Below are 125,603 nucleotides of genomic sequence, written 5' to 3' on the forward strand. Positions count from 1 at the left end.
CCTTCCTGTAGGTGCCTTTTTATCAGAATATTTTTAATCACAGCAGCAGAAAGCAAAATAGGAGGCCCATGGATATGTCTGCTGGTAGGCTTCCTGCTCCTAAGGCCCACAAACCTCTGCAAGCAGCACTCTTGGTTGGCAATGAGACTGTGGAAGACATGTCATATTCAAACTGTAATAAGGACCCAAAGCGATAGAAATGGTGTAAGATTCTAAGCAACTCCATATTCCTGAGTAACACCAGAGACACAGTAGACTTACCAGGAGTATCAGTCCTTTTCCTTGGCACAGATGGAGAATGTGAAAGCACAGAGGTTACATTTTTCTCTTCTGTCTTTCTCTGGGCTTATGTATGAGATTCCATTTCAGATGAAAACATCAACAATAAAACACTGTTTGCTAAGGCACTGAATTTTTGGCAGATCTGATAGAAACTTAAAAGAAGTCAGATTCTCTAATATATCAGACATTGCAGTTAGTTAGCACCCCACGGAGCAGCTTGGCTGCATTCTGTATGGAGGAAAGGCCATATTTTGACATGGGGAGGGGGGGGGGCTTGCCATTTCAGTTTGTTCTGGGTTCCTGAGGTCTGGATTCAAGATCTGCTTTTGACCTGACAGGCCTGGGTATCCAAATGTGATTATTTTTCTGCCCAAAGACTCTTAGAAGCAATTGGCTACCAAGTGCCAGGACAAAGGAGAAGCACCCTTTGAAGATGTCCTGAGTCTTAATGGGCATTTGGTGCTCACTGTGGGTTCACAGTAACAGACTCAAAACTTAATGTGCTTCCTTACACCACGAGTCCGCCAGAGCCCCTGTTTGCTCAGGTGTGCTGTGGTATGCCCCATTCCCTGAAGTCCATACAAAAACAAAATACGCATTTTGAGATGAGAGAACAGGAAAAGGAAAGTCACAATCACTGGAATGGGCAAAGTCGTACAGAGTGTCTTTAAAGGTAAATGGATTCTCTATGTGCTTTCTTCTCCATTTGGCTAGTCCAAGGATTAAAAGTAAAAATCAAATAAAGTAGCAGGAGTAATCTGATGTATCAAGTCAATACATCACAGCTTTCCTCCACAGGACCCTTGGGTTAGAATCAATGTCTGTAGTTGGGGTCAGAGTCCAGACTTCACGGTGTCTGTTCCTTCTACCCACTAATCCCCAATTAAAGATTAGAAGGCCTCGCCAACAAATGCTTATGACCTACGCTGGGTCATAAGTACAGGTGTTGTCAGCCTTAGAGGACTAAGGATATATACACTATTTTTGAACAGACTGGTAAAGAGTATGTATCGGAAATACCCTTTTCCATCAGCCAGGGGCCAGGAAGCCAGACCAGACTCTATTTATAGGACAGTTCCTATTTCAGGAATGAAGAGTGAGACTCAGCAGGTAGAGAGGCCTTGAGAAATAGGAATTCAGAGAGTCGAGGAAGAGGACTGGGCTCATCTCATTCATCTTCAATAAGATAAAGGAAACTTGCCTTGTTAGGATGATGGCTAGGGCTACTCTCGTGGGATGCTAGAGTTGGAAGCACTGAATTTGAACTTTGTGTATGAGGCTCTGAGCATGTCTCTTCGCTTTGCTGAATAATAAGTTAGTTATCCACTGCACAGATGAAGCAGCTGTAATGGAGCAAAGAGGTTGATGCATGGAAAACGCTCCAATACTTGGTATTCTGCAACTTTTCTAAATATTGCTAAAACCCACTATTGTTAGAATCAGGATCAAGTGAGCAAAATAATTTTCTCATTTGTGATATAAGCATATGTGTCTGCCTCTATATCATCTATCAGCACACACACACACACATACACACACATCTCAGATATTTCTTTAAAGTAAGGGCTGTGCCACCAAGTTCTTTGCACATCCTCTAGGTCTGTCACTGTCCCAATCATTGATAACAGCTATTGAATACGTGAGCTTTACTTGTGATCAGACTACTCCAAACCAAAAAACTAAATGATTCAGTTACAGTATGATGGCCGTATCCTACATTTCCCCTGCTGTGTTCAACAAGTAAAAAAACAAATATTACAAATCCCTTGGTGAAGATGAATTTTAGGTGTGTCTTGTTGTCGTTTTAGCCACAGTCTAAACGGGAGCCAGATACTAAGCAGCCACTTTCAGCAGTTAAGACTCAAGATAATTTCCAAGAAAGAATTGCAGCATTAGAAGGAATTCTATGATTTTTTATGCGATAGTTTATGACATAAAAGGCGTGAACCTTTCCCATTTTTCTCTATTATACCAAAGAAAGAGAAGAGAGGGAGAGTTTGAAGGACCAACATGGGAGCAAACAGAGCTACAAAAACAAGATATGCCAAGTGGTGTTCAGCCCTAAGGAAGACACAGACCATAGAGCATGGCTATGAGGAACTAGAAAGATGTTGTCATTCCTTAGCCCTTTGATTGGCATATTATGTAATTACCTGTAAACTTATTCTCGCCATCTTTAAAGTGGGGCCTATTAGTCAAGATGTAATTGGGCTGAGTTAACAGACTGAGATTTCAGAACATAAAAAAGGTTCATTTTTTTAGTTATTCAAAGTGTCAAAGAAAGTCAGGTCAAAGGAAGTCTCTGTACATCCACTATCTCAGGCATCCCATTCTTTCTATATTTGCAGTAGTAGGCATGCCGTTCTTTCTCTTGTGTGACATCCCACCTCATCGCTTGACCTCCACTGTTACTATGGCAAAGAAGAGAGGGCGGGAGAAAGCCACCGGCCTCAACTCAAAAGTGTGACTTCTGTCTGGAGTTCATTGCTCAGGTCCAATCCACCTGCCAGGAAGACTGGGAGGGATAGAAAGACGCACAGATATTCAGTGAACACCAACTGCTGTCAAAAGGGATAAGGATTGAGTCAATCAGGATCAGATCAGCCTGCATAAATATGTGCGAGCCAAGCAGCAGTAGCCTTAAGGAGTTAGAGATTTATGTCTGCTTTATAAAAGGAGTCTGGAGAAATAGAAGACTGGTATGGAGCAGGGTTTAACTGCCATTTGCATCTTGGGAATTGGAATCCCAGAGAAAAGTTAGGGGGATTGCAGTTATTTCTCAAGATTAGGTTCATTTGATATGGTGAATTTATGCTGCATTTATGAAAAGTTTCCAAAGTAAATTTTCTTTTGATCCCTCCCAAACTCTCGGGAAGAGAGAAAGGATGAGGAGATCCAGGGGTTGCAGAAAGCAACCCAAGAGGAAAATTGGGTCTGAACACCAGATGCTGAGCGGTGTCCTCCTAGGAATCGCCACAGTCCCACTTCAAGGCAAATGTTCTGGAAGGGGGTGGGGGCAGTAAAGTTCAGAGATATTAAGTACTTTCCCAAGATCCCACACCAAAGAAAGGCAAGAGGAGGTCCAAATCCAGGTTAAGAAGCTTATTCCTGAGCCTTTAGGTTGTGCTCTGTTGTCTGAGAAAGTGCAGACAATTCTTGTTAGAGGAAAGATCAGGGTAGGGAAGGTGTGAAAGAATGAAGCATCTAGCATCGGGATGGAGACCAGGACAAACGTTCCATTGCCCTGGGCTCCCGTGTTCTTACCCAAGGCATGGGAGGCTAAGGTTTAAGTTGCTCTGAGGGTAGTTCTGCTCTTTAACAGTTTGGGTTTCCACATCTACTTTTATCAAAGGCATCCAACAAAAGAATCAAATAACAGGAAGGGTGAGCCACTGGCAGGATCCTTCCTGGGATTAGGAGTCCAGGAAAGGCCGTAGACAAGGTAAACAAACCGAGATGGGTGTTCATTGCTCCCTTCTCTGTAGAATCTGATTTTGCCATCCAGGGATTCTGATCCTGGCCTTAAAAACATTAGTCTCCCACCTCCCCTAACCTGTGAGGTACCTGCTGCCTGCCGTGCTGGTTGCTGTCTAGCCTTGCAGATAACTCCCTTCACACAGTATTAGAAGGTGCTCCTCTAACGTGGGTAGAAACACACTCATACTGGGATACATGATTGGCCGGAAGAGAATGGGCCAATACTTCATCTCTGCTTTTTAGCAAAATATTCTGATATAGTTCATGACTTACACACCTCTCTGACCTTGATTAAAGCTGCCTAGATATATGTCTCACCTGGTAAGAGTATACTATCATGGTCTAATTTATCTTTATTCGTGCTCTGATCCTTCATCCCCATATAGCTACCATAGTGTATCTCATACTAGGTACTCCACTAAGTCTTGGTGAGTAGAGAAATACATGCACAAATGGATGAGGACTTGTATTTCGATTAATATCTTTATCTCATGGGTTCTGATTGTTACTTTGAGTATATCTCCCATGTCTATATTCCTTTCACAGAGGTTAGAAGAGGAGAAAGTTTGGATATTCCCAGCTTACCTATCGTTAATTGTGGGAAGATACGGCTTTGTTCCCCTTTGCCCTATGAGGTCCTTATGAGCTTTAGGATTCTCTGATGCAAATCAGAGAACTTCTAATATAAGAAGTGTGCCCTGAGCCGGGCGGTGGTGGCGCACGCCTTTAATCCCAGCACTCGGGAGGCAGAGGCAGACGGATCTCTGTGAGTTCGAGGCCAGCCTGGTCTACAAGAGCTAGTTCCAGGACAGGCTCTAAAAAAGCTGCAGAGAAACCCTGTCTCGAAAAACAAAAAAACAAACAAACAAACAAAAAAAAGAAGTGTGCCCTGAATCCTCCAGAAGTTCGAAATTCATGTAACTACACAAAAAAAAGGGCTTGGCAAGCATCCCCAAGACTCTGGATTCAATCCTCAGAATGATATCAAATCAGGCAAGCAAACAAGGTCCTATCTTGGAGGTATAATTACCCACTGTACTCTAAGAACCCTCATTGTATCACCTAACTGCAGGCCCTTATGATGCATAAACTTAACAACATTCCACAGCTCTTGTTCATACCAGATTGAAAATATCTCTGGTGCATAGACAATCCACCCATGTTTTCATGTTTCTGAGTTGAGAGGAAGTTTAGGTTCAGCAGACAGATATTACCTCAATGCTTCCTGCGCAGGAGTGCCCATGCAGATTTGAACATGTGGAGTGGAGCCGTCATTTTAAAGAAGCTATTTGATCAAAATCCCCATTTTAGAGTTAGCTAAAGGAATCAAAGCACCTGGCCAAGCATGCTGTAGAGCTAAAAGATCCAAACCTGGATCATGGGGATTTGAGCACCTTACTTACTGTGCTTCTATGAAGTGCCAAACAGCCTCCCGCTGCGTCACGGCTTATCCGGAGTAACGGTTTAAGAAAAATGAAAGATCTGTGTTTACAGGTGATGAAACTGGGATCAGAAAGTTGAATTAGTTGTTCCAAGGCCTCCTGAATACAAACGGTCTCACAGTTTCCAAAGCTAGGAACTCTAGTACCTGTCTGCCTAGGGCTGCAGATGGGACATCTTCCACCACTTCAGAGAGAAACACCTCTGGCCAGGGACCACACTTTGTGGGGGTACAACGTCATAAAGCCTGACTGTTTTTGTCTTCCCCACTCCCAGATTGCCGAGAAATAGTCTGTGGGAGTAAGAGAGGGCAGCCGGGATGAAGAGTGGGAAGGGGCACGGGGTTTATTTACATATTTACTGAGCATGTGTCGGCATTACACCAAGAATTTTATGCGTTTAACTATATTCACCCCCTACCATAACCAGTTGAGTAGCTGTTGCTGCCCATGAATTAGAGACATAGAAATAGAATCAGAATTTCAGCCAAATTCATAGATCTGTTTGCTTCCAAGTTTCATATTCCAACCACAATGATGACTTGCTCTATAATAAATTCATCTCTCTTTCACCTAGAGCGAGTCCATAAGTGGAAGCAGTCGTTGAACACACATTGATAAGCTGGTGTGATTTTTTACAAGCTCAACAGTATGGTGCTAAAGAATATCTTATCTTTGAGATAGCCTATGGAATAGGCTGCACAAGCCTGGCAACCTGGGTTCTATCCTCTGAACCCCCACAAAAAAATAACAGTGAATTAAGGCCCATTCGACAGAGGGGAAAACAGGCTTTTTTGTACCAGAAAGTTGACCAACTACCCGAGACTAGTGAGGTCAAAGACCTTAGAAGAGAAGCATCTCTCACCGCTTACTACACCCAAATAATACCTAACTGCACCCTGAGTTCTTACCTTATGCCCAAGGCATAGCTCTCATCCCTCATCGGAGAAGCTTCTCTTTATAGGAGACAGATATCAGTGCAGAAAACCACTGCTGGTCCAAACGGAGAGAATAACTGATCATGGGGTGCCCAGCCCCAAGGAATACATCTGCAGCACAATCCCTGCACCTACATCACATAAGAAGAAGCGGAAAAAGCTTAAGAGCCAGAGAACCTGGAAGTCTGCAGTGAAATTGTGTCCTAGAAGTGACAGGGAAGCTGGACCCATAATACCTACCGCAACTGTATGGCTGCTGTACCCATAATACCTACCGCAACTGTATGGCTGCTGTACCCATAATACCTACCGCAACTGTATGGCTGCTGGACCCAACAGATATTCTATCACAGGATGGAGAAACCTCATGGGACCTCATCCCTAGACAAACAACAATGGGAAGCAAAGAATTGCTGAAAGGTGGTGCATTAGTTACTTTTCTATTGCTCTGATGAAATACTATAATCACAGCAAATTAGGGGGAAAGTATTTAACCGGGCATAAGGTTTTTGAGGGTTAGCGTTCGGGATGGTGAAACAAAGACACATAGACCACCCAGAGCTCACATCCTGATCCACAACTGGAAGGCGGAGAGAGCTCTTTGGAAAGGGCACTAGTCTGTTTAAACTTCGAAGCCTGACCCCAGTGACACACCCCCTCCAACAAGCTCGTTTCTCCTCATCTTTCTACCACTGGAGCACACCAGCCTGTGCAGCCTATGGAGCCATGCTAATTCAGACCACCACAGAAGGGGAATTGGTCACCCCCAGGGATAAGCCCCCTAATTATCCAATTCCAAGGGATCACTCAGAAATTATACACATACAAGCAACTTTAAACAAATTCAGCAGGCTGTGTTTATATATTTGTGAATTCAGATACATACATAACAGTAACAATTAGAGAAAAAGGGCATGAATTTAAAAGGACTGAGAGTACGGTGTAGGGTTTGGGGGGGGGAAGGGCACATGAGAGGGGTTGGAGAGAGGAAAGAGAAGGAAATAATATAATTATATTTCATTCAAAAACGCATAATATATTTTTAAGATATTCTCTTAGCCCCGCGTTTAATTACCTTGCTAAAAGTACCCAAGGATTCGATCATACCCAGAGAAAAGAAAACACAAGACGGTTGGATGGGGGAAGTTAGAAACAACCCGTGACAAGGAAGTAACATGGAAATAAAAAAGAGGGCACCTTGAACAGAATTGGGGTGCATGTTGCGAAACCCCCAAAGATTCAATAAAGAAGTTAAAAAAAATCCAGTGCACCTTAATATTGGCAACCATGTAGTACCTTTCCAAGAATGGTACAACCTGATTTCCATAAGAGAGATGTACCTATACATATGCACGTATGGGCACCTAAAGTACAGGAAAACACTAATAAAGCACACAAAACATGATATGAGTAGTATTTTAATAGGATTACTCATTTTCTTCAACTTTCATTTATACTCATATGTTATTTCTCTTTATTCTACATCAAGGGGCATCATTCATATAATGTCTCTTTCTGCTTTTTCCCCTTTCTTTCATTTTTGAGATTATAATATAATTATACCACTTCCCACTTCCCTTTCCTCCCTCAAAGCCCTCCAGCAACCCTTCCTCGCTCTCTTTCAAATTCATGCCCCCTCTTTTAAAAATTGTTGTTATAGGCATATATTACTTAAATATAGGCATATATGTATTTAAATATACAAATATATTCCTATATTTAACCTCCTCGGTCTGTGTGATGTTGCTTGTATGTATGTATCAGGGCTGACCGTTTGCTTGGATAACCAATGGGTGTGCTCGCCCCTGGAGAAGACCATTTCTCCGTCTCTCAGCATTCTTTAGTTTTCTGCATAGGGTTGAGGCCTCCAGGCCTTTCCCCTTTCTACTGTGTCATGTCTGTGGTTGTCCTTGCTCACGCTTCAGGGGCCTTGTTGGTGAGACTTTCAGGGTATAACTTCTGAGATTACTAAGAGACGCAGTCTCACAGCAAACTTCCTGAGCATCTGGCTTTTCCTATCTTTTTTACTCTGTCTTCCACAAAGTTCCCTGAGGCTTTCAGTACAAAGAGCTGTTTTGTAGATGTATCATTTTAGACTGGGCTCCACAGCTCTTATATTTTAATTGGTTGTGGTTTTTAATAATGATCTTCGTCTGTCGCAAAGAGACGTTTCCCGAGTGAGGGCTGAGAACTACATTTACCTGTGGGTAGAAGGACAGATGCCTGGAGTGTAGTTAGATTTTGTGCTAGCTTAGTTAAGTGGTGGTTGTAGGTTCTCCTCCAAGATCCATGACCTCACTAGCTCTGGGTAGTTGGTTAGGTTTACAGAACCAGGTTTCCATTGTGTTGGGCAGGTCTGAAGTCCAATTAGAGAGCTGTTCGTTAAGTGTGTTACTACTGATTCCTTAAGGTTATCATTCTATGCTGATCATTGGTATGGTTCATAGGCTTCATAGCAGGTAGTACTGTTGGTGGCTTCCTTCCTTTGGGTGCTTTCATGGTACCAAGTTTGTGTGGTGCTTTATGTTACCATGACAGCTAGTCCTCAGGGAGGAGGCATTAAAGTCCGTTCCAACTCAAGGTCCTCTTCTGGGCCCTGTGTCTGAAGTGAATGGTGTCTTCAGCAAAAGGAACTTACCTTCCACCTCTGGGGGACAAGCAAGGGCAATAGGAATCGCCTGTAATGTTTAGGGAGTCTAATGGACAACCTTGACCAACAACTCCAAAGATGACATCTCATGCCTGGTGTTGAGCTTTTGTTAGTTTGTCTTTGGCTCTCAGTGGGAGCATTGTCAACCCAGATGAGAAAATTTCATGTAATTTATATATGTATACTTATTCATACATTTATGTGTACTATTTTTAAGGTAGCTAATAGCATGACTCCTACTGACTTTTTCAAACATCCTCTTTCCTCCTCTGTATTTATGCTCCTCCCCTCCCTACTTAAAGCCCACCACCACCACCTTTTTTTCTCATTTCTCCTCATCAGATTACTCATATCCTGTGGTGATATTTCATTTGTATTTTAATAAATAAAGCTTGCCTGAAGTTCAGAGAGTAAAACAGCCCCACTGGTCAGCCCTACAGACCAGGCAGTGGTGACACACACCTTTAATCCCAATAGCCAAACTAGTTTGCCATAGAAACCAGGCAGTAGTGTATACACCTTTAACCCCAGCACTAGAGAGGAATAAAAGATAGGAGGAGACAGCTCTCAGTCACAGTCTCATTCTGAGACTCCTGGAGGCAGGATGGCCATTTTCCGACTGAGGTAGAGGTAAGAGCCAGTGGGTGGCTGTTTTTCTTTTCTGACCTTCTGGTTGAACACCAATGTCTGTCTCTGAGTTTTTATTAATTGTGCAACAGTGCCCTGCTATTGCCATTTGCTTCTCCACCCCCAACCTTGCAATAGTCCCTTTTTACTTTCCCCTTTTACTTTCTGCATACATATCCTGGAATGACTGATTTCGGCAATCATTCCAGGATATGTATGCAGATCGAAGATTTGAACTTGGGAGCTTCCAATGAGAGAGAACATGTGACATTGGTCTGTCTGAGTCTGCATCACCTCATCAATATGAGCTTTCCTAGTTCCACCTATTTGTCTGCAAAGTTTATGATTTCACTTTTCTTTACAGTTGAACAGTATACTGCATTTTCATTATCCGTTTGTTAGCTGAAGGATATTTAGGTTGTTTCTATTTCCTAACTACTGTGAATGGGGCAGCAACGAACATGGCTGAACAAGCATCTGTAGAGTAGGGTATCAAGCCCTTTGGGCACGCACACACCAAGGAGTGGCATAACTGGGTCATAAGGTATATTTATTTTTAACTTTTTGAGATTCTCCACATTTATTACACAGCAGCAGAGCAGTTTACAACCCGCCAACAGTGAAGGAGGGTTCTCTCTCCCCATACTCACCCCAGCATTGGTTGTGGTTTTCCTGTAGACCTTCACCATTCCCACTAGAGTAAAATGAAATCTCAAAGTTCTTTGGATTTGCATTCCCTAAATTAGCAGGGATGAGGAAGACTTTTTGAGACTTTTTTTTAAAATATAATCATTGCTTTCTTCTTTTGAAACTTCTATTCAGGTCCCTAGCCCATTTTTTGAGTAATTTTTTTAATTCTTTGTTTGTTTTATATATTTTCTGGAGGCTAATCCATGGTCAGATGTATATCTGGAAAAGATTCTCTTGAATTATGTGGCCTTCTTCTTCACCAATTGGTTGTTTCTTTAGCTTTGCAAAAGCCTTTTATTTTTATGAAGTCTCACTTGTCAAATTTTGGCCTTAATTCTTGAACAAAATGCAGTCCTAGTCATAAAGTCCTTTGCTACATCTGTATAGTATATTTTACTAAGTTTTCTCCTCATAATTTCAGGGTTCACTTTAAGTCTTTGATCCATTTGGAGTCAGTTTTTGTGCAAGGTGATATATTCCAGTCTAACTTTACTCTTCTGCATGTGGTCATCCAGTTTTCCAAGCATTATTTGTTGAAGGTGCTTTCTTTTCTCCAGCTCATGTTTTCGGCATAAGTGTTGAATATTAAATAGTTGAAATTATTTGTACTCCTGTTTGGGTTTCTGCTTTTGTTCCATTGGCCTACATGTCTGTTTTTGTACCAGTATTATATTATATTATATTATTATATTATATTATAATAAAATTACTAGGACTCCATGATATATCGTAAGATCTGGAATGGTAATCACTCCAAAAATATAGGTCATTTTGCTCAGGATTGGTTTTGGATATCTTGGGTCTTTTGTGGTTCCAAATAAATCTTAGGATAGTTTTTTTTCTATTTCTATGAAGAACAAGATGGGTATTTTGATTGGAAGGGCAATGAATCTGTAAATAACTTTTGGCGAAATGGTTATTTTCACAATATTTATTCAATCTATGAGCATCAGCTGTCTTTCCATTTTCTAGTGTCTTTATCTCTTTAGAGGCGTAAAGCTTTTGTTGTAGGGGTCCTTCATCTTCTTAGCTAAGTTATTCTTAGATATTTTGTTTTCCTTGGCATAATTGTGAGTGGGAGGTTTATAATCTCCTTCTCCTTATATATGTTGTTGGTATATAGAAAAATTATTATTTTGTATTCTGTCACATTGCTGAAGTTGTTTATCATTTCTGGAAGTTTTCTGATAGAACTTTTGTGTTCTCTAATATATATTATCAAATCACCTGCAAAAATAGGATAGTTTGACTTCTTATTTCCCTATGTGTATCCCTTTAATTCCCTTCTCTTGCCATTTTGCTCCACCTACTACTTTGAATACATATTGAAAAGGAGTGGGGATAATAAAAAAAAAACCCTGATTCATTCCTGACTGCAGTGGTTTGCTTCAAACTTTTCTCCATTTAGGATAATATTAGATGTGGGTTTCCTCGATAAAGCTTTTATTGTATTGAGGTATGTTCCATTTAACCCTACACTCTCTAGGACTTTTATCATGAAGGCATGTTATATTTTGTCAAAGGCTTTTTCTGCCACCATTGAGATGATCACATGATTTTTGTCTGTAACTCCATTTACTGACTTACATATATTAAACCATTCCTGTATTTCGGGGATAAAGTCAACTTGTTCACAGTATGCAATCTTTCTGTTGTATGTCTGTATTCTGTTTGAAATACTTTAATTAACATTTTGAGCTTATGTTCATTAGGGATATTGGACCTATAGTTTTCTCTTTTGTTGTGTCTTTAGCTAGTTTGGGTATTACGTGGTGGCTTCTTAGAAGGAGTTTGGGAGTACACCCTCTGTTTTTCTTTTTGTTTTAACAATTTAGGAAGAATTTAAGAATAAGTCTGATAGAATTTTCCTGTGACTCTATCTGGTCCTATACTTATTTTTTTTTAAAGTCGGAAGGCTTTTTTTTGTTTGTTTGTTTTTTGTTTTTTGAGACAGGGTTTCCCTGTAGTTTCTAGAGCCTGTCCTGGAGCTAGCTCTTGTAGACCAGGCTGGCCTCGAACTCAGAGATCCGCCTGACTCTGCCTCCCGAGTGCTGGGATTAAAGGCGTGTGCCACCACCGCCCGGCCAAAAAGTCGGAAGGCTTTTTATTCCTATTTCAATTTTCCCATTTGTTTCTCATCTCTTTAGGCTGATGAATTCTTGGTATAACTTTGGTGATTTGGATGAATATAGAAATTTGTCCATTTCTTTTAGGTTTTCTAGCTTAATGAACTACAGGTCTTTAAAAGCATTAGCTTGTAATATTCTGAATTTCTTTGGTGTATGTTGTAAAGTTCCCATGTTCACTTCTGATTTGGTTAATTTTGGTCCTCTCTTTCTGTTGTTTAATTGGGCCAAAGGTCTGTCAGTCTTGTCTATCTTCTTGAAAAACAGTTCTTAGATTCATTGATTCTGCACACTGCTTTTTTTCCCCCCTCTGTTTCTATTTCATTCATTTCTGGTGTGATTTTCATAATTTTTGCCATTGACTGGGTTTGGATTTGCTTTTGTTTTTGTTTTCCTCCAAATTTTGAGTTGAATCATTAACCCATTTCTTGTGCTCTTTCTGATTTTCAGCATAGGCACTTAGAGCTAGAAATTCCCCTATTGACTGCTTTAGAGGTGGCCCGTAGGCTTTGTTTTATCTCATTTTCATTTAGTTTCAGGAGCTGTTCTCTTTCTTTTTTTTTCTTCAATTTTGAGTTGAATCATTAACCCATTTCTTGTGCTCTTTCTGATTTTCAGCATAGGCACTTAGAGCTAGAAATTCCCCTATTGACTGCTTTAGAGGTGGCCCGTAGGCTTTGTTTTATCTCATTTTCATTTAGTTTCAGGAGCTGTTCTCTTTCTTTTTTTTTTCTTCAATTTTGAGTTGAATCATTAACTCATTTCTTGTGCTCTTTCTGATTTTCAGCATAGGCACTTAGAGCTAGAAATTCCCCTATTGACTGCTTTAGAGGTGGCCCGTAGGCTTTGTTTTATCTCATTTTCATTTAGTTTCAGGAGCTGTTCTCTTTCTTTTTTTTTTCTTCTTTGACCCAGTCATCATTGAGTAATGAGTTGTTTAATTGCCATGACTAAGTATTTACTAGAGTTTTTTTTTTCCTGTCAGTTTTAACTTTATTGCACTGTAGTCAGGTATGGCGCAGGGTGGCCAGAATAGGCCAGGAACTGGATGTGGGACCAAGACTATACACTAGGGAAGGACATGGGAGAGCTGCCTGGGTGGAGAGGCTGGGGGTAGTGCAGAAGGGAACTGTGCATATAATGCTTTTTAAGAAATAAAAATTATATGCAAAAAAGACAAACAAAAGCTGGTTAAACGACAGATGTTATTTCAAATTACTATATAAAGCTATAACGATGGCAACAGTTTGGAACTGGAAAATATCTGCTTGCAGTTCAGCAGAAGAGAATAAATTGTAAATTAAGAGATCCATAAATTTGAGTATATGAGCACACAATTCACTTTTACGAAAAATGTGAGAACTTTCCTAAAAATAATACCAACTTTTGTGTGGCCCTCAAGAATATGTATACAGTCAATAAACCACTCACAATTAGGAGAATTATTCCTAACATATATAAAAATAAACAGAAGATGGCGAAGAGATAGCTCTGTTAAGGACATTGGCTGTTCCTGCAAAGACCTGGAGGTTTTTCGAAAACCCTACATCTAGCGACCCACGCATTTCTGTAACCCCAGTTCCAGTGGGTATGGCAACCTCTTCTGGCCTCCATGGACACCTGCATGCAAGACACTCACACATACACATAAAAAGAAAATTAAATCATTAAATTTTAAAATAAATAAACTAAAAAGTTTTTAAATAAATAGGACCAATTCCCTTACGGGTTCCTTTTTATTACATCTTATCTACATATTATCCACAGAGACTCGTGTGGAAAGATACATGCTACGGTGCACATGTGGAGGTCATAGGACAATGTGCAGGAATTCTCCTCTGCTACCACATGAGTCTTAGGGATTGAACTCCAGTTGTCAGGTGTGGCGAAAATACCTTTATTAGTAGTCATCTTACCAGCACAAAGTGTTCTCGTGACTCAGAAAAAAAATGGGAAGGAATATGAAAATGCAGAAGAGAGAGAGAGAGAGAGAGAGAGAGAGAGAGAGAGAGAGAGAGAGAGAGAGAGGATGCTAACCATAGACGAGCTTGGGGATGGTGTTATTTACATCTGTCAGCCCTGGTCACTAGTATTTTTGAGCAGCCATCAAGCTATAAATGCAAATTACAGCACAACCAGGTCAGTTCCATTAGTCACGTGCAGCCACTCAGTGCTGTAGGAAGTCTTAACAGCCAGTGGTTACCTGCCCATTGGGGTGTGGCCTCTTACACTATGTATGCCAACGTAGAGCATGCATCTGCTCTCTTTTTCTGGCTGGGGGATTCGGTTTCTGATCTCGGTTCAAGCAGAAGATTCTGATTTGTGAGTCTAGCCCTAAATAAATAACCACCTATTTCTCAATTCTGAGCTAGTGTGGGATTTCTTTTAAGTGTCCTTCTTCAACTCAGAGTTTCATCATTACTGAGAGAGATCAAGATAGAAAATTAGCACCAGAATCTTACTGTGTATAATCCATTTCTTCTATGTTACTTGTGCTAAAGATTACTGCATAATAAACTACAGCAGGAAAAAAAATGGAGATTTATCCAGAATAAAGATGGGACCTTTTTCTTCTTTTTTAATTTTTTTATTGCATTATACATTTTTCTCTGCTCCCCTCTCTTCCTCCACTCTCCCCTTTTACCCTCTCCCATGACCCCCACGCTACCAACTTACTCAGGAGATCATGTCTTTTTCTCCTTCCTATTTAGATCCATGCATGTCTCTCTTAAGGTCCTCTTTGTTGTCTAGGTTCTCTGGGGTTGTGGACTGTAGGCTGGTTTTTCTTCATTTTATGCCTAAAAGTCACTTATGAGTGAGTACATATTATATTTGTTTTTCTGGGTCTGGGTTACCTCACTCAGTATGGTTTTTTTCTAGATCCATCCATTTACCTGCAAGTTTCAAGATGTCATTATATTTTTTTTTTACCACTGAGTAATACTTCATTGTGTAAATGTATCACATTTTCTTTATTCATTCTTCAGAGGGGCATCTAGGTTGTTTCCAGGTTCTGGCTATTATGAATAATGCTGCTGTGAATATAGTTGAGCACATGTCCTTGTGGTATGAATAAGCTTCCTTTGTGTGTATACCCAAAGGTGGTATAGCTGGGTCTTGAGATAGATTGTTTCCTAATTTTTCTGAGAAACCGCCATACTGATTTCTAAAGTGGCTGTACAAGTTTGCACTCCCACCAGCAATGGGGGAGTATTCCCCTTACCCCACATCCTTTCCAAGATAAGCTGTTAGAAGTGTTTTAGATCTTGGCCATTATGACAAGTATAAGATGGAATCTTAGAATTGCTTTGATTTGCATTTTTTGATGGCTAAGGATGTTGAGCGTTTAAGTGTCTTTCAACCATTTTAGATTCATCTGTTGAGAGTTCTTTGTTTAGTTCTGTACTCCATTTTTTGAAAATATACAACCAGAAGTAAATGAATGAAAAGAAACTAAAGGTAGCTTCAGGGTCCTCCCTCTCTGCCTCCATTCCCTGCACACAGATGATAAACGGGCTGAGAAAGAAATCAGAGAAACATCACCCTTCACAACAGCCACAAATAACATCAAATATCTTGGGGTAACTCTAACCAAACAAGAGAAAGACCTGTATGACAAGAACCATAAGTCTTTGAAGAAAGAAACTGAAGAAGACACCAGAAAATGGAAAGATCTCCCATGCTCTTGGGTAGGTAGAATAAACATAGTAAAAATGGCAATTTTTACCAAAAGCAATCTACAGATTCAATGCAATGTCCATCAAAATCCCAGCAAAATTCTTCACAGACCTTGAAAGGACAATACTCAACTTCATAAGGAAAAACAAAAAAAATCCATGGAGACGGGATTTTAAGGGACCAAACTCTCAGCGTTTTCTCTGACTGATACGTTAGACAGCCTTGCTAAAATCTCCTTTCTTGTCTATAAATGAAACATCATAAAAACCCATGAATGTGTTTTCCTACAGAAAAGTAAGATTGTTCATGTAAAAGAGCATTCCTAGCAGGAGGGTCAGCAGAAAGCATCTATTATAGCCACAGGATCATGGTTCCATCGTAGGAATAGTATGAACACCATTAGCCTCCTTTGCAGAATCAAACAGGGCAGGTCCTTGCTGACCACAGCTTTAGAAGTAACCACCACCTCCCCATTCTAACGGGTGAAAAAATGACTCATCATTTCTGGCCAAGTTCGAAACATTGAGCCAGCACTGACTTCCAGGTGGGAAAACTCTTTGGACCTCTACCTCCTTGTCGAGGTAATGATGCAGCAGGTAGCAAGTATGAGCACGTGACTGTAATAAAACAAGCCCAGCCCACCTTTCTAGCTCAGAGTTGCCACATCCATCTTCAGACCACCATCAGAATTCAAAGGAACATAGTGACCCACCCAGGCCATAGGGCATGGCATCAGGAAGATGAGATAACTAACAGTAACCTCTCACATATCCCATAATGGCTTTCACTCCCTAGACTCTCCAGAAAGTCCAATTTCTTATGGTTTTACTAACAACACATTGGGCTCACTAGTCTAAGTCATAAGACATTTATGTAGTGTTTTCTGTTTTCTGGGTCTTAGGATGACATTTAACCTGCTCTGTTTCCGCTATTCCCATCTATGAGATGATTATTGTCATCACAGTATGGAAATTCAGAAACTTAATGAAACCTAAGGTTCATGAATGGTTGGCCGGGGTCTCTAATCCAAGACTCTTTTAATGATAATAATAGCCATGAGCCACCTCTCTAGGAATTATTTTACAGATGATATCAAAGAAAATAGTCTATCCAAGGTCACTCAGCTAGTCAGTATCCAAAGTGGGATTATGATGTATGTTTGACCATGTCCTAAGCCATGGACTTTCTATGATACCATGGTGCCTTCCACCAATATCCTACTACAAGTTTTACTTAAGTATCCCTTCCCTGATCCCAGGGCCTGTTATTCTCCCAGACCCTTTGGTTGGTGGTTCCTCATCCATGCCTAACTCTTCTTCCCATTTCTTTCCTTTAGACCTGAGGATCCGAAGGATCCAATGATCTACCTTGTCCTCACTGCTAGAAGACCTGCTGTAGATGGAGAGAGACTCTCCAGAGGTAACAGACCCCTCCTTGATTCCAGAAAGCAGAGAGTTCTCTTTGTGTTTTAGCATGAGAATCTGGCGAACCCATCCCTTTGGTGGTAATGTTGTTTTGCTGCCCTGCTCCTAGAGTGATTTGCGTGAGGTTAAGAGGTAGCTCACCACTCTGTCTTCTCCTGCTTTTACCCATCCGTTGACTCTGGCATAGTAGAGACACACAATGCCTTGTCTCCGTGCCTGATCCATGGCAAATGTGTGACATCACTTCTTATCAAATTTGTACAAGGTAAAAGCAGCCTGCTCATTCCATTTTCTCCCACGGCTATGACAAATCTGTCCTTCCCATGTCGAAAGCACAAAGGGAGCTGAGTGGAAGATGAAGTACTATACCTGACATAAGTACAAATGAAAACCCACTGAGGCATTAAATAGATGGTACAATCAGGTTTTTTTAAATAAAAGTCTCTACTCAAGCCAAGGGATTTGACAGAGGAGAAGCAAACTAAGAAACAGGATATTTAAACACTTCAAATCATTTCCGTAGAAGGACTTTCTGCATCTCATTGGAGGAGCGAGTCATCTTCCTGTGTGGAGTGTTCTCCACTCAGTGAGTAATGAGACGGGGATTCAGATGTAACTGTAGTCACTGTGTATGTGACGAGGTCCATGGTACGTCACTTGCCCTTTCAAAACGCAGAGGTGCCGATGCATGGGCCCATCGCTCAAACTCTTCTCCAGGCTGCCAAACAGCTGGAGCTGCTAGGGACTCCCTAGCTCTCTGGCTAGTGTGTCTGCCACTGGTGTGGCTTAACCCAAGCCTGTCCAGGAACCTCCTCCTCCAGGAATGCATCCATCTTTGTACCAGACTGTGTTTGGTGAGATTGGTGTCTGGGATGAGAAAGGCCAGTGGTGGTAGCAAGGACCAGTCTGAGACCCACTAGGAGAAGGCCTTAGCTTAGGCTACAGCATTAGAAAGGGCAAAAATTACAAGTCAACATAAAGCCATTTGTGTCAGGAGCAAGACTGTTCAACTTCAGTAGTCCAGGAAGTACACACAGAAAGTCTGGTGGAGAATGCATTGTTTCTGCCTGTTACCTAAACTGAGCAAGAGGCTTCTTCAAAAGAGTTAACAGCTGGGTGGTGGTGGCGCACAGCTTTAATCCCAGCACACAGAGGCAGGTGGATCTCTGTGAGTTTGAGGCCAGTCTGGTCTACAGAGCGAGTTCCATGCAAGACTACACTGAGAAACCTATCTTGAAAAAAACAAAACAAAAACAAAAACTGAGTTAACAATAAAGAAGGACTCCATTGCCTAGGCCTTCAAATGGTCCTGCCCTGTAGGGACAGTCTTTAGGGAACTATAAGAGATAGAACCTTTCCCACCTTGCACATCTGAAGCTGAGTTTCAGCAAAGGTTAGTGTCTACAGATCGCCTCAGTGCTTGGAAGCACAGACGAATTTGAACTCATGTAGTAAATTCTAAAGCCCAAAGATTCCTAGGATTCTTAAAAATTCATCTTGTTCTGATAAAGTTTGTCAAAAAGTTACCTGTGTTCAATAATGAATAAAAGAAACGAAAGGAGAGAAAGAAGTCTTAGATTTGTTATTTTCTGGCCACGAGACCACAGTAAGCTGCATCAACTTCCCCACCTATACGCGCTCAGCTCTAGCATCATTGATGAGCTCATGGATGGAGGCTCTTCTGTGCCTTCTGCTAGCAACGCTAAAAGTACAGTGTTCAGACGTCATCCACTGTTTCCATCACCTTGAACCGTCTGTGCTGACTGATGCTCCAATGGGAGGCATTGAGGAAGAGGGATAAATAAGACAGTCCCCCACACCAGAGAAGTTGTATTCTTATGGGGGAGAAAAAAAAATCTACAAAAAAATGTCACCTGGCAGGGTGACTCCCAGTCCCCGCCTTCCTGGAGCAGGGACACTTGCGGAGGTCTAGACCCTGAACCTGCTGTTCACTAAGCACAAGACAGCACCTGCTTCAGAACCAGGATGAACTGAGGAAAAGGAACTTCAGCCTTTATGTTTCATGGGGAAGCCACGGGAAGTTTCTGGAGCTGCATCCTAGAGCAGTGTGTGTGTGTGTGTGTGTGTGTGTGTGTGTGTGTGTGTGTGTGTGTGTGTGTGTTGCGTAATTGTTGGGTAATCTGTCACAGAACTGAGATCTTGAGAACTTAGAGGTCAGCCTAATTCCAGTCGCTCATTCTATGAGTGGAAACTAAGAGCTCCGAGAGATGAGGAGGGAGGCAAAGTTTTCTTGACCATGTGTCTTGTCAGCTGTCAAATGTTACATGATACCCCACTCTTTCCCCCTCTGTGTAACAGGCCTGGAATTCTTTGTAGACCAGGCTGGCCTCGAACTCACAGAGCTCCGCCTGCCTCTGCCTCCTGAGCACTGGGATTAAAGGCGTGCGCCACCGCCGCCCAGGTGGTCTGGTTTTGTTTCAACACATCCGCGGATAACTCTAAAATCTCATGCAGCTAGATATCAGTATGCAGGAACACAGAGGCACTAAAAATGAAAGAAACCTCACTGTTGGACTTGTGTTCAGAACTTCCCAGAGTGAGGGCTCTATTTGTCTAGTTGGCATGATGATATCTCAGTCATGCTTAAAATATGCTGTACATGGCTCTTTCATAAAATGTAGTTGCTATGGTTTGAAAATTGCCTCCAAAATCCCTGTGACAAACCCTTGGTCCCCAAGATGGCACTGTTGGGAGATGGTGCCTAATGGGTAGAGTTTGGGGCGTAGTGTCATTGTCTCTGGGAATGGATTTTTGTCCTTATCTTGGGAGTGGGTTCATTATTTTAGGTTTAATGCATCATATGACAAGTTTGACCCCATCTTGTTTCCTGCCAACCTCTCTTTGGCTTTCCACCATGAGACAATATAAAAGAGAAGTCCATGCCAGACACCACCTCCTCCATCTTGGACTTCCCAGCCTTCAGGGTGGTGAACTATTTACAATTGTTGCCTACTGTAAACGGCCTCATCAGTGGTACCCCGCTGTACCAGTACATAAGGAACCAAGGCCGTGGTCTATGAAGATCCTGATCTAGTGTTTAGAAGACTCAGATTCAAATCAGCTTGGTCAGTCACTTTGACTCACTCGCCTTCAACTCCTAGATGAGACAGTCAAATCCAACATAAGCTCCATGAAGGCAAGAGCTTGATTCACCGCCGTCTGCCCAGGGCCTGGAGCCAGGTATAAGCACAGGAAGAACTCAGCATACTTGTTTAACATGAGAAATGGCTTCAAACTGACTAAAGTAAACAGAAGAGTTTGTTAAATTATTTCCAAAAAGTCTCACGTTTTCTCTTCACTTCCATTAACAGGATGAGTAAACCCCCAGCGCATCTGGCTCTTAGCAACTGGCGCTCCTAAGCTGTTGGGGTTGGGTGACCTGGCAGCTGCGCGTTATTCTGTGTGCTCTAATATTATCGTGTCAGTACCACTCCCTCTCTGCTGTCGCTCGTCCCTTGTTGCTGAAAACACACCTCGATCCCTCCTACACACCCAGCTTGCTTATGCAAGGCAACCGGGAGACTGCACATCCTCCAGCGAAGCTGGGAACTTTGACAGGGCTACAAGTTTGCAGGAAGCAGGGCTAGGGGGTAATCTCCACAAACGGCAAATCCGAGACTTGTAGCCATTTTCTAGAATCTCCTATGGGTCCTTCATTGTACAATGGATTAAGAAAAAGAGGGTTTTTTTTTTTTCAAGAAAAGAGAGACTAATGCTGCCATTGGCTAATCAGCCACTGTCAAGCAGGTTTGCATGGTCCTCTTCTGCTTCATCTTCCCCCACAGCTCTCTCGGCATCTCTACTCATTTACAGATGAAGAAAGAGAGTCTCAGAATGCTGATGAACTTCCTACGGTGATACCAGTAGCAAGTGTTGCAAGCAAGACTGAATCTGGGCTTCCCTTTTGAAATGTCTCAAAGACCTACTAAAACCAACACAGTGAGTGGGAAACAAAGTGGCGATCGCAGGCCGTTCAGTTCTTTCTCCACTCTACCTCTACTCCTACAACTGGAATGATCTCCTTTTCTCTTGCTGCAGCACAGAACGCTGACTGAGACAGCTAGGGTATGACAATGTGTTTGGCAATTGCTAGGCAAGGCAGAGGTCGCTTGCAATGGACCTTTCGGCTTACTCAGTCTAGCCTTCATGTCAGAGATGGCAAGCTGAAGCACAGAGAGCTCCAGAAGGCCACTCGCTTACTCACCAAGAGCAAGATTCAGCCTGGTCTAGTATGACACATTATTCTTTTTTTAAGGAAGGAAGGAAATGACAGGCAGTAACACCTGCTTTTATCTCTGTGGCCATGAAGGTTAAATGAGATAGTGACATTGTGGTGCTCATTCTGGCACATGACAGGCTCTGCACATAGCAGATGCTGCTTGCTGACCCCTACCCTGACCCCTATCCCCACCCCTACCGCATGAACTTCAGCCTTTGTCTTTCAGTAGACTGAGTAATGGCCCTTGCTTTATATAACTATTAAGAAAATCTAGCAAGTTCTTAGATGTAGCAGGCCGTTGTGCTGCTTACCACAAACACGACCTTTAATTTTGTGAGGTAGCCGGGTGAGGTGTTCCAGAGGTTTCCAGGTGATTTTTCCAGGTGATTTTTTTTTTCAGGTGAACAACGTTTGGATGCAGTCAAGAGCTTCTTCTGCCCCTGGCCTCTCATCATTACAGAGATTTGAGGCAGGAGAAAGAAGAAACATAATGAGGGCTGGAGAGATGGCTCAGTGGTTAAGAGCATTGCCCGCTATTCTAAAGGTCCTGAGTTCAATTCCCAGCAACCACACGGTGGCTCACAACCATCTGTAATGAGGTCTGGTGCCCTCTTCTGGCAAATACACAAACAAATTTGTATACATAATAAATAATAAATAATATACATAATAAATAAATATTTAAAAAAGAAGAAACATAATGAACAAAGAGAGCATAGGGGGAAACACACATCTGTGTGGTTTTTTTGTTTGTTTGTTTTTGTTTTTAACCTTCTTTATTCCAGGTAAATTTTGGACCCTGCCGAAGGCTCAGCCTTCTCTGTATTCTAAGGACAGATACTTACTGGAAGGATACAGAGGGACTGGCCCTTGCTAAAGCAGGCATGATCAGAAGTCAGATGCTTCCAGGTGAAGGGCTCATGATCTGGGAGAGAGAGGACAGCATGCCCCAGTTTCAGGAGCCCAGAGACCTGGGATGTTTGCACACTGTAGCACATACTTGGGTTACATATTAAATTATATCCACTTAAAGGAATCAGGGAGGATCCGTGTTGGAGTGACCTGAGTCTCACCCCGGGAGGGCTAACACGTTCCAGCGACACATTTTCCAGAATAGAAATCAACATTGCCCTTCATTCCTTCTTGGAGACTCCAAGTTTCAACATACTTTTAAAAGATTTTGCCATCGCATCAGGAGAAGTGAGTGGGAGGTGAGGAAGTAGAAACAGGTTGCATAGACACATCTGTGAGGAGCTCGCTTGCGAGCAGAGAGAAAGTGGTGAGGGATAAGACCAAAGGAGAGACAGAAATGCAGGAGTTTTTCTCTTTCTTTTCAAAACAGAGACATGATGTTTGTTCTAAGGTAGAAGTACCAGAGTATTTACATGTTTTCTGGGGGTTAGCTGTGAAAAGGGAAAAATTAAAATGGTTAGAGCTGAATCAATAGCCTCAGGTCTAGAGCTCAGGGGGAGCGAATGACCTCTTCAAGAGGAGAGGCCTCTATTCTGTCATGACGAGAGGAGCGAGAATAAATAAGGAAAAATGGTGAGAGCCCTCTGCCCAAATATGTCCATATTCAGTGAGCCTCCACGTATGCTCTGCATATTTGTAGCTGCCCCAGGTGCCCTACTTCTCTGAGTTTGAATTCTCAAACCAGCCTCCTCTTATAGGAAACAAAGTGACAAAGGTTAAAAGCAAGCTCTCATTGTACCGAGGGGTGAGTCTGGATGAAGGCACATCAGTCTTTGGAGTTGACTTTTCTGTACTAAAACCCAGGCATGATGTGTGAGGTGAGTAAAAGAAGCCCAGGTATGATCTTCACAGAGTTCACTGGCCCCAACTGTGGAAGAGCCTATCCCAACTAACTCCCTATAGCTACAAGGCCTCCATAGTGGGAGTCTGCAAGAAGAATCCCTGTTAAGAATAGCTTGACTTAACTAATCAATAATTATCCATTCAGGGCCCTAGGTGCTTCACCTAAGTTTCCATTCCATTAAGTAGATCAGCTACTGATAGCCGTAGCATTCTGCTTGGCACCAGGCCAGCACAAGTCATAGAGAACTGAAAGCTTATAGCCCGATGCTTCCGTGGGAATGCACATACTCAGGCAAGTGTTGTGATGTGGGGCCACTTCAATTGGAGTAGGAGGAGGAAAAGGAGGAGGAAGAGGAGGAGGAGGAGGAGGAGGAGGAAGAGGAGGAGGAGGAGGAGGAGGAGGAGGAGGAGAAGAAGAAGAAGAAGAAGAAGAAGAAGAGGAGAAGAAGAAGAAGAAGAAGAAGAAGAAGAAGAAGAAGAAGAAGAAGAAGAAGAAGAAGAAGAAGAAGAAGAAGAAGAAGAAGAAAAGAAAACAGCTCATCTGATGAAAAAGGGAAGCAAGAAGGGCTTACATTTCAGGCAGAGTAGCCAACTGAGTTCAGACTGAGGGAGCAAAGAAATGGATCCAGTCTTGAGGACTGCTTAAAGCTCAGTCTGACATCAGAAGAGGGCCCAGCTTTAAAGAGTGGAAGATGGCCCAAGAGTGGTTAGGTCATGTCTAGTTCCACTTCACACAATAGGGACACACTGAGTGCCCACCAAAGGATATGTGGGTAAAGAATAAGCAATCAGCACACAGTGGAATCCTCCTCAGCTTTAGAAAGGATGGACGCCTGCCATTTTCAACAGCGGGGCTAACCCTGGGAAGCAGGCATCACATCAAGTCACAGAGAGACACATGCCATGTGACTCAACACATGGAATCTGAAAAAAAAAAAGAAGGAAATAACATAGTGGTTACGAGAGGTAGGGAGAATGGGAGGCAGAGATAGGTAAGAAGATTAAGCCAGTGCATAGTAAGTTACAGTGATATACGAGGAACGGCAGAGTGATCAGAGTGAATTAAAATATGCAATACAAAACTTATAGAAGAAATGTGTACCTGTAGCCCTGCTACTCAAGAGCCAAGGTGAGAATATTTCTTAAGCCTGGGCATTTGGAGTTAACCAGGAAAACTTCATGAGACAGCAAGTCAATCCATCAATTAATAAACAATAAGCAAACTAAAAATTGAAAGCTCAGAAGAGCTAAGGTGCTCCTACCCACTACAGAGCTAGGATTTGAATCCAAGTTGACCTGATGCCAAGGTCCACACTCTTCCCTGTCCCGTAAAGACTGCTGTTTTAATGCTGCTTCTAAAGCTATCATGCCCTATTATGTAACAACACAAGAAGAAACATCTCCCCCCTACCCCCTTTACCATGGTGACAAGGGGAATATCATTCCAGAAACTAAGATTTGTTCCTTTTACAAATGAGGTTTGGATGCATCTTCTCTCCTGCTCATTATAAAGATTCGCTGCTACCCAAACAAATAATGAAATTATAGCTGTCTGCATCCAGCCATAGGAAGACACATAATTGTATTGCTTCCATGATGGAAGAACCAGCTGTGGCACTAATAAAAATGACAGCTTTTCGATTATTTCAACAGAGTAAACAAACCTCCCTTGTCATCAACAGAAAATTGGTTTCCTACAGAATTGACAGATCTAAGGGACCTCGGTGGGGGTAGAAGAGATGGAGATGCATGCAAGTGAGAATGGAGCCGTTGTTCTCCCTCTTGTAATGATCTCCCTCTGAGGACGTGCATTGAAGGTGCTTTGGATATGAAAGATATTTTTGAATCCTTTCAGGGTATTATCAAATCTGCATCAGCCTTTCCCTTCTCCAGTATTTGCCCTTCTGGGGACGGTAAAGGAGGCCCCATTACTATCGCAGCTTTTAAGACCATCAATTGGAACATCAAGGCTTTCCCATTTAGTCATTTATCTCACAACTATTTTTAAAGACTTACAAGTGATTTTTTTTTTACAAAGCAAACACTTTACCATGTGTTGACTGCACTCTAGACTCAAGGCTGGGCTTTGGGGATAAATTTTAAATCTACAGTTCTTGCCCCAAGGTAAATAGCTTGATGGAAACATAGACACATATATCACTTTTGGTGGGTCTTTCAATAAGATCCAAGTCCTAGCGGGAAAAGCAGTAGTAGAGTTTTATAAACTCTTGAAAAATAGATAAAAACCTTTTGCCTCTAGCCTTTAGCTAGGCTTACAATCTGAAGCCAGCAAAAAATTATTCAGAACTGAAGATGATGTAGCTTTCTAATGTTAACCGTGAGAAATGTGATTCTACTTACAGAATCTTAGTGGACATGAGCCCTAACAAGAAGCAGATGAGACACCTAAATTGAATAAGTCAAAGACTGTTTCTTTACAAAGTGGAGGGGCTACAAGGACGTTGGTGGAGGGGACTCACCAGGGCTAACAATATTCAGGGGTGTTACCACTTCTAGGTTCAAAAAAATAAGGAGAGGCTTGGTTAAGAGAATTGGAGAGGGGAGGGGGCAATTGTGTGACAGATCACCTTGAAAGGAATAGTGATAGGTCTGGCCTATCAGTTTGACCAGGGTAACCATATAAGGAAGGTATGAAGGAAGTGGCTTTTCTTAGTCAATGTTGCCATGGTCGTGGCAGCTCTTATAAAGGAAAGCATTTAACTGGCGGCTTACGTACAGTCTAGAGGTGTCTCTTGTCATCATAACAGGAAGAACGGTGGCATGAAGGCAGACGTGGTACTGGACAGTAGCTGAGAGTTCTATGTTTGGGTTTGCAGGCATCAAGAAGAGAGAGTGACACTGGGTCACTCTCTCATTTGAATGTTTGGAACCTTGGAACTAACCCCCAGTGACACATTTCTTCCAACAAGGCCATGCCTACTCCAACAAGGCCATACTGCTGAATCCCTGTCAAGCCGCACTACTTCCCAATGACCACACAGTCATGAGTCAACAAGGGCCATTCTTATTCAAACCAGCACACAACTGCCTTCCCTCCCTAGTCTACAATGTTTGTCTTCCCTTCACGCAGAAGGCGGCTTCTGCCCAGAATCTGACTGTGAACAGGAGTCTGCTAGATGATTAAGGAGATGAGAAATGATCCCAGAAGAAAACTAGGATGAACAAGAAGTAGAGCAAAAACAGATCCTAGCCGGGCGGTGGTGGCACACGCCTTTAATCCCAGCACTCGGGAGGCAGAGGCAGGCGGATCTCTGAGTTCGAGGCCAGCCCGGTCTACAAGAGCTAGATCCAGGACAGGCTCTAGAAACTACAGGGAAACCCTGTCTCGAAAAACCAAAAAAAAAAAAAAAAAAAAAAAAAAAAACAGATCCTAAGAGATGGATGTCATGACCAAAAGTTTGAGTCTTGTAACCAAGTCCCTGGGGAGCCATTGAAGGACTCTATAATTCACTTGTGTATACATGCAGATATACTCCAGTGCATATATGTGCAGGTTCATGTGTGTATGTATGTGTAGGTCAGAGGTTGAAGTTAGGTATCTTCCTCTATAGATCACAACCTTATTTTTATTTAAAATTGCATTTGTTTGTTTATTCATTTATTTACTATGTGCACGTCTCTGAGGGCACGAGTGCATCTGCCGTAGGGTGTGCAGAAGCTAGAGCACAACTTTGAGAGTCGGTTCTCACCTTCCACCGTGTGGGCTCCAGGGACTGAACACAGATTGTCGGGCTTGGTGGCAAGTATCTTTACTCACTGAGCTATCCCGGCAGCCCCCTGTCTTGTATTTTGAGTCAGAATGTCTCTCTCACTAAACCTGGAGCTCAATGATTGGCTGGTCTCGATGGTCTGCAACTCTCAGTGATCCTCCTGTCTCCACCATTCCAGAACCGGGATTAAAGCAGTGTAAACAGAGATAGCACTTTCATTTCTCAGTCTCCCAGACTCAATAATCACAAAGAAACTAAATTAATTACAACACTGTTTGGCCAATGGTTTAGGCGTATTCCTAGCGAGCTCTTACATCTTCAATTAGCCCATTTCTATTAATCTATGAATCACCACTTACTGTGGCTTATTGGTAGTGTTCAAATTTAATTTAATTCAGTTGTATGAATATTTTACCTGCTTGCATGTCTGTATAGTATATGTGTCTGGGAACCTCAGAGACAGAAAAGAGCATCCAGTTCCTTAGAACTGGAGTTACAAATGCTTGTGAGCCACCACATAGGGGCTGGGAATTGAACCTGGTCCTATGAAGAGCAGTAAGTAGCCTTCTTTATTAAAACAATCTTTTTTAATTTTACATACCAATCCCAGTTCCCTCTCCCTTCCCTCTTCCCGCTCCTCTCACCTTCTCCCCACCCTACCCCCATCCACTCCTCAGAGAGGGTGAAGCTTTCCATGGGAGTCAACAAAGTCTCACACATCACTTTGAGGCAGGAGCAAGGACACCCCCTCCCATATTTAGACTGAGAAAGGTATCCCCCCCAAAGAGAATGGGTTCCCAAAAATCAGTTCAGGCATTAGGGATAAATACTGATTCCACTCCCGGTGGCCCCACAAACTGCACAAGCCACACAACTGTCCCTCACATTCAGAGGGTCTAGTTCAGTCCTAGGCAGGCTCCCCAGCTGTCAGTTTGGAGTCAGTGAGGTCTCACTAGCTTGGGCCAGCTGTTTCTGTGGGTATCCCTGCAGCAAGAACTCGTAACTGCTGAACTTTCCCTAGTTCTCAGTTTTTAAGATGGATACTAGGGAACCAGACTCATGTCTTCTTCACTCCCCAGAGAATGATTTTAAATCAAGTGAATAGTATATTCTAAGTTATGGAAAAGCCCTAAGGCATATAAGATGGATTGGAGACCAATGGATATAGAAGAGAAAAGTCAAAGCAATAAAAAATGGATAAAAGTAAGAAACAGGACACAGACCACAGTCATGGAGATGGGGATAAGGGGTGCTTTAGGATTAAGTGGCTAATCAGACAGAAGAGTGTTGTGGACTACTCCTTTATGCTGTATAAAGATGTGTTACTTTGATTGGTTTGATAAAAGCGGAATGACCAATAGTTGGCAGGATTTCCAGGCAGAGAGGATACTAGGAAGAAGAAGGCAGAGACGACAGGAGATGCTTAGAAAGCAGGCTGGGCACCACAGAGATGAGGTAATAAAGCCACGAGGCAGAAAGTAAATTGTCGAAATTTAAATTATAAGAGAAAGTTAGAAATAAGCCTAAGTTATTGGCCAAGCTTTCATAATAATAAATCCCATGTCATTATTGGGGAGCTGATGGTCCTGACAAAAAAGTTGGACTACAGGAGCGATCTGAGAAACGGGCAGCATTCAGTCTGGTTCTCAGGGTTCTGGCTAGGGATAGCAGTGCATAGCCCTACTTGACAAAACTATAAGGGAGAGAATAAGAATGAGGTCAGGGAGGAGACAAGATGGGGTGGCCTAAGGCATACTGAATTCTTTCTGCCTGCAGCCCCAGGTAGAGTTATTTTGACTTGACTCTCAAGTTCAGGAGTAGAAGACAGAGCTGAGCTAAAGTAGTCACGAGACATGGGATAGCAAGGCCAGGGTGTTTCACCAGAGGAGAGAGGAGGGTGGGTAGGTAGGAGAGAGGACTTATACTAGGTGTGACCCTCATGCCCTCTCCCATGGGATGAGGACGTGAGTTCCCCCTCCATGCTGGTGTGAACCCTGGGAGAAGAGAATGGTATCAAAGCACCTTGCAAACAGATACCAACAAATCTTTTGAGATATAGAGAAAAGGTATAAGCAGTAAGGAAGGTGACTTTCTGCTGTGTTCAGAATGAACAGCCTCTACTTTCTGACTAATGAGCAGTACAATATTGTCTCCGCATTTCATTTCCTTACAGATTTGTCTCCCTCTCCCCTGGAGCTGCAGACTGTCAGGGGACAGGAGCAGATCCTACAGAGGAACATAGGTTACCCTCCCCTCGTCCTCAGCACATAACAGATCTCCACTAAATGGAATAATAGGGCTCCAAACTGGGTATACAGTCCAGTGCATCTCTGTAGCTTACAAACACGTTGCGGCCTGTCCAAAGGCGACTAATGCCCTTTTCCTGTTTGAGAAGCTGTTAGAGGATTGATGGAATCAAATCCCTTGGAGACGCTTGAGTAAGAACTGCGCTGTATTGTTGCTCTGTTTTAATTAATTTGAAAATCATCAGATACTGTTCAAATGGCAACTGACTCATCACAAGTGGGTGTTTAGAAGTGATAAATGAAAAGTCAGAGGATTTTCTCATTAATTAATTTAGTTATGAAAATAAGCACTGGCCCACATTCCCAGTGAAATAAAAACAGACCATAGAGTAGCCAAGTGGTTGGGCCGGAGATGGAATGGCTTACATCCTGCCCTGGACATAGAATATCACTTTTGGCAGCCATGTAACAACTTCTTTATAAATATGTATGTGTGTCTTTATGAATACAGATATACATATATGTGTATGTATGTGTGCATATATATATATATATATGATTTTCCCTAAGATTTCCAAATCTATGCTCTTTTAAAATAAAAAGTTAATATTAAAAACATTAAACACACATGTATCATATAAAATAAGTATATCATTTATGATAATTATTATAATAATAGATAATAAAATAGTCTCTGCTTTTCACTTGGGGCTGGAGAGATGGCTCAATGGATAAGAGCACTGGCTGCCTTTCCAGAGGTCCTGAGTTCAATTCCCAGCAACCATGTAGGGGTTCACAACTATCCATGATGAGATCTGGTGTTGTCTTCTGGCCAGTAGGCAAACATGCAGATAGAACACTGTATCATAATAAATAAATAAACCTTAAAAAAAAAAAAACTCTTACGGGGAGGTGGTGGCACACACCTTTAATCCCAGTACTCTGAAAACAGAGACAAGCAGATCTCTGTGATTTCGAGGCCAACCTGGTCTACAAGAGCTAGTTCCAAGACAGGCTCCAAAGCTACAGAGAAACCCTGTCTCAAAAACAAAACAAGACAAAAAACAAAAAAAAAACCTCGGCTTTTTTTTATTTATTAATATTTTATAGTGTTACTTTTTCTTTACCTTATATCTAATATTTTAGGAGTCTTTAGATGCAAGAAACAGAAATTTCATCTAGCTAGTATAGAACAGAATTTGCTGGAGGAAGCATGGAGAGTCCACAAATTTCAAAGAAAAGCCAGGAATAAAGCTTAGCAAAGTAAGAAGCAGCAGCCAAGGACTAGAGAGATGCCTCAGTGGCTAAGAGCATTGGTTTCTCTTGGAGAGGACCTGGCTTCTGTTGCTGCATCTACATGTAGTTCCAGTTCTCGGGGATTCCTGTCCTGTCACCCACTCCCCAAATAACCACAAAGAGACTATCAATTATAAATGCTCAGTTGATAGTTTAAGCTTGTTTTTAGCTGGTTCTTATAACTTAAATTAACCCATTTCTATTAACCTATGTGCCCACCCGAGGCTCATTCATCTTATGTATGTACTTCCAATCCTGCTCTGGCTGCATGTCATGGAGTCTCTTTGACTCCATTCCTTCTTCTCCCGAGCATTCTCTTTGCCCCCCGCCTAGCCATTGGCCAATCAGCTTTTTATTAACAATGAGAGCAACACAATAAGTGTGTACAGAAGGATTATTCCACAGCAATGAGCAGGCACCAGGCACACACATGGTGCACACACACACATGTAAGCAAAATACTCATTCACATAAAAAAAAATACAAAGGAATCTAAAAATAAGCACTCCAGGATGCCACAGGAACTGTGGGTACAATTCTCCAGGTACCCAGTGAGCACCATCTACCCTTCACAGAAAGATCTGAGCAGCCTAGCAAAGGTCAAGTGTCTGACCAGGGCACCTTGCTGACCATCTGGCAAGAATGTGTGTAAAGGAGCTTAGTCATTCAGCAAGCAGATGCTAACCTTAGCCCCTAAGGAAATGCAATGTCTGCTAAACATCATGAACAACAGTTTCAACCATACCAGAGCATCTTAGTTATTTTATGTTGCTGTGACCAAACACCATGTCCAAAGCAACTTATAGAAGAAGTGTTTATTTGGGCTTATGGTTTCAGAGGTTTAGAGTCAGAGTCCACGATGGCCAACCAAAGGAACGGCAGCAGGAAGAGCTGAGAGCTTATATATTGAGCCACAAGTAGGAACAGAGAGAGAAAGAGAGAGAGAGAGGGGTGAGAGAGAGAGGGAGAGAGAGAGAGAGAGAGAGAGAGAGAGAGAGAGAGAGAGAGAGAGAATGAACACTGGAAATGGCACTAGTTGTTTAAACTTTAAAGACTTCCCCAGTGAAACACACAACAATCCATGTCTCCTCATCCTTCCTAAGCAGTTTCACCAACCAAATGGGGACCAGGCATTCAAATATACCAGCCTATGGGACCATTCTCATTCAAACTACCACATTCTACCCCATACCCCTTAGTGAGTCATGGACATAACAAAATGAAAATGCATTTAATCCAACTCCAAAAGTCCCCATAGTCTCTTTCAGTTTCAACATCATTTTAAAGTCCAAACTCAAAGTCTCTTCTGAGATCCAAGGCAATCTCTTAACTGTAACCCTCTGTAAAGCAAATTAATACTCCCAGCATCCAACAACACAGAATGCCCATTGCCATTCCAAAATGGAGGAATGGGGCACAGTGAGGACCAAAGCAAAATCAAAACCCACAGGACCAAGTCTAAATTCTTTAGCTTCGTGTCTGATGTCAAAGGGCTTAATGGCTCTTCCATTTCCATTGTACTCTCTGAAACACACTTCTCTTTACGGGGCTAGTTCCACTTCCTTTACGTAGTTCTGCTCAGCAGATGGCATGTCTCTCTGTCTCTCTGGCATGCCCGGCATCTTGGGGTCTCCAACACAATCCAGGCCTCAGTTTGACAGTTTTTATAAAATCGCTTCCAGGGTCTCCACACAAGGACTCTCCAGCCACATGCCCGGTCTCAGGAGCTCTCCGGAACTGTGGAAGAAGATTCCACAACCCCTTTACTCATGTCAATCTTTGTGATTCTAAAGCTCGAACGGCATGGACGACACCACCAACTCTGACCACCAAGTGGGGCGAACCCTGGTGGTCAAGAATCACATTGGAAGGAACGACATGGATGACCTCCCCCTCCCAAAATCTGACTGCCGACTGGGGCAAACCCTGGCTGTCAAGAATCACTCCGGCAGCCTTGATCTGTTGTAGCTTTTTAGGAGCAGAAAATTCCTTAGGTCTTTTGCTTTCACAAGTTGGACACTTAGATGGACACTTAGACGGTTGGGGTCTTGCCTTGAAGGCCCCCTTTCTTTATTTCATTTTAGATCAGGCCTCTGCTTAATTTCCTTATCTCTCTTTTTTTTTTCAAGACAGGGTTTCTCTGTAGCTTTGGAGCCTGTCCTGGAACTAGCTCTTGTAGATAAGGCTGGTCTCGAACTCACAGAGATCCGCCTGCCTCTGCCTCCCGAGTGCTGGGATTAAAGGCGTGCGCCACCACCGCCCGGCCCCAATTTCCTTATCTTTTTCAGCACAAACCCTGGCTCCGGTATTATATTTCTTTGTGATTTTTTTTTTTGCTTTAAACTGCTCATTTTGTATTTCTTTCTATCCCATTTCTTCATTTTCACTGTAGACCTTAGACTGTAGACGTAAGAGAGATTGCAAACGACAACATCAATGTTAAGCTGCCTTAGAATCTCCAACAACAACAACAACAACAAAAATTGATTTGTTACTTTTCAATTTAGCTTTAAGCAAATTCTTAAGACAAGGAAAGAAAGCCGAGACATTCTTTTCCAAAATGTTACAGGAAAGGTCTCTATCCCAGTTGCCAATATTGGTTCCCTCTGAAACCTCCACAATATACATAGCTCTCAATACTACTGTCTTCCAAGATCCTACTTGAATGGTCCATTAAGTTCTGCTTACAGTAATCAAACGCTCTCCTTGCACATTCCTCCGAAGAACTGCATAATGAGGCCTGTCGTGGCAAGAGGCCACTCCCTCGTACCAAGTTCTATCTTCGGTATCTTTTTATTACCTTTATAAGACACCATGACCAAGGCAACTAACAAAAGAAAGCATTTAATTGAGCTCACAGTTTCAGAGGGTTAGAGCCCATGATGTCAGAACAAAGACATGGCAGCAGAAACTGCTGAGAGCTCACACCTTGATTCATAAGTAAGAGGCAGAAAGAGCCAGCCCTGAGAGTGGTGCTAGTGTGTTTTGACCTCAAAACCTGTCCCCAGTGTCACGCCTCTCCTAACAACCCACACCTCCTAATCCTTTCCAAACAGCTCCACCCGCTGGGGGTCATCTATTTGAATATATGATCTCACTTAAACCACCACACATAGAATAATTTTCAAAGCATAACTTATATACAAGTATATATCTTTTGAGAAATACACTTAGTCTTTAGTTCCATATCTAAACTTCTCTGAATATTGATTTTATGATATTCCATTTTTTTTGTCTGGCTAAAAAAAAGGTCAGGATCATGGAGGCTAAATAGGCTAAGAAATCAGGGTGGGAATTGCTTGGAGGTAAGGAGACTTGGTGAACTGATTCCCGTGACTATGCTTCCAAAGGGCGTGTGTCTGTTTAGAAGAAAAAGTGATGTGCTTTATCTCTGGTGACTATGGTTAGGACTGGTAAGGAGAGGTTTAAGGGAAGCAGATGTCATTTACAAACAGAACGTTCTAGCAGTCAAAACTACTCCACTCTGGAAAGATGGAATGGCCCTCAAGGGAGTCGTAGCCTAGGATGCTGTCGTGGGTTGAAAGAAAATTGCCCTCAAAGGGAGTGGCACTATTAGGAGGTAGGGCCTTGTTGGAGGAAGTGTGTCACTGTGGGGAGCAGGCTTTGAGGTTTCCTATGCTCAAGCTATGCCCAGTGTTATGGTTTACTTCTTGTTGCTTGCAGATCAAGATGTAGAACTCTTGATCAAAATGTAGTTCCTTCTCCAGCGCTATGTCCACCTTCATGCTGCCATGACCCACCAGGATGATAATGGGCTAATCCTCTGAAAGTGTAAGCCACCCTTATTAAATACTTTCTAAAAAGCTGCCATGGTCATGGTCTCTTCACAGCAATAAGAACCCTAACTAAGAAGGTGCTTCGGTGATTTGAATGAAAATGATACCCAGAATATTTGTTTAAAGACTGAAGCTAGTGTTTAAATTCAAAGAGTCTAACCCAGAGGCTGATTGCTTCCCAATGTCACAGTTTTCACTCCATAGACTAACATATAGTCTACTGGACTTAATATAAGGACTGGTACAGGGCACGGACTCAGTAGATCCCAAGTCCCTTCTGCCCACCAACCTTGTGACTTTAACCTAAACACACCAGTGAGCCAAGGGTCACCTTTCAAGGTTGAGCCCTTTGAGACCCTCATCCTCAGCTTGTTACAAGGGGTAACAACTGTTCTCATGATCAAATCAAGGCACCATACGGTGCCTTCTAGTTCTTAGGAACAAAACATCTTCCTTCAAGTCTCCTTATTTAGCGTCTTATTTAGCAGAGTAGGGCCATAGTCTTATCCCTAAACTAATCAATGATAAAAGGAGGTCAAACAACTGACTAAAGGAAGGAAAAGGGAGCTAATGAATGCTGCATAGGTCAACAACTACACCCCCTAGACCCATATTTTTCTGGTAAACAAACAAGGCTTAGAAGAATTTAATTAATACACCAGAGTCCAAAGGTAGGAGTGTGGCCATCATAGTAAAAGCGGTTCAGAAGTGAGGGAGAGTGATGGCCAGGCCAGAGCAGGAAGGGGGCTGAGGACCTTGGTTCTCACCTTCATGGCACTTTGAAGTCAGTTTCAAGAAGACTGAATGCGTTACCCTCCTAAAGTTCTAGTTTACAGAGACTGGAAAACCCTGAATATTCAGATTTTTTAAAGCTGTCCAGAATGGCTTAATGTGCCACCAACATCAGAATCACCAGTTTAGGTAGACAACTGTTGACATTTAAAGAGTTAATGCTGAAAGCACAGCACAGACAGGGAAGCGGGGAGCCTGCCTCTGCTGCTTCCTCCCAAGTAATTGCTACCTTTATTGAGGACAGCCATGTTCCAGGCACACATGTGACCCAGCGCTTGACCTCTGCTCAGGCAGTTAATGATGGAATGAATCACTGATGATGTACACATAGAACACCATCTTCATACAACCCTACAAAGTGCATCCATTCTACAGATGAGAAAATCAAGACCTTGACTTTCTAGTCTTCATGACCTATCAGCCAAAGAAATTAGGAAGCCAATAAGCAAAACCAGAATTCAGAGAACAGTAGCAGCCTGGAGTAGGGCTCTCTTCAGGTGGCTTTTCCCCCTCTTTCTCCATTCCCCCTTCCTTGCCTCTCTTTCTGTCCCCAAAACCTCACCTTGCATCTCACTTATTCTGTTTAGGAATTCTCCTGGACTCTCTCATCCTCCTGGGAACCTCAGCTTGCTGGAAAAGAGGAAGAATGGATTAGAGATTCTGACTGAGTCATAGCTGAGAGTTGGGACCCGGCTCTGTGTCTGAGAAATCGCAGCCATGGGGAAATGACCACAGCCCTACATACTGGGAGACCTAGGAGTTAGCCTGAGCTCAGCACCTCATCTGTGGTGTGACCTTGAGTAAAATTTCTTATTTCTAGATTCCAGTGTCATCATGACTGGTTTGCCTCAGAACATTTGGGTCACAAACCTCTAGCTCTGAGGTCTAGGCGTCTAAACCGGTGAGAAGGCACACACAAACCCTGTCAAAAACTGGTGTGAACTAGTTGAATCCCAGAAGCTGTAGGTATGAGGGCTGGAGGACTCAGCACTGTGAGGACTTTTGGGTTGTTTATGAAGGATTGCTATTAAATCTATGTTTTTATCTGTTATCTTGGGGTTAATATATTAGCCCAGTGGTAATAATAGTAATAAATGTGTTTGTGATAAAACAAACAACAGCCAAAAAGAACCATGAAACTGGACTGAACTTGACCTCATCTTTGAGAGCTCTGGGCTAAATTAAAGGCACTTACTAGCTCAAGTGACAAATACACACGGCAGGACAGACTTTGGCATTTCTGCATTACCGGGAACTTCTCTTCAGGAAGCAAAACTGAAGTGGAATTACCATCATCACTACTCCTCGGACTTTGGTATGCATTTATTCTCAGGGTCCCTGGAGAAACAATCCCCTTTCCAAAAACCTGATTTTAAAAGCTAGGCTAACCGCTTCCTAGAGAAACAGTGCCCTCTGCTGGAAGAGTGCAGCAGAGCAATGCCAGTGCTGAGATTACTTAGAAAAGTGATTGTTTTCACTTGAAATAGGTTTGATGAAGAATAATAAATAAAATATACACGGATGGCTTGATGTATGTTAGAATAATAAATAAAATATACATGCATATACACGGATGGTTTGATGTATGTTAGAATAATAAATAAAATATACATGCATATACACGGATGGTTTGATGTATGTTAGGCAGAAATTAGGCTTTGGCGCATCCATTTGGGAGTAATTACACTTAATCTATAAAAAGAAGTAGAGGATTAGAAAACGGATGAAAACATTTGTTAGATTGATGGACAGCAATCTGGAATGGGCAGGCACGGAGAGAAAGCCAGATCTCCAGGCAGTGTTCTGAAAACTGTAGACTTGTAGCAATTTACTGAAGGTCTCAGTGATTGTTTCCATTGCATTCCTGTGATAATAGCTCTACAAGGCAAGGACAATTAATTAACCCCCACTTGACAAATAAGGAAAGGGAAAGCCAGAGGTTCTAAGTGACAGCGCCTTTGATCACTAAAAAATAAAAACAAATATTAATCCCTTTCTGAGTTTCTCTATGTCTCGATTTTCCTATTTAGGAAGCACAGGTAAAGACAGCATCTGCCTATGCAGAAAGGTTATTTGAGAATACCCATGTGGGGCTCTTGGCATGATGCTTGGCCCAGAGTGAGCCTTGAAGCCACTACAACCACAGCAAGCAGAGACCGGGGCTTCTGGCTCCCTGTGCTGTGCCTTTGTCACCGTGTTGTGCACGGTCTTCAATGGTCACAAGAGAAATAGCGATGCTGGGATTGCTCACGGGTACTCCAAGTCCTAACTTTACGAACACTAATGGCTTTGGCAATGGCTATTAAGACCTTGAGTTACGTCACAGAAATAGGTCGTTCTTTCTTTTTATTTTTGAGATCATAGCATAATCACAGCATTTCTCCCGTCCCTTTCCTCCATTAAGCCCTCCTGGATACTCCTCTCTACTCTCCTTCAAAGTTGTGGCCTCTTTTTTCACCAATTGCCATTGCGTGCACAGACAAATATACTTTTATATTCTTAAATATAACCCGTTCAATCCATATAATATTACTTGCATGTATGTTTTTAGGGATGATGTTCTGATATGGGACAACCAATTAGTGTGCTATTCCCTGGGGGGAAACCATCCTTCCCTCTGAAATGGGTCAGTCTTCTAGGGAAGCGGTGGCTCCTGTGGATTGTGTAAGGACTATTCTTTAGATTCTTGAGCTCAGAATTCTCCTGAGGTGTGGGGTGATATCTGAATGTTCAGAAACCACATCAGAAAGGAATTAATACTACAGAACTGGGGACCCATGACCAGGAGGGGAGAGAACTCGAGGAGCATGCATCCATTCAGTCCTTCCCTTGTCTGTTTTGTTTGCCATGTTTACTTGTGTGCAGCCCCATGTCAGGTGTGGAGGAGACAGTCAAGAAGATGTTGCATCTGGTCTCGTTTAACCTGCTGTAGAGACGGTCAGAGAATGGCTGAAGTGTCTCACAGGGAAGTAAGCTTCTTCTGAGCAGATTCATACAACAGGACAGGACTCAAAGTGCCCGGAAGGGGTTGGCTGACATGTGTGTGGCACTTACTGCTAGGACTCTCCACTTGGACACTCAAAGGTCACTGGGAAACTTTCAAGAAGACTGAAGGTGCTGTTGGGTTGGAGTGGGATTTGAGCCTCTTCTCTGCCCTTTGGGGATAGACAACCTTCCCAGAGTTCCCTAGGAAGGCCGACAGCTAAAGCCACCTGTCCTTCTCAGATGAAGAAGAAGGAAACTAAAGCCACGCATCTTTGACTTCCTTTCCCCATTCTTTCTATGTGTCTCAGTGATACCGTGACCTTTGCTTTTCTGGTCACACAGAGTTCCTATAACCATAGATTGTAAAGGAGTGACATAAAAATCTTTGGGGAAAGACACGGGCACTTTCTTTTCTTATCATTTGTTGGGCTAGGGATTGAACCAGGGGCCTCAGATCTGGCGGGAAAGCATTGTACCACTGCACTACATTCCCGCCAGTATTCTTGTGCTTTACTTTTTAAAAAATTGAGGTAGTGCCATGTCAAGTTGTCCAGACTGAACTGAAACTCGCCCCGCAAACCAGGCAGCTTGAATTCACATGGGGCCCAGGCAGTCCTTGAACTCCTGATCCTGCACTACCAGACCCTGCTGAGTTTTTTTAAAGTCTGTTATGAAAGACTTTCACCTACATTGTAGTTCACTTGTAAGCGTAAAATCAACTCCAAGAGTGAAGAAGAGCATCAACCAGAGACCACCATTGCTAATTACTTCCTCCTATTTGTTTCCTCCAGTTAGAACTGGATCACACCAAACCCTGACATTTTATTTATGAATATCCAAAAGAAATAGTTAAATTATAGAAATATCTTGATGAGAATCATATTGAATCATATGCTTATTATTTTTATCATAGAATATTGTGCCTAGTAGATACATCATATTTTATTTGTTCTCATATCTTGACCATTTCTCTTTTTTGCTATTATAAACAATGCTCAAACCTAAAATAGTCTATGATTATTTAAAATGTAAATGAGTGTTGTACATAAAGATGTTGATTGGTTGCGGCTTTTAGTTCTCTGTTTAACCCCCACCCCCAATGCATTGACCTTTACTGCACAATCCCAAGTCTCATGATGTGGACTATGCCAGTCCCTTTCGGGAATACTCATAGTGAGACACAGGCTTATCTTTCTTAAAAGAGGAGCTCAAAATTAGAAGCAAGCTCAAATGTCCTTTGCTTAGTGAGGCCTCCTCAGCTCTCAAGACTTCTTTTCCCTCTGTTACCACACTTTTACTGTGCTTGACTGAGAAATACAGATATTTGGTTAATCAGTTGGGAAGTTGGTCATCATACTGCTGGCTGAACTGAACAGTGGAAGTAGTCTAGTGTCAGAGCTAGAAATCCTCATTGAAAATATCATGGCTGCTCATGCACATGTGCACATGCACAGATTACCCGTGTACAGATTAGCCTGCACAGGCGTACCTTTTCCTGTTTCTTCCAGGTGAAGTTAGGGTCTAGGGATCACTTCTGATTTCTACACTTCCAATAGAACTGGAGCAAAACCTGTGAGTTGGGCACAACGTTGAGCTCTCGGGTATAAAATCAAAGAATGCAAGAGAGAGAGAGAGCGATTTGTGCTCAGAAGGCAAGCACACTAACGGAAGAGAGTGAGGACAGCCTGATCTAGGTGTCTGTCTAGAGTATTGCTCTGGGGGAACAAGGAGAGAAACAGAGCAAACGGTGCATGTTGTGGAGACAGAGACTGTGGATGAGAAGGGCAGGCTAAAAGGATGGAGGAAGACTTGAATGTCAAAAGCTTGTCCCCGAGTGGATCAGAGAGGAAAGAATCAGCCAGCCCGCATCCTAAGGGACCTCCCTCAGGTGTCAGAGCCAGGTTCCTGATGCCACTGGGTGATATCAAGGTAAAGTGAATTGTTGGGAGTCCTTAACGGTCAGGGGTTGCAGTCTGTCATGACCTGACAGCTCTCTCTCCTAAGCTCGGCAACATGAGAGACTCCCCCCACAGTGAGACTTCCTGCTCTCTACCTGCCCTTATCTGAAGACGTCTCTAGGCCTGGAGGACTGACCTTACCTGAAAGCTCTCTCTAAGCCTAGATGCCTCATTTACCTTTATCGTCACCCTCGGCACAGTTACCTGCTGGAAACATTTCCCCTGCTGCATATATGGTAACTATAGGAGCTTTGCTATAGATCCTACGACCACATAAGAAGTCTTATGATAAAAGTGTGTCACTTAATGCAAATTACGGTTTGTCCCCAGGCTCCTCAATGCTCTATATTTCCTCTACTCTGAAATAAAGTTGATCTGATTCGCTGACATCGTCTCCTGGAGGATCATCTCGGTCATATCTACAGCCGTCTGAACTCTGTTCTCCTGCTTCTGCTCCCTCCCTCCTCAGGGACCGGTAGCCCAAAGCTCCTGAAGAAGAAAGGGAACCACAAGGAAATGAGTCAATATGTAAAAAAAGCTTAGAGTCCTGCCCAAACTCAACTGCCTCCAGCTAAAGGCAAACATGCTAGGTCATCATGGGACAACCTGGAAACCTTAGTGCTTGTCTAAGGTTTCCCTGTGGCATGGGGGTTTGAGGCCCGGGAAACTACATCTTGCATAATTCTTCTTCCCAGTACACATTCATTTCCTAGAGTCACCACGACAAAGTACCACAAGCGTGGTGGCTTAAACAGTGGGAATTATTTTTTCTACTGTCGTGGAGGCTAGGAGATTTAGATTAGTGGGTTAGCAGGGTGGCTTCTTCCGAAGTCGCTCTCCTCTAGTGTAAAAATAACATCTGCTTCTGTGCCATAGTCCCTGCCTGTAATGACAGCATTGTGGGGGCTAAGGCCCACCCAACATATTTCATATTACCTATATTAACTCTTAAAAAGTCATATTCCCAAATCCAGTCACATTAGAAGGTACTAGGGATCAAGACTTCCAAACAGGGATTTCAGATGATACATTTCAACCTTTAGTAATGAGTTTCTGGATGACAGCCACACATTAATTTGACAATTGTCACCTAGAGGAGTAACTCAATAAATGATGCTTGAATCGGCCAATGAGTATACGAATGCTAAGTTATGTGTTCCAATGCATGCAGAGATGCCCATCATCCATGCGGCCTTCCCTTTTCTCAGCACTTCAGCTCACGGTTCAGGGCCTCGTGTGAACACATGATGCTCCCTGAGCTCACAAGTCCTCTGCTCGTAACCCATATCCACTCCTCTGCCACAACATGGCTTAACTACCATATTGTTAGAGAAGAATGCAGCCTATGTGAAATGAACATCAGCATTTAAAGTACTGTGGGAAATTGTTCCAAGAGTTTATTAGGTAATAAGTAAAACAAACAAACAAACAAACAAAAGAAAATAAATTTCACTACATTGAGCCATCATTTTCTGCAGCTGTGAACTGAATTTCCATAGGAAGAGCCATCTGGTACCACCACCATGTCTCTTATTTGAACTTTTCTGAAAGTCTCAACGCTCTATTTACGTAGAAACATGGCCGTAACCAGGTGCCAGGTATATGTGACGGCCCCAGCGTTCAACTACACACTAGATAAGCTAGAACTTGCACATCGTCAACTTCTGCATGTTGACTGGATTCAGTGTGTGCTGTTGTGCTTGAGGAGATCTTTCTTTGGCTTCACTAGGACTGGACAGCAAGATTTGCAAATTCCCATTTTTACGCACTGTTATTCAGAATGGCTGCATTTGCGATAAGACCGCTGGACACAAGTAGGAAGGGTGGACCCCTCACCCTCTCACCAACCCCCATCTTCACCATGTGTGGCAGTCATCTGGTAGACCCTTTAGGCTCATACTGAATTTTGTCTACTGTCAAAATCCTTTTCTTTTTAATTCATACATGCCAGCAGCTGCCTTCATTTTTAAGTCTGTTTTCTGGAAGAAACACCTGTACATTTGCCATCACCCAGCTGGAGGTCTAAGTAAGATAAAATACACTTCAAGGAAATAATATTATAGATGGTTACAAACTGACTCCTGCTCATTTAAGCTTTATCATGCAACTCAAGTCATTAGGACCAGATCTGGTAAAAAAAAAAAAAAAATGCTTTGGATGTTACGCATGGTGGCTCATACTTGTAATCCTAGCACACAGAACAAGAGAGAGGTCAACAAACTACAGTGGGTGTAAGATCAACCTGGTCTTCATAGTAAGTACTAGGCTAGCCAGAGTCATAGAGAGAGATCTTGTCTCCCTTAACTCCAGAAATAATGGATCTGGGAAGAGTTGGAAGAGGTGGCGGGGAGTGTGACCAAAACATAAGGTAAAAATCTCAAAGAACTAATGAAGAATTGTGATGATGATAATGATGATATATTTGAAACACTAGATCATAACCTTTAGACAAGTTTCCTAAAGTCCTTCCAAGTTTCCTTTGTGCCCCACTGTAAGACTTACATAGAGAATACTAGCATATAACAAATTAATATAAACCTAGGATACCGTAAATGATTAGTAAGTAGTATCTGTTCTTATACCTCAAAAGAAAGCTACCTACTTTTCACAGAGTACACATTCTTCCTCAACAGCACGCACAGAATGCCTTTACCTATTCAGCTTGCAAAATAATACTAAATTAATGAAACCGTTATGACGAAATTGCATAAAATATAATGGTGTCTGGCATTTTAAGAGTTCTAAAATTAGCCAGGCGGTGGTGGCGCACGCCTTTAATCCCAACACTCGGGAGGCAGAGGCAGGCGGATCTCTGAGTTCAAGGCCAGCCTGGTCTACAAGAGCTAGTTCCAAGACAGGCTCTAGAAACTACAGGGAAACCCTGTCTCGAAAAAACCAAAAAAAAAAGAGTTCTAAAATTATATTGCAATCTTATTTATGCCATACTAAAGCCTAAGTTACTACCATGAGAGCTGGAATTATTACTGAGCATGTGTGCATTCTGTGTCCATTGCCTATGTGTGGATTGGGAAAGGCAGGTGACTATCATGTATTTTGCATCTACCACAGAAAAGGCAAGGTGCATGTCATACTTATTTCTCTGGACCCGTTTCAAATCTAAGAGGATGTATCAAATGCTCATCATAATGTGGTGGAAAGTCAAGGACTGGAGCATGACCCCTTTCATGACATTCTGTGCACATAGCATAGAACAGAGGCAAATGCACACGTTCAACATGCCGACAAGAATACTCTCATGGAGGCCAGACAGCTGCCTGACAGATTCTTAAGTAAGCTGCACCTAAATCAAATCAATTATGCAGTAGAAATCGGGATAGTATATCTCTTACAGAAGTTGCCTTTACCCAAGGATTGAATTTTATTTAACGATATTCAGCCACAGTACAAAAATATTAAGTGGAAAAGTCTACAAATTCATAAGTTTAAAGAGTATTTATAGTATTCTTATAATGGTTCTATTTTATTAGTGGTATCATTAATCTCTCTCTTTGCCTAATTTATAAAGTAAACTTCCAGAGGAACATATGTCTAGGAAGAAACTTAGCATACACAGGGTTCAGTACTGCCTATGGTGTCGGGCATCCAGAAGAATTCTGGGAACATGTATCATGCTTGTTTTGAGAAATGGCATGTATGTGTTTGAAGATTTCATTCCTAAATAAGTAGTTCTCAGAGCCCCTAGGTAAACTGCCGAGGAAACCCAGGATGCTACCCCTCCAGCAGAAGCCAGTCTGGGCCTCTAATCCCCTAGAACCCAGAATCTGTTGCTTGTGAGCAGCAAGGCCCTCTTTCAACTTTAACAACCTCACAGTTGATGAGGGGAAGGTGATCATTTCCTTCCAACATTGTTTTTGTTCTCTTTCCAAGACTTCAGAACGAGGGCTGGCTCAATAGGAAGCTCTCCGGAGCTGAGTCAGCCATCACTCATCCTAGCAGGTGACTCACACACCAGTGTGTGGTCCACAAATGGTATGGGGGTGGTACCTCTCCAGAGACTATTACTGAGGCCCCCGAAAGAGTTGTTTGTGAGCACAAGCTCCTCACCAGCTGACAGGAGAACAGATACAGCGATTAAGTTTTCATATCATCCTGTCCCATCTGGACTCCTACAGAAGCGGGGAGCCAGCCACAGACTGTTTGGAAAGACGAACCAATTAACCTATTATTTTCCTGTTTCTTCCAATACATTGAATACTTTATGAGTGCTAGATCTTACTCTGCACTTTTACTGAGTTTCCCTGTGAAACCTGGCACAAGCCCTGTGCTAAAATACTTGAGTCTGAATCTGAGCCTTGATTTTCTTTCAGAAAACCTCAGGGATGCTCCCAACACTGGTTAATGCAACAGTGTTAATCAAATCGGGATCTGAGGCCAGAGCTGGTCCTTAATTGCCCAAAGCACTTTGTTAGTTCCCTGCAGGAAGAGATGGAGACCCATCTGGAGCGTTCATAACAGCTGCCCTCTGCTGGACAATTTTATTGTATGTTTCATCAAAGCACACGCTTTATTTTAAATATCTTCTTCTTGTTTCTCTTTTATGACCTTATTTCAGCCTCATATGGTTACATGATTTCCACTTCAGGGTTCTTAAATGAGATATAAAATGTTATTAAAATTTCTTTTAGAAAGTGGAGCTGTGGAGATGTGACACTAAATATACAGTGTTTTGCTAAGTTCATATTTTATTTGTTCTTATTTATTTTTCAGTGCTGGGTACAGGATGGTAAAGTATTGTGCATGCTAGGCAAGCACTCTGCAAAATGTTGTTCTGAGTTTGGCTCTAGAATTTAGTGGGTATGCCAGGTGGTTCAAGTGCGAACACTGTAGCACAGTCCTATGAAATCCCAGAACAGGTACCCGGCTCTGCTCTCGCTCTGCAGTAGTGAAAGCCCTGTTGACGAACCTTTGGTTGAATGCAACTTCCCCCATCTAGTGGGGTGTTGTGTTTTGAATGTGAAGTGGCCCACGTAGCCATGAACTGGTAGCACTGTTACGGAAGATCACAGGACTTAAGAGGTTCAGGTGCCCTGGGGGAATGGAGTCAGTTGGGGGCAGGCCTTAAGGCTTTGTTAGCCATGGCTCTCCTTTCTGGTTCACTCTTTGCTTGAGTCTGTTTACTGTTTGATCATCAGCCTCCTATTCCTGCTACTGTTTTTCCTACCTCTTAAGCTGCTTTAGTCAGGGCATTTCATCAAATCAATAAGGCCAGGACTTACTAGGACTTACCAGGCAGAGTGTGTTTTCCTTGAGACCAGTTTTTTAAACACTGGTTCAGAACATATACTGGACTAGTGAAGCTGCTGGAGAAACCTGTTTTCGGAGTTTGCTAGTTCACAGGCATTTAAAAGTCCTTATGTTCTGTAAGTGGCACTCTTATAATAATAAGTAGTTGTATAGTTTCCAGAAAGAATACGTGACTTTAGAATAAAAAAATAAATTGATTTGATTTTTTTAAAAATCTATTGACTAGCAAGTCAAGATCTTTGAGACTTAAATGCTTTACCTAAAATGGAGATAACAGCACCTTTTTTGAGTCCTTTTGTCAAACCATGATATTCAAAATGTGCCTGTGACATAATACTTCAAAAGACTATTAATATTCTTCTCTGTTCTCATGTTTTCATGATGAAAATTCTGTAAAGGAAACGTAAAATAACTTACTTTTCCCCCCACTTCTCATGGAGAGATGGAGTCCGGCTATTCTCCTTGATTCTAAACTAGGTAGTGACTTTCTTGATCAACCAAATGGAGCAGGAGTCATGTTTGGGAATGGCAGAGCTAAATCATAAGAAGATGTAGTCTTCATCTGGGTGTCTAGGATAATCAGTTAAAGGGTAAACGTGCTACTATGTACAAGACTGATTACTCCATTGGTGAAAGCAGAGAAAGCAGTGGAGGGGGCGGTGCCATCAATGCAGGCAGAGCAGTCTTCCCATTGGGTGCTAACCCTGACTGGGCCATCTTTGGAAGATGCCAGAGCCAAGTGCCAACTCCACAACTATCACTTGAAAGGCTCCAAGAATCGCCCAGCTAAACAGCACTGTAAGGGAAAAGGCATCTATTTAAACTAAATATTTTATCTTTAGCTGAGACAAAATTTTTAGCCTAATTTACTGAATTTTGTTTATTTGTTCTTTTAGTATTTTTAAAATTAAAAATATCTGATTTGTTTTGTTTTAGTTATTATACTGCTTCTAATAACTTTTGCTGCTTAGGCCATAGAGTGATTTGAAGGCTATTAGGTCAAAAATATGTCATTTCTTCCCATTATAATGATTTTAATTATTCAAATTTCCTAAAACATAGTGACTAAAATATACAACATGTCAAGATACTCATGCATATATATACATATATAATGTGTATATCATACATATATAATGCACATATATACAAATTAATACAATCCCTTATATATTTTATACATACATATGTGTTCGTTTGGTTTGTTAAACACTAGTATGTAACCAGAACACTCACAATAGTAAAAATGTTAGTGTTTTAACACTTTTTCCCTAGAGGCAAGAGTTGCAGCAGTACCTTCGCCAGTGCTGAAGTGGCCAGGGCAAGGATGGCTGTCCCTGCACAGCTAGCCTCCTATCCCATTGTGCTATTTCTTTTTTTTTTTTTTCCTTTTTTTTTCTTTTTTTTTTTTTTTTTTTTTTGGTTTTTTCGAAACAGGGTTTCTCTGCAGCTTTTTTTTTAGAGCCTGTCCTGGAGCTAGCTCTTGTAGACCAGGCTGGCCTCGAACTCAGAGATCCGCCTGCCTCTGCCTCCCGAGTGCTGGGATTAAAGACGTGCGCCACCACCGCCCGGCTTCCATTGTGCTATTTAAGAATAGTTGCCTCTACCTCTTTGGGAGACAAATGGTAGTTCTCAGAAGGGGCAGCCTGCCTCAGTAATTGAACACCGTAACTGGATGTCTATGCCTAGGGAAACGAATTTCACTAAAGGTCGAGCGGGACGTTCTCAATTCAGATCTGATCTTTTCATCTCCTTCTCTTTGGTTCCATTGGTTCAGAACCAACCAACTGCTGAGCACAGCAGGGCAAGCACCGCAGGTACCACTGGGCACCCTTAGAACTCTCACATACAGCAGCAGAGTGAGCTACAGGCTCCAAATTTAAGTATAGTCTTACTCATACGCAGTTCTTGCCTATATTAAAAATAGCACGTTTAATTTCCCCAAACTTATAAAGTCATTCACTCAATGAGTCTTTGTTGGGAACCTTTTGTTGAGCCATGGCTTGTGATAGGCTCCTGGTCTATGGCTTAGAAACAAAATACTTTGGGGCCCTTCTACCTAAGAATGGGAGCAGACAATGAGCGGGCCATTTCAAGAATGTTGGTGGTTTAATAAAACACCATGCCAGGATCCAGGAGTTCAGCTGTCTTCACAACAGTCCCGTGAGTTAGCAACTACAATGTCCTGCATTTTATATTTAGGAAAAGTAAAAAGGCAGCTAAAACAAGGCAGAGTTAACATTGAGACCCTGCCAATCTAACTCTACAACCTACAGCTTCAAGATCCCAAAATGATTAAACATATGTACATACACACACAGAGAGAGATACAATATATACATGTGTTATTTTTCCCCAAATCATACACTCTCAATTATAACACTACAAAATCTTAGCCTCCACTTGGGTATTCATATTTTGGTATTAGAGGATGAGAATAAGCTTACTGGGGTGGCTCCAAAGTCCAGACTGCCCTGAGAAGGGGAAGTCTCACTTTAAAGACAGGAATGAAGTCACAGAGGCCACCACAGAACTTGATTCACCCAAGGACCCTCCTCTATCTGTTCCTGTTTCTGAACTCCTTCTATAGCAGTTGTTGTTGATTGGTTTTTTTTTTTTTTTTTTTTTTTTTTTTTTTTTTTTTTTTTGTCAACTTGATACAAACCGGGTCAATTGGGAAGAATGAACTTCAGTTGAGAAAATTGCATTATCAGTCTGGCCTGTAGGCAAGTCTGTAGGGTCATTTCCTTGATTAATGATTGATATGGGAGCATGCAGTTCACTGAAGGTGGTGCCACCTCTGGAAGCATGCTTCTGAGTGATACAAGAAAGCAGGCTGAGCAGGCCAGGAAGCTGCGTTCCTCTGATGCCTTTGCTTCAGTCTTGCCCACAGGTTCTGACCTTGAGCTCCTGCCTTGGCTTCCCTTGGTGGACTGTGACCTGGGATATGTAAGCCAAAGAAATAATTTCTTCCCGAAGATGCTTTGGGCCATGTTCTTTATTACAGCAATAAAAACAAAACCAAGATGTAGTCTATGTCTTCTAGTGATCGCACCTTCTGGAAGCTCTCCAGTGGCCTATTCTTTGACTACCCCTTTCAGAAGTTTCAAAGAGGGCAGGAATAAAAGAAGGAATCTGAAAATTGCTGTATTCTTTTTACATGTGGTTTACTGACATACATGCAGGCAAACACCTGTATTATTTTATGTATATATTATATATGTATAAAATAAAATAAATATTTGAAAAGGCAGTTCCTGAAAAGTTGCCTCTGCTCTCCTAATACGCACTATGGCTCTGTCTTTCTTTCTCTCTCTCATGAACACATGTGGGACACACACAGACCCTCCCATGTGTATCTATGTGGGGCACACACACAATTAATTAACAATTCAAAGATTTTAAAGGTTCAAACAAGTGAAATGACTTGTTCCAGCGCCACACCAACCACAGGTGATGCAGTCGAGAAGCTAGGCCTTCTGAGTTGACAATCTGCTTGGGATTTTGCCAAGGGTGAGGACAGGTGGGGGAAGGATGGAAGAGAGAATGCTGAAGGAAAAAAAGAGAATAAACAATAGCAAGCTGCAGCCCTTCTGTTCTTCTGGTATTTTCTGTCTTTCCTTCCTTTATGGGTACGAGCACACAGATGGAGCACAGAAAACAGTGCAGGTCTTAGATGCTTGAGAGGCAAGAGGGCACCAGATTGGGACTTTGAGCCACCGACTATTTGATCTCCAAAGTTGATGCAAGCCCTGGTCCAACGGGCTGGCTCCTGGCATCAGTACTTTTTCTGGCTGGTACAATTTCCTGTATGTGCAAATTGTTTAAGAAAAGCGGGTCAGCAAAGCCTCACCGGCTGCTTGTCTGGCATAGTGACAGTGTGTGCTCCCCTTAGATAGTTCCCACGTGGGACTAACCCTCCCTGCTTGCATACCTCAGTGTGAGGCCCAATAAACACAAAAACACTAGTTCTCTTATTTGTGGTTTCTGTTGCCAGAAGTTAGTTGAGTTTCTGATATATGAATTTCAAAAATAGACAACACCTAAATTTGAAGTTGCATGTGGCTGAGAATAGCAAAATCCTATACCAAACATGAATCTGCCCCAAACATGAATCACCTCTTCATCTTAGCAATTGCAAGCTGTGTTTACTACCTGCCTAGGGACCACTCAGTAATCCAGCACTTATACATACATATATAAACATATATTCACATATTTTATATATATTATTATAATATATACACATATAATCTGCCAAGGGTCATCACACATCAACTGTGGTGATATAGCTCATTTTACTTAATAATCCCAAGGTGCAAACACAACACACACACACACACACACACAAAATGTTCTCTCGTTTTAGGCGTCTACTGGGGGACTTGGAACGTATCCGCTGCTACAAAAGGAACCCAGGACTCCCCAACAGTAAATTCAAAGCTAACGATCCAGACACTCAATTCTGCCCACCACTTCTCACTGCTCACGCCAGCAAACAGCACTTTTTCCATACTGAGAATCTAAACTCTGAGGTAAACAAGCCAGGAACAGAAAAGAAAAAAAAAAAATCAAAAAAGAAAGTGAAGCTGGCCTGGTGGGCCGGTGGAGTGCTTTATAATCCGAGCTGGCAGGAAATGGAGACAGAGGACCGTGAGTTCAAAGCCTACCCTAGTTACAAAGAGGGGCCCCTCTCCCTGGTGGGGGCGGGATTTAAATCCCTGCAGCGGAGAAAGGGTGGGGGTTGTCTACAGCTTCTCCTGGGGGCATCTTAGATGGCTCTGTCCCACCTTCCCAGGACCCTAGCAGTCTTGGCCCCCGGCCCAAATGGGAAGATGAAGAGGCGGAAGGGAGAAGGGGGTATAGGGGTTGGAGGTTGGGGGGCGCTGCGGGACTCCTCTGGGATAATGAGGTATAAAGACCGCACCGCAGCATCAGAGCCTTCCAAGTCTTTGGCTTCTTTTATGCTGGGTCCAGACTAAGGCTGAAAAATCGTAGTGGTCATAGTATATTCTCAGGGGCTTAGTGGGATCAGTAAGAAGAATGCCACGGAATCTTCCTAATGCAGTTTCTGAGCCATGAAGCTTAGAAGCCGAAAGTCTTATCAAATGTCATCTGGTCTACTGAAGAGAGGAAAAGCACAAGTTCAAGGTGTCAGTAACTGAGATGGAAATGGGCTTCAGTGAGCGTGAAATTAAATCAAACGAAGGCATGGAAAACTTTGAAAACTGCTTTCCCATACTAAATGGAAACCACGGAGATACATATGAGCAGTTCCTCGATGTCTGCTGTCTGTCCCCTTTCAAATCCTTTCAAAGAGCTGGAAAAGTCAGGGACAGTTAATTCATAATATCTGAGCTTTTAGAATTATTCTTACCATAACACTTCCCTAAACAGTGACTTCTAAAGAGGGCTCTTATGATTTCTTGTAAATGTGATAGAAAAAAATAAAACACAGCAGCAACTATGACATGGAGTTAAATACACACAACACATGAACATATTGCAGAAAACCTCTGCACTCTAAGATCTCAGGCTGGTGATAAAGTGAGGTTGTTGGTGCTAATTATAACTGGTACACTTCATTCTTCTGAGGGGTTCTGAGAGAGATGTTGGAATTTTTCATCCATAAAATGTCTTGTGTCTGAGAGAGGATAAGGAGCTATGTCAAAAGATGTCAGACAAATGGAGACTTGTTTAACTCAACAAATATTGGAATACTTCTGTCTTAGTTCCTGTTCTGTCGTTGTGAAGAGACCCCATGACCAATGCAACCGATAAAGAAAGGCATTTAATTGGGTCTGGCTTACAGCAAAAGGACCTTCCACACCATTTCCCCTTTTCTGTTTAAATAAAAAGGAAGGTTTTAACTTTAACATTGTAAAATTACATATAGCAAAACAGTTATCAAGCAAGAATTATAGTTACAAATTTATATCTACTTTATCTCTTATCGTGACTAAGGAAAACTATAACTATATATTCTTCAGCTCCATCAAAGACTCCAGAAAGATATAATGTTACCTAAGTAAACAGGAAGTGCATTGTAAGCAACTCCCAAAACTCTAGAAATGACAGAGACATCTCACTGCCAGGGCAGTCACCCAAAGTTCTTCTGTACCATTGGGGCATCCATCTTCAGCCTACAGGCCCAGTGTTTGGCAGACTTTTCCATGAAGCAGGAAATTTCAAAGACAGTTCTGCCTATATTGGCAGTTTGTCAGTCACTTTTTTTCTGTGTCCTACAGAATGTCTAGCAGACTCTTTCATGAAGCAGGAACCACAAAGGATCATCTCACCTTTAGGCAAGTTCAGCAGTCATTTCTCTGTGGGTCCTGCATGTCCAGTTCATACAGCATAGCATCAGGCAGTCCAGGTAAGAGCAGTTTCTTGCCCAAATGGCTAGTAAACTCCATAAAGAGTCTCTTTGATGACCATCTTCCTCTTGAAGTAATTGGTGCTGCCAGGAGCAGATGTATCTCATTGTCATGAAAAGTCCTAAGTTATTAAAAAAACATTTTAAATGCCATATTCTGAAGGTCTCTGAAAGAGCTGAAGAACACTTATCTAACTGAAATATATCTTTATATATCTAGAAAACCTAACTAACATGACTTGAATCTTGACTATTATAGATGACTATCTATTAACCTATATTTCTTAATTATACATTACATTTTTAATGAGCTGCACAAACACAATACCTTAATCAAGAGCAGATATATACATATAACAAAATTGACCTGAAATTTGTATCAATAAAGCAAGATCCACACAAATGCAATTCTCTATAGCATATCCTCCTTTAAATGTAAACAAACATTTATAGACAATATTTGGGAATATGGGTGTAGTTCTCTCCAAACTGCTTCTTGCTTTTTGTTGGGTGAAGAATTGTTGGGTGTATTCATGGAGACCTTTCAGGGGGTCTTGGTGCAAATCTCTGCAGCCTCCTGCAACATAACCTCTTCTACACTGTAATGTAATTTTTGACTTTAAGATATTTTTAAATATACAGGTTGGTTTAACTTAGTAGTTTCATAATCCAGAGCCTCTCAGCAGCTATTGTTCAATCCTCAGCAATCAAAAAATTTAAAGTCAATATAGCGCCATACAAAATACAAATTCCGTGTATTCCAGTGTATTTCCCATCTCTATATGGCTTACTTTTTAAAATTTATACATTATATACTTTTTCTGTGATTACCCCCTTTATTCTATGACTTCACCCATTTTATTTTCTTTTTTAAGCCTAGGTACATGTTTAAACACACTGTAACCTGCTTAGAGGATTTTTTTTTCATCTGAACCTGCTTTATTGCATATCTGTAATCTTTTCTGCCAGCATGAGCAAAATCTTAAACCACCATGCAGCTTAGCTCATGGCATGCTGGCTGCTCAAGCCTGCAAGCAGCAGCCAGAAGGTATGTCTTTGTGGCCTGCATGAGAGAGAGAATTCAGGACTAGGAAGCTGCACTTGACTCCATTTTGTGTGCGCTTGGAATCTTTTCAAAACTTTCTTAGGTATTATGTGGAAATGCGTGCCCCATGTTGGGCACCTTTCGTAGCAGGTTTTTTTCTTTCGGCAGCCAGCTCATAAAAAACAAATGAGACAATAGAGTAGGGAATGCTTTCGTAAGAAACGTACATACTTTTGTCCATGATAATGAAGTAATGAAAATGTACTGCTATTTCATTTATTTATTTATTTATTTATTTAATTTTTTTTTTCGAGATAGCATTTCTCTGTAGCTTTGATGCCTGTCCTGGAACTAGCTCTTGTAGACCAGGCTGGCCTTGAACTCACAGAGATCCGCCTGCCTCTGCTTCCCTAGTGCTGGGATTAAAGGCGTGCGCCACCACCTCTGGCCTTTATGTTTTATTGCTAATAACAGATACCATTTGACTAATTTTCTTTCCTCCTTAAAAAACTTCAGGCACAATAATCTAGGTGCAAATTCATTTTACTCATGTGACGGTAATATACATACTCTGAACAATTTTACTTTCCAAAATTTGATCTCTTACCTGAATGTTCAAATTTTCCCTGCCGACAAAACTCAAATTTCTTGTGCAATTCTTGGACCATTGGTTCCCAGAGATAAGGAATAAACAAAATTGAAGGTAATTATTTCCCACTATTTTCAACTCAGGATATCTGGCAGATAATTCTCAGTTGAGAAACCTCTGACCATTTTCTCCTTCATAAGCCCTCTCCCACTGACTCCTGTCAACCCCTAAATACATCTTAAACTGCTGACTCTTTGCTATTGCTCCTGCCTTGTTCTTTGTCTGGAAGGCCCTGGCACTATCTCCCGTGCACCATTCAAAGCCCAGGAATAACCAGGGTCTTAGCTTCTTCTCCTGAAAAGTAGAGCCAAGGCAGAACTTGAGGGCAGCCGTGTATTTAAGAAAGTATCTCAAACATGAGGATGGCAGACTCAAAAGAATGAAATACTGGGAAAACTCTATTTTAGATCAAGTTATTGTACCATTTCCTCCTGTGGGTATCTGGGGCCCTACCCTTGAGACACCATTTGGGCTTGAGAATGTTAATGATTGAAAGGCCTGACATTAACAATGCACTTCATAATATAGAGAAGATGGGAGGCATTGGTTTCTCAGACAGTGATGATCACCTACGAAGGACCAGGGATGGAGATTCTAAAAAACTCCTAGGCTCATGGGCACAGATGGTCACAAGATTCAGTGGAAAGGACTCTGACGAAGGGATATAGTGTGCAGGATTATAATAGAAAGAGGAAGGGGAAGACCAAAGAGGACAACATTAGCTGATTTTACATGTAGAAAGGGTGCTTCTTAAACAAGAAAGTGGAGGACACCAATCTAGGTTTTGTGCACAGGCAGGCTATCAAATGTGCAATAGAAAAACAGAAGCCAACACAAGCTCACATTGATACTAAAGGAGTCCTTTAACACAATACGAAATGGGCTATTTTTCTAAGCCTAGGTGTTTATTTTTTATTTTTCTCTTTTATTGAAAATAATTTTTCTCATAGATATATCCTGATTATAGTCCCCCTCCCTCTACTTCTCCCAGCTTCTCCCTGCCTCTCCTCATATCCAGATTCACCTCCTTTCTGTTGCTCATTAGAATATAAACAGGCTTCCAAGAGATAACAATAAAATAATATAGAATATAATAAGATAAAACAAAAACAAACACATTGGAATTGGACAAAATAAACAAACAAACAAAAGAGCCCATGAAAAGGGACAAGAAACAGAGACCTACTCAGGAAACTGAATTTTCATTTGCAAGTGATTATCAATTGGAAATAGCTTCTGGGTTAGAGATGGGGGTGAGTGTCCACGTCTCTTCTCAGCTCTGGTTCCCCATTCTTCTTTTCACTTTAAAACTCTGGCAAAAACGCAGTCTAAAGCTTACTGTCTTAACCGGTCACCAGCACAGGCTGAGTGGCACTCCGTGCACTCCTGACAGGCAGTCATTACAGTCGTCTGTCTGCAGAATTCTTTTTATCGTGCGATCCTGAAGCTTTGTCTCCGCAAGACATCAGTTCCACATCTCTCTCGCCCCTAGCCTCTCAAGATCACAGTCCTGCTTTCTTTTCCCGGGAATGTGAAAGCACTAGAAGCCAACGCAGGTAGACTCTCACAGCACAGTAAATGGCCCATCTCACGCCACATCCCGTTTAATATGAGCTAAGCCAGTCACAAAAGGGCAACGCTGTGAGATTCTTCCCGTCGCACTGGGTAATACAGTATCGTATCTGCATTCCACAATTTTTCTTTCCTATTTACTCACTAGCGGACATTTGGATCACTTCTATTTCTTGAATATTATGAATGATGCTGCTATGAAAATTGGTGTAAAAATATCTGAAATTTTTGCTTTCAAGTTTTTGAATATTCATACCCAGAAGTGGAGTTGCTGGATAATACAGTAATTTGTTTCTAATTGTCTTAAAGGTCAGTCATACTATGTTCCATAATGGTGCCATCATTTCATAGCCCCAACAACAGTTCACAAGTGTTCCCATGTCTCCATGGCCTATCGAATGCTTGTTATTGTCTTTTGTTTCTAGTGGCAATTCTAAGATGCCATTTTCCAATCTTTTATTGTTTATGAAATACATTTTTAGGGACTGGAGATATGGCTTAGTGGGTAAAGGTGATTGTTTCCCATCCTGGTAAGCATCGTTCAATCCACAGGACCCACATAGTAGAAGAAAAGAGCCAACTTTTCCCAAGTTGTCCTCCAACCACCACACATTAACACATACATGAAACATACATACATACACACACACACACACTTAATACAAACTAATATGTTTTAGTTTTAATTTTTAAAAATCCAGTCCTTAATTTTCCTTGTTGATATTAAACAAAACTTACAAAGTCCCCACTATATATCAGACATTGTGCTAGATAATGTAGAATCAAAGAAAACAAGGTTTTCTCCCAATTTTATGATGCTTATAATAGTGGGACAGACAATTATGTCAACCAATAAAACACTGACACCGTATGTATGTATGTATGTATGTATGTGTATGTATGTATGTATGTGTATGTATGTGTATGTATGTATGTATGTATGTATAACATAAGAAAAAAGATGGGCCAACAGTTACTGTATACAAGTGTTCATTTTACTTGATCATTTGTAAAATTTTGAATTGCCTTTCACAAATTTATTTTAATTTCAGACTTCCTTTTAAGGAAAAATCTGAAAATGCAGTAGCAATTCAGAACAGCTACGGTAGCTCAGAGCTGAGTTATAAGGAAACCTAAACCCAAGAAAATATGCACAGGCAGGGAATGAGCGACTGGGTGTAGAATCTAGGCAGAAGAACATTTGATTGTGGTCCAGGCATGACTATTTAGCAACTACACACAAACTGATGTAAACCCCAACACTCCTCGCTGTTTCACTGATAATAATATTCAATAAGGGTCTACGAGATTAATAAATTATCAGATTGTGTTACCTCTAGGAGATACTTATCATTTAATCATATTCATTTTATAAATGAAGAAACAGAAAAAAATATAGAGATCGAGTAGCTTTCCTTATGAAACACAAACAGGGGACTCTACTGTTTACAGAGGAACCCAGGGGAGTCACAGTACAGAACAGCATAGTGGGCATTTATTGTGTTGCCTGCCCAGGATCCTTTCCCTCTTCTCTAAAAAGAAAGCCTCATTTTGGTTTAAAGGTCATCATTCTTCCTCATTGCATGTGGTTCTAATGGAATTGAATCCTCTTGGTTTCAAGACTGGCATGTGACCCAAGCCTGTCTATACCTGTTCACCTGGAGCTATTCCTGCCATGGGGATTGTTGAGAAGCAAAGGGTTAAGCTGCAATGATGCTGTTGCTACTCAAGACTTCACGATGTAATAAAAACAAATAAGGTACCTTTCTTTGGGTAAATTGCTTAACTGTTCTGAGCTTCAGTTAACACATCTGTAAAAAGAAATAATTCCTGCCTGAGAGAACAAAATGCTTGCCACACAGTAGGAACTCATTAATGCTGGCTCCTTTTATTCTCTTCCAACTAATGCCTTATGGATGCATCATTACTATTATTAAAATGTGAGAAGGACAATGGCAAACATTCCTCACGACATATCGAAAGCAGCGTTTCAGTAGCTACCTTATGTGATTTCAGGGAACCGGAGAGGGGAAAGAAAAGAAAATGCGCTTTATTTCCTGGCAGAACTCAAGCCATATCTAACGCTTGCCAAGCGCAGTCAATAACTCTGTGTCTGCATTTTTCTATTTTGTCACCTCTGTAAAGATAAAGTGGGCTTCTTTTTTCCTCATTAGCTATTGTGTTTTGAAGATGGGAACCCTTTTAAATCTCTGGCAGTCATTTAGCTGACAGTTCCACTCGCAAGGAAATAATATTAGAGGAGTTGCACGACACTTTCTGCTTTTAAAGCACTTTAAAATACAAACTAATTAGCATAAATGCTAACATGAAAGAATCTATGAATTAAAATTGCAATTATACATTGCTTTTCAATACAAACACAGTGATCTTTTCTCATTCACTAGAAGTAGGGAGAAAGAGGACATAAATCATCTGTCTGCGCAATGGGTTCAAAAGTACTTTAGCTTATGAAATTGAAATGGGGACTTTATTGACTAAACATTCCTCTAGCAACATCCACAAAGGTTTGTAGGTTGGTGTCCCCGGTAATGTTCTTTTGAGTCAACAAAGGGAACAGGACATTAGTGCCTACATACAAAGATGTACAAGCTCTTCATAAAGTTCCAATCCTCAAAATATGCTCTTTTTTAATTTCTAGATTTAAGCATCTCAAACTAGAAAATACACCCACTCGCCATATAAACCAAATGGCAAAACACCAAATGTCATTGCAAAATATCTCCTCTTTTCACTGTAATATGAACACACAACACAACAGGCAGGCTTGGAAAGGCTTCTGCTAGAGTGTCAGCTCTGGAAAAGTAACTTTTGGGATCTTTGTTTCCTCATCTCTAAATGGAGGCAGAGCTATAGTGTATTGGTCAGGGTTCCCTAAATGAATAAAACTGGTGTGGTGTGTGTGTGTGTGTGTGTGTGTGTGTGTGTGTGTGTATTAGGATACCTTTAGGCTGTGGTTTGGGTAGTCCAACCCTAGCTGACTCTTGATGAAAAGGCCAGAATTCTGACAGTGTTCAGTCTGTGAGACTGCACGTCTTAACAGTCCCAGTCTGCAGTTCCAGAGGACTCCTAGGATTCCATTTTCTCAACAAGAAATTTACTGTCAAAGGAAAGTCTTTGTCTACTGGTTTTGAGTAACTAACCTTTATGATAGCACAATATCATTTGTTTGTGGAGTTCCTTGAATCTATTAAATTATTATTTTCCTCAAAATAGGAAACATCTTTAGTCATTATTTTCTTAAATGTTTTACTGGCCTGTTTTCCAGGGATTCAAATTACAGATATAGGGGAATGCTCAAAGTTCTCATTGAATAACTCAGTGATCCTTTACCATTTTTGTCTACCAGTTTCTGCCATTGTGTGCATTTCATTTGGATGACTTATCTTGTTATATCAGGTTCACTGATTCTTTCTTCAGGAATATCCACTCTTTCATTAGTATTATCAAGTGTGTTCTTCATCTCTGAAAATAAAATTTCCATTTTGAAAGGTTCAATGTCATTCTTTTTATATTTCCTGTGGTGCCTGCACCACCTGGAACCATGGTTGGGCAAGGGTCTGGGAGTAAAGAACACACAGAGACACGGGTCACTCTTGAAGCAAGAATGCCAATTTTATTATGTTCCAAGGCAACTTATATAGTGCTCTCCTTGACTAATGGCCACGTCCTAGTTCTCAGGATTTTTCTACTTCAAGCCCACCAGAAACCACCTCCTTGTTATCAGGAACTCATGAGGGTCTCGTGTTCAGAGCAGCTACAACCATAGAAAAGCAAGTTGTTTATTCCAGCAGGCAAGGGGTCATAGAAAGTTCAGGGTCTGAGGGTCTGCAGCTCCCAACAGCTTCCCATGTCTCTATTAACTTTTTAAACACACAGAGTAGAGCTATAACCACTGTTTTCATGTTTTAGCTTAGGGACTCTCACATGTCAGTTCTAGCATAGGAACTCTCCCATGGAAATGGCCTAAGCATAGCAACTCTAACATCTGTGTTGGAACCAAAAGGATTCCAATGGATCACTGTTTCCTTTCTATGGCCTTTATTTTCTTACTTCTTTGAATGACTAGTTATTGGATGCCAGACATTGTAACTTTACCTTGCTATTGGCTAAATACTTTTTATTCTTTTATTTCTACAGAATGCTTGAAAGAGATAATGCAGTTGAGCTTCCTGGAAACAGTGTATCCTTTCAGGTTTTGTGTTTGTTTGCTGAGCAGTGCCAAAGCAATGACCTATCTACCCACAGACACCATGCTTTGCCACCCAGGCCACATACTTCATGTTGTCTCCCCAATGAATGATGAGGATCTCTAGTCTGTGCTGCCGTCTTGCTGTCTTGCAAGTGTGTGTGATCCTTGAAACATGGCTGGGGTGACAAGGGAATGAAGATAGGACAGGAACTAAAGAAATAACAGACATATACACAAAAAAGCCGGGGTCAGGTGGGCTGAGCACACTCTGATAGAGTGGCGCCAGCCACACCCACAGCACAGAAACCACAGTACAGAACCTCAGCACAATTACTGTGCACAGCACAGGGGCAGGAGTAAGCTAGTCCCTAGGAGCTCTCTGCAGGGATGCAGTCTCAGGCTGTAAACACCAGGAGGAAGAAGCTGCACTTGCTAGTGTTTGCACACTGTGGTCAATTGTTCACAAACAATCATACTTGAACCACAGAAAGGCTTTGCCATTCTGAGCCTGACCCCTTCTGGAATGGCTGCCCCATGGGTCTGAGACACTGGGTACTTGATATGGCTGTACACATAGCAATACACATTCACTTGGGATTTTAATCACTTGGTACACATATGGTCAAGGCTTCCTCAGCCCCTCCCACTGTGAAAACAGGTACCATTCCTGGCCTGGCCTGGGTAGTAGACACTGCAGTGGTTCCTCTGTTTTTTCTTTCTTTTTCTTTTTGTTGTTGTTCTTTTTAACTTGAGTTAGAGACTAGTATCTTACTTTGCATTTCTCAAATTAAATTCAAAAGACATCCCTAAATGCCTATTCTGTGTAAGGAGAGCCATTATCAATGATTACTGGATAAGTCCTTTGATAACAAGCAAAAAAACAAAACAAAACTCAAAAAAAAATACAGCTCCAGGTTGACCTGAGGTTAAACCTCACACTGTTCAGCTCCTGAGCGCCGGGCACTCAATTTTACACTTCTTTCTCCATCTCTTGCCATCACACTCGCAAACGGAGGTGTGAAATAGGTCTACTTTACCAGTTCATTCAACATTTCCTGAGCTCCTACTATGTGTGAGACACCACGCTGAATGCTGACAGTGTGAGGGCCACCAGGCAGGCTTTGTCCTTAAGGAAGTCACTCTCCAATAGGTGAGAAGACTGAGCCAGAGAGTCTTAACTATATGGAAGACAGATTCTAAGGCAGAGAAATACATAGAGGTGGGATCTAATTTCTTGGAAAACCGTCAAGTTCTTTGCTTCACAGATTCCCAGGAATGGTTTGCATGTGACGAGCACTTAGGGCAGCGTTTAAAAAGCCAGTCTTCCTAGAGATATGCTTGGACAATCACATCAGCGTTCTGAGCCTGTTTCCTTATCCGTGACATAAAAATCCATGAAACCTGCACCTATTCCACTGGGTCATTCTAAGAATTCACTGTGGTGGGCGGAAGCATACGGGTAAGAGTGTGTGTGTGTGTGTGTGTGTGTGTGTGTGTCCGTCCGTCCGTCCGTCTGTCTTTGTCCGTGTAAACAGACAGAACCAGAGGCAATGGTTGTCACACGCACAGTTGACCAAACAAGGTCTCTAGTCCGAATGGAAAGAGACCTGCTGAGAGTAATCCCATGTAACACGTGAGAGAAGTGAGACACCCCAGTGTCCAGGGAACTGGACGGACACAGAGTAGAAAAGTCTGCGGGTGGCCGAGGGGTTCACAGCAAAAGCCCTGGAGCTTCCCCCGCCAGCGCCTTTACCTCGGAAGCTCCGCCTCCCAGCGGCGCGCGCAGCACCAAGGCCCCGCCTCCGGCCCGCTGCATCTCGCGGGATCTCGTGAGTACGGCCGGGTCAGGTGCAGTCATGGAGGCAGAGGAGGCGGATGTGGATGTGGAAGGGGATGTGCTGGCCGCTGCACAGCCGGGGTGAGGCGCTGAGATGGGTGCTGCGGACCGGGCGGTGCTAGGCGAGGGCCGGACGTTGCGATCGCAGGGGCTGCGTGGACGCCGTCGGGACTCGGGCTGCTCCTGACCGGAAGTCGGCTGGGTCTGCGGATCGGGCGTGAACTGAGCGCCCCGACCCGACTGTTTTTAGTTGCTTCCCGGAATGCAGTGGCCGCGTTCCAGTTCGGATTCCTTCCTGCATTCGCTTTGTCTCGGGCTCCTCACAACGACTTGAACACGGGCGTCTGGTCCACAGGACCTGACTTCATAGGCGCTTAGTTCTGCGTCAGCAAGCGACCTTGGTCAAGTCGTTTGATTCCTTCTTCGCAGAGAAAGTTGTGAAAACTTGCGGAAAGGCAGTTTTCAAGAGGGTCCAGATTTTATAGTTGGACAGTTCTTGTTTTCCTTCTGCAGTCGCTCTTCCTGTTTACTGTCACTGTGACCCGGGTCAAGGCATTTGAGCCTCTGCTCGCTTACTTGGAAACCAAGAATCACGTGTCAATCATACTGTTGGAGCATTGATGAAATAATTGAGAAGGATGCTTTAGCATACTTAAGATGCCCGACAGTGTTCTTTACTGTCTTAGAGATAATACAGTGAAGATCCAGTGAGGGATGTTGTTAAACACCAGTGCCTGCAGGACGGGCAGTGTGGTTTTAAACTGAACCTGCTTTGACACCTTGCTTTAGGAGTAAAAATTATCCCTCCTTTTAAGTAATGGGAACCAGAATGAGAGCTAAGGTAGAAGCCAGAAGACCTGAGTTGTAAATGCAGCCAATTACATTATTCGTAACTTGACAGCAACTTCGTTCGAACTCTTTTGAACTATATGCTTTTACTAATATTGGTCTGTTTTTGGTCCATATAGTGGCTGGTATAATCCCTCTGACTGGAGAGCTGCTCAATTGTATAGAGTACTGGCTTCTCCTATGAGCTACCAAAATAAGGAGCATTTACACATGTCTTAAAGCATGATAATTATGTGAGGGGTAGTTAAGTTCATATGATTATTTTTCCCTGAAGCTCTTGCGGGGAGCCTGAGATAACAGCAATTCTTCACGCTGGTGTAATCATTCAGTCTTGAACAAATGCTTGTGAGTTTGTGGTTTTTAACTTTTGTAAGTCAGTGAGCTAAGGGAGCAGGGACAGTTGTTTGGAATTCACGAAGGAATGAGTTTGTCTCTGGTTCAGTCAGCATTACCTAAGAGCGTTGCCTCTATGCCTTTTTTCATAGGTTTATCTTAACTTTTCTGGTTGTATTTCGTTTTTCTCCCTTTTTCTTGTTGTACTGTTTTTTTTTGGCAAGGGTCTATTGGTGGCATTTGTAATGGTAACCTTATGTGTTAGGACTCAAACCTAGGACAAATGGCTGAGGTGCCCATTAACGTATTAAAGTGGCCAGGGCTGCTAGAACCTCCCAGCATCCCTAAGTCCTTACCTGTTAACAGGGTATAGGTATGGCTGGCATACCCTGTGCCATACCCTAAGTTTCTCCAGCCCTGGGCCTGGACTTCCCTGACCCCAAATACCCTTCCCTATATAATCCAGCCATTTTGGCCAACTGGCCCTTTTGGTCTAACCTTTGCTCTCTTGGTCAGTCTCTTGGTCCAGGCCACCCCTCTTGGTCAGTGGCTCCTCTCCCTTCTCCCCTTCATCTCCTCCCATGGCTCTACTCGGGGTCATGTTCACTCTGGACTCTCCCAGATGTCCCTGCCTCTGCCCATACTCTCCCTTTTCTCTACAGTAGACTTTCTCCTCCACCGTACCTAGGAACAGTTATGTTCTTCCTTTTTTGTTTATTTTTCCTCATTGATCATGCAAGCAGGATTATGAAGATTCCTGATGTTAGCCTCTGCCTAAGGAGCGCCATTGATGTTATTATTACCTGTGCCCTGTGATGCTGGAGTTAGAGTCATCTTGAATTGAGCATGACCGGTGCCCTTGAGGTGTGCTGTTACAGAGTACAGTACGTTTAAGGAGCTTGTGGGGATTAGTTTGAAACATACTGCTTTTAAGCACATGCTGAAAGCTAGGTACAAAAATGGAACACTGCATTTTGGTTTTCCTTCAACTGTTATTTCTTCTCATCTTCCTTTTCTGTGTGCTTTTAAAGACCTTGCTGGCGAAAGGTGTTTTTCATAAGACTTGTGCTCGCTGCCATACCTAGTGATGTCTCCAAGCCTGGCATCTCTCCTGGCTAAATTTCTGTGAGGCTCTTTTGCTGCCCTGCCATTCTGATACAGTTCCTTAAATTGCACCTATATTTGCTTTCCCCAATCTTTCGTTGACCTACCTCCCTGTGAGCTCCAGATCAGGACTCTAGTTTCTCTCACATGCAGTACCTCAGCAACCTCCCCTTTAAGACTGTCTCTGCTGTCCCTATTGCGTACATGGCAGCAGCATCCAGCCAGTCCCAGAGCACAGACCTGCACTCCCTCCCTTTTCTTTTGCCATTTTTTTACTCCCCCATCTGCTCAGTTTTTAAAGGCCCATTGGTATTAAGGATTATCCCAAACGACACTTCTTGCTCATACTGCTTTTTTTTTGTAGATAGGTTATTGCTGTGTTTCTCTAGTATTTTTATAATTCTCTACCACTATTCTTCTTAGTCCCTTTCCGTTCTAAAGTTAAGTCTTTTTTACATCCAAATCTGATTATTACCTTCAGTTTCCAATTGGTTTTAAGGTAAAGTTTTTGTTGTTGTTTGTTTGTTGTATTGTGTCATTTTGTTTTGTTTGAGCCAGGTTCTCATATAGCTCCGGCTGGCCTTGCTATGTATTAGATTCCTGATCCTCCTGCCTCTACCTCCTAAATGCTGGAATCACAATTAAGTATTACCATGCCTGGATAGTTTTGTGGTAAAGTATTTATTCCTTAACTGTTAGAGATCTCTGGTCCATTGCCCAGCCAACTGCCTCGTTTACTCATTCACTCAATTGCTGATTATATTCTGTTTGTCGCTCCCTGAGCATATATAGCAATGTGAAAATGAAATCCCTGCTGTCATAAAACTATTAATTCTTGTTGGGTGGAACAGACAGTAAACCTTATGTGTGTTTAGTAAATGGACAAGGGTGAAGGGAGATGATTGGATGGCTTGCCACTTTTATTCTCATGCACTGACTCAGTAAGGTCTTAAGGTGTGAAACCAAAGGGCCCTTAGAACAGAGAGTGGAAACAACGACAGAAAGGGGCAGGCTGAATTGTATCATTTGGACCACTAGAGAGATTGAAGTTTCGGGGCTAAGAGGAAAATGAAGCCTGGCAGATGTGAGAGGAAAGGTAATTTTAAGCTGAACCATGTAAAGGAGATTCAGGTAGGCGTTCAGATGCATACATCAGCGTGGGAATATGGCTAATCCTCACTGTAGTATACTGTGTGAAGAGATTTCTGCATAGGCCCACCCTTGAACTCTTGTTAGTCCTGGTTTGTGCAAAGGTTTCCTTCTACTGACACAGCCATAGAAGCCTTTATTAGTCTCTTTGAAATCACAGTTGACATGAGTTTAGAGCTGTTTGGTGTCAGTAGTTGAAATTGCTTTCAGTTCATAGAGTGTCTTATCACTGGGTTAGATCAGGAAAAAGGCATTAATTTCACTAGGAAACATAAATTTAATGTTTGCCTGTTGTGCGTTTGAAGTTGATTATGTCATACCTTGAGACCCTCCAAACCCAACTGTTCCGTCTTCTTGCAAGTGAAACACATATTGTACTTATTTCAGTGAAAAAATTACAGAATTAGTAAACTTTGATCTCTCATGGATACAGAAATCCTCTAAATCAAATTACTTTTAAATTAAATTGTTGCTAAATTCCTTCAATACTTTTTAAATTTAGTTCTTAACGTCTAGTTTTGTTTGTTTTTCATTTTGAAGGTGGTTGGGTTTGTGGCTTTGATAGTTTTAACAGATGTAGCTGGAGAGTTGTGTGCATGTGTTCACTTGTCTCTTGGCCTCAGCGTGCACTGGCTCTTGTGCTTGCATTATGGCTTCCCCTCACAGGTTCACAAGGTAGAGCAGGTACTGTTGCAGTGTTCCGCCTTTGGTAAGGAGGGGAAGGTGTTTGCTTAGCATCAACAACTGGCCAGCCCCTATCCTGTGTGAGTTATAGTTGTAAATGGATATAATATCGCTCTTCTATTAATTTTTATATTTATTACAGAAATGATGAAAACACAGCATCAGTCTTTCAAGATCACTATCTTGATTCAACATGGGGAAGGGAGAATGGCTGTCTTGTAAGTATGCTAATTCAGGTGACTTAACGCTGCACTTATTGCCCAAAGTGCCCCTTTTCCTTTCCTGAGTACTAATTCTCCACAATCCCATAGGTAGTATATGGAAACACTTCCTTTAAAAATAGAAAACCCATTTTCAACTCTGGAAAACCGATCTCTTGAGAAGTAAGTTCAGATCGAATTGATGAGGTATAAATCTCCCTCACTCGCCTCACACTTGTCAGCTTTGATTTCTGCAGGGGAAAGATGGGCATAACCACAGGGTCACGGCTTCATTAGCAGCAACTGCGCACTCGCCATGCCAGACAGGAGGGCAGAGTAAAGTGCTTCAAGGTAGATGTGACTTTGCTCTTAAGGAATCTATAGACAAAACAGGATCCTGGCAGTAAATAGGCAGACAAACCATTTGTAGATTAGGAAAGAAATAAGCAGTGTTGACTGAGGTTAGTAGAGTGGGGGAATACTTGAGGAAAAGCCAATAAAGGACGCTGAGAAGGTGGCATTTAAGTTAAAATATAATGGGGAAAGTGACTGGACAGACGAAGAGTTACAAAACCTGACATGCTCGGCAGAAGGAATAGCGAGTGTGGGAGCACTGGCTTATGCTCTTGGGTTTCAATTTTGTCTAACTGCGACATCATTGAAATATTTCTATAACTTTACACACTAGTGGGTTCATTTTTGTCAAATATGCTTTGGGTGCTGTGGTGAAGAAGAGTGGGGGAAGCAAGAGTAGAAACAGAGAGACTGGCTGGGAACCATTTGCAATAAGCCAAGCAAGGTTTTCGATAGTGGCTTGGTCCTGTGGGTTCCAGCAGGTGTAATTGAACCAGTCTGAACTAGATTTTAAAGGGAGAGCTCTAGGAGATTGCATGTGGAGATGGAAGAGAAACAAGAGAATCCATAGTGATTCTTGTCTGTTTAAGTGGTTGCTTGGCAAAGTTGGAAAGGTGGGTGGAAACAGGCGATACTGAGTTCTGTTTTGTATATGTTTCATTTGAAAAGCCAGGTAGACATTCAAAAGGTCTTGTGTGGGATGGTGCCTAGAATCGTCTGGAGTTTAAAGAGATAGGAGTTGAAATTCTGTAACCTTGAGACTTGAAATGAGTATGATCATTTACTTAGGGTATGACTGAGGAAAAACAGAATTCAGTTTTGGAAACAGGTTAAGTATTCCGCAAAATGCCTGAAGCCTAGGAGTTCTTTTGTGTATGGCAGCCATTATTACTGCTTACAGTTAAAGGGGCGTGAGCCTTGGAATCCAGCAGGCTTTTGTGTGAGCTTTCCTCTCTTCCATTCAAAATGCCACCAGGGCTGCAGATGCATCTGTGAACTGTTTGTACTGTCTCAGGGTGATTGTGAAAATCAATGTGTGGCTGTGTGCTCATTAGTGAGTTGTAGCTGTTATTGTTTATATCATGTATTTCACTCAACGAAGTAAGATAGCTTTTTAGGTAATGAAATATTCTATTCTTTCTTTTAAATAGCCGTGGACTCTGGATAGCACCATCAGTGACGAGAACAGAGCTGTCATTGAGAAAATGCTGTTGGAAGAAGAGTATCCTTCATCCATTATGAGAAAGTAAAGGTTTCAGGGTTAAAAAGTGAATCAGTGCAAACATTATAGAAGAGGACATAATGTAATTGCTAGATGACTACTTAGCAATTCGATTGTGTAATTTTATGTCACAATGTAGCATCTTTTACAGCTGCATCTGAGACTGACACAATGTTTTTGTTGTTAGCCATGTCCACATGTAGAGTGTACATATTGCATAGAAATGGTAAAATATTTAAGTCAGAACTCCAATTCCAAGCTTCCATTTTCAAAGTTATAAAAGCTAAAACTCAGAAATTCTTAGCTGTACAAGGCATATGTTTAGAACATGTGACCCTTTTCACATTATGCTCTGCAGTTTACAGACGTTATTTGAGAGGAATTATAAATGAGAAACAAAATAAATTCATTTCTGCCCCCACCCCCGGGGTGGGGGGGAGGTTAGGTCCTTATCTGTGACTCAGCCACTGACTGATTATTCTAATTGGTTTCAGTTTAACTTCGAGACTCAGATTTTTTATGTCAAATGAGAGGATATCAGTAATTTCAGTAAATCAGTAATTTCTGATTTTCTGGTTTTAAAGATTACTAACAAATAGTGGCTTTTAAAAAACTTTTTCATATGCTTTTTATGGCTATGTTCACTATTATTGTTATTATCGTTATTTATGTGTATATTTTTGTTTGCATGTATGTTTGTGAACTCTTGTGTTCCTGGTGCCTGTAGAGACCATAAGGTCAGATCTTCTGGAACTGGAGTTAAAGACAGTTGACAGACAGCGTCATGGGGGCGCTGGAATCAACTCGGGTCTTCTAGAAGAGCAGTTAGTGCTCTTTAATTGTTGAATCATCCCTCCAGCCCTCTCTGTCCACCATTTAATCCAGAACTTCTGATATTCCCAACTGCTCTGTTAATTTAAGAATGTTTTCTATATCTTTAATTGCCATTGGTTAGCCCCTTACACTGTAACTCTTCCTAAATATTGCCTAGACTATTTTTTTAATTAGAGGCACATTTAATCTCCAATGTCCTAATAGCTTCATTTAAAATAAAATAAATGAATTTTTATATCATATCTTTTTATAACATATTTAAACTGTCAGCTTATATGAAAACATTGTTTTTGGTGTGTGATAATATATACATGTGTGCAGAACCCAGAGGTTGACTTGAAGTCTTTTCTTTATTCCTTTTCCAAATGATTTTTCGAGGCAAGGATTCCTATGACCCAGAAGCTCACTGATTTGACTGGCTAGCTAGTCAAAAGCTCTAGGGATCCATCTGTGTCTGCCCCCTAGTGCTGGGGTTATATGTGCACAAACCACCACACCTAGCTTTCTACATGGATCCTAATTAGATTCTTATGATTGTATAGCAAGTACTGATTGAACCGTGTCTCTAGCCCCAAATGAAAACATCATTAGAGTTTCATACTAAGTGAATTCTTTGGAATTCACAGTACATTTTATTTTAGTGCTGCATCTCAATTAATGCTAGTTGTGTTCCAGATGCGTGATGCACATGTGTGACTAGTGGCCACCATATTGAACTCTGCAATTTTAGGTTATTGAACACTCAAGTGGTCACTTGTTTAGTTCCAGATGTAAAAACAGTAGCGTAAGAGTTAAACATAAGCGCTTAGACACTAAATACATTTTAGAGGATAAGGACCACCTTTATTATGTAGACATGTGGTTGATATTGGTTAAAGTTCAGACTTAGGGAACAGTTCTGTAGCAGGCTAGTCCCAGCGATGCTGAGGGGTGCTTCTTCATATTAGTGTGGAGAAGAATCCTGAACTCTTGGCTGTGACTTTTAAAACTACGAAAACAGCGGTTCCCATATTACCCTACAAAAAAATTCATCTATTTTACTATTCATATTTTAGAAAAGAAGAAGATTGAGCTACTTTGTCTCAGGCGTTTGTGGTAGAGAAGGAAGGGAAAGCAGCATTCCTGTGGTGCAGTGCAGGTGTTTTGTGTGTGTGTGTGTGTGTTATGTAATCGTTCATTCCTACAGGCAACATGTAAGCATGGACTTACAGCCCTGGGCAAGCTTCAAGAGGAATAGGTTTTGGTTACATTTAAATGTCTTTACCAATCAGCCTACTTGATAGTACATAAGAATTATATGACTTTAATATTGCTTAATTTTCCTTAATGTCTACATAGGTATTATTTGTCTAATAAATCACTTCCAGGAAAATTCTGGATTAATCAAAAGGACGATGATAAAAAACACACCAACAGGTAAAATCAGTTATATTACTATTAAAAGTTTTGAATTACAAATTTAGGAACTTCTTCACAAGCTTTCTGTTTTTTTTTTCATGTGCAGTCTGCAGAAAACAGCAAAAATTATGTATGTACCTATTTTTTTTTTTTTTTTTTTTTTTTTTGGTTTTTCGAGACAGGGTTTCTCTGTGGCTTTGGAGCCTGTCCTGGAACTAGCTCTTGTAGACCAGGCTGGTCTCAAACTCACGGAGATCCGCCTGCCTCTGCCTCCTGAGTGCTGGGATTAAAGGCGTGCGCCACTACCACCCGGCGTATGTACCTATTTTTATTTTAAAAACTTTTTTTAAAAAATGGAAATCCTTTTTACTTTTAAAATTATGTGTTCTCACTTGTGTTTCTGTGTGTGTGTGTGTGTGTGTGTGTGTGTGAGAGAGAGAGAGAGAGAGAGAGAGAGAGAGAGAGAGAGAGAGAGAGAGAGAGTGTGTGCAGGTGCCACCAGAGACCAGAGGTGTCAGATCCATTGGAGCTGGAGTAACGGGAAGTTGTTGCAGCCTGATAAGTGTGCTAGCAATTGAATACTGTAACTACTGAGCCATCTCTCCAGCCCCTTTAGACATTTTCAAATCATTTGAAAATTATAAGATTCTTTTTGGAGACAGGGTTTCTCTGTAGCTTTCGAGCCTGTCTTGGAACTAGCTCTTGTAGACCAGGCTAGCCTTGAACTCAGAGATCCGCCCACCTCTGCCTCCCCAGTGCTGGGATTAAAGGCGTGCACCCCCACCTCCCAGCTGAGAAAATTCTTAACAATTAGATATAGTCAGTAGAAAAGTCGTTTTAAAGGACAGGATATTATTTTGAAAGAGGGTTTTAACATATATGTTAGAATACATACTTTTATGCTGTCATTTATTTGCCAGAATTTTTTTAAAATGTCTTTCTGTCAGTAGTTTATCACAAAGTGAAGATATATTATGGATTGATTTGATTTCTTTTCTGTTTGATAGTTTAAAAATCATTATGTCGCGAAAAACAAAAAAAAAAACAAAAAAAAAAACAAAACAAAACAAAAAAAAAAATAAAAATCATTATGTACAATTTCATTTGGATCTGTGGCTTCTAAAATTTACCTACCAAAATTGGGCTGGGCATAGTTGTGTATACCTGTAATCCCAGTAGTTGGAAGGCAGAATCCGGATTTTCACAAGTTCAAGATATATATAGTTCTATATAGTGAGTTCTAGGCCAGCCAGGAGTACACAACAGCACCCTGTCTCAAAAACATTCTAGAAAAATTAAAGGTTTTACAAATATCCTTTCTTTTTAATTGGAAAAGGATGTCATTATTTAGCATTTATAAACTCGGGTTTGAGCATGAACAGACTTTGGCTTTTCTTTTTTGCTGTTCAAAGTGAAGTCAGTGGGAAGACTGGATGTTTTATGAAATTGGAGAGTTTCCTTAGTCTCCTTTATTTCTTGTGATACAGAATTTAATTCTTAGGGAATATATTAATGGCTGCTCTTTGTTTTCAGTCTGAGGCGGTCTCCTTGTACCAGAGAGACTTCCTTTGCTGCCTTTAGTGTAGCCCTCACTCCAACCCGATAGTATATTGTTTGGGGCATCAAAGGGTCACAGCATTAGGAAAGTTGAGAACCACTGGTCTGTAACCTTTAGCTGCATAAACATGGAATGTTTCATTTCAGTTTCTTTTTTTACCTTCAGGGTGCATTCTCCTACAAAACCAGCCAGTTATTCAGTAAAGTGGACAGTAGAAGAAAAAGAACTCTTTAAACAAGGACTGGTAAGTAGAGAAATTTTTAACGTACAGTAAAATTATTCTAGAAGCAAAAATCCCCACAACTTTCAATAGGACATAAGCTTAATTCTTTATTTTTTATTCAACTATCTAGCATTGTGCATAATCCACATTTTTTCAGTACATATATTTGAAGACCAAAAATACCTTTTGTATGACTGTTTCACTGAAATCTCTTAGAAGTTATGAAGTATTAAATATATGTATGTGATTCAAATACTAAAAATATAACATGGAGAAATGTTTAATAAAATGACCATTAATTTTTAAACAATCAAAAGTAGGTTGTATATTTTCTAGGGTACATGTAACTTAAAATTATACCAAATTTAATTTTGAAAATGTATATACATTTATAGGTAGTGTATAATATTTATAGAACATTTGAATAAAATTGAATTATTAACATATACAAATCATGAGAAGTAAAATATGTTTGTATTTTTCTAGTCTGTAGCATGAGAGCTATGTATTAGAGTGTTTTAATATAAATACATAAACTCTCTAGAGGTTTTTTCCTTGTTTTTTTCTATACTGATATTAGTTATGTTTGCTTTTTTCCTGTTGTATGAGAATAAATTAACAAAATTAATTTTTGTTTTAATGATTTAAGAGTAACACCTAGCTAGTATTAACTGTAGAAATAGTTCTTTTTTTCAGTATTTTTCCCCTTTTCAGAGACTAAATATGCATATGCTCATATTTGCAAGTGGTTTGTGAACTTGATTCTGCTTTGTTGCCTTTAGTGATGGTTATGGGGACCCATTTGTGTGTTTAGAACTCACACTTACCTAAAGTTGATGAGTAATAAACCTCATTCTTGTTTCTGAGGTAATCGATTAGCTCTTCTTTGTTTATCCTTCTAGGGTTTTTTGGTCTGTATATAAGCAAATGAGAATTTACTTATATAGATGCATAGAAATGTGTACACAGTAAGGTATTTTAAACAGAATGTTTTCCTACAGAAGAAAATACTCTGATTTATTGGGCAATTGTTGTGCTGTGTTTCCCACTTTTATCAATGATATAGTTTCTCTCAGGCTTGGGCGAGGGAAGGCTTCATTCCGTCTGTTTCTTTAGCATGGGGCTATATCTTCACTGCACTTTGAAACTGGTGGATATTGCTGTGCTCCTCTTGCTAGTGTCACCTTTCATTTTCTTAGTGTTCAACCCTGTCATCTCAAAAGATCTCAATTTATCCAGGTCCCTACTGTCTCTAAGTGCATTTTATGGTAACAAGTCATTGACCTTCACTCTGCAGAAAAAAGAATTGATTCTTCACTGAGTTAATACTAGCTAGGTGTTGCTCTTAAATTTTTCCCAGAAGTACTTTGAGTTTTAATGTATCACCCATGTGAATGACAGAAATAAGTGTGTAAATGAAGCTTTATCATTTGGGTCAGATCTTTAAAGATATTTTACCTTAAAGTGTGACTTTAAAGTATTTACTTTAAAGGTATGACTACCTGGTCTATAGATCTGAGTCTGGGAGGTTTTTCTGGGTTATATTTTGTTTTTGGTTTTTTTTTTTTTTTTCATTTTTTTTCATGGTTTTAAGAATTCTAAAAAAGTGGGTGGTGTGTTGTTGATCTACTGTAGGAATATCATCTTGTGTTGTGAAGATTTACTTACTAAATAAGGTTTAGACTTGGTGTGTAAATATCTATCATATATCTAGAATTGTGTATTTTCTCTTTTGGACATGAAATCTCCATGGGAACGCCCAGCGTGTGATGTTGTAAGAGGCCACTTGTTTGTTCCCAGCTGCTCGGCCCTGAAATAATCACTCAGAAACTATATCAATTAAATCTCTGCTTTGCCTATTAGCTCTAGTTTCCTATTGGCTAGCTCTTAACTTAACCCATTAGCATCTTAATTTAACCCATTTCTATTAATCTGTGTATTGCCAAGTGGCTATGGCTTACTGGCAAGGTTCTGGCTCATCTGTTTCTAGCAGTGGCTACATGGCATCTCTCTGACTCCGCCTTCTTTCTCCCAGCACTCATTTTAGTTCCCCTCCCCCTACTAGCTCTACTCTTCTGCCCTATCACAAGCCAAGACAGTTTCTTTATTAACCAATGATATTCACAGCATACAGAGGGGAATCCCACATTAGTGTGGCACAGCCTTTGGCCCCAGAAGGGAGCATTGGTGTGGGTCTACTTCATCTGTCACTGAACCATGAAAGTCACTGTTTGTCTACCCTCGTTTCACTGTATACTCAGTGTAGAGTGTTTGCTCTAGGATACATAAGAGGTATTGTAGAGGGTAAAGTCTGAGTTTAAAGTGCAATTAATGTGAAATGAGTCCAGTTGATTCTTTAAGAAAAAGTTAAATGTCCCCTACCTCCCTTCTGGGCTATTGTAAGTCATTTTGTTTAATTTTCAGAATTCTAGAATCAAAGAAATATGGGCTTTGATTTTTAAGGGCATAGTCTAATAGGTTGGGTTTCATTTTGTGGTAACTGTTTGAAATATTACTAAATAAGGTACTCCAAAGCAGATTGTTTCCATTTTGATAACAGGCTAAATTTGGCCGAAGGTGGACCAAAATCGCAACACTAGTTCAGAGTCGCACAGTTTTACAAGTGAAGACTTACGCCAGACAGTACTTCAAAAATCAGGTAAGCGGAGTGCAGATATCCTGAGTGGGAATAACATTTTGGATAAAGTTACTCAATACAGACAGTAAGTATAGTCTGGATTGTTTTTGTTTTGGTTTTTTTTTGGGGGGGGGGTTGTTTTTTGTTGTTGTTTTTGAGACAGGATCTTACTATATAGCCCCAGCTGGCCTAGAACAGTATGACAGTCATCCCGAATGCCGAGGTTGTAGGCATGCATCATCAGCTCCAGCTTAGTAGTCTTATTGTTAGGACTTTCTTACCTAATGTAGTTTATACGTATATAAGTGTTTTGGCTCTTGAAAAAAATGGCTTATTTCATGTGCTCTGTGGCAAGAGTGTGGAGGTCAGAGGACATGGTGGGAATAAGTTCTTCCTTCATGTGGGCACTGCAGATTGAACTCATGGTGTCGAGCTTGGCTTACCCACCAAGTCCTCTGTCTGGCTCAGTGGTTTGCTTGTTTGCTTGCTTGATTTTTTTTTTTTTTAAAAAACACTTTGGAGCAGCCATGTGCTATCTGCAGCTGACGAGGGGTGACTCGGATTGAAGCTCCACATACTAGTAGCTGAGGTGTGTGGTGCAGGGCTCCAGCACCTCTTTGTTGTTCTGAGGCCGCTGTTGAGTGGATGCAGACCTTAAACAGGAGAGCAGCTGTTTGTACGCTCTTCAAAGCAAACAGTGTTCCTGAGAGGAAATGTGAAGCAGCCCAACATTTCCTCTGGGAAATGCACATTATTTTATAAATATTTGTGCTGTAGAAGAAACTTGTGGAAATTTTTGGAATTTAGGGGATATAAATGCTACCTAACATGGTTATAAAATTTGTCTAAAAACAGAAGAGTTATTATCAAGAACTGTCTGAAAATCTAATAAGCTTTTTCAGAAGTAGTCATGATCTAGTTCTTAATTTTTCAAATAATTTGTTCTATATTTAGCTGTGTATATATTTTTTAAATTAGGATTTTTTTTTATTTTATATGTATGGGTGTTTTGCCTTCGTGTGTGTGTGTGTGTGAGTGTGAGTGTGTGTGTGTGTGCGCGTGCACCACAGACTATACAGTGCCCACAAAGCCCAGAAGAGGTAGGGCATTGGATCCTCTAACTGGAGTTACAAATGGCTGTGAGCCTCCATTTCCATGTGAGTTCTGGAAACCGGTCCTGGGTCCTCTAGAAAAGCAGCCCGTATTCTTTAACTGCTGAGCCAGCTCTCCAGCCCCAGTTGTGTTGGTTTGATACTTAGAATTTCTAACTGTGCTTATTTGAGATCTAGGAGCATAATAATATTTGGAAGTGCAGTAAGCGAGATTTTTTTCTAATGTAAATACTAGGTGTGCTTTATTCAGTATAGCAAAAAAAATTGGATTCAGCCTTGTTGTCTACCACCAGATGACTGGATAGTGAAACGTGTGTGTGTGTGTGTGTGTGTGTGTGTGTGAGAGAGAGAGAGAGAGAGGGGGGGGGGGAGAATACTGTGAGAGAGAATACTATCCAGGTTTAAAGATAAGTGAAATTACAAAATTCATAGGAAGATGATAGACTTAGAATGTATGTATAATATTAAGCAAAATCACGCTATCTCAGAAAGACAAAAAATGTGTCCTTTCTCATGTGTAAGATCTTGTCAGATATATGTGTGTGTGACATATATATATACACACACATATATATATATGCAAATGTATGCATGGATGAAGTATACGATGTTAAAAAGAACACAAGAGAGGCTAACTATTAGGGATGAGATCAGACTGAATGAAGGTGATGGACATGTTGTATGAAAGAGGATATAAAGTTACTGCCAGTTACTGCCAGGCAGTGGTGGCATACACTTTCAATCCCAACACTCAGGAGGCAAAGGCAGGCAGATCTTTTGAGTTCTCTGAGTTCTGAGTTTGAGGCCAGCCTGGATTGAGTGCCTGGACAGCAGGGCTTTACAGAGAAACCTTGTCTTAAAACACCAAAACAAACAAACAAAAAACTAATTGCTTTTCGTGTTCTTACTTTGTCAAGGAGGTTTCCTTTTTGGTGGTGGATGGGTGCATAAAAATGCATTCATTAGTGAAAGTGTAAGATCCTTCGTGAAGCTCCGCAGCTTCAGAATGGCTCTTCTCACTAGATAGTGGTATAAGATCCTCCGTGAAGCTCCGCAGCTTCAGAATGGCTTCTCACTGGATAGTGGTATAAGATTTTTAAAAGCAAGTGGAAATATGATGGCTGTTAACATACACTTAGTTGAAAAAATATGTTACCTAATTTTTTTGTGTAAGGTGGTTAAACTTCAAGTCTTAATATTATGTGGATGCTACTTTGATTCTTAATCAGGTAAAGTGGGGTGTGGAGAAAGGAACGCCAGCTCAGAAGAGCAGCAGTGATCTTCAGGTGAAATCCAAAGACGAGAGGACGAAGGGGCGGGCAGCATCGTGTTTGAGGGGGCGTGCTGATCCTAACTTGAATGCTGTAAAAATTGAAAAGTTATCTGATGATGAAGACGTAGACATCACAGATGAACTGGATGAGCTGACTTCTCAGACACCAGAAAAGAATTCTGGCAGTCATCTTACTTTAGACATTCCTAATAGTAAAATTTATGAAGCCGACCATGGAGAATTCATATGCTCAGAAGGCCCCTTAGCTAAATCTTCCCGGGAGTATCTTCAGAACGTGAAACCAAGTGAAGCAGAAGCATGTTCAAGCTCAGAAATTACATCGTGGGCTATAAGACAGACCAGTAATGGCAAAAACTCAGTTGAATTAAGTGAGAAGAACAATAGGCTGGCTCAAGGCTACGATGTGCAAGATGGGGAAGAAGTAACAGGTGAAGCCAAGCCCTCACCCTCTCCAGAGTCCTGCGAGAGTCGGCAGGTAGAGGACAGCCATGAGGGAGAAGAGCTTAAGCCACCAGAGCACGAAGTGGAAATCGATAGGAATGTCATTCAAGAAGAAGAAAAGCAAGCAATTCCTGAGTTTTTTGAGGGGCGCCAAACTAAAACACCAGAACGCTATTTGAAAATTAGAAACTACATTTTGGATCAGTGGTAAGAATTACATTGTACATGTTCTAAAAACTTGATATGTTGAAGTATATTAAACCAAAAGATCTCAGTCCTTATTAACCTAAATACACTGAAAGTACCTAGACTTTCATGGTAGCTTATTAAACCTCCTTTACGCACCCAGAGTTGATATTAATGTTTTAGAGCACTTTCCAATTCTTTGGGTGGGGATTCTGTGTTGTCCTATTTTTCTCCTAATTTTCTCTTCTACTAAGGGTTATCCTGTCCTGTTGCAATAGCTTTCTGCTAGGACCTAGAAATGCTACCGAAGATTAACATTGACCTTATTAATAGCTCTCCTTTCACTCACATAATGTTAATTTACATGGCTTTTAAAGAGAGCCATATTATAAACAAAGTGCTTTTGCACTGATGAACAAAAATGTTCTTGCACTGGTGAATGTGCCAAAGAAACATCTTATGCTAAGGATGTCATGAGAGTAAGGAGTCCTTAAGAGAAACAGTTGACATTTCCCTGGTGCTTTGTGGTTTACAGAAAGCTGCAATGTATCTTCTCATCTGAGTCTTCACAACAGGCCTGTGAAATAGGCAGTGGGATCTTTGCTGTTTGAAACAGACTAGCACAGTCTCAGAGAGAGGTTTAGGGTGCCTGCCTTTGATCTTTCAGCCAGCCACTGACCCATGAAAGGTATCAGTCCGGCTCACTCTTCTGTCACTCCACGTTGCCTAGCTGACAGTTTGTAAATGCTAATTCAATTGCATCTCTATTCATACCTGGTTTGCGTTTTGGAAATTAAAGGGTGGATTGCCAAAATTGAAGGCCCTCAAAATAGTTTCTACCTCAGAAATGTCATGACTTGTACATACTTAATGTTATTTTAAACAAATTTTATTTGTCACATTGAATTTTGGATGTTAAGTTAGTAGAATAAGGTACATAGGTAGTGTAAATTTTATGGCAGTAGTTTCCTATTAGTACACAAAGCCTATTTGATATCACTGTTTAAATGACCTTATAGAAAAGTGTAAAAGCAAAAGAAATATTTTTAAAGAGAAAAGCATAAAGTACAAAACAGAACACAGGTAACACTTAAACAAGGGAAAGGGAAAGTCTGGAAATCAAGAGACCTGCTCATCCTTTCTTTTCCATGAGAGCAGATACGATTGGTTTTATTTAGGGTAAGTTTTTATTAAGGTGTTAACCAGCTGTTAACACCATTGTTCTATCACATGCCATACTTTGTATTTAAATTGTCTTCAGTTTGCTTGGCTGTCTTTACAGATGAGAAAATGAGGTTCACGGATGATGAGAACAGGGTTCCAGGTCGCACTAGGGGTTGATCCAGTGTTTAAGAGCCGTAACTCCAGCCGTATCTTCTTTTCCTTCAGAGCATACAGCGCTGCCCTCTGACTCCTTAGGTCTGCTCAGGGAAGGGGAGGTTTCTGGTCGTGCTCCCCCTGCTCTGGCAGCCTGTGTTTATCTTTGTCTTGCACATGGCGCCCTGAGAAGGCCCCAGTCTTGTCAGTTGTCTTCTACCCGGACCCCTCAGGAGTACAGGCAGCGTGAAGACAGCTCTGTCTGTCTTATTCATTGAGTCCCCAGCGCTTACGGCAGCGCTTAGAATATCTTAGGCATCTCAGGTGTTACGGGAAGAAGATTGAATGTCTTTGGTGAACAGAAACATTTATGGTCTAAGCTATGGGCAAGGCTGTTGAGTTTCTTGCAGAGCCTTTTGGTTAGAGAAGACAGGTGTAGACTAAGCCAGTTTTCAGGCTCCTGTCATTTTCGATTAGCTGCATTCTTCCCTATTTTCATGTCATATTCATATAGTTTGCTTTTCTTTCATTGAACACTGGAATTTCAGCTTTTCTGTAGACGTTACAATATTCTCTGTCACAGTTATTTTCATATTCTATGTACTTCATTGTCTGGGAGTCCTTCCCTAAGCACCCTTGCTAATAACATAGTCTGTGCCTGCTTGTTACCCTGTATCCATCCACCCACTTAGGCTTCTTTCTCTTTATAGCGCTGTTATCTAGTAATGTAATATATATTATTCCTTTATGTATTGATAGCCATTATTGAAATTTAAGATCTTTGAAAATAGGAACTTTGTATTATTCACCTCAAACCCTTGTTCTTAGAGAGGTGTCTGGGACATGGGATACAAGTACTTATAGAATGAAATGTGACCAAGTGGTGTCTGTGCTGTCACTTAGCACCTGGGTCACTGTCTGCGTCTTGATCCTATCACTCCCTTGAGTAAGTAGGTGTTGTAGTTATTCCGGCCAGCTTGTTTGCTCCCTTCTAAGATGGGACTGGTAAAACCTTTCTTTTAGAATTGTGAAGGTTGAGCATGTATACCTAACAGTGCAGCATTTGGCATAATCAGTAATTGATTTCTACTTTTGTAAAGTCTGTTCCTGTTAAATTTTATATTATGCTTTCTAACATAGTACATTAAGCAAATATATGATTATTATATGAATCTTTAGTTTCATTGGGAGTTTTTAATCCCTTTGGAAATCCCTAGAATACTTACATCTGCTTTCCTTTGAGACTAAGTGCTTACAATTAAAAGTGAATATGCAATATTTAAAACTTTTTGAGAGAGTTAGTAATTAACAGCATTGGCAAAGCTGGGAAAGCCTTGGGAACAGTTGCCTAGCAGCATGAGACTAGTACCATAAAAAAAGGAAGATTAGGGGGACTGTCTTAGTACTAAATCTTAATTCCCAAAGTGCTCTTTTATTCACAGATGTAGATGTGAATCTGGTTCTGTACAAAATAAGTTGCTAATTTCAAGGTTGGGGGATACCTGGGATCAATGGTGCTTAGTATTGGGGGAAGAATATTTGTAACACAGTCACACTTACAGGTACTTGTAAGTTGTTGCATCATTTAAAGATATTTAACTTGTGAAAAAAAGGACACTTGGGTATTTATTTGTACACAATTAGGCATTAAGCGAAGGTAAAAACTTAAGATATTTCATATATTAAAAGTTTTCCCCAGAAATCCCTTTTTAAATGTTTCTGTTCATCCAAAATAATTGTACTTCCATCTTTTAATTAGGGAAATATGCAAACCGAAATACTTAAATAAGACCTCAGTACGTCCTGGCCTGAAGAACTGTGGGGATGTTAATTGTATTGGACGGATTCATACATACCTCGAGTTGATAGGAGCAATCAATTTTGGATGTGGTAAAAATAAAAACCCAACAACATCTTTTACTTGGCATTTTTTTATCCTTATAGCACCCATTAATTTTTATGATGGTTCAAATTCAAGTAGACTTAAGTATTTGGAATTCAGAGAAAGACTGTAACATTATGAAATAAGTGTATCGTTAAGACTTGATGTTAAACAGATTTCTGCTAATTAAACTGTTTCCCTGTGAAGATACAATTTTAAAGAAATATTTTATCTACATAATGGAAATAATTTAACAAAGAGTTCTTTGTCAAGTAAAAGTAAATAATTTAAGAGAAATCTAAGGGTAGTCTACTTACTTTAAAAAGATGCAGCTTGAGAGCAGCGTGGCTGTTGAAAAGGTTTAGATGTTGGGGCATTTTTTCTGCACATATTCTAAGATCCAACATAATCTGAAATATGAAGTGTTACTCACCCTGTACCATATTCCTGCTAGAGATGCTTTCTAGCAGTGATTAGATAAAGGCAGTAACTTATGAACCGATATATTTAGTTATAATAAAAGCACAAAAGTATTTGAACAAGGCTGGTGAGGTGCCTCAGTGGCATTTGCCCCTAAGCCTGAGACTTGAGTTTGATCACTGGGATCTGCTTGATAGGAGAGACCCAACCCCACAAGTTGTCTTGTGACTTAGGCATGCACACACGTGTACATATGCACACAGTTGTTTTTTATTAGTGGAAGTCTTTCACTCTTGATTTTTCTGATTCAAAGTTGATGAGTATGCATATGTCAGAATGAATTCTTTCCGATCACTGACTTGGTACGGTAGAGCTCTGAAGAAAGCTAATGGTGATGGGTGTAGGCAGTGATAAGGAGCCAGGGCCTTACCACCCCTGTTTTGGAGGTGAGCTAGAGATCTCAGCAGGAAGCCTCTGACAGGTGATTTCACTTTTGTATTGAGAATGGACAGTCTGCCTTAGGGTTACTCTTCCACATTGTGGCATTGGTGCCCCAAGCTCTGTGTAGATGCCAGTCATTTGAGAAGCTAAGCTATTGTAGCTGCAGCCACAGAGATGACATGTTTTCTGTACTAAACTGCCATGGTCAGCAAAGTGGGCTCAGTACTCATTTAACCAGAAGTTATACGAGTTACTTATTTCTTTATAATGGCTTTTATTGAGCTGCATTAACAGCATTATTTGTTTGAGAACTAAGTGGCACATGAAATGTATGATTGTGGGATAAGAATCATGGAGCTCAGCTGTAGTCAGAATAGTATATCTTCTTGTTTCAACCGATTTCACAGAATAATAGATCGTTCTATCTTTCCTGAATTCCAACAGAGCAGGCAATATATAACAGGCCACAGCCGGTCGATAGAGTACGAGTGAGTGACAGGACAGATGCAGAAGCGGCCTACCAGCTTGCCTGGCGCCTGCAGTCTATGGTAAGCAGCTGTTTTACTAAAGAGATGGCCTCTGAGTGGAAGAACATGTTTTCTCTTGTGTTTCACCTTAGCTAGTTAATTTTCTGGCTTCTATTGACAAAAATCAACCAAACTGGAAAACCCTTCAAGTTCACTGCCAGAGTCTATAGAAACATCTTCTACTAAAGTAGCCATGGGCTATTTGGTTTTGATTTATAAACCTAACATGTTAGGTGCTAGAGAGATGGCCTAGAGTACATGTTGCTCTTGCAGAGGACCCACGTTCAGCTCCCAGGACACATATCATGCAGACCACAAGCATCTGTAACTCCAGTTCCAGAGGAACTGACATCCTGTACTGGCCTCCCGGGCATCTGACATGCATGTAGTACACAGACACACATGAAGGCAAAACACACATAACATTAAGAAAACATAAAAACAAACACAGCGACACACACCAGCTGAGTGTGGTGGCACATGCATTTAACCTCAGCACTGAGAAGGTAGAGGCAGGCAGATCTCAGGGAGTTCAAGACCAGTCTGATCTCCACAGTGAGACCCTGTCTCAAAAACAACAGTTATCCAGTAAGTATTCTATAAGGCAAAATGTAATAAGTTCTCATTCACATGGCAGTGGTGACAGGTAAAATAAGTCTCGGACTGTTTTGGCTGTGGACCATTTCTATCTGAATTTGCTGTCTTCAGGAAGGTTATTTTAAAGTGACTCTTTGGAGATCGTGCAAGTCACACACCTCTTTGGCAGCTGGTCCATTTTAAACACCTCAGATGCGAGGTTTGCAAAACTAGTTGAGTCACAGGTGCCATGCGTTTTGTAGTCTTTTACTGTTTGAATTAACTTGGCAATGGCCTTTCTAAATCTGGGGTAGTCGCTTTGCTTCTATTTTCACTATATCTTTTGCTGTGTGTTCCTTTCTACCACAGATAATTAGAAGCAAATCTGTTTTCTTGGTGCTTGATTCTAGTCTTCACAGTATTTTTTTCCTGGTATTTCAGCTCCTAAGTGGTAATAGAAAGGAAGATAAAGTAAAATGCAGAGTCATCAGTACCATGTGTTTAAAGTGGTACCTCGATGCCCCCACTTAGCTCTCACCCTGCTAGCTGCTGCTAGTGCCCACAAGAAGTTGGTTGAGTATCTCTAAGCAGAGAACTGACTTAGCTGTGATCAGCAGAATACAGTTTAGTGAGTTGATGATCAGACATTAAAATACTCAGGTAATAGAGATTTAGATAGTTAGTATTTAAGTTTTGTGTGTTTGTGTGCTGAGGAGTTTGTGAGTTTTGTTACATTTTGCCTTTATTTTTTTCTTAATATAGCGTACAAGAAGACGTAGGGTCCGAGACCCATGGGGAAATTGGTGTGATGCAAAAGACTTAGAAGGGCAAACATTTGAGGTAATTTTGACCTTATTTGTGGCTTGTCCTTGAAAACTTGTTTGCCTCATTATTTTAATTCCCGTATATTATACTAATTTTATTGTTGAAGTGTGTGTGCTGTTCCCTCGTCAGTTTATTGAAAAGTTTCCATTAACCAAATCAGAGGTATCTGTAATACAGTTAAATAGGAGTCTGACTTGCCCTCAGACTTTCGATTCTTTATCTCTATACCATTATCTAAATCAAGAATAAGTGCCAGACTAAGGAGTTGGTATGCTCTATTCATTTCATTAAATGATGTTCCTTTGAATGATGTTTGTGAAACCATTAAAATAGTGTTCTAAACTTTAGGCATACTTAATTATATATGTAGAAGTGTTATTTCTATAGAAATTGGGACCCTGAAAAGAAACATAGGCAACAAATAAATATGCACACATGCACATATGTGTTTACATATAGGATTTGTTGTAGATAATTAGTGTAGTAGAGTGAAAAGAAGGTATAAATATATTTTTATTCGCTTTGTTGTCTCAAGTAGCTACTTAACTGCACTAAATCTCAAATTTTAATTTATGAAGTATGAATGATACCTCTCTTCTTGTGCCCAGAGTCTGGACCACCAAAAACCACCAAGAGACCACATCTGATGCAAAAGCAAAGAGTCTTTAAAATTACAAGTTAACTTGGGTACTCCATCTGTCTGACACAGCAGGTGGAGTAGGAGAGACCCCAAACCACAGTGGGGCAGGGCATTTGTTGGGGGTAATTAAGCGGTTGTTGGGGAGGATTCTGGGGGATCTTTTCAGAATTGGCACACCTTCAGACTCAGGGAAGGTGTCCTAAGTTAATTGGTTAGCTGCAGCTGCGGAAAGATTTCTGTACCTGGAAGCCATGGGGAGTGAGGTGGCTCCTGCATTCTACCATTATCAGCAGAGCTAGCCAGAGCCACCAGCTAACTTCTGATTGGTTCTGCCATAAGGAGGATATCTGGCAGTTTCTTCCCCATAATTAGGGCAAGGTCGGGGGCTCAGCACATTCTGCTGAGTCAGGGGCCTGCATCTTGCTGGTCTTTTCTGCAGCCTGTTGTGACTGCCAAAGTGGGGGCTGGGTGAGGGTCTGGGCCCTTCATCCTGAAAGGATTTTTAAAAAATGAGATGAAGTATATTAAGGTCCTAGTGTTAGTCATTAAGTAAGCCTGCCTAGACAAGGTACTCAATAAATGTTACCTTTCTCATGCTCCTTCCCCCACTTTCCTGTCTCTCAGCTTACACCTAGTCCTCTTGTTGGCATATTGATAAGTAATGCATGGTTCCTTCCATAAGGTTGGTCTAAGGATATGAGGTACTCCCCAAGAGTGTGATGAGGAAAGAGTTTGAACCAAAGGATCAGGAGAAGAAGCATCTCAAAATGTAGATGGAAGCATTCTAGGCTGAGGGAGTTGCACAAGCAAAGGTACAGATACAGGAAAATCTTACTGTTCTGGGAAAGGTGCATAGTCTGTTAAATTAGAGTGGTAGGGGTGGTAGTAGAAATGACTAGATCGTGAACATTAGCCTGTGTAACTTCACAGTACACCATGACAGTAATTGCTGCTGCTGTTATTTGTTTCCTAAAGAAGAGCTCAGCAGTGGTCTCTTGGCTGATAAGGAGCAGAACCTACATTTCCGCTCCAGAATTTTATGATGTTGGGGCATCTCACTCCCACTGTGCCAGAGATGAAACCAGGGCCTCATGCATGTTAGACAAATTACTACTTTATCACCAGTCTCCACCCTCAGCCGTTGAAATCTGCATTCTTGATCATTACACGGTGCTGTCTTAAGTTGTAAAAGAAAAGTTAGCCACCTGAGCCCTGGAAACTAGAAGTGAGAAATAAAGATTTGAAGGCTTTTGAAACTCAAGGACTTGATACCCTTGATTGAAATGGGCAAGTCAGGAGAAGAAACACATTTTCATTTTGATAAGGCTATATATTTTGGCATAATTTTAAAAGTTATGGCCTGGTATTTATCAGTAGTAAGGAAGCAATGCATACCAACTTGATCGGTCTTGCTCTCACATGTCCTTAACTGTTTGATTTCTTCTGCATGAGTAGCTGATGAACTCTTTGATTGGCTGTTTTGTTTTAGCATCTCTCTGCAGAAGAGTTGGCAAAAAGAAGAGAAGAGGAAAAGTGCAAACCTGTTAAGTCTTCAAAAGTTTCAAAACTACCAAAAAGGTACAGTGTTGTATAATGTATTTTCTTAACACACATGGTTAAGAAATACGTGCAGAAATAACCAGTAGCTTTGGTAGATGCTTTGTATACAATGTACATGGAGGTGACCAGGCATGGTGGCGCATGCCTTTAATCCCAGCACTTGGGAGACAGAGGCAGGCGAATTTTTTTTTAGTTCGAGGCCAACCTGGTCTACAAAGCGAGTTCCAGAACAGCTAAAGATACACAGAGAAACCTTGTCTTGGGGAAAAAAAAAAAAAAAAACAAAAAACAAGAAAAAAGTAAATTTTAATTTGTAGAATTGTCTGAGTACATTGGATTCCTTGGTTTTCTAGGCATCTTGCTTTGGCCTTTCACTTCACTTCTCAAAGCAAGATATTAAGAAATGCTGTTGTAGCATGAATAATAAAATCCCAGAGACAGCTATCTGGATTCAGATTTTTCTGAAAATCAGAAAAACAAAGACCTCAGACCAATGAGATGCTATCCTCACGAATCCTGAAGACTGCACACTCGACTGAGTGTCTCCTCCCAGCCATATCACTCCTGTCTCCACCTCCCTAGTGCTGGGTTAAAGGCGTGGATCCCAGCTGCTGGGATCACCTTTGTGTGAGCTGTTTCTCTTATAGACTGATTCACTCTTTTGTAGCCCAGGGTAGCCTTGAACTAACAGAATCATCTGCCTCTGTCTCCTGAGTCCTGGAATTAAAGGTGCATGCCATCACTCCCTGACCTGTATGGCTGACAAGAATGACTGCTTTGCCCTCTGATCTTTAGGCAAGCTTTACTTATCAAAACACAAGTAGTATGCCACTATATGCTGTAGCAGTTGTATTTCCTTGGCAGGGCTTGGTTCCTCGCTTATAAAATAATTAAAGTGGCTGACGTTGCTTGCTGTGTTTTAAATTCTTTATGTGAGCACACTCAACCCCTTGATACCCTTCCTCACAGACTTTTTTGTCAGATGGGAATTCAACATGCTATTGTTTGCAAGTTGTCTTTATAGAAACATTGCCAGTTTCTTTTCTTTCTATAAACATTGTTCTGATACCTGGAGATACAGCTCAGTATTAGGAGCACTTTCTACTCTTGCAAAGAATTTAGGTTCAGTTCCCAGCACCCATATGGTTCCAAGGGATCTGACATCCTCTGGACCACCATGGTACCAGTTACACATTTAGACAAAACACTTATACACAGAAAGTAAAATTTTATAAATCTAAAAATAATAGTAAATTTTAAAAAGTGTTCTGCTATTTTCTTTAAAACTTAATTTTTAGTGGTCAACGCCTTTCTTAGTATTTTTCTGGTTTGCACATGCTTTTTTTATTTGGCCTTGCTTGGATTCCCCTCTCCATCTCTTCACGTTCATTTTTAATGTCGCAGGGCTTTCTGTTTGCTTTAGTTTGTGTAATAGACTTGCTTGTTATCCTTCATTTAGAAAGTATTTATTGAGTCTCCACTGAGGTGGAGCTATTAGGATACTGACAGGTATTGGTGTGCATGCTTTTCCTTTGAGACAGTCTCAGTATGCATCCCTGGTTGGCCGAGAGCTCCCTCTGGAGACCAGGCTGGCCCTGCCTCCGAGCAGTGGGGTTTAAGGCATACATCACAACAGCCTGACAAGCTGTTTTGAGAAACCTCCTACTTGAACTTCCTGAACTCCTGTCGGGGAAATAGCTGTGTCCCTGAACTTAGGCTCTCTCCTTCAGTTGAAGAGCTGCATCTGCTCACCAGCCCCTTCAGTTGCTAAAGCTGCTTTGTCCCAGAGTTCCTGCTTTCTGTCAGACCTAAAAGGACATGTGGCTCCTCCTTAGAAGGGTTCTCCTGCTCTAATATTTGTTCGCACAGGCAGAAGTTGAGGTTATATTATTACTAGTTTTTCAAATTAGTAATTAATCTTTTTTCTTTTTCAGCTCACTTGATCCCTTCCAACTGATACCTTGTAATTTTTTCAGTGAAGAAAAGCAGGTACTTGATATCAATGAGTAATCACAAATAATGCCCCCATGGGACAGGAAATACTTACTCTTTACCGTTTGTGTGAGGCAGGTGTGTGGGTGAATTGGACACAGCAGGGTATAGTAAGGATGGTGACCCAGCCAGGCAGAGGGTGGGGAAGAACAGTTTGCTGCTAGGACTTTGAAGCTTAGTTGTTTTTAAGTCTCGTTTGTACTGAACTTTGATTAATGGTGAAAACTTGGTCGGGTGGGTAAGGAGAAAAGGGTGGATATTCCACCTGTGAGAACAAAATGTTTTTCTTTTAAGCTTTTATGCTTTTTGGGTTTTTGTTTGGTTTTTTTGTTGTTATTTTTTTTATATATATATTTTTATGCTCTCTTCCTTTTCTTTTTATATTCCAGGAGCCATTTCAGGTGAAAGTAGCTTCAGAGGCACTATTAATAATGGATTTGGTAAGAATAACCTATTGTACTTCACTTAGTTATTTTTGTTTCTGTTCTTGAATTTCCATTATCCATTTATTATAGGCCTAAGAGAAAGTGGAAGACATATTTCAGATTTTAACTATTTTCTTTATAAGAAATCTGATTTCTTTTCTTTTGAAGAAAAGGCAGACAATTGCATATTTCCATATTTTAGAAAAAATGAATTGCCGTGAGTTTTGCAGATTGTCACCCATTTTCTAATGTCCTGTGTCTGCTGCCTGGCTGATGACTGACGTCTACTACATGCACATCACAGAGGCTCCTTGTGTGCCCTTCACTGCCACTGCAGACCCTCTAGTGGTTGTGTGTGTTTGAGGTCAATGACTACAGGAGGTTCTGGAGGGACTCACTCTGTCTTTTTTTTTTTTTTTTTTTTTTTTTTTTGGTTTGGTTTGGTTTTTCGAGACAGGGTTTCTCTGCAGCTTTTAGAGCCTGTCCTGGAGCTAGCTCTTGTAGACCAGGCTGGTCTCGAACTCACAGAGATCCTCCTGCCTCTGCCTCCCGAGTGCTGGGATTAAAGGCGTGCGCCACCACCACCCGGCTTCTCTGTCCTTTGAATGCAAATGGTATCTTCCTTTTAAGTGAACAAGTTCCACCTTCCTCTGTGTGCATCAAAGCTTCATAGCAGCAGGAAGGGACTGATGCCTGAGTCCCCTGCTTCAAGCCCAGCTGCCAGCTCCTTGCTGTGCTCTGTTCAGAGCAGTGCAGCTGCCGCTGTGCAGCTGTCCTAGGATTCTTCGTTGGCTGTGTGTGTGGATAAGGTCTGAGTCTGTCCTGTTTCCCGTAGCATGCTCACGTGTCTATGGCGGAGGTGATTGGGCTGTTAGGAGGAAGATACTCAGAGGCTGAGAAGACCCTTGAAGTAAGTCTTAATGTTTCAAACAGTTCGGTTACCAAGTCTTGCTGCCATACCAAATATTTTATAGAATTCAGAAAGTATAATTAAAATACTGATTTTTATCTGGACGTGTGAGAGTGTGCAAGTGTAGAAAGCTGTGTATTCAGAAGTGACTTATGTTCCATTTACTGAACATCTGTGTCCTACAAGAGGAAGAGGATTTGCCAGCCGTGGCTACCCACTACCTTCCCCAGTGAAAAGCTACAACTTGTAAGGGCAGTAATGTATTCTAGTGCTGTGGGTGAATGCTGGTGTACTTCATTCTGCTGAAATTATTTTCATAGTAATAGGAATTTTTGAAAGTGCCTTTAGATAGGTGTTATAGTGCAACCTGGAAAGCTAACCATTATCATGCCTTTTAGATTAGAAAAATGCTCCTGAGTTCGTAGACTACTATCTCACTTTTGGGGTTTATTTGGCAAGTAATAGAATTGGTGGGATTTCACTATAATGTAAGAACAATCCTTTACAGGTCTGTGCAGCAGAACCATGTAACAGTCTGAGCACAGGACTACAATGCGAGATGGATCCTGTGTCACAAACACAGGCTTCAGAAACCTTGGCTCTTAGAGGCTACAGTGTTATTGGGTGGTACCATTCGCATCCTGCCTTTGATCCGAATCCATCTTTACGAGATATTGACACACAAGCCAAATACCAGGTGTGTTTATAGTGTCATGTACCTACATTTTGTAAATTATTATACATCTTCCTATTGATTTTTGTGAAATAAAAAATCTATTATTTTTAGCTTTACACTAACATTCTTTACGTCTTCAGTTTTGAAATAACTTGCTTTTTTCGTATTAAATCAGTAAGCATTGGTAAAGTCAACAATTAAGTGTAGACAGGTGTGTGTGTGTGTGTGTGTGTGTGTGTGTGTGTGTGTATAAGCTCCTAGAGCCCTTAAAAACTGTCAGGAAGAAGTAGGACTAGACTTGTTATAACTTTGTTAGAAACATTGATATATCTCTTTGTAAAAAACAAGTTGTATTTTTACTCACTGTTAGGTTTAATGTGTATTTCTCCTTTTTTTTTCTTTTCATTTTTCAAGACAGGGTTTTTTTGTAGCGTTGGGGCCTGTCCTGGAACTTGCTCTTGTTGACCAGGCTGGCTTCGAACTCACAGAGATCCACCTGCCTCAGCCTCCCAAGTGCTGGGATTAAAGGTGTGCAGCACTACTGCCCCACCTAATGTGTATTTTCTATGTAGGTAGCTATTCGTAAATTACTGCCATGTTAATAAAATTTACAGTCAAATGTTTTGACATCATAGTATGTAAACACATTTGTGATATGTATTTTGTTTTATTTGACAAAGACCTACTCTGTGGGCCCAGACTGGCCTGGAACTCGTGGTAATTCTTCATTCTCCTGTCTCAGCCTCCCAAGAACTGAGATAGATGTGTACCACCACACCTAATATATGCGGCGCTTCTGTTGACTTTTTGTTTTCAGTTTTGTATGTATGTTTGTGAGGTGAGGCGCACACTCCTCTGTGTTTGCACATGAGCCAGGGGAGAACAGTTGGTCCTGTTCTGCCACTTTCCATTTTATTCCCTTGAGATGGGATTTCTCACTAGCCCTGTAGCTAAGCTGGTACCCAGCAGTCCTTCCCCAGTAGTAAGGCTACAGGTTACAGGTGCCTGTAACTGATTACGATAGGCTTATTATGCAGACTCTGAATAAGTGAGACCTGGTTCTCCTGCTTACACAGCTACTCTTGTATCCTGAGCCAGCTCCCAGCCATGCTGTCTGTATTGTTAAGGAGTGTCTCTGATGAAGGTGAACAGTTTGGGCCTGAAATGCGTATATAAGACTTTCACTCAGTTGCTGCTATTTGGATAGGGCCCTTTGTTTGTTTGTTTGTTTGTTTGTTTGTTTGTTTGTTTTCTTTCCTCCAGTTAACTTTCAGTTAGAGCAATGATAGTTGAAATTAATTATACTTTTCATTGCAGAGTTACTTCTCCAGAGGAGGAGCAAAGTTCATTGGGATGATTGTTAGTCCATATAATCGAAGTAACTCTTTACCATACTCCCAGATTACCTGCTTGGTTATAAGTGAAGAAGTTAGCCCTGATGGTGCCTATCGTAAGTTTCAACAGTAATAACTTCTTACTGTCCCTGTCCTCAAAGAACGTATAACTGTGTAAAACTACTTGATGAGAAAGTGTGTGTATCAGCCAAGGACTTATTGCATATCACCTAGTCAAAGTACCCTCTTTCCTTTCATTATAGTGTTACCATGTCCTTAGATAAAAGGAAGAAAATGTGGAGAAACATTAGAGCAGGCAGTGGATCGTGAGCACTAGAGACATTGTGTTGCACAGTGTACATACTGAGCACTGTAAACATTGCGTGCATAGGAAGTGTGTATATACTGGGCACAGGAGATATTGTAGAACGTAAAACACAGTCCTTTTCTCATAAAAATATTTTCATAAATCCATTCTTGCTTTCTCTGCTATGGCATGCAAATAAATAAAACCATAACCCATCTTTCTAATACCTCCTGGGATATTAGGATTCCCAAAGACAGACTTCAGGTCTCCCAAGTATCATCTGTCTCAAGAAAGAACTAGTTTGACGTAGCCAGCTACCCAACTTAGTCTCCTGTACGTCTCCTTGTGACTGTTCTGGGCAGCTCTGTCTACAGACTAAGAAAGGCAGGGAGGGAACTTTGTAAGGAGGTGGGTGGAGGCTCAGATTTTCTCTGGGTGTGTGGTCCTGTATGAACGGCATTTGCAGCGTTCCCTTTCCTCTTGAGTCTTGACGCCTTTGACACTGCAGAGTGTATTGTACTCACTTTTCTATCCAGCCTCCAGTGTGGAGCCTGGCATAAAGAGGATTCTAAGTGAATGTTTGCTTAATAATTAATTTCTCTTTATTCTTAATCATCTTTGATGCTCTGTCCTTGGTAAAAATCTCAGCACTGTTGACTGTTAATGTATTTTTTTAAATAAGTCTGCAGCACTTTTTTGCCTTAATGACCACTTTGACTTTTAATGCAGTTTGTTCATTATTTTTATATCCTTAGTACCAGTTAATCAGCACTGTGAATTTTTCTTGAGTGAATAATATCAGGAGTAGTTCAGAATGCCCTACTGAGTATAGCACATAAAGCACATAATTCATCAACTTAACTATAATTTATAAAAGTTATAACAGAAAGCATTACAATAAACTTTTCTTCACTTTAAGTCAGATCTCAGCCTTCTGGGTTTTGGTTATGAGCCTCTATTCCAATCATATCTAATATAGTTAGTTGGTACTGAGGACATGTGACTATTCACATTTTATTCATTAGAATTTAATAATTTAAAATTTATGTGATTCTGTTTCTGGCCAAAATGAAGTAATAAGGACTTTTTTGAATCAACCAAAATAGTAGGCAAAATATATAACACAGTAGTATTTTACTTAGGCTGTAATTCAGGCTGTGAAGGAAGATGGTCGCTAGAAGATGGGAAACAAATCAGCTCAGCCCAGGCTGCTCTACTTTAGTGAGCAGGAGGAAACACAACTGGCAAACTTGACTGAAGTGATGGAGCTGAGACAACTAAATTCTCAGAGAACAGCCTGCGTATTTCAGCGTGAGCTCCAGAGCGCTGTAGAAAATACCCCTCAGAGCCGGGCGGTGGTGGTGCACGCCTTTAATCCCAGCACTCGGGAGGCAGAGGCAGGTGGATCTCTGTGAGTTCGAGGCCAGCCTGGTCTACAAGAGCTAGTTCCAGAACAGGCTCCAAAGCCACAGAGAAACCCTGTCTCGAAAAATTTAAAAAAAAAGAAAATACCCCTCAGGTACTCAGTAAAGTATGTGAAGCTCGGTTTGTGGAGACGCTAGGAGAGGCAGGAGACAGCCACTGGGAGAACTGCACAGGCTGACCGCCTGGTGCTCCTGTCAGCTTTTCTTAGGAATGCTGCCTGCTGATCAGCGTTCCCATAGGCGTGATGGCTTGTACCTCGGAAGGTACTGTGCCTGCTTTGTCGAGAACAGCCCCAGTTTGTTACTGATACTGCCCTTTTCTGATGAAAAGACCTCTTGGCTTGGGTGATGAGTGAGATGCCATCCCGTCTTCCACAGTGCTTTTCACAAACTGTCAGAAAAGGAGATTGGCGTTGGTGACAGTGTGCCTCTTTACACTCCTCTAGGTTTACCCTACAAATTTGAAGTCCAGCAGATGTTAGACGAACCTCAGTGGGAATCAGTGTTTGAAAAGACAAGATGGATAATTGAGAAGTACAGGCTTTCCCATAGGTACGTGTTATGGTTTGTGATGGCCCCACATTTGCAGTCTTTCTCATTAAGTTGAACAGAGAAAGAAAAGCCTAGATTAAATGTAGAACCTGATGTCTGGCATCAGGACAGTTTATTGCACAACAAATAGTGTCTTTGTCACCAGTTTCTTTTTAAATTCCTTCTTGCAGCAGTGTCCCCATGGATAGAATCTTTCGCCGGGATTCTGACCTAACTTGTTTGCAGAAAGTAAGCTGCCTTCATTTTTAATTGGATTCTTATTTCCCCTCTGTATGTTATGAATATATTTTATTACCATTAGTTATTAAAGAAGCTGTTTCAGCCAATGGCTTGGTAGAGTAAAGCCAGGTGGGAAATTTGAACAGAGACATAGAGAGAAAGTACAAGGAGAAAGACGCGAGCCAGAGCCAGCCACAACCTCATGGTGATACACAAAATAATAGAAACGCGTTAATCTACAATGTAAGAGTTCGCTAGAAATATACATAAGCTACTGGCCAAACAATGTTGTGACTAATATAGTTTCTGTGTTGTCTTTGTGTCTGGGTGGCTGGGACACGAAGGAGCAGTCTCCACCTACAGACCTCATTCAGATTCCAAGCTGCTGTTATTTTTCCCACTGTTCTGTGAATGCATTCTGTTTTCCTTTATTAATGTACTTTTTTAAATTAATGTGTTCTATTGGCTAAAGGTATACATAGAAATAATACTCTTTTAGAGTGCAATACAAATATATTGTAACCTGATATATTTCTTAGCAGGTTACAATTGTGTATAATGAAGAACCTTTGATCTTTTCTTTAAAATTCACAAGTACCATGTTTCCCTTTTGACCATGATAGTTGGCCATTTAAAAAATATATAGTATAAGTCTAATTTAAGTTTAAGTGGTCATTTTGCTCTAACTTAGTACTTGGAAAATAAGGGTTTAGAACCGCACGCCCCTTCCCACCCCCCCCCCCCCCCACACACACACACACTTCTGGTTAAGATGAATAGACTGTCAACACTTTTGTTTAGAACCGCACGCCCCTTCCCCCCACACACACACACTTCTGGTTAAGATGAATAGACTGTCAACACTTTTGTTTTAGCCATTTGGGAATATTCAGAAAGAATAAGCATACTAAGTTCTTTCTGCTATATTTGTCTACATACTATTGAAAAACCAATGTGTGCATCTCCAGGAAAACTGGCCTAGAAGTATGTACTTAGTTCTTTTTGTTCCCATCTCTGTCTCTCTTGTTCATTTGTCTGGTGCTGGTGCTGGAGCTCAGTTTTGAGCCTTGTATCTGGTCTCCACACTTCATACCTGGACCCACAGTTCTATGTGCTTCATTGTTCCTATTGTTTGCTCTTCAGTCTTTAGAGACGGCTCTGCGGATGTAAGCGTATGGTTACAATGGGCAAAGATCACAGATTTGGCCAGAGCCGGGAGCAGTGCTTGCACATGTTGGTTTCCTGTGGAGTTGTGAGGGAGCTAAGCTCAACCTTCAGCAGCGATTCCAGTAGTCCAGGCTGAGGTTGTTGAGAGCGGCGTTTCTCATTTGAGTATTACTGGGGTTTGAAAAGAAATTGTGATAGTTATGGAAGCCCTCTTACTACTGAAGTATTTAAACGTAAAACTTTTCTTTTCAACTAGCTTTTGGAGTGTCTAAGGAAAACACTAAGCAAAGTAGCCAATTGCTTCATCGCTGAGGAATTCTTGACCCAAATAGAAAATTTGTTCCTTTCCAATTACAAAAGCAAGGAAGACAATGGACTGGCTGAAGAGAGCAGAACAGCGGAGTTGTTCTTGTAATATTTTAAAAGTAAGACATTGTGTTCTAATCTTAGCATACTACTGTAAATAATTGAGATTTTAAAGCAATATAACTTAAATATTTTTTCTTTTACTCTATAAAATTCTAAACTTTCCTATTATAAATAATGTGAGAAGGAAGAGATATGGGCTTATTCTCATATAGTGGTCATCAAGAGTTCCTGTGCCCTCTGACTACTGCCTCTGACTGCGTCCTCTGACTATGCTGAGCTCCTGTCTCCTCCTGCCTTATATTCCTCTCTCTGCCCTGCCGTATCACTTCTGATATCCACCTCCCTGGTGCTGGGATTAAAGGCGTGAGCCACCACTGCCTGACTCTGTTTCACTGAGACTGGATCAATCTAGTGTAGCCCAAGATGGCCTTGAACTCATAGAGATCCTCCTCTTCTGTCTCCTGAGTCTTGGGATTAAAGGTGTGTGCCACCACTCGTGGTTAGCCCTGCACTCTGATCTTCAGTCAAGCTTTATTTGTTAGACCACAAACAAAACATCACCACAAGGACCAATTAGGGAATATTGTATTAGCTGGAAAACTGGTGTTTGCCTATTGTCCAGGTCTTCTTACTGGTGACAGTTTTATTACCTTGAAACTGAATTTGAGTTTAGATTTTTCCTTTTTCTGTTGCTGCAGGTATAGCCAAAGAACAAGGCAGCACTGGATGGAGTAGCCTCACAGTCTGAGGTGGCCTGAATCTGATTTGGACAATTTAAAGAAATGGAGTTTGTTTTCTCTAGGCCAAGGTTCCTATAGACAGCTAAGGCTATAACATCTAACCTCCCAGTGTTATTCCAGCTCTGATTTTATTTGCTGATTTTTTTTTTAGGTTGCATCTTTTGTAACTTCATTTTAAGATTGTACAGTTCCCAAATGAACTACAGGAAACTAGTAGTTTTTCCACTCCCCTGTGTATTTAATGTGAACAGTGAAACATACTTTGTAGAATCCCCTTGAAGTGTGGAAGTATAAGAACTCCAAAGCACAAATTAGGAATTGAGCTCCCGACCTAATTTGTGCCAGCTTTGGGATAAGACCTTAATTCTGTCACATCTCTAAATCCAGGAGTCTCAGTTGAAATTCAGAGAGCTGAGTTTTATAACATGGTGTCTCTTCAAGCAGAGGCCACAAAAGCCAGTAGCAGGTCACTCTCTTGTGCCCTTCTCCTCCTTACCTGTCTCTCCATAGGCTGGTGCAGCAGACCCGGGAGCCCGTGTTGATTAACTTGCTGCATTGGTGTTTCCCTGGAATGATGCTGAGTTGTTAAGAGTTCTTCATCAAATCTGGGTTTTCACATGCCCATGGCTAATCATCTTCACTACCCTGAGCTATGTTTTAAGGACTTCAAAGATGGCAGTAGTCAGAGTGGAGGGCCTTGAGAACACAAGTTTTTAAGCAACTATTGAGGGTCTATTTTTCTGAATATAGACTACATTTATAATTTATCTTACAAAATTTTTTTTTTTTTTTTTTTTTTTTTTTTTTTTTTTTTGGTTTTTCGAGACAGGGTTTCTCTGTGGCTTTGACAAAATATTTTTAAATGCAGAGGAGCATGTACAGAGTGCAGATATCTCAGACCCACTATCAGAAATACTTCACACAGGAATTACCCTCTTTACTGAGGGTTTTTGGTTGGTTGGTTTTGTGAGTTTTTTTGTTTTGTATTGTTTTGGGGGGGGGTGTTTGTTTGTTTGTTTGTGTGGTTTTTTGAGACAGGGTTTCTTTGGCTGCCCTGGAACTAGCCCTGTAGACAAGGCTGGCTTTGAACTCACAGATATCTGCCTGCCTCTGCCTCCTTAGTGCTGGGATTAAAGATATGTGCTTCCATCACCTGGCTTTCTTTACCAGTCTTTAGCAGCTTGAATTGAGAACATTCAGATTTATCATTTCTCTCCTGTCCTGTCCTGTCTGTTCTCCATAATGCTTTCTTCTCTCTTAGTGTCTATATGCTTTGACAACCGCAGATGGCCCCTATGCTGGCCTTGCCAACCTCAGCCTCCTGAAAATAGTTGGAGCAAAGGCCTGAAAGAAGCACAGATTTGTCTGGACTCAAGGAGACGTGTAACACAGAAGTTGACGAAGCTCCTAGAGAAAACCCCATCCCAACAGTGTGTGCAGAAGTGGAGGACCAGAGACACCTGAGACCTTCATCCCAAGTTCTGCCTCTCTGAAGGACACAACTGTAAAATAATGAGCTTAAAATTTGTGTCTTGTTCTGCCTTGGGTAAGGAAAATTAATAATAGTACGTCTCCTCTGTTAGACTTGGTGTTCTTCAGAAACAGTACTCCAGAAAGCAAATCAGGCCCTCGGTTAACCTTGCATTCTTCCCCAGTCCTGTGAGATGCCCTGGAGCTCCCATCGCTAGAGTTGGGGTGACCCTGTGCTCACAGCTCATGAGCTTTTTAGACCCCAAGTACTTTTGCCCACTTGGACCCCTTCTGTATAAAATTTAAATTTATATTTTATTATTGTGTTTGTATAAAATGACAGTATTCATATTTTGAATTAAAATAGTCCTTTATCTAAAACTTATATTATTTTTACTAAAAAATTAAGTAAAATTTTGGTTACATGCCCTGGGAGTCTGAGACGCTGTGCCTAATGGATAGTTTGCCCTGTCTGTATTCAGAGGTCTCGGGGAAAATGCAGTTAATGTTCCCTGTCCCTTCCCGCCACCTCTAGGTTATCTTTGTCACTCTGCCCAGTAGCGCTTTGTTCTTTCCCATCCTAGCCAGAACTCGGGGCATTGCTCACTACCATTCAGTCCTGGGAGAGAGACAGAGACGGGGGCTGTGGTGCGGAGACAGATAGGTAGACATTTTTATCCTGGTTTCTACTTTCACAGCTTGTGCCATTCTTGACAGGGTGAGGCTCCTTCTTTCTTCCCTTTGATCTCAAGCCCTTTTATCCATCTGTCCTCACAGCTCCTGGGGATAAGGTCTGTGTATCTCTTGCTGAACGTGATACACAGACCCACTCAGATTTCCCCGCAGTTGTTTCTCCACAGAGCGCTCCTGCTCCCAGACGGGGGTTGGTGAGGGCTGTGACGTGCAAAACACAAGCACCTTCAGACTCTTCTGTTCTCAGGACAAAGAAGATGGCAGCCTCAGCATGCCAGCCCGAGCTGTCCTGCTTTTTGGGTTACCTTTCCCCATATGTCTCGCTGGGTTTGAGTGCAATGGAGAAGCCGATAGAACCATTTTGCCCAAGAGTGCTGCCCCGTTCTGTGCCAGCAGAAGCCACCTAATTGCCCTCCTGCCTGTATGACATGCCCCGTCATCAGCAGGCATCCCATGTGGATTTCCTATCCGTAGTAGAGCTGGCCACCCAGTTTTTCTTCTCTCACCTCTACCACCAAGATACTTAATCTGGTGTCACATGGCATGAAGGCAGAATACCTTCACGGAAGCACAAAGAAAAGCACACATTTTGATAAACATACTCTATCAGCATTAACAGATTTAATAAATTTGATCGGTATCTCCACTTTCCTATTCTTTAATAACGCTCTTACAACTTAATATATGTTTTAATATGCCCAGAAAAATCACTGTTAGGAGAATAATGTATTGTACTTAGGTTATTATTTCCTGACCTTTCCTGAAGAGGATTTCTGTGTGCTTTCATTAACAGGAATTTCACTTTCTGGTATTTCTTCTAAGCTACCTCATTCCCTTATTGCCCCCACTAAATCACAAGCAAATAAAAATATCCAAGAGGAACTTAAAGGATTCTAAATGAAACTAAACTTTAAAGGTGAAATTAACCCACAACACCTGGGTGGCTTTTATTTTCTCCTTCGGTGTTTCTGTCATATACTCATGAGTCCCAGGGAAAATGCCTGGTTTGTTTTCTCTGAGGTTTCCTAGTAGCTTTCTAGGAATTCCTTAAATGTTCTCATCATTCATATTCCTGTTTCATATATTATAAAATCGAGCCCTGTGTGGCAGCACACACCTTTAATCCCAGAACTCAGAAGTAGAGACAGACCTCTGAGTTTGAGGTCAGCCTGGTCTACATGATGAATTCCAGGAACTACAATAGGACTACAGAGTAAGAGCCTATCTTTAAAACAAAACAAGACAAAGAAAAAAACTGTCTGCTTTAGCACGTGAATTCTGAAATTGTAGTTGGATTTTAGCATGGTGTATGCAGCTGAGTCATTTGCCTTTACGTGTGTACAGTGGAGTTGACTTGCACAGTTGTGTTTTGGGTAAGATACTGCATGACAGTTTATGACCTTGCTGTTTTCCCACAATATTGGCAGTTTTGGGGAGTTTTTCATCACTTAGCATTTTACAGCATTCTACAACAATGTAACAATTTAAAACTTTTGTACATTTAGATGTTATGCTACATTGTATATATCTACATTAAGAATATTGTAAATATCAGTGTTTGTACAATAATGGAAGATTTTCCCTAAAATATAAACTCATCTTTCCATGTTTACTTGTGACATATTAAAATACCCAATTTTAAGCTTTGCGAAATTATCTTACAATGAAAGCTAAGGAGAAACGTGCTGCCAAGTCTATGTAAGTAAAAATTTGAAAATAAAACAGGTGGTTTTTGGTGTCTTTGTAAATTATTAGCAATATATGTATTGAATTACAAAAAGAAGGCACTGCCTTAGTTACCTTTTCATTGCTGTGGCAAAAATAAAACCTGACCAAGGCAACTTACAAAAGAGAGCATTTAATTTGGGGTTCACATTTCTAGAGTGTTCTAAAGGGTCTATGACCATCATGTCAGGGAGTATGGCAGTAGGCATGGCATTGGAGCAGTAACTAAGAGCTTATCTTATCCCCAGACAGGAGGCAGAGAGAGCTAACTGGGAATGGCATGAGCTCTGGAAACCTCAAAGCCTCCTCAGTGTCTCCTCCTCCACAGTCACCTAACACCTACAGACCAGTAGAGGATGTAATGAGAAGTCTCTGGTGAGACCAGTGCCTTTGGAAGAAATGTCTGGCGGATTTGATTATGTGATGTTTAGGAAAAGATGGTGCCGATAGAAGTGGCCTTAGTACAGCTGTGGACGTAAGAAACCCTGAAAATATTTTGACCAAAGAGTAGAGTATAGGAGATGGCAATTACGACAGCAACATACAGCCAGCGCACTCAAGTTTAAGTTACAGAAAATATAAAGTCGAAGCCAGTGAGGCAGAGTCATCTCATGATGACCTGAGTTGTGTTCCCAAGAGCCATGTGGCAGAAAGAATCATCTGCGGGTGCCCTCCGACCTCCTCCACACATATACCACATTTTATAGAGAGCAAGGTAATACCTTTAGTTTCTATATTATGCTCATTAAAACCACCAACTTAGGAATGTAGCTCAGTGCCCGAGATATTGTAATCTCTGTCTATTTATGTAGGAGCTTGGCATTCAATGCTCTAGTCGTCCTCTGGATCTGGTCGTGTAGAGAGGAGAATCAGATTGTCCCCTATGTCTGCTACAGGTGCATGTCTGCTCCAACTGTGTGTGTCTGCTCCAGCTGTGTGCTACAGCTGCATGTCTGCTACAGCTGCGTGTCTGCTACAGCTGCGTGTCTGCTACAGCTGTGTGTCTGCTACAGGTGTTTAACTACTGGGGCTACTTGCTGAAGAGATTCCTAGTAGTTCTAGGCTGAGGCCTTCATCCTTTTTGAATTTTTTGGTAACCTGCAAAAAAAATTATTTTTATAGTAATTTAAAGTCAAGTACCCAAGAAAAATAATGGTTTACTTACCAGACATAATGAAATCCTGAGTTTTAATTCTATAAAAGCATTTATTTCATTGGAAGTTCACTCCTCCATATGTTAGAGATTCTTATTAATTAAGCATTGGCTTTAACTTTCTGATCATGGCCATGGCTTTGGAGGCCTGCATTGTGTTAGTCTTATTTGTGTTTAAATGGTTTTCTGCATCACTGACCCTCAAGTTTATCTTCCCACAGAATGCAAGTTTAAACACAGGCTTACACCACATAGGTATTTGTTCAGAATCTTGCATTTTCCAAAAGAGATATTCAAATAGAATGCTTGGCTCCCTCCCCTGCCCCCATATTTTTCCTATTGCCCTACAAGGCATATTAGGGCATAAAGGATTTAGTGTGTATGAGGCTGGGGTATAGGGGAGGGCAGTGTAGCTGGTGGGCTAACCAAAACTAAGGATATTTGTAAACAACTTTACGGAAACCCACTGGGCTTCTAAGTGCTAAGAGGATGATGGGAAGCAAGTGGAACTTGCCATTTTCATTGCGATGGCTTTTGGTGTTTAGCTTTGTGGGAGGTGGAAACAGTTTCCCCATGGGAATTGCCTTGTCCAGTCTTATTTGAGGTTGTTTGGGTTTATGTGAGGAATCGTGTATTGTGTCATTCTCTCCCCTTCTGTAGCTTCCCTGTCGGTTGACACTTTCATATGCAAATTTCTGCAATCAGAAATTCACAAAGTTCCAAAAACCTAGAATATTTTGAACCCCAGTGTTATGACACAGATCTAATGATCGGCCACACAAAAACCCAGGCACGCTGAAATGCCGCATGAGATCAGCTTCAGGATATATGTATAAGGTATATATATAAAACAAATAAATTCTATGTGTAAAGTAGGGAAAGCACTTCAAAATATAGGCATATGTTGTGGACTAGCCTTGGCAAAAATACCTCTTGTCAGGGTAGCGGTGTGGGGTTTTTGAAATATAAGAAAAGAATATGAAGATGCATGAAAAGTAAGAACAGAAACCAGGGAAAGTACTAGGAGGGCATTCCAGTGAATATTGAAATTGCCCGATCTTATTTTTCCATTCCATACTTTTTTATACCCAAAAATAAGTGGGGGAGAATATAACAAAAGACTTTATTAACATGATACAAAGGACAACTCAGTTAATCGCTTTAAGACATGAAATCATTAACATTCTATTTTCTAGGCAGTGATGCCGCTCCCCAGGTGACCTCATAGTTACAAAAGAAGGAACAGAAGTACATTTGCATATCCTGACCACCTGTCAGGATTGAATGGACCTACGCATATGGGCTATCTTAATGTCAAAAGAATTAAGTAATCACATCCTGAGTTGGGATGTACAACTATGATTGTCAGTCACTTTGAGCAACCTCTAACTCTGACTCTTCAGACAAAGTAGAAATAGGCTCACATTTTGGAGCCTCCCTTTTTATTAATTTTAATAAAGCCTGTGCTTCTGCAACAGGACAGATGATTGCGTTTGTCTTAGGTGAACACTTTCCTGTTTCCCAGACTTACCTGTCTTTGGTACATGTGTTCTAATCATTCATATCCATGTCTTAGGTGTCTGGGAGGAAAAAGGATCAAACCCATCTATGACTGCTGACCTCTTTAAGCAAAGGGTTCAGGGAGAAAGTACCTCTGGGCTCTGTGTCTGTGAGCCAATTTTTTTGCCAAGAGAGCTCATCTGCACTTAGATAACGTTTTGTGAATAATCACATTCCTAATGACTACAGTTTTCTAACCTAAGGGCTGGCCAAGGCAGTTTGTTTATTAGCCAATGACAATCCTCCATCATTTCCCCTTTTTCTGTTTAAACAAAAAAGAAAGGCTTTAACTTTAACATAGTAAAATTACATATAACAAAAACAGTTATCAAGTAAGAATTGGTTACAATATTTATATCTTTTATCATAACTAAGAAAAAATATAACTATCTATTCTTCAACACCATCAAAGACTCCAGAAGGACACAATATTACCTAGGTGAACAAGAAGTAAGCTACTTCCAAAACTCTAGAAATGACAGAGGCATCTTGCTGCCTGGACAGTCAACCCAAAGTTCTTTTGTACTGTTGGGGCATCCATCTTCGGCCTACAGGCCCATAGTATCCAGCAGACTTTTCCATGAAGCAGGAAATTTCAAAGGCAGTTCAGTCAGTATCTGCTGTGTCCTGCAGAATGTATCACAGACTCTTTCATGAATCAGGAACCCCGAAAGATCATCTCACTTTTAGGCAAGTTCAGCAGTCCTCTCTCTGAGGGTTCTCTATGTCCAGTTTATGCAATAGCCCAGGCAAGAGCAATTTCTTGCCCAAATGGCTATCAAACTCCATAAGTAGCCTCTTCGATGCCCATCTTCCTCTTGAAGTAGATTGCTTCTATCCCAATATGGTATGATAGACCACACTCTCCTGAAAGGTTGCTTTGAACACCCTCAAAAAATTACTTTGCTCAACTGCTGACTGAGAGGAACCTAGCACACAGGTTACACCATGAAAGATCTGATTAACAGCGTCCCCATTCAGCAGGAAGCAGTTTGGAGAGAAATAACTGTGCCCATGTTCCAAAATATTGTTTATAAATGTTCTTTTACATTTAAAGGGGGAAATGATATAGATATGAATAATTTTACATTGGTATAAATTTTACTCTATTAATATAAATTAAAGGTCAATTTTGTTATATGTATATGTATTTATGATGCTGATTAAGGTATTGTGATTGTGTAGTTCATTTAAAAATGTAATGTATATCGGTTGTTAATGGATAGTCATCAATAATAGTCAAGCTTGTAGTCATGTTAGACTCTGGATATATAGAGATATATTTCAGATAGGCATTCTTAATATCTTTCAAAGACTACAGAATATGGCATTTAAATGTTTTAATAACTTAGGGCTTTTATGACAATAAGACATATCCGCTCATGGCAGCACCAATCTACTTCAAGAGGAAGATGGGCATCGGAGAGGCTCCTATTTAATTTGATAGCCATTTGGGCAAGAAACTGCTCTTGCCTGGACTGATGCATAGACCAGGCTGTCCTTAAACTCTCAGAAATCAGGGAAGATGGAGGAGGAGAACATCAGGGAAGATGGAGGAGGAGAACATCAGGGAAGATGGAGGAGGAGAACATCAGGGAAGATGGAGGAGGAGAACATCAGGAAAGATGGAGGAGGAGAACATCAGAAAAGATGTAGGAGGAGACATCAAGGAGGAAGTAGAAGGAGAATGAAGAAGAAGGAGAAGAGGAGGAAGAGAAGGAGGAGGAAGAGGAGAGGGAAAGAAAAAACAACGGGGAAGAACAGAGAAGAGAAAGAACAAAGCAGGGGCAGAGAGAGAAAATAAAATGACGAGTTGAGCTTTGCCCCTTCGCATCTGTTCAGTAGTTCACCAGCTCCATGCCTCCTCTGCAGTTTTCCTGGTCTGCTGAGGGTGGGTCCCTTGGCACCTTTATTTTGAAAATATTTGACAGGAAATTTCTTTTGTTTTTATTCCCTTTGATAGTGTGACTTTTAATCATAAAAGTTGAAGATATGTTTTCCTAATTTTCCCTTTTTTCAAACTTTACCAAATTTCCTAGTACTTTAATGTAACACCATTTATTTTTAAAGGATATCTTACCTCACTTTAAAGTACTGAATCCGAAAAGCACCAAATAAAAGAAGATCTGGAAAAAAGCAGCTTTCCGAATGAACCCCAAATAATACGCAACAGAGAAGCACCTGAAGTCCCCTAGAAGGAGCATCTAGGATGAATCAGCTTTCTCCCCCAAGACAAGGCTTGTTTGTGATACATTTGGTCTGTGTAATATTTGAATTGGTTGAAAGGCAAGAATCTGGGTCATGGAATTAATGGTATAGAGAGAGCAAAAGAAAGAGAAGAGAGAGAGGTGAGAGAATGGAGAGAAAGGGAAGAAAGGAGGAGGAGCAGGAATTGTAGGGAACCTAGAGAGAGGGAGAAAGACAAGGAGAAGAGTGGAAATGAAAGTAACTACAGCAAGAACGTACATTAAAGGAGTGTTTCTGTGACAGAAGTTATCAGATTTAATGGAAAGTAGTGTGCACAAGGACATTATTATCACAGTTTACCTGGACAGTGAAGCACTAGTGTGCAAATGCACCAAAGCACACTGATGCCCCAATATTGATATGTGCATGTTTTTACTGGCACATCAGAACACGGGAATATCTGTGAACTGCTATCCATGTGGGTGTGTTAGTACTTCAGGCCACATGGAAATACAAGTAAAGGTGTGACATGTAAAGATGCACACACAAGCATCTGAATACACAGTTATGAATATAATACTACAACAGGATTCATGGGTTAGTACATCAGTATCCAGGAAAGTACTAGACAGAAACACACAAGATTATATTGCTATATCACTGGCATGAATGAACTAGTAGAGAAGTACACACACACCTAATACTAAAGCACCGCACAATAGAATCTTCGCCCAAATAGGTGTATAATGCAGTACAAACTGATGTGCATTTACCACAAAGCAGATGGGTGTACTTGTAAAGCCAGAACATAGCTTAACTAGAACAACAGCATATCATTTTTTCAGGAGTAGAGCACTGACTGTACCAGGAAGTAATGATACATCAGCAAAAGGGTTGTGCTACTAATGTATCACACACAAGTCTGTTGCAGCAAACGTGATCATAGACTTACTAGAAAGCAGTGCACAGGATAATATTATTGTCAAGGTTTATATGAACATTGAAGCCCTGGTGCAGAAGAGCAGTGGACATTGATGTCCTAATACTGGTGTGTCTAAGTATTTTCTAGCACATCAAAACACACGGATGTCTGTGAACAATAACCCACGTATGTCTACCAGTATAACTGCAGACATAGAAATACATATAAAGTAACACACATGGATTGGATAGTACATAACCAATAATGCTTTTTTCTTGTAAGCCCACACACATAGATGTCTTAGTACAACTGCACACAGATGTACTATAACAAAAACGCACAGGAATATAACACTACAAGATTCACTGAGGTGCGACATCAGTACTAATGGAACCACTAGACAAAAGCACACACGGACATCACTGCACATCGCTGCGCATGAATGTGCTAGTGGGTCACTGCACACATATCCAATACTAACACACTACACAGCAGCATCTTTCCAAACGCTGATTGTACAGCTGCTTTAGCAATATACCGGCGTGCTCTTACAGCAAAGCACTTGGATAGACTTGCAGAGCTCAGAACTTGCCTGAACAGCAGCACACACATTGTTAGGAGCAGAGCAATGCATGGGGATGGGCGAGTGTGTGGCACAATGGAAGTAGCAGTACTGCAACAAGAGTGGTTGGACACCCATGCATCATGCCCAGAGGTACTGCTGGGGAAATTCATGGATCTATGATATCAGGACTCGTGGGAGCACTAGAAAGAAGCACACAGGATATTCTAGTGTATCAGCACAAATTCATGTCCTAGTTGAGCACCATAAATGGTCTATGACAAAGCACTACAGAATGGAATCTCTGCAAAAAAAAAAAAAATAAAAAAAATTCTATGTAGACTTCCTGCAGAACAAGGTGCTGTGCACTACCATCAAAGAAGACAGATGTACTTTATATGCCTGAACATTCATGTGATACTGCAGCAGGACTCTTAACTCCTCTACTTGGAGTAGATTCTGTGCGCCTACACAGAATTCTGTACCCAGATTCTGGGCTCCTACAGTTTAGAATGCTGGAAGTGCCTCTCTCCCTGTCTTTCTCGTCTCTCTCTACCCTCTGTCCTCTATGTCTTTGCTCTCTCCTTCCATTGTCTTCCCTCTCTCCACCCTCACCTCTATTACCTTTCTCTCCATCTCTCTCACGCTCTTCTCTTATCTCTCTCACTTCATTTCTCTCCTAACTCTCTATCCTCTCTCTCATCTGTCGCTCTTGCTGGTGACTCTCTCCTCTCCACTTTCTCCCCCTCTGCCTCACCTTTTTCTCTATATTCCCTCAACATGTTCCCTCACCTCTCATTGGTCTCTCTCTCTCTCTCTCTCTCTCTCTCTCTCTCTCTCTCTCTCTCTCTCTCTCTCCTCTCTCCCCTCTCTCTCTCTCCATCTGTCTGGTCTCTCATTGTCTCATCACTTCCTTTCCCTTCTTCCTAACTCCTCTCTTCTCTTTCTTGACTTCGTCTCTCATCCCTCTTTCCTCTCTTATTCTCCCTGTATTTTTTCTGTCTCTCATTTTCTCTTCTCTCTCATTTGTCTATCTCCCCTTCTCTTTTTCCCTTTTCCATCTCATCTCTCTCATTCCTCTGTTGTGGAATATTCCTTTACATTGTGTGAATATGTGTCACCGTGATTGGTTTAATAAAGAGCCTATGGCAATTAGGTGAGCAGAAATCGGTTAGTTTGGAATTCTGGGGACAGAGAGCTCTGAGAAGAAGAAAGGAGGAGGCACCAATGGAGACAGAGGGAGCAGATGGATGTGCAGGAGGAAAAGTAAAAGCCATTAGTCACATGGCAACACATAGGTGAATAGAAATGGATTAATTTAAGTTATAAAAGCTAATGGAACAAGTCTAAGTTAGAGGCTGAGTTTTCATAATTAATAAGTCTTTGTGTCATTTCTTATGAGCTGGCAACCCAAAGAAAAATCTATTTACACCTCTCTGTCCCCCTCTCCTATCTCTATCCCTCCTCCCACATCACGCTCCTCTCACCATCCTCTCTCTGTATTCCATCTCTCTTCTTTCTCTCTTCTGTGACCTTCCTTGTGCTCCCGTCCCCTCTCTTCTCTCTCCCCTCTCTCTTTCTTTTTCATTATCTTTGTTGCTGTGCCATAATCTCTATTTGCACTGTGTACTTGAATATTCCAGAGAACTACACTATTCAAAAAAATGTGACCTGATGTTGTACTTCAGGTATTTGCAGATCTGTACAAGTATATCCTTCTGCTATGTTATTAATGCACATTAGATAGAGAAGATAGAAAGAGAGAGAGATGAAGGAGAGGGAGAGGAGATAGAATAGCAGCAAGAAAAGGGAAACAAGAGGGGTGATACAGGAGAGAGAAAGAGGGGACAAAGAGAGGAGAGATACAGGAAAGGAAAGGAGAATAGAAAGGGAAGCATGCAATATAAGTGAGAGACAGTTGAAACAAGAGACGAGGAGAGAAGCGTTGAGGGTAAGGGCAGAGAAAGGTTAATAGGGAACACAGTGAGAGGTGAAAGAGGTGGGAGGCAGGAGAATAAAGTAGGAGGGAAGGAGGAAAATGGGGGATTGAGGAGAGAGTGTGTGAGAGAGGGGGAAAGAGAAGAGAGTACAGAGGGAACAGTAATGAGAGAGTGAAAAGAAAATATGAGGGGAAAGATGGGAGAGAGTGAGGAGCTAGAGAGGAAAGAGGAGAGGAGAGGAGGAGGATGTGAGATAAGGGAGAGAAAGTGGAGGCAAGAGGGAGGAGTAAAGGGAGGGGGGACTACAGAGAAGAGGGCAGGGAGAGATGAGTTGTGCATAAGAGGAGGAGGGAGGGAAGAGAGAAAAAGGTAGAGAGAGAAGATAAATGGGGAAAGAGAGAAGAGAGAGTGGAGACAAAGGAGACAGGGGAAGGAGAGAAGAGAGAAAAAGATGAGAATGTGATGAGGAGGAGCGAGAAGGAAAGATAGAGAGGAGAGACAGGGAAGAGATGATACAGAGAGGGAGACAAGGCAGAGAGGAAAGTGGGAGAAGAGAGGAAGGAGAGTTAGAAGACAGAGAAAGGGGAAGTGGAATGTAAGGAAGAGAGAAGAGAGTGGGGAGTGAGAGAAGGAGTGGGGGTAACAGTAGAGAGAGGAGAATAAAATGGGAGAAGGGCGGAATAAGAGGAAATAGAAGAGAGAAAGGAAAGAGATGGGAGAGAGGAGAGAGAAAGAAGGAGAGAGTAGAGGGGGAGAAGAGGAAGAAATGGAAGAGGAGAAAGAGCAGAGAAAGGGAAGAAGGAGTGCAGAGGGAGAAAGGGGACAGACAGGAAAGGGGCGAGAGTAGAGAGAGAAGACAGAATGAGAGAATGAAGAGAAAAGATGAGGGAGAGAGGGTGAGGAGATAGAGGGGAGAGATACAGAAGAGAGAAGAAAGGAGAATGAGAGATAAAAGGGATAGAAGGAAGGTAGGCGAGGAAGAGAGGAAAGAGATAGAGATGGGAGGGACATAGGAAAGAGAGAGAGTAGAGGGGGAAGGGGAGAGACGGGGCAAAAGAAGACAGATGAGCAGAAAGAATGAGAGATTGAGGAGTAAGAGAAAGGACATGCAGTGTTTCTGAGGATGACATCCAGGCTAACCTCTGGATGCCTGCAATGCATGTGCAGACAGATGCAAGCACACAACATGCACATGTGCATACAAAAGCTTTGAAAAACCCACTAGAAAGCCAACCTGACAAAGTAACATACTCATCTCTATTCTTTTTGTTTCTGAGACAGGATTTCTCTGTAGTTTTGAGCCTGTCCTGGAACTTGCTCTGTAGACAAGGATGGCCTTAAACTCATAGAGATCCTCCCGTCTCTGCCTTCCAAGTGCTGGGATTAAAGGTGTCGGCCACCACTGCCTGACTACTCATCTCTATTCTTGCTGAGCGTTCTTAGACTACATGCAAGCATGCTAGTCTATGTGCAAATGCTCTTATCTTACTAGTTTGTTGGGGGGAAAAACCATCGTTAACATTTGGAAAGGGTTGCTTGCTGGAGTTTGTTTCTAGTCTTTAGACCACCATTGACATGTTGGACTTGTTGATCTAAAGAAAGGCCTTATAGCAAGTCTTTTTCAAACCAGTTGATCGAGCAAGCTTTCTGTAGGCCATTTCACTGTATTGGACTTCAATGGAATAAACGTTTGAAACATAACCTTCATGGGTCAGTCAGGGCACAAATGCTGATCATACCTCTGGGTGGTCCTTCATAGGTCCTGTGTGGGCGCTGGCCATGCCACTGGATGTTCCTTCTCAATGTCGGGTGAAGACTCTGCCACGTCACCAGGCACAGTCAGCGAAGGACCACAGGTTTTACTTCACTTACGACCTCCCCCCTCACTGAAGACAAACATAAAGTCCTGCGGCGTTATGCTGTTTTTCCGGATGTTTAGGTTGTAAGTATGGATATCATCTGATGTGGAGAGGTTATCATCAATAATAATTAAAGCTAGCATACCTCATAGTTAGGTGGTCCTGTAAAAATATCAATCAGTTCTCTGTCTTTATTGTTCTTACATAAGTGATCCATGGCAATACTATTCATGCTGGAGTAACGTTTTAACTGTTAAGTATTAGATAATTTTCTCCATTAAAATGAGAAGTAGAAGTTGGATGGCATTGAAAAAAATGCATTATACAAAACAAGCATATCTTATAATGAAAATGAGTCTTAAAATAAAAAGACATTTCACAAAATTTTTCTTAAAGAATTGTAGTCAAATAGTTTATGAATGAGATTAAGATTTGAGTTTTGCTTTCTCTGACTAAGTTTTTATTTGATTTTATTTTGTTGTTGTTTTGCTTTGTTTTTAGCAGATTGTAGCTCTCCAAAACTTGTATGATGTCATTAGAAACAACCCCTAAGTTCTTAAAGTTTTCATGGCATTATCAACAAGACTGATGGATTACAATTCGTGGACCAATAACTAAAATTATTTTGTAAAAACACACTTGTTACCTTTCAAAGAAAAAAGTTTTTTTTTTTTTTTTTAAAAAAAAAAAACTTAAACCATCTTGACGCCAAGAATGAAATGGTCATAATATGGAACCACAAAGCTCTGGGCGTTTCCCTGGCATTCTGTTCCCCAGTGATGTCACAATGTCCTACTGAGTCTTTGGCCTCCTGGGCCACCAGAAGGAAGCCCTGAGGAGACAGTAGATTGCTGGATCAATCACATCTATTTACCAATGTATTTTTTATTGTTTATCTTTTTATTTGAGGTTTTTCTCCCAGACATAAGCAATCTACAGCTCAGTGCGGGACGTAAGTAAAAAAACAAACAAACAAATAAACAAAAAACCTTTAAAATTAGCCAATCAGAAGGTTGATCCTCAATTACAGAAAGTCAGAAAATCGCCATTTTTTTTTTTTTGCAGGAGGATTGAAAGTTGGAGGTGTACTATAACTTTTAAATCTCATTTGTCTCATGCTGTGTCCTGTTTTTTGTATTAGAGCACCTTGACGATACACCGTCAGATGAAGAACAGTATTACTCAGATGATGAACATATGAACAACAATGACCCTGGACATGAAGATGACAAAAATACAGAATCTAATCCTGTCATACACAAACCAAAAGAAAATGAAGGTGACACCCCTGCTAATGAGAAAAATGATCATTACTATAAAGACGTGAAACAATGTAAGTTTTTAAAGCTCTGATTGCAAGGGTTTGGTTTTTTTAGTCCTGTCTTTTAATCTCTCATCATCATTTTATTTCCCAGTTTTGAAACTCTAATTTACTTTGTAGACACTTCAGTGTGTAAAATTACAGCCTTATTTCTTACAACTTTTCACATGAGACATTACAAAATTGTATAAGACTATCTTTGCTATTAATTCTGTCTACTGTGGTCCATCAGGGCATTGTGATACTTGCTTTAGTAAAAACTAATCTAATTTGATGGTAACTAGCCAAAACTTATTTTGAGGTGTGGATCCATTTATTAAGGCTGCTGAAACAAAATGCCACAAATTAGGAGCATATAAACAATAGAAAACTATTTTCCATAGCTCTAGCGGCTGGAAGTCTAAAAGCATAGAAGAGCCAATCAAGTCAGGGCTCCATCCAAAGCAAAGGTCGAGAACCTTTCCTGCTTCCCTCAGCTGTGGTCGATAGGGTTTGCTTTCACTTGTGGAAGCCTGTTTGTGCCCTCCCCCTCTTTACGTAATATCCTCCCTGTTTCTGTGTGCAGTCTTCCCTCTTGTATAATAACATTAGTCAAACCCATCTGGGAGCACACCCTCCTCCAGTCTTCATTATATTCTCTACTGTCTCATTTTCTGAGATACTAGGATTAAGAGTTAGTGACATTTTTCCCTCACAAATTGATTTTGACATCTTATATACATAGTTCCCATAAATTTCCTCAACAATTGCTTCTCAAAGCTGTTTATCATAAGAAAATTAGTTTGACTTTTTTCCCTTATGAATTTTCAGCTTGCCCCTTGCTCCACTTCCTTTGAAAAAGAAAAAGTCTCATCTTTTTTTTTTTAATCATTATTTTTCATTAGTCAGTGGATACTTTTTTAAAGTTTAAAAATATACTATGGGGCTAGAGAGATGGCTCAGTAGTTAAGAGCATTGTCTGCTCTTCCAGAGGTCCTGAGTTCAATTCCCGGCAACCACATGGTGGCTCACAACCATCTGTAATGAGATCTGGTGCCCTCTTCTGGCCTGCAGGCATACACACAGACAGAATATTGTATACATAATAAATAAATATTAAAAAATATAAATAAAACAATAGAAATATACTATGAAGAAAAAAATAAAATGGACAATTGGTGATTGCTAACGACTTCTGATTTTCTGTTTGTAGATGTGTTCACCACACAAAACTCGAATGGCACAGACTCTGAAATATCTGTGAGTGCCACCACCAACCTCAAGTTCGCGCTGAAGAACTGTAAGTACTGAGTGCACTGTCGCTACTCCCCGTGCAAAGACCTTAGGACAAGGTCCCAGAACAGCACTGGGGAGGGGGGTGGGGCCTCAGGGTGCCCTTCTGGAGCCCATCTTGTGCTTCGGGAAGCCAGCAGAGTTACGACATCTCCTGGCTTGTTTTTTTCCTACGTTTTCTTTCACACCATTTTCTGTGAAGGCCCATGACCACCATCACAGTGACCATTCCAGAAGAGGCAGACAGTCTCTCATTTCCAAACCTCCTGTTCCCCTGTTTGCATGGAAAGAAACATTAACTAAATGTAGGATTCCAGGCTACTACTCATCTTTAGTAGACCCATATTTGTGGGATTGTTTTCTCTTTTATACTTTGAATGGTGTGAAATAGCAAAATAGTGACTCTTTCTGGCTATGGCAATTTTAATACTGGGGCAGACTCATTAATTACTAATACATTTCCTTGACAATGATGGAGCATTTGAGCATTTCCAAGTCGTGTGGCAGTCACACATTTAGGGCAAACTTAGGTAAACTACCAGGGGTATGTTGCTTGTGTAGAGCAAACGTCTTGAGTGGTGTGGGATAAGTTACAGTTAGCTGACTCTTGAGCATCCCAGACACCTCAAATTGCCTACGATATAGGTTACTGAAGACCATAGTACCCAAGCAAGAGATTCCAAAACCCCACAACTAGAGGATTGTCAACAAAGTTGGGTAGAAAAAACTTCATGCTTTCTACATATGGGCCCTGTGGGAACATTCCAGAAGAACTAGCCTATCAAATAAACGGTGAGCCCCAGGATAGCTTTCACTAACAACAAATTGCTTGCGCATTGTTACTAATGCTCCGTGGATAAACTGTGGGGATAAACTGAGGCACCTGGATGCTCTTAGGATAGATGGTTGATTGTAGCTTGGATTATTCACCTGTTTTGAGTTCTGTCTGAATATTTCTTTCAGAAATACACCCCCTTTTCTATTCTTTGTTATTAACAAATACCTGTGACGGATTTGTAGACTCTGTGGATTAATTCTGCCCCTCCCTGGAATCCCCCTTTGGTGGGGTGGTGTCCCATATGGACCTTATGCTACTATTGGTTAACTAATACAGCCCAAGCACTCAGTGGTATGACCACATGGACACATCATAAGCTGAGATCTATACTAAGGCCTGTGTGTAGGGAGCCTGCCAAAGCCAGCCAGCTTAGCCAATAGCTCACCATTGCCTCTAAAGGGCTGGGTTCTATGCTTTATCTCTCGTTCATGGAGCACAGACATATTGGTCCTATTTCAGATACTCTGTAATCACGAAAACACTATTTTCTGGTGTCTTCCTTCCTACTTTTCATTTCTGATAAAAATGATATTCTCTTCCTTTGTTCTCTCCTTGTCTTTGTTCCATTTTTAGTCTTAAAGCGTGGAAACCCCAGTATTTGGTCAGTGTTTTAATATGCTGAAAATACTTTATCTCTTTTTCTAGACAAACCCATCAACACAACGGAAAAATCATCAGAAAAATCCATCAGTGAAGAAGAAGAAAAACCTCATGAACCCTCTCGTAAACGTATACAAGGTATTAAACCTACTACACTGTATTGATATCTGGAGCATATTATTATATGACTTATGCAATTAGCTTTCACTGCTCTGAACATGACATAAGTGGCTAGCATGCCTAAAGAACCCACACTGCTCTCATTTAGAGTCATCCTGGAGTCTTTTAAGTGGCAAATATGTAAGAGTCCCTTTTCAGAGGTCCCTGACAAACCATGGGGAATATATATATATATATATAAATTCTTAGATCTAGCTAGGATAATTATGTGGTATATATGAGGTATGTTTTAACATTTTTGATGACAATGTAAAATTTTCTACTTGATTAAGGAATAAATATATCTCTGGTCACAACAATTAATGTTTCCTAAGATTATTTGAGGGAGGGTCTTGGGAGTGGGAGGCTACAAACTTGAAAATCACCATTTTATTTTCTTCCCAAGATCAGATCATTGTTCCTTATAAAGTATTTGTGAAGCTATGGCAACCCAGGATAACTCTCCTACGGTTTTTGAGGGAGTACGTATTTGTAGACAATAGATTCTCACCCATTACCCCTGTTATCTCTTTAAACAGCATCAACCCCCAATGTGCCTGCATTTTGGACAATGCTAGCTAAAGGTAAATTTATGCAGTTAGGTAACTGGGGAAATGTTCCTAACATTTATATTGATGTTAATTTTCTAACATTTTATATAGAAACACAAGACCAGTCTAAATATTTCTAGCAATAATTAATAAGTTCATGTTTACTGCCCCTTGCAATAGCAACTGTAATATGCAGAGAAATGATAAAGTTGCAGTTCTGATTCACCCAGATGTATATCCTCCTACAACTGTTAGAGTCTAGAGCATATCTTAAAATCAGAGAGAACACTTGCTGCTCTAGTGGCGTTGGTTCTTTTGTCCTCGTATTGCAACTATCATGATCTTCCTATTTTATAGCTTTCACTCCAGAAACAGATGAGCCCAGATCAAAAACCATTTACCTAAGTACATTATGCAGCATTTTTAGCAATTCTTTTACCCAGTGTGGTCCCTCCATGTTTGGGACAGCATGTGTATAAACACACAGACATGCACATCTAAGCAATGCACACAAAAGTGTAAAGTATCAATGTATATTTGTGCATGAAGACAATGTGTGTAGCATAACTACACAAGCACACATGCACAATACAATGCAAGGATCCATCTATGCATGCATATATTCTGCACAGATACAGAAGGACATATTAACATATGTAATGTAGGTGTCATATATGTGCATTATAAAATGAAATATTCATCATATTCACTCAATTATTATTTGTATATTGTGTATTTACAATAAATATTATCTACTCAAGACTAAGATTTCTGTTAACCTAAAATCAGTATTTGTAGAACCTTCAAGATCATTTTTCGATATTGGCACAGTTTCAAATATTTTTAGTTGCCTAACAGGTGACTGACAATCATACCTTGAACTGGCCCCTAAGTATAGTATTAAGTGGTTTGTTAATAAATACTATGTTAAATAAACACTAAGTATTTAAAATATACTAAGTACTATGATGGACCTTACAGGAAATAGGAGTGTATTAGTAAGCTCTTTTGAACGTAAGTTATAGAGATGGTCCCTTTACAAAACAATACTACAATGAATAATAACAGCCTTCATATATTATACACACACTTTTGTATACTTGCAAAAATTTAGTAGTAAGTGAATGTTACTTATAACATCAACATACTGTCTTAACAGTTATAAGTGACACCTCAGTGAACATGGATGATAAAGATCAATTCTATCAAGCAATTCCAGGTAAGAAGAAAGTACTTCAGTTAACAGATACATAAATATCACCTATATTTTAGTGGTTGCATTGTGAAACAATTTCTTATAGCAAGGGTAGTGAGAGTATGTGGGAGACTGTTGATGGTTAATGCCACATCAAAAGGACATTGACTCCATTAGACAAATTATACTTCTCAAGTATTCTTGTTGCCTCTTTACCAATGACTATTATCATCTCCTTTTCTTCTGACTTACAAAGTTGAAACAGATTAAGATAGATAAGTAAATAATAGATACAATATATAGCCTTTTAAAAATGGGCTTTACTTTAAAGTTTTAAATGTAAAGAAAACAATAGCAAAAGTACAGAGTGCCCTTATCCCATTCATTTTTTAACGTTAAGATTGTGTGTGTGTGTGTGTGTGTGTGTGTGTGTGTGTGTACCACATGTGTGCAGGTGCTTGTGGAGACCAGAAGAGGGTGTCAGGTCCCCTGGAACTGAAGTTACAGGTGGCTGTGAGCCTCCTAACTTAGGTATGAAGAACCAAACTCCTAATTTGAATGGAAAGTTGTATTAAAAGGCAATGTTTTAAATTTTGTGGCACCTGCACAACCTGAGTTTGGGGATTAAAGAACACATAGAGACATGGGTCACTCTTGAAGCAAGAATGCCAATTTTATTGTGTTCCAGGACAGCTTATATAGGGTTCTCCTTGATTAGTGGCCACACCCTAGCTCTTAAGATTTTCTATTGCCAGCCCACCAGAAAGCACTTTCTTGTTATCAGGAACTCATGAGGGTTTCGTGCTCAGAGCAGGTGCAAGCATAGGAAAACAAGTTGTTTACTCCACCAGGCAAGAGGTCATAGAAAGTTCAGGGTTTGAGGGTCTGCAGTCCCTAACAAATGTTTCTCAAACCCCTTGTCCTACAAATAAATAATTGGAAAACAGATATATTTGGTGGCATATCTGACATCCATATGCTCGGTTCTGTAATGAATTATTTGACAAATGTAGCTCTTGCCTTGAGCTGCTTTAAGAAAATGGAAAGTCTTTTATATGCAGGTATGACAAATAGCAAGTCACCTTAGAAATACATTGTCCTCTCTCTACTTGGTATTTAAATGATTGAACTTGGAGCTGACTGGTTTTCTACCATTTATTGAGGACACACTATATATTGGGTATTCTGATGTTTTAGTCACATGTCAGTTCTCCCACCAACTCTATTTTATGAAGAAATTGAGGCATAAAGCAAAAGCCATCCCAAACCTGCAGTTAACTTTCTATAACTTCCAGTGGTTAGACATTGTTAAGGCTTCTCTGGTTCTGACCTTGACTTCGATAAATGTAATGTGTTAGGAAGAGTAAGGGATCTGTAGGAAAGGGAGACTGAGGCAGACTTCAAATATCCTTTTGATGTTTCCTGTCTTGATCACCCATCCCAAATAACCCACACAGAGGCATATTACAAATTATAAATGCTCGGCTGATAGCTCAGGCTTATTACTAGCTAACTCTTACATTTAAATTAACCCATTTCTATTAATCCATGTATTGCCACATGGCTTATGTCTTTACCTGTCCTCTATTATGTCTTGCTTCCTGGGAGGCTAACTGGCATCTCTTCAAACTCTGCTCTTCTTCCCAAATTCCTCTGTCTCTGCTGTTCCACCTATACTTCCTGCCCAGCTATCGTCTGTCAACTTTTTATTAACCAATGAGAGCCATACATATTCACATTGTAGGAAATAATTGTTACACAGCAGTCCTTTGTTAGGAGAGACCTAGGCAGCCATGAGGAAGTCCAGACAGAGGATGTGGCTTGATTTCTAGGAGACAAGACAGTAGCTAGAGGATCTATGAGTTAACTCCAAGAGCATACCTACTTATAAAGACTTTTGGGAGCTGAGTTCCAGGATGACCAGAGCTATAAAGTTAGATCCCATCTCAGGGGGAAAAAAGACTTTAGGGGGGCAGTTCATTTTAATATAATCTACTTGATTATTCCAAAATGTGCCTCAAAGTCATATAACATTCATTGATAACTGTACACATTTCATTACACTTGCTTTAAGATCTCTTTGTTGGTATTAGGGACAGAACCTAGACCTTTCAACATACTAGCAAGAGCTCTGCTTGGCTATATCCCAAGCACAATAATTAGAATATTTAAAAGTCTGAGAATATTGACATGGAAATCTATATCTGTCATTGATTATTACCTAAATATTACCTAGAAAGTAATGAAGGCCCTTGGAACACTGAGTGGGCATGGGAGAACTGTGAGAAGGGAAGTTTCAATATTAAATATATTTTAAGTCAGATGTGTTCTCATAAATACCCAAAATCTGACATTAAAGAAACATTTCAATCAGTTTTTTATTAGATTCTTGATGTCTCTGGAGCCAGATGTGATTTTGTTATTTAACTCATTTCAGGAATCTAAAGAGTTTTTTCTTTTTAAAGAATTTCTACTTCTTTTTGTAACATCAGGAGCACTGAGTTTAATGGTCTCAGTAACAAAATGGCGATCTTACCTCTTAAGCCTTCTGAAGGAAACCACAAAGTTCAAAGGAATAACCAGCGTGTGCCCAACAGCAGGGCATGCACCTTTCCTTTCTGAAGAACCAGTGCCTTGCAAATTGTTCCAATAACCTTTTCAGAGACAATAAGATACTTGGAATGATTTCTAGCAAAGCCAAGAAGAAAGGCTGCGACATAAAAATTTCATCATGGGTAGGTTGGGCTAAAAACCATGTTCTGATTAGTAGAAGATTTGCAAACTTTTGTGAATGTATACAGTGAAATTAAGCACAGTTACTCCAAGATTGCTATGAGGACTGGAGAGAAAATCTGTGTATGTGGATGGGAAAATAGTGGCCTTCTCTTTGCCATTGTCTGGGGTAGGAAAGTGAGCTGCGGATGCTGCAGACAGATTCCTCGAGGAAAACATGCACGACGCTCAATTTTCCATTGCGTTTTCTTTCTCTCCTCCCAGGCTCTGATTTGAACACTACCAGCAAAGACAAGCTGTCCGAGCTAGAGGAGGCCAAGATCAAATTAATGCTGGGGATCTCACTGATGACCCTTATCCTCTTAATTCCCCTCTTGATATTTTGTTTTGCCACGCTGTACAAATTGAGAACACTAAGGTAATCCTCCTGGCCTTAGTGGTTTAGTGGTCCATGGTGTCACGCTCTCCTGTCTCCAACCTTTAGTGGGTTGGGAGGAATATGTACCCTCCTCAGTAATGTGTAAGACATTCAGTGTGGATCCACTTCCTCTGTGCATTATAAAAATGGGCCCTATTTCAGGAAATGTCTTGCTGTTTTTACCGCCAGTATTTTATTTTATTTTATTTTTTTAAGGTTTGTACATATTTTCTTCTAAACTTTTAATAGTTGCAGCTTCCTTCTGAGTTCATTCTTCAATGTGATATGAGAAAGGATTAGATTCTGTTCATTTGGATCTAGAGATCCAATTGTCACAGAACCGTTTGTTGAAAAGAGAGTCCTTCCCCATCTTGACACCTTTATCAGCTCTCACTGGGCCATAGATGCTTCACTTTAGTGGTTCTTAATTCAAAATGCCACTTGAAGGGCCCCGAGAGGATCTTTGCTTCCCCCTGAAACCTCACAGGCTGGGCCTCCACAATCTGCACTGCTCTCTGCCTTCTTACCTTCCAAGCGCTCACAGAGCAACCCAGGAAGCACTGAGTACTCAGTGGGTCTTCAGGCCCAAGTTCTTCCACAATTCTCCCCCAAACGTGGTCGGGTCTCACACAGCAGTACCCTCTGTCTTGGTACTGATAACTCAAACACCATGACCAAAAGCAACTTGGGGAGGAAAGGGGTTAACAACTCTCAGGTCACACTCCATCACTGGGGAAAATCAGGAGAAGGAGTTAAACAGGAAAGGGACCTAGAGGAAGGGGCTGATGTAGAGCTATTGGAGGAGAGTTGCTTATTGGCTTACTCAGCTTGCTTTCTGTTACACTCAGGACCAACAGCCCAGGGATGGCCTCACCCACACTGGGCTGGGCTCCACCACATCAATCACTAATTAAGAAAATGCTCTATAGGCTTGCCTGCAGCCTGGTCTTATGGTGGCATTTTCTCAAACATGGCTACCACATGACTTAAGGTATATGTATGTAGCTGGATGACTCTATACTTGGGCTGTACCAGGATATTCTCTGGCCATACATGTGGTCCCTGCATTGTTAGTGAAGACGCTCATTTTCATTTTTGAGGTATCCCTGACTTAGAGAACAAATTCCCCAATTGATACAGAAGCTTGGATGCTTCTGGTATGTAGATTTCCACCCTATAGATGGTTATCACATTTCTGCTTCTGACTGGGATTATTCAAGATTAGCTTCCCCACACTCAGAGTCCTTCGGTCACTGAACAGAAAGAAGTGTCAAACATAAGGGACACGGTGCTTCTGGCATTCTCTTGCCTGAAGGAAGCCTGCAGCCCCTTCTCAACTCTGCTTGCACTCAGACATCTCTGGCCTTTGAGAGCTAGCACACTTGTTCAGAGGCCCTACAGGCTGCATCGAGCTGGATGCTATGTACCTAAACATTCGATCCTTGTTGGCGTTGAGAAAGGGTCGAAGAGGAGGACCGTGCAAGTGGTTCCAGGTTAGTGCTGAGGCTGGAGCTTTTACCGCCAGTATTTTAAATAGTCACAAATAGACTCACAGTTGATTAGGAAGGATATACAGACTTCAGACAATGCTTCCTGGCTCTACATCCCTACCAAATAACCCTGGAGTACAAACGCCATTTATTCTCTTCTAATTAACTCATTTGCTTGGGATTTAACATTTAAATTTTTTGTAGCCTTGCTTAAGACCTTGAAAGAAACAGAAAATCTGCCATTTTTACACCTTGAGGCCTAGATATTTGTCTTAAACAATCATTTCTTACAAAAAATAAGACTCCTAACCGTGTGACGTGGGTGTCCCTGACTCTCTTGCCTGCTCTTGGGATCCTCTTCCTCCTACTGGGTTGCTTCATTCAGTCTTTTTTTTTTTTGGTTTTTCGAGACAGGGTTTCTCTGTGGCTTTGGAGCCTGTCCTGGAGCTAGCTCTTGTAGACCAGGCTGGTCTCGAACTCACAGAGATCCGCCTGCCTCTGCCTCCCGAGTGCTGGGATTAAAGGCGTGCGCCACCACCGCCCGGCTCATTCAGTCTTGATAGAAGGGTTTACGCCTAGATTTGTTGTAACGTGTTATGCCATGGTTAGTTGCTGTCCCTGGGAGACTTGCTCTTTTTCTGAAGGGAAAAGGTACAGTGGATCTGAGGGAAAGGGGAGGTGGGGAGAACTGGGTGGGGTAGAGTGGGGGAAGGCTGCACTGGGAAGTATTGTATGAAAGAATAATAAAGAAAAAGAATTTTATATTAACATTTATATTTATATAAATAATTATACTCACACATATATACATATATAAATTTCCATTTGAACCTGAAAGCCTGGACTCTTTACAACCTTTTTTGGACAGTATCATAAATTAAAGCTCCACAGAATTACTTTTTAATCTTCACCATTATCATTAATTTTATTCTTTGACTATGGTGCTTTGATGAGGTACTTCTCCGACACATTAAACCTGTAATACTAAATGTTTGTTTCCCTAATTCAGCTCATTTTATGTTTCTTGTTAAACCTTTATTAATTAAAGCAACCTTTAGTGTTGGCTTTTAAATTCTAATACTGAAGTTTGAGACAGGCTGCATACATCAGGCATTTGTGGTTCATTTACACAAGGACTGAGTACAGTACAACTACAATGGGAGAGAAGCTGGACTTTCTGCATTCCTTAGCTAATACATTGGGCAGCATCCGTCTCTAGTTAACTGCTCTGATCTGAGTTACAAGTGTGCATGTCTAAGGACAACTCCTGATGTGTGTTCTCCCCTTTCTAGTGAAAAAAGCTTTGGCACTCAATACTCTGTCAACCCGGAGCTGGCGACTCTGTCTTACTTCCACCCATCTGAAGGCATATCTGATACATCTTATTCCAGGAGTGCCGACAGCAGCACGTATTGGGGCAACACAACTTCAAACTTGAAACAATCCAGAACAAAAAAGTCAAAATTGAAATCTATGGATTATTCTGCGGATTCTGATCAAACAGCCTTAAACGAGGAAGAAACAACTTTCCTTCCACCTGAGGAGTCAGCCTTCCTTCTGCCCGAGGAGCCAGACTTACTTCCGCCAGAGGAGCCAGACTTACTTCCGCCGGAGGAGCCAACCTTCCTTCCTTCCCAGGAGCTGGGTGAGCAACCTGTCAGCAAGAACGTCCCTGTGAAGGAAAGGAGTGAGGAGCCCATGGTTGGTGAGGTGACCACTGAGGAGCCTTTGGTTGAGGAGCAGCAAATCACTGAGTAAATAACTTTAATTCTTTGGTTATATATATAAATATATATAAAGATCTTTGTGTCTCACATAAATATCTTAATTTTGAAACTACAAATTTCAGAGACATCTAAGTTTTCTGACGGCCTAAGGGCATGTTCAATAAAAACAATCACGCTTATTATTTGTTATAAGAATTATTTAAAAGGAAATGTACAAGGAAATAATTTAAGGGAAACTCATCAAATAGAAACAATGCTGGAGACTAGGTTATGAAAGGTACTCATGGAAGTGGCTCACTGATAGACCACTTGACTAACACACCCAAGACCTCCTTGGAGCCATCAATCCACCCAGCCATTGTTCAATAAAAATCCATACTTAAGGTGGTTCATCTTTCAGTGAGGGCATTTCCATCTTTACCTTCACCTGTGCCTGGATACTACCATCTACATCAAAGCAAAAAATCCTCTGGCTTGTTTCATTAGCTACACGGTGGCACCAATCACAGATAAAACTAAGTTAGTGGTAGAACGTGCTAGCCGTCTTGAGAGGTCTTGAAGTTACGCGGCTGCTCTCACTGATCAGTAAGACAAACATTGCCAGCAAGACAGCTCAGCGCCGTACACAAGCCTGACAGCCTGAGTCGGATCCCCGGAATGCACGGTGCAAGGAGTGAACCATCGCTCAGCTGCTGCTTGTTCTCTGACCTCCCCAGGCCTACTGTGGTTAGGGGCTGCGTGTGCACGCCCAGGTGTGAGGATGACAATCAATAAATTGTTTCCTCCATGTCTAAAGTACTTCTCATCTTTTGGGATAACATGCTGTGCCAGAAAAATCGAAGACGAGATCATTGCAGCAGGTAATTTCCTAGAGAGGGCAGCGTTACTTAATTCATTCACAGCTCTTGCTCCCACTAGCCCCAGGCACCCAGAATCACTGTGCTTTAACGGGAACAAAGTGTCAGAGGCTAACTCGAGTTTATTAGTAGCCATAGAGGCTGTCTATACCAAGAATATTTCAATTTACCTGGGTATAGGAAGTAGGGAGATGATCGCTTAAGTGGGACAATTTTAGGGCTTGTACAAGATCATGCCCTATGTGGATGTGGGGAGAACCCAAGGCAGTTGTCATTGCCTTTCCTAGTGTTCTTCACGCCAACAAGTTTCCATTTACCGGCTGCCGGACATTCTGTGTCACCCTGAGTTATCCTACCCTATGAAAGATGTGTTTATTTTACTAATCAAGTTATGGAATCTCATAGGCCGTGGGTGTGGTTTAGTTAGTAGGATACTTTCCCAGAATGCAGCAGGCCCTGGTTTCCATCACCAGTACCAAATGAATCTGTATTGGTAGTACACACCTGTAATGCCAACACTGGGTGTGTAGAGGGGGAAGGATTAGAAGTATGATTATCTTCAACTACAAAGGAGTTCAAAGCCAACCTAAGATACATGAGACTCTGTGTTAAACAACATGGAATCTCAGGCAAGCCAGATCCAGGCCTTGCCAACTTCATTTGCTTGACAGTGGCAAAGATAGAATATGCTTCTAAACTGAGTTTCGGGCCATGATCCACAAAAGGTCAAAGGACCTTAGGAACAAGGTAAGTCTAAAACAACAAGTTTCTAGGTGTTATTTCCATGAGTGAGAAGCTGTTCTCACTATGTTTGGCTTAGAAAGAGCTTTCTTTTTCCCTATGGAGAACATAAGACTTCTCCTACCAGGCGCTTTGAGAGTCCTTGTAGTGATGGGAGCAGCGGGCTGCATTCCTGCCGCCCGGCTCCCACATGGCTAGCTTATGCCCCAAAATAACGACACACAAATTGTATTCTTTTAAACACTGCCTGGCCCTTAGTTTCAGCCTCTTACTCACATCTTGACTAACCCATATCTAATAATCTGTGTAGCACCACAAAGTGGTGCCTTACCAGGTAGATTCTAGCGTACGTCCATCTTGGGCTGGAGCTTCATCGTGTCTGGCTTCTCTCTGAGGAGAGGCATGGTGGTCTGTCTAACTTAGGAGAGGCGTAGCATCTGACTGAGCCATCTACCTCACTTCCTTCTTCCTGTTCTGTCTACTCCGCCTACCTAAAGGCTGGCCAATCAAATGGGCCAGGCAGTTTCTTATTAGCCAATGGGAGTCCTCCATCAAGTCCTTCGCTCTCGCTGCCCCTTTTCAGACTCCAGCCTGTCTTGCTCACTTTTGGTTGAGAGAGCAGCGGAGTTCCACCTATGAGTAGCTGTGGAATGTATATATCCCTGACCGCGAGGGGAAAGCCATTGCAAGGCAGGTGCTCACTTTGTCCCGATCTCACCCAATAGTGGACAGTTTCGGAGCCAGTGTGAGTGGCCTTGAGCATCAACTCCCTCTGCCAGTTCCTTTTGCCACTTCCCATGCCTTTTGACAGTTCTAGGGCTAGAGTTATGTCTCCGTACTGGCAGCTCAGGCATCTGAAGCAGTGGAGGTGGGTGAGGGCCCAGTGAGCAAGGTCCTAAGGAGTCTCGTTGAGTCTCCAGGTGTGGAAGGGCTTGTGGGAGGATGGCAGGGGGTGATGCTAGGGTGCTAATAGTACCTCATTTTTCCTCTGGTCCTCCAACCCATCCCTTAAAGGTGTGAAGGATTTGCTTGTTTGGAAGCAGGTGCAAAGGCCACTTTGAAATCGAAGCGTTTCTAGTTCTGCATTATGAGGAAAATTAATGGGTCTAGTATTACGCTTACTAAAATGGGCAACAAAAAAACATGTTAACTATGTTTTAAAGTCAGCTGAGTACATAGGGTTCCAGTTATGGAACTTTGCCTGGCATACCAAGGCCCTAGGTTCAATCCCCAGAACCACCACAAAAATAAAAGCAACATCAAAAAACAAAAAACAAACAAACAAAAAACCCATCACCACCACCGCCACAACAACAAAAAACCAAAACCAACCAACTAACCAACCATGTTGCTTCACAGACTCCTGACACAGCTTGTAGATATTTTAAAAGGACACTCAGGATATTTGAGGGAGCTGGGTGAAGGTCTATGAAGGAAGGTGGGCAGCCTGCCTTTTTCTACTCCAGAAGGGAGGAGACCGCACACAGACCATGTTCACTTGGCCTCTGCTGATCCTCCATGCCATTGCTGAACCCCCATTTCCGGAGCAGGTTGCCCGGACCCCAGCCTCACCTCGCTGCAGCAGTCAGTGGGCGTCTCCCTGTTCTAAAACACCCAGGTCTCCTCAGTGCTTCCTAGTCTGCTGCTCCCCCAGCCTTCAAGACCTGCTTGAAGTTCTCCCTTGAAATACCTCGGGTTACACTGAGCTCATACACTCTGCGCGCGTGTGAGCCGGTTCTTACAGACTGTCTGGGGTAGATGAGAAAACTTGCCTGAGACCTTGGAGCCAAACTGTGCGAGTTCCCCCAGAAGTCTGCCTAGCATCAGCCTAAGAGCCAGCCTTGGTTGCTATTCCTTCTGCATCAAGTCCCGAAGTGTGCCAGACAGAGAGGTAGGTGCTGGAGACCTTTCAGGGAAGGGGGATTTTTGCGTGTCTTTGGGGTGGTCTTGCAGTTCCAAAAGTCCTGGTATGGCAGGGCTAACCCAGTGATGTTTAGGAAGCTGGCTTATGTGTATGCGATGCCAGCCTGATGGGAGAGGAAGAGCTCACCCTCTGCCTTGTGGCCGCTAGAGTTCCATCAAGGAAGGGCGCATGCGCCGTGGGGAATGGACGTGGCTGCATCTGGTGAAGTTGGAGAAAGGTGCCCTGAAGGCTTGGAGTAGCACGGAGAAGGTATGAAGGTGATGTCCACCATCATCTTGGATGTGAAATCATCAGAAGGGATTTTCTGTGCTCTGGGGAAAGGTGGGGTGGGGGCCCTTGTTGACAAGTTGGACCTGGCAACTGAGACTTGCAAATACTCTATTGTGTCTACCAATCAAACGTTGCCGGGCGGTGGTGGCGCACGCATTTAATCCCAGCACTCGGGAGGCAGAGGCAGGTGGATCTCTGTGAGTTCGAGGCCAACCTGGTCTACAGAGCGAGTGCCAGGACAGGCTCCAAAGCCACAGAGAAACCCTGCCTCGAAAAACCAAAAACAAACAAACAAATAAATAGATAGATAAATAGATAAATAAATAAATAGAAAAATAAATAGAAAAATAAAAAAGAAAAAGCTGTTTCCTAGCCCGGAAGAAAGAACTAAGGCAGCCGGGCTCCGGAA

General features: G+C 41.3%; 2 protein-coding genes across 6 annotated transcripts; both read left to right on the forward strand.

Annotated features, from left to right (window-relative positions):
- Positions 1 to 61,114: 61,114 nt before the first annotated feature.
- On the forward strand, positions 61,115 to 98,938 carry Mysm1 (Myb like, SWIRM and MPN domains 1). Of its 5 annotated transcripts, XR_005285757.2 has the most exons (21): positions 61,115 to 61,226; positions 65,407 to 65,482; positions 66,970 to 67,040; positions 69,213 to 69,290; positions 70,996 to 71,074; positions 73,614 to 73,712; positions 76,033 to 76,745; positions 79,801 to 79,931; positions 81,229 to 81,332; positions 82,650 to 82,727; positions 84,842 to 84,930; positions 86,847 to 86,901; positions 87,294 to 87,344; positions 88,165 to 88,239; positions 88,748 to 88,936; positions 90,233 to 90,365; positions 92,427 to 92,532; positions 92,703 to 92,760; positions 94,175 to 94,343; positions 94,986 to 95,095; positions 96,314 to 98,938. XR_005285757.2 is itself a non-coding variant. In XM_038332983.2 (20 exons), the coding sequence occupies exons 1-19, from the start codon at positions 61,165 to 61,167 to the stop codon at positions 94,331 to 94,333; spliced, it is 2,406 nt and encodes an 801-aa protein (XP_038188911.1). In that variant the 5' UTR covers positions 61,115 to 61,164; the 3' UTR covers positions 94,334 to 94,343; positions 96,289 to 98,938. The 5 variants fall into 5 exon arrangements, 4 of the variants coding, with proteins under 4 accessions (XP_038188911.1, XP_038188909.1, XP_038188913.1 ...); XM_038332983.2 differs by lacking the exon at positions 94,986 to 95,095 and having other exon boundaries at positions 96,289 to 98,938; XM_038332981.2 differs by lacking the exon at positions 94,986 to 95,095.
- Positions 98,939 to 109,041: 10,103 nt separating this feature from the next.
- On the forward strand, positions 109,042 to 121,433 carry Eqtn (equatorin). The gene is made up of 8 exons (XM_042055307.1): positions 109,042 to 109,072; positions 110,240 to 110,431; positions 111,612 to 111,698; positions 113,175 to 113,258; positions 113,828 to 113,872; positions 114,999 to 115,058; positions 118,032 to 118,185; positions 120,968 to 121,433. The coding sequence occupies exons 1-8, from the start codon at positions 109,042 to 109,044 to the stop codon at positions 121,431 to 121,433; spliced, it is 1,119 nt and encodes a 372-aa protein (XP_041911241.1).
- The last annotated feature ends 4,170 nt before the right edge of the window (positions 121,434 to 125,603 follow it).

Source organism: Arvicola amphibius, chromosome 6 (assembly GCF_903992535.2).
Source record: "Arvicola amphibius chromosome 6, mArvAmp1.2, whole genome shotgun sequence".
Taxonomy (NCBI): domain Eukaryota; kingdom Metazoa; phylum Chordata; class Mammalia; order Rodentia; family Cricetidae; genus Arvicola; species Arvicola amphibius.

Coding starts and splice junctions, on each gene's coding strand:
- Mysm1 (XM_038332983.2), top strand. CDS start 61,165: ATGGAGGCAGAGGAGGCGGATGTGGATGTGGAAGGGGATGTGCTGGCC. Junction 76,746..79,800: donor AACTACATTTTGGATCAGTG/GTAAGAATTACA, acceptor TCTTTTAATTAG/GGAAATATGCAAACCGAAAT. Junction 87,345..88,164: donor CACTATTAATAATGGATTTG/GTAAGAATAACC, acceptor TGTTTCCCGTAG/CATGCTCACGTGTCTATGGC.
- Eqtn (XM_042055307.1), top strand. CDS start 109,042: ATGTCGGGTGAAGACTCTGCCACGTCACCAG. Junction 111,699..113,174: donor CAAGTTCGCGCTGAAGAACT/GTAAGTACTGAG, acceptor CTCTTTTTCTAG/ACAAACCCATCAACACAACG. Junction 113,259..113,827: donor TCATGAACCCTCTCGTAAAC/GTATACAAGGTA, acceptor CTCTTTAAACAG/CATCAACCCCCAATGTGCCT.